Raw genomic sequence first — 144179 nt, forward strand, 5'->3', positions numbered from 1 at the left:
ACCCTTTAGCTCTTGAACGTATGACTTGTCTCCTGGCTTCAAATTAATAATAATTAAGTCTCCCACTACGTGTTTGGTTGTTTTTTTTTTTTAATAATGGAAGGCTTTCCTTTATCTACTGATTGGTAAGAAAAAAGGAAGAGACTTCGATGTTCTCTTCTTGGAATTGTTGCAATTTCAGCTTAAGCTTCCTGACCTGATTCATAAGTGTTCAAGTGAAGAACGATTAAACTTTTCTCATAACTTAAAACCAGTTCTCTATTGCTTGGTCCTTCTGAGATTCTTCTCTTATCTTCAAGGTCAGGCAAAACCATCCAGGGTTTAGAAATATGCTCTATCTGTGAGACAGGTCAAGATGACCTTGTGTTCTCCCCAGCAAAAAAGCTGCTCATGTATTTCTTCTTCAATTAAACTCAGGCTGAGAAGAAAACAGCACAAAGTGCCTCCAGCAGCTTTAAAACTGATGGATGTTACTTAATTTTCAAACTGTTTCAAATATTTTTCACTTATTTCTTTCATGAGTTTTCATAATTAATATTTTTGCGGGATGCTATTGCTCCAGACTGATATTCTCTGCCTTATAGATTTCTTAGTTTAGAATTCATGCCTATTGGCAAGATCTACTTTCTGCTTTACTTAAGAAATCAAGAAGGATCTCTTCTGCAGATTAATTCTCTGATGATGCATTGTCCTAATTACGCTTGCTGTTAAAGGAACATTTCCTTGTTTCAGCAATACACACATGGAAGTTAAGATCTTTGAGGTATCTTCTATGTGTCTTGGACTGACATCCTTAAACTGCACACTTTGTTTCTCTTCGCTGCCTTCTTCCCCCATCCCGCCTCCTTTTTTTTTTTTTTTTTTTTTTTTTTTTTTTTTTTTTTTTTTTTAATTTTTTTTGATTGATTTTTTACTTTATCCAAGTGGCAAAAAGTGATTTTTTTTTTTTTTTTAACCTTCCTGTTGTAGGTAAAAATCCTCTAGGTCTGACAGGTTGTTCTTAAGTGACTACTTTTCTAGCATGGAGTTATTTGTGTCTGTGCTGTCTAGAGTACAACTAGACAATACGGTAATTATTTTCACTGATAGCTAGGCGAAGTCAGCCGAAACCTCTGTGCAGGGGGGTTTTACCTGCGGGTGTTCATGTTTCCCGAAATACTCCAGCGACCGCCTCATCCTTGCTACTCACACGCACCCCCCTGTGGTCACATTCCGAGTCGTTCCCTCCCGATTTCCTAAAGTACACCAGCGAGAACAGAATCGTCACCGTGCCCTCCTCAGGGGATCTTCATGAATATTCTCAGTCATGGGATATTCTCAGTTGGAAAGGATCCACAAGGATCATCGAGTCCAGCTCTTAAGTGAATGGGCCGCGGCTGATCGAACACTCGGCTTCAGCGTTATTGGCACCATGCTCCAACCCAGAGAGCCGATGTTTCGGGCCCTCCCCCAGCTTCCACGCATCTTCCAGAGTAGCAGCTCCCTCCTCAAAGCCAGCTGCAGAGATCTTCGGGGAAACAAGGAAAAAAAAATTTAAAAGAATAAATAAAGAAAAAAAAATTAAACAGTAAGCATCGCTCACCACACGTGCTTCATTTTTTCAGGCTGCCAGTAAGACTCATAGGTTTTATAAACTTCATTAACTTGCACAGTATGACTGAATTAGATGGAAGAATATGAAAAAGGAGGGCTTGCCTGTAGGCACTGAAGTCATGCTTTAAACAGAAAACTCAGACAAGTAGATCTTAAAGAGACATTGATTTAAAAATTCCATAGAGAAGATAGAAAATCCTTATCAATGGTGAATAACTAACACAGAGTCTCATTTGGCAAAGGAAGCTATTTCATGTAAAGGTAGTCTTGTGCACTTTATTTGCAAACACAGTGGTCTTTCCATACCTCACCATACTGCACCATGCCATGCTACACCACAGCCATAACCATTACTGTGCAATACCATAACACACCATATATTCTTCATCCATGCCATTAAGAGGAAAACTGCTTGGATGACAGTAAAAGCTCTAATGAGGTTGACAGCAGCTTCCATTTTACAGCTCTTTAGCCTTCTATTAGTTTCTGAAGCTTCCATACATTGCTATTTCATTTCATTTCTCTCAATCATCAATTCCTTTCAACCAACTCAGATTTAGACCATGGAATGTATAGGAAGATGTTTCCATTGCAGCAAGATCATAGAAATAATTTTTAAGGATTCAAAATTTGTTTAGAATTTATAATGAAATACCTTGTAGTGGAAAATGGGGTTCCTATCTAGATAATGAATCCTGATAGAATTCTGTGTTTAAGTTGCCCTTATCCTAACTCAGAATATTTGCTATTCTACCTTTTTGTTTGCACAGTAATAATCAGACGACATGTGCAATTAAGCCAGCTGTTCCTGGGGAAAAAAAATAACTGAGCTTGACACTAATCATCCCAATGTAACACAATATCTGAGTCAGCTGCATAGTTAAGTGAGGCCCCATGGGCACTGCTGTAGGTTAGAGGTCTCTGGGAGAAACACACCCAGCTGAACATCAGAGGAAATTCTCAAGGGCAGCAAGTGGCAAGAGATGTTTCTAGAAGGACAGAGAACATCCTACAGACAGAAATGCTTTATCCAAATAGTTTGATTTGTCCATTTGAGTAAATTCTTGTATGACTAACTGTAAACACTTTGCTGACTTTAGATAAATCGGGGCCACAAACAGAAGAAGTAACTTAAAATAATGTGGCAGTGTTACTGTTGAAGGCATATACATATAGCACACTTTCTGTTCTGCACAAAGATCTATGTATGTCCAGCTTCCATTATTTATTTCCTATTTTTATGGAACAAAATGTAACTGTCTTCCTCTATTGTTTTGGTTTTACTATTTTGTTTAGATTTTGCTGTGTTTTATGGGTTTGTGATTTTGGTTGTCTTTCGGTTTGTGGTTTGAGTTTTTGTTGTTTTGGTTTTGTGGGTTTGTTTGTTTGTTTTAATTATCTTAACAAAGTTGCAGAGTTCATTTGGATTAACTTGAAGGAAAAATACACCATTTTCCTGGTTGCATTTCCCATACTGGTTCATAGCAGAACCACACGGTTTTATAGCAGCACAGATGAGCTGCAGGTACCTTTGTGGGTTGGAAAACACAGAAAGAGACTAGGAATGCTTCAGCTGGCAGTGCAGGTTTTTTTTTTCCCTGTTTGTATTTTGCCTGTCACCTTAAACATGGAGGAGTAGGGATCTTAAATAGAAAAATCATGGAGTAGAGACCTGGCACATTAACCCTATCCCTAAGTGCCCATCTTTTGTTTCATTTGCTCTGTATACATAAGAAAATCCCAGATCATGGACCCCTGGACAACCTTCACAACTCCACAGTTGACTTTCTCTGAGCCCACAAATACACTTTCCATCATGGAAAGGTCCTCATAATGCCCTGAGTAACACTGCAGGAGCACCTGATAGTGGTGCTTTGTGCTGCCTTCTCTAAGCCTCCTCATATTTTTGCCTTTGCCCAATGGGATATACCGCTTAGGGCTGCAAAATCTGCATTTGCCTGTCTGTGAAGTAGGTTACTCCCCTTTGTGAGAGCCATGTAGTAGATGCATGTGCAGAGCACTAGTGGTCACAGACAGTGAGGAGTAGCTGATAATGATACAAACCTGGACTAATTTGGCTAGATTTTGATATGGTTAACCAGATCATGCATAACCAGACCAAAGGTAATCTCCTATCAAACAACTTAAAAAGGACTTGAGCTGGCAGGTTTTTACTTCTTTCTCTATTCTGAACTCATACATAAATAAAGGACAATCAAATATCCTGGACTGTTCCAGGAAAACTTGGGAGTATGTTGTACAGGAGAAGGAGGGAAATAAAGACAATCTTAGAGCACATGGAGCGCTAATGCTGCTGCAAAATGTGAAACCAATATAAGGCCACAAGCAAGGCAAGAGAGATGAGCTATTTGAGTAACGAGTAAAACTAGATTTCAAACATTCTTTTTATTAAAAAAATGGAATTCTGACCAAATAGGACCATAGTTTTGGGAGTTTCTCTAAGTTGGAGCAGATACAAATGCTTGATATGGTAACTAGTCTATTGCCTATGCCTGTGTCACTGCTAAAAAGACATCCTAGAAAGAAACATTACCATGAATCCTGATGAACTGGTAAATTAAACGTGCTGGTATGCAAGTTAGTGTAACTCATTAATGAAACTGCCTTGTTTTTCCCATTTTAGTTACAGATATAAAACTTTACAGTACAAGTCAATGCAGTACAAGTCAATGAAATTTTCATCCTTGTGAGCTGAAAATGTGATCTTGCTATGTTAAAAAGACAGTGAGGGAGTGGTAGCAAATAATGCTGTCTATAGAAATAGCTGTTCCACAGAAGATGCTCTGCAGGTAGATGCCTGGCTGTTTAAAACATTGGTAGAAGAAATGTATTGCCATTTGCAAATTCCAGTTCTAAAAACATCTGCAATCTTCTATAACTCAATTCAAAGTCCTGATACTGAACAAACAAGTGTTGTGCCAGGAACTTGATATTTTAATTTCCTGCCACTGAACAATCTCTGCCCCAATCACTGTATAGGGGCTAATGTGAGTCACTAAAAGCACATGTACTACCCCTGGAGTGGCTCTTGTAGTGCTAGTGGAATTGAATAGACTTCCACTGTCGCCAGAGTACCTGGAAGCCTGTACATACTCTTCAATTAGTAGAAATGTTTCCAGTTAAATGAGCTTATGTAAGTTTATACCATAAACAGAAAGGTCTCTCAGAAAAGAAATTAAATAACCCAAGTTTTTCTTCCTGAAAACAGTACAGTTCAGACATAGTTTGTTCAATGGCAAGATAAGGGGAAGCCAAAACCTAGTATTCTCCAAAGACATATTTCTAAACAATGTGAGATAGGTAGTGAAGTTTTCCCCTAAGACTTAATGGAACTGAGTCAGAGGAAGCATGTAAATACATACATTACACACTACTCAAAGGACAGGGTCAAAGACACCTGCAAGCATATTGGGACTGTCCCAGGGAGGACATACGGCGTTTTCAGAGCCAATTGCTGGCCTGAAAGACCGTCTCACTCTCTCCAGGACACTCAGGGCCCAGCTGACAGCGCTCACTAGCACCTTGCTCGCCGCCTCCTTTCCCATGGCTGCATTCCTTGCGCCCTCGGCGGGGTGCAGCCAGGTCAGCCCCGGCTGAAGGCCGGCACGGAGGCGCAGCTGGCGGAGGGAGGCTCTGGCGGAGCGCGCTCAGCGCAGCGGCAGCGGGACAGCCGGGCAGGCGTCGCTGCAACGCGGCACGGCGGCGTTGTGCAAGGTAAAAGGCCGATGGGCAAAGTACCAAAATGAAAGGAGTAGCTCCCGAGAGAGAAGGGCGCTCCACGCTCTCCTGCGAGTAGCTGCGGGGTGAGGAGCTAGCTCCGGGTGAATGCCGCACCATTGGAGGGAAGAGCATTTGGGAAAGCAGAGGGGTGTCCTTCTCCCTGCCCTCAGGACCCTGGGGTTTCTGCAGTGTAGAGACCAGAGCACAAGACTTCTTAACAGCAGCCAAGAGTATGAATAAATTATCACCATAACTTGAGATGTTTGGTCTCCTCCAGAGGACTCTAGTTTCCAGTACTGGATCTTCTTTCCCTCCCGTCCCATGTACAGCCTTTGCTTCCATGTCCTCGTGCATGCCAGCACTTCTGCTATCCTTCAGCTGCCAGATCTGAGCCAACTGACAGTAATCCGGGGTCAGCAGTCCAGCAGTCAGGGCCTGAGTGGCGACCAACTCAGACACCAAGATGGGGGTAGCAAGCAGACACTTAGCAGTGGAGCCTGAAGATTTTGGGCACAGCCTCTGGGACTGGTGGCATTGGTAGGTAGGGCACACAGATCTCATCATGGAGCCTCAGGCTGACAGCTGTGCTGGTGGCTCAGCTGAGCACAGCTGCTGAGCACAGACCAGTGCGCAGGCTGGACTGGGGGTGGTCACATTACAGCCCACTGGCGCTGCCCCCTGGCTAGAGCCACCCTTCACCATGCTACCATAATGCCCAACACAGGATAAGCCACTTTCTCTCCTTCCTTCAGCACCCCCAGCCCCTCATGCCTGAAAGGAACCTATCTTACTGTTTTTCAGGATCCCAGAGACTGCAGGGCAACAGTGAATTAGTTTTATACCAGAATTCAACTACTTTCCCTCACTAGTATCTGCAAGTATCTGAAGGAGTGCCAAGAGTATGGATCCAGGCTCTTCTCAGTGATACTATGCAATAGGCCAAGAGGCAATGGGCAAAACTGGTGAACAGGAATCTCCACTTGAATAGGACGAAGAACTTGTTCACTGTGTGCTTGACAGCACAGTGGCACAGGCTGCCCAAAGAGGTTGCAGAGACTCCCACACTGGAGATACTCAAGAACCATCTGGACTCAATTCTGTGCAATATGCTTTAGGACAATGCTGCTTGAGCAGAGAGGTTGGACCAGATGACCCAATGCTGGTCCCTTCCAGACTGATCCATTCTGTGACTCTGAGAACTACGATAAAATCAATACAGATGTGACCTTCTCAATGCAGGTCATAGGCAATTTTAAACAAGTAGAGGCTTGAAAGAGTTGTTAACTTTTGGGCTTTTAAGTTAATCAAGAAATAAATCCTGTCTTGCAACCATCTCAGCTTGCTCAGAAGACTGAATGATCCAGATTCTGGGCAGTTTTTTTGACCATAATGAATAAACCTTTGAAGAGGTTGGTCCATCTGGCTTTGCAGATACTGTCACATGAAGTGGCAGCCCATGTGTGCACTTGGGCACTTACAAAGTGGAGGCATGCATCATTTACCAGTGAGCTTAAATCTTTACCAGCCAAATGGAAGGAAGGCAAATGACTTGGTGCAACGATGTAGACAGAGAGGGGAAGAGAGAGAGCACATGAGCCCGCATGCGTGCGAGTGGACCTCTGTGTAAGAAAATCTGCTTATCACTCGGTATAGCTGTGCAGCCTAACTCAGTGCAGTACAGAGGTATGAAAACACGTGTAAGTAATAAACTCATGAAAGAAAAGAAAAATTTGAGATATTAATTTACCAGATATAATTAAAGCTCTATTAAACTGACTACATTACCTCTATTTCTAAGCCAGCTTAGTAAATTTGGCATAAGCACTTCTAACACTGAGCTGCAGGGTGACATTTACTCTACCCACCTTTTCCATGGGATATGTGCACAATCAACTACATGGGAAAAAATTTCTTTCAGACGACCTGTATTAATCCAGAGGAGAAGAAATAAAGAAAACACCTGGAACTTAAGTGTATACTTGAGAAGGAATTACTTTAATCAGGGACACCTTAATCAGAGTGAGTTATTTCTTCTATAAAAATCACACATTTCATGAATGTTTCTTATAGTGCATTAGAAAAACAAGGACTAAAAATTGAAAACAGCACTGCAGTTATATATGAAAGGCCACTGTTGTGCTAGTATTGGCTTCACCTCACAGTTTAGGATTGAGCTGTGAAAGCATCTTCTCGAGCTTTATTGCTAGTGCCATGTTTCCTTTAATCCTTAATTTACCAGACATGAAGGCCAGAGTTGGTTTTAATTTACCTAAAAAGAAGAAACAGAACCATCAGAATATCAAAGGAATTGGAAAAAGCCTTTGCTGTGCATAATACAATGCCACCAGAGTGAAAACTTAGCATTTGTATTGCTACCAAGTCCTCCTGGTAAAAGCAATGCACATTTAGGAAACACTGCTCAGACATGCGCAGAGCACAAGTCCAACACATCGACTGGATTCTCTCTGAAGATACACTGGCTGCTAAAGTGTCAGCACCTGGTTAATAAAAGCAGCATAACCTTTTGCACTCTTCCTGTTCACAGGACACAGGAGTGCAGAAAAATCCACTCAGTTCTTGCCTGCACTTTCTCTTGAGCCATGAAAAGCTGAAAGCAGCTCCAGTCCCAGATCACCAAGTGAGAAGCTGCTCTACTCCCCCCGTAGAGCCTCAGCAGAGGCTTTTCTGGGCCCTGGTACCTCTGCCTCCTGACAAAGGCCTTTGTCCCTCACCTGTGAACATTTTCACAAAGTCGGCACTCGACATGCTCATAACCACATCAGCTGCCACGGGAGGCTTTCCGAAGCCAGCGCTCCCACCCTTGGTCTTCAGGTCAATGTACCAAGTGCCTCCACCATCACCTGGACAGAGAGCGAAGCGAGGTGAGGAGGCGGCACAGGCTGCTGTGCCCTCCCTCTCTGCCGCCTCCGCCAGACGCCACAGCCGTGTGCGTTTGCAGCGGTTCCGTGGCGGTGTGCACGCCGGCAGATGCTCTGCGAGGAGTCACCTCTTGTCCCCCGGGACACCCCAAGCACCACCACGTGCTGGGGCCGTGGGCAGGAGTGCCCCGAGGCTGCGCTTTGCCCACACAGCTGGTGGCAGCTGCCGCTTCTCCTGCGGCCCCGAGAGCGCCCGGCCCGGGGCCACTGTGGGGCGGCAGCGCCGGGACAGAGGCTCCCGCGGCACCAGGGCCAGCAGCTCTGGCGCCTGCCCAAGGGCCGGAGCAGCAGCCTCACACACAACGCAAGAGCAGCTGGTCTGCTCGGGACCAGCTTCCAAAGTGTTCCTGTTTAAAAACACCCCAAAGTGCCTTTTGCTAGGCATGGCTGCAAAAGCCATGGTCTTACCAGACAGCTCAAACTGAAAGACACCCTGAGTGCTTCTCACATACTCTTCAGTCACTACCCCGCGAATAACTCGGAATGTTTCTGCAACAGGACCCGATGGCTCAGCTGCAGCAGATTCTGTCTTAACCTGGCCTCCATTTGCTCCTTCCTGCTGGGATCCACTTAATTTCTTCTCCTCTTGGGCAGCACCTATGAGAAAGATTACTTTTCTGTTTCAAATGCAAACCACTTTAAAAATGAATGTAGAAATAATAACAGAGAAGAACTCCATTTGAAAAGATTTAAGCTTCAAAGTAGGAAAAGTGATTATTTTACTATTTCAGTATTGACACTGACGAAGGATGCTTTCTCCACTCGTGAATCTGAATAGGTGTACGTTGCTAAATGTAATTCTTCAGTAAATTTCAATTTCTGATAGATCAAAAGAAAATTGAAAATAAAACCACAGTAAAATTATAATTCTATTTACAGTTCATTACAGATGTTCATACAACAATTTCTAATATAATCCATATACTACTCCCGACAATATTAAAAAGAAAAATCTTGCTTTAATAGCCATCGCTTTCATCCCAAAATACTTCTGTCTTGTCTATCTTGTAAAGAACATGCATATTTTCATAAATTCTTCTGCAAAGGCTTATAAGGTGGAAATCAATTTACTGCATCAGTGGATTACTTTACCACAGTTAATATGCACATTTAACAATAAAGGAAAGCTTTTGTAATTTACAAAGCAAATCAAGTTGAACACCCCATTAAAATACTGTTGAAATCTCTCAGGTGTCTTCAGTATCAAAAAATACTTAGGTCTGTTCTGTGAGTCCCTACAAAATAACCTGCACTGGAAGCCCAAGGAACTAACACCATCTAAGCCCTAACACCATCTGTCCCTGGCAGAACAGTCCTAGTGTGACTGCTCAAGGAGTTTTTCCAACAGAAAGAAACACTTCCATGTCTGCCTCCCCTGCCCTAGCCTTATCCCTATTTTGACACTCCTATAAAACCAGCTCAGCATTCTTAGTTGCCCTTCAACTTGACATACAAGAATTCTGAAAAAGCAAAAGTAACGCTTTTCTAAAAAACCCCAAAACATTTAATCCAAGAGTTATTTTCATTGTGTAAGTTGTCCGCATTTCATGTAAGAAGCCATAGAGTCTTTATGTCATATTCTCTTATATAAATGAGCAAGGTAAAGGAGATATTCCTGCAAAATATGCTATTTGCAGTCTAATTTCTTTTTCCAGGAATACTTACCTGTGACCTCCCTACTACCGCAATTTAGATGATTAAAAAGAATTCTTAAGAAAATACACTGGCTTTACACCATGAAAAGTCCTGCAAGAAGTATGATTTTTTTTCTCCCCAGTTTTAACAACATGGTCACTTCCATAAATCTTACTCTCCAAATGAGAAAAGAGTTTTTGCTAAAAAGCTTGAATGAAGTCCAAATTCATAGGGGCGAAAAAGAAAAACTGAAGGCATTCATTACTGTGACATGAAATTAATTATGGCAATTATGGACTTGTACACACAGTACTTTCCCTACCATGTCTTTTTTGCTTCATAGCTGTCGTGTCAATTTCAACATCTAAGAAGAAGTCAGGCATCAGAGGGTACCCTAAACGGAAAGAAAAATGTAATAATAAATCCAAGTAAAATGTATTTAGACAGTAGGAATCCATTTTATTTGAAACTATAGTCAAGTAGTACTGTATCTCAGTTTATAAATTTCAAGGAAATTTAAAGGAAAAACATAGCATGAAATAAGAAGTTTAGCATTTTGTTCACTTAAAATCTGACCTAGAAGGCTTCTAAGGTTGCACTGATGAGCATCAGAGAAGAAAAACATAAAAATCTTTCTCATGAGCTGTTCAATAGTAATATATACAGCTACAGTGCAGGTATTCTTCTCATTACAGAATTTCTTAATTTAATGTAATAGGCATTTAATTATTAAAGTCTCGGTGGATCCATATGAGCTTTCCAGTAAGGCATTTCTCAAAGCTGAGGCAAAGTAACATTTTTCATAAACTAATTTAAGAACCCTGGGAAACAAACTGTATTAATATTCTCCATATATCCTTCCCTCCTTCTTGAACTTACTTCTCACCTTTAAAGATGTCTTTTACCTGGTGCAATTGCGTAAACATCAAAATCCTTAACTCCTTCTTCTCTCAGAAGAACTTCATCAATAATGAAGTTTCCAGTGAAAGTTTTTGGTTTTGTCAAAATGCAATATGCAGCATCTGCCAGGATATCCGTTTTCCTGCATTGTTTTTCTATTCCAGCTCCTCCCAGCATATCCATAGCAGCTGTATGTATGGCTAGAAAGTTTGGAGAGTAAGAAAACAAAGCTTTAACACTGATGACATGGAATTCTCATTTCTTCCACAAGTAAACAAACTTTATTTTCCTTTCAGGCAAAAGGAAACTCTAGGAAGACAGAAGCTGTGAAATACTACCAACCAACAAATAATTCTTTACAAGCAACAGTAAAAATACACGAAACTTTCAGAGGAATCAAAAAGGAGAGAATATTTTATAACATTCACATCCCTCTATTTATTTATCAGCTCACCAGTTTTCCACCAGTTGTTCAGGACATGAAAAACTAGCATATAACAGTTTTCCTCAAAGTGAATGCATAGCACTTTAGTTATAAAGAGGAATTAGCTTTGGTGATTATCACGCTGAAAGTCTTGATGCTTTTTTAGTCTTTTGCTAAGGTGTTTCTTCTAAGTTAATGAGAAACCAAAAAACAAAACCTCACGTTACTTGTTCAGTATTACATAGAAATGTCATGTTAGAATAAAATCCACATCTCCTAGGCTTCTGATTCTTTTATTAAGCAATTCTATTATTTCTGTGCCATTCCACTAGTCCTCTTTATGTTTCTTCCGTGGGAGCATTAACATTGTTAATGCACGTTGCTAAGTCTGTGATTTGCTCTTCCAGAAGGTATCCATTGCATTTTTTTTTCATCCTATTCCATGGAAAGGCTGTCTGGTGCAGCTTTTGACATTTGCCATCTTACTGTTTTTCCCTCATATGTTCTGCTTCATTAGTATTTCCCATCTGCTGTTTAAAATTCAACATTCTACCCCCAAGTTCTGAGACAGATTCGCAAATTCCTTTGTACATATCAGGGCAGAATATCAGACGAAGCAGAAGGATAAACCAAATTTTTGTCTTCTTTCAGTACTTCCATTCCACACAAAGTAGCAGCAATTTTGATACAGAAATGATTCCAACACTCCTTAAATAGAAAAAAAAAAATAGGCACTGTGCAGGACACATGTATCTGAGTTGGATCATTAATTTGCCTTTCAAAGAAGGTACTGGGAAAAAGGATAGAAGTCTTCAGCACTGGCCTGAGAGCTCCTGACCAAGTGTTTTCTAGGAGAGTAGAAGTGCCTAGATGTCCCTGTTGTCTTCATTACTTTAGTCTCCTGTGATGAGAATTAGCTTCTAGGTTTCATTTACTTTTAAGCAACACAGCTTCCTTTTTGTAAAGTCAATTGAACTGCTATAAAGACATGTCTAAATAAGAAGTAACAGATATACTGTGCACATACATGTAGGTCCACCTAGATCTTTTTCTCATCTTTAAGAGAGTCAATAAATTTGCCTTTTTTTTTTTGGTCTTCTGAAGTGGAATCTGCCCTGCAAGATTTATTTTTTTTTAGTAGCAACAGTTCAGAGAATATTTCTACCAAAGACTATGATGAAATTTGTCGAATTCTATTAACTTAAATATATTTATTCTGAGGATTCATTAAGCTGCTCACTTTTCCTGGCCCACAGGTCTGTCACTTCTCTGTTACTGTTAACTATTATTCTTCTGAGCACAGTCACCCTATCTGCATAGACTGAAGCAAAAAGCTTTCAAAAACTACTGCCTTGTAGTCTGGCTGCACATCATTACATTCATTTCATATAAAGTGATATGAGTTTGCCTCTAATGCAATCAATAGACCTCCAGTTCTGTCCCAGGACACCGCTATTATTCCTCTGCCCTCTTTGTGATGGGATTGTCCCTTGCCCTTTTGACAGATGTCCTCTTTCACTTTTAGATAAAAAGAGAACTCTGGCACCTTATTACCAGCACACCTTCCTGTGTTTAAAGAATCAGATTAATGAACTGATCCTGGCATCCATACTAACACTGGGGGTAAACACATTTCATTTGTAAACATACATTTGTATGAGATGATAGTGGGCTTGTAAATTAGGAACTTTGCAACTGTATTTCAGACACCCTAGAAGTCTGTAACACTGCCTCTCTGGATGATCACAATAAAGAAGTTCACTTTTTCACTTTTGGAAGATAAACCTTTCAGAAGCACATTTTTTTGTACTGGAGAATTCACACATTATGATCTTCTTTTATACTTGATGTCATATCCGTTCTCATGGAGGCATCACTGAATGAGCAGGCATGATTTCTGCAAATAAACAGCTCTGCTTATATACCTTTGATTTTATAAAAAACTTATTTTTTATATTTCTTTGCAGCATCTCACATAGAGATATCCTTATTTTAAGAAGTATTTATTAGAATATATACTGTTTTCATCTGTAAATTGAAACTTTCCACACTTCCAAGCCTCGTGTTCTGCAGGATCCTGTGGGGAACAAATATTATCTGCACTCTGTAAAGAGTAGCAGCTTCCAGAGTGCTCTTCTCTTACTTTGGCAGGTATGGGTATGTTACCAAGGACGCAGTGAAAATGTAATGCTCATGAGAAAGATACAACTATATTTGGTTTGAGTTTCTCACTTCCCCGCATTAAGAATGTCAGATTTTATAGAAGTTTTATTAATACCATCATAGACATTCTTTAATTCTAGTCCAAATCTGAGACACAGGTACTACTACTGATATTTGGAATGATGCAGCATAGGTCAAAACTAGAAAGAAATAATGTAGTCAACTATGTGACCGGAGACTTAATGAAATTTCTGCTTATAAAGTTAGCTGCCCCTCTAAAAAATTTCCATTGTGGAAGGGGTGGAGAAATTCTCACAGTTTCACTTTTCCCTTGCCATGAAAAAAAAGAAGGTCAAATAATTCAGATGGTTGAGGGGAAACAGCCACATTACAAAATAAATACCTAGTATAACCAGCTGGTTTCTGCAGAAGAAAATTCTTTAGCTTTTAACAAGACCCATAAAGGTACTGTTCCACAATAGTAGTGGATGTCTTTTCCAGCACATCCAGAATAAAAAAAGCTGTGAAGGATCCACATTATGTGTCTATGCAGCATATCAATACAAGCACTTGCAAGACATAGGTACTTTTCTAACACCCTTTTCAAGAAAAAGTAGGTCAAATTGGCTGTCTGCAGTTTCATACCATGTGTCTCTATCTGAATGAGATACACTTTTACACTTTATCCCTAACTCTCATCGGTATGACTGAAAACCACACTATGGCAGGTAAGAGGTCACCTCTGTTACTGAGAAACCAAGTTACTCCCACCTACTGAATTCTGAGGAGATATTTAGTCATTTGGCAGCGCCATTTTAAAAACAAGACAAAAGGGATGGGTGGAATCTAGGGAGCTAAAGACAAAGAATCAGTTTTTGTAGTTTTACTCTAGATTACATAGATACTGGGAAATCTCCATTGAAAAATTGTTGAGGTTTTCCTGGGGCACTCAAGAAGCAAGTATGTGGAACAAAGGCACATTTTTTTTAACTGCCTCAGAAATAAAGAAAAAAACCCAACCACATACTTGAAACCTGAAAGGTGAACTTTGGCTCTACCACAAGGCAATCCATATTCTTAAGTTATGCATGTAGTTGCCTTCAGTACATCACAGATGAAGACCTTATTGTCTTCAAAACAGTACAGGTTTTGTGATGATATAATCATCATGAAAGATACAGTTATAATTTTAAAAGTCAATCCCTTACCAAAATATTTCTGTGGGTAAAACTCAGAGTGAGCAGAACTACAAGGCATCCATTTACTGGAAGCATTTAAGATGCAAGCATCCAGACCAATGAAAAAGGACCAAGCCTGTCAGACACACCAACTCAACTGTTGAACTGGTGATCATCTACTGTCTTCAAGCTGAGAAACTTGGGTGATTTTTTTCTGAAATAGTTAAGTTTTCCTCACATTTCTCACTTTAGAGAAATGAAATCAGAGAGTTCCAGTTCCCACTAAAGGTTAAGAGGGACTTGCAATTCCTAACAGGAAAACATTGAAAGGTGTCTGTGTACAAACAATTCTTAAACTGGAGCACCATCCCCAGAAAGAGGATCTCAGTTTATATTTTTATCTCCTCTTCCTTCTTCCTTCCTTGCACTCGTTAAGGAAATAAACACTGTTGTAATGTTTTCTTACACAATGACTGGGCTTACACCACTAAAGAGCAGGATTATCTGGTATTGATTTTAACACCCAGTATCATTTCTGACCATAAATATATCTGGGGAAAAGCGACTGGCCTCCTTGGCAAACAGCTGGCCAAACCTCAAACAGCAACCCTCATCCTCACTGACCCACACAAAACAAATTGAAGCTAATACAGGATGGGAGCATTAAGCTATTTTTCTTCCGGAGGGCTCTTTAATTTCTTGTAATTTGCAGTCAGACGGTTCTGTGAACAATTCTTCACAGAATTGCACTGTGCCAAAACTTCTAGGAATAGGCCTTTTAAAAATTATTTCTGCATCTACAGAGGTATCTATCTTGTCAGTTGTGGAATACACAAGACCAAGAGTAAGACAGACTTAACTAGCATAACTAGTCTGGTGACTAGGATGCCGTGGCAAGGACAAACAGAACTTTGAGCTTATGAGAAGATGGGATTAAACCTGCTTAAGGGAAAAGATTCAGTCAACCTCCTACAATAAAGATGTTATAAAATGCACAAGTTGCTTGTATGATCTTTTAACCTAATTATTGTAGTAGAAATTATTAACCTTACTGAAATGGTATATAAGACTTGGACAACCTGAGTAAAATCGAATTCTGATAATGAATCAGTCTTCCCACCTCTCTATCAATTGCCGATAGTCAGTAAGCTCTCACAGTTTAACTAGCAAGGAATTCTAAATAGTACTACATACACAGATGTTCAATACCCACTCATTAAAGCACGCAACTATTTTTGTGACTCTCCAAACCAAAACACTGGGTGCAACAGAAAAAGCACAGGCAAGCCAAACACTACACACATGCTTTAACCAAGTGGTTTCAAACTAGCTGAAGATGAGCTTAGATCGAAGTGGCTATAGTCTAGTGAGAACTGGCAGTGAAAACCAGAATCCATGCAGGACAAAGAAATAATACATAAAAGAACTGCTCAGTCAATTGAATCTATTCCAGAATAAGCTTTAAGTGTATATTCAGTGTCAAATAAAACAAGCTTTAGCAGACAAAATACAGAAACTCAGTATTTCAGTAATATAAATAAAAAATGTACCTGTTTTAGGCCATAAAGCATTGACAGCAACTTCTCCTCTAAATTCTTCTGCCATTCCCAAGACACACATGGACATCCCATACTTAGAAATGGTATAAGCTAAGAAAAAACAAGTGAAAGAACAAGTAAGTTTAAACTCTATGTAAAATACAATTTTAATTATGAAAGAAAGATAAAACAGATAACTGGTTGACAGGGAAAATTCAGGCCTTTCAGAAAAAACAGTACTTTCCTAGAGTCAAAATCTCTCCCTTCTACCTGCCATCTCCATCAGATACAAACTGTACTCTGTCATCTTTTCATGCAAACAAAATGAAAGCTACACATGTTCTGCCAAAAATACAGCTGAAACCTAGCTGCATGGTGATTTTGTCACACTTCTTATACATAGCACACTGAAAAGAGTGACCAATTTTTTAAGATGCCTAAGGCATACTAGCTGTTAAGGACCAAACTAGTATCCTATAGACAAAAAAAGTGGCGACAAAAAAAGCCTCTATCCTTGTTACCTATCTACTTTGATACAGGAAGCTTTCTTGGGGGAAGAACTGGAACTTGCTGGAGTTTAACAGGACAACTGTCCAAAATGGAAAGTTTTTGCTACAGTTTTAAAATAAGCAACACTAACTTAAAAATAACATGGAGTTCTTTTTCCACCACAAAATAATCGCCATATTAAAAGACAACATTGAGCTCTATCCACAGTAAAAAAAAAACTATGAAGCTGAATCAATAAGACAATGAATTTTGGGTTTCAGTCTCTATTTGGAGCAGAAAATACATAATCCTAACAATTCCTATAGAAAAGCACAGGCTTACCCTAAAAACAAAAAGGATGGGTGATTGAAACCTGCCCTACATTTTCCCACAAAACAATTTCTTGTAGGTCAGGTACAAAACGCTTTGAGGAATCATTAGTGTCAGTCTGTATGCAGTGCTAAAGATAAAAGATCTGGCATTCTGCACGGGCGCTACTGCACACTTCACCAGGGACTTGCATGTTTCTCACAAAATACCAACAAAGGCTCTGAATGCTACTCACCACAATGATTTTTGAACCACATGGGATTCAGATTCATAGGTGGGCTAAGGTTCAGGATATGGGGATTCTTACTCTTCCTCAAGTGGGGAAGGCATGCTTTAGACCTGAAAGGTAGATTCAGATGTCTCAGTCACTCTCATTTTACAGAACACCTATAATTACAGTCAAAACAATACCAGTAGACCAATATTTTCACAAAGTCTCTTCTCATGTCAAGTATTTAACTGATGTAAAGAATGACAAAAAAAATATCTGTCACAGACCACTTATCTCAGGTCTAGTATTAATACCTGCAAATTGGACCACATTCTCCAACTAGTGCATCAGCTTTGACTAATGCTAATTTTCCAGATACTCAGAGGCCATAATCTCCTTGTAATAGTTCTGGCAGAGGCAACAAAACACTCTAAGGCAACAACCAAAATTAACAGTGCAGAGCATCATTTTGTCATAAAAATATTCTCTTCTGATCCTATACCTATTTTTTCTTTTAAATCATGCTGAAGAAATAATACTCCATAGCAGAATGCTATTACATATATTCCAAAGAAAACTGAGAACCTATTCTCTTCTAAGAGAATTCCACTTTGAATTTACACATCTCTGTAAATTGGAACTTTTACTTTACAGAAACTATTTTTAGACTTCACTTCTGGCACTAGGGTACATGTTTATACTTGATTTCTGTTTGAGAATTTTTAATCAAGCTTCACAGGGTGAAAACATCACCACACTAGTGACCAACTGTTCACGTATTCCAACAGGACCCATGCCTACTCTCAGTCACAAAGGGAACAACTCCAACAATAGCAAAATCTCCATAGTAGTACAGTAAATAAACCTCCTTAACTGTCTTGGGATCTCAACTCTTTTCAACTGAGGCAGTTTCCCTAACAGGCACCTCAATTTCTTAATACACAGGAAGCAAGAAATTTAGCTGCCATTATTGAAATTTGGAGGGATAAATCCCATGACTTGACTGCAGCCATTGATGGCTACAGCCTGTTCAGAAGAGACAGGGGAGAAAGGAGGAATAGAAGCGTTGCCCTCTAAATCAAGAAGTGGACTGTGTATGATGAGCCATCTCTGGAGAATAACCTGTGAATTGAAGAACAACGAACACGCAAAAGCATGTGTGTAAGAAACAGAGACTGAGGCAACAAAGGGAACCTTCTGGATGATTTCACTACAGGTCCCTCACCAAGAGTAGCCTATTGATGGACCCTCTTGTTCCAGCTACAGGAAGGACTACACTGCTCTTGTCCCAGGAGGCTCTTGTCCTCCTGGGAGACTTCAGCCACCCCTGTATCTGCTGGAAAAGTAGCAGATTCCAGGAGATTGCTGGAATGCATGGAATAAAATTCCTTAATTCAGGTAATAACCCTACCAGAAGGGATGCTGTACTGGACCTGATGGTCACAAACCTAAGTGAGCTAACCAGCTAATCACAGACCCCATGATGGGAGATAGTCTGGGCTGCAATGATCATGGATTGGTGGAGTTCACAGTATGGAGAGAAATGGGTCAGGCAAAGAGCAAAGTCAGGGCCTGGAGCTTCAGAAGAGCAAAATTCCAGTTCTTCAAGGACTTAGTCAATGGGAACCCTTGCAACGCTGCCCTCAAAAATAAGGGAGCAAAACAGAACTGGCAGATCTTAAAGGACACCTTCCATAGAGCACAAGAGCTAGTGATCCAATGGCACAAGAAACTGGCAAGGAAGGCAAGAGACTGGCATGAATGAGTATAAGAACTGCTGGTCAAACTAAAGGACAAGAAACAAGTGCATAGCCAGTGGAAGCAGGGAGAAGTATCCTAGGAACAATACAATAGACCTGTGTAGGTTTGGGGTGAGGAAAGCCAAAGCGAAGCTGAACTTTACAAGGGATGCAAAGAATAAGAAGAAGGGCTTCTACAGATTTGTCAGTCAAAAAATGAAGGCAAACAAAGTGAGTACCCACACACTTCAGGAAAAGCAAGGCTGGAAGACTGGTAACAACTGATGAAGGGACTCAACCATTTTTTCTGCCTCAATGGTAACTTCTCTTCCCACACCTCTTAAGTGGATGGACAGCAGGATGGGGATTGGGGGAGCAAACTACTTCACTTTAGGTGAAGATCACGTTTCTGACCATCTGAGGAGCCTTAACATACACAAGTCCATGAGGCGTGATGACATGCATCTCACACTCCTGAAGGAATAGGCTGATGTAGTTGCCAATCCACTCTCCATATTTGAAAAACTGTGGAGTCAGGTGAAGACCCAGGTGTCGGAAAAAGGTAAACATACCGATGTTTAAAAAGGGTGGACAGGAGAACCTTGGGAACTACCAACCTGTCAGCCTCACCTCCATGCCTGGGAAGATCATGGAACAGATCCTCCTAGAATCAAGAGGTGATCCTAGGATCCTCTAGCCAGAGGATGATTTGGGAAGTGAGCGGTGAGATTGGGACAGTCAGAGGGTCTTCACCAACGTCAAGTCCTTCCTGATCAACCAATAGCTTTCTATTATGGAGGAACTACGCCAGTGGACAAGGGAGCACTACAGTTGTTGTTTAGTCTGTACAGCTTTAGAGAAGGTTCCTCATAAAATCCCTCTATATAACTTGGGGAGAGAAGATTTGATGCACAGACTGTTCAGTGGATAAGGAATTGGCTGGCCAGTGGCATCCAGAGGGTAGTGGTCAATGGCTCAGAGTCCTGATACACATCAGTGACAAGTGGTGTCCCTCACAGGTTGGTATTGGTACCAGTGTCATTCCATGTCTCCATCAATGACACAGATAAAAGGATCAAATGCACCCTCAGCAAATTTGCAGATGATCCCAAACCGAGTCGTACTGTTGACACATCTGAAGGTCAGGATTGTCATCCAGAGGGACCTGGACAAGTTTGAGAAGTGAGGCCATGGGAATCTCATGAGGTTTAATAAGACCAAGAACAAGGTGCTGCACCTGGGTCAGGCCACTCACAGTATCAACATAGGCTGCAGGATGAACAGATAGATTGAAAGTGGCCCTGATGGAAGACTGGTGGGTGCTGGTGGATGAGAGGCTAGACATGACCCAGCCATGAGCACTCACAGCCCAGAAAGCCAAACATGTCCTGAGCTGCATCCAAAGTAAAGCGGGCAGCAGGGGAGGGAGGGGATTCTGCCCCTCTGCTCTGTTCTGGTGAGACCCTATCTGGAACCCTGCATCTAGGGACCCCAGCACAGAAGAGCACTGGACTTCAGAGAAAACTCCAAAGGAGGCCACCAAGCTGATTAAAGGGATGGAACAGCTCTCCTGAGCTGAGTGTTATTCTGCCTGGAGAAGAGCAAGGTCTGGAGTCACTTTACTGCAGCCTTCTGTACCTAAAGGGGCTACAAAAAGGTGGGAGAGGGACTTTCCACAAGGGCATGGATTAAGAGAACAAGGGAGAATGGCTTTAAATTGATAGAGAGTGGGTTGAGATTAGACAGTAGGAAGAAATTCTTTACTCTGAGAATGGTAAGGCACTGGAACAGGCTGTGTAAGAGACTGTAGATCCCCCACTCACAGAAGTGTTCAAAGTCAGGCTGGATGGGCTCTGAGCAACCTGGTCTGTGACATGTCTCTGCTCGTAGTGGGGGCTTAGGAGTAGACATGTTCTACGGTTTCTATGGTAGAAATGTTCTACGGTTTCTTCCAGCCCAATCCATTCCATGATTCAACAGTTCCGTGATTCTATGTCAACAGGCATACTCTGTAAGATGAGGCATCTGCCCTAGCACTGCCTCTACACAGGCATAAAAATCCACACATTTTTAAACTACTGTAATTTTCTGAACATTAAACTGAAAGGAGGTCTATACAAATTACAATCAGAATCAATATACAAAGCAAGGTGGAGAAAGGACAAAAATGCTTCACTGGGCTTTCTCAATTGGGAATTACAAAAGCAGCGACAAAAACCGTTCCCTTGAGACTTTTCTTATGCTCTTCCACTTGCACTCAGAACCTGATTTTTTATCTTTTCAAGGCAGAATAGGACCAAAAATACACTTTAAGAATTCCCATTAATTTGGAGTAGCTAGATCAAGAAAATCCCTGTTGCTGTTGGGAGATGAGGAAAAGACAGAACCTGCCACAGCAATACAGTTGAATCCATTCAGCAATGTATGGCAACCAGACTGACCTGCACAAAGGAGAATGACAACCAATCTACTCCAAATTGGAGGACTGGAGTAGATGACCTTAAAAGGCATCTTCTAACCCAAACTATTCTATAATTCTCTGGTAATACTTTGATAGAAAACTTTCTGATCACACCAAGCAATATCCAAATTTAGAGAACTTCCATTATCCTACAGGCTTCTTTATAAACCCTGTGAAAATCAAAGTCTTCATTTTAAGACAATGCTTTAAATGACATCCTGTAAATGTAAGAATGATTCAACCTGCTAAATCCACCTCCAAAAATGTGCAAAATAAGGACCTCAGGAACTGTGAAATCAAGCCTTGGTATGTTCATTTAAATAAATAATAGAATTGATAAGCTAAAAGTACGTGGAGAACACTTTGGATCATTAAGTTACATCTTTAACATTCCTCTTTTAAGTATGGTGAGTTATACAATGTTTCTAAAGATGAGAAACTTATGAGAAGAAAACTAACAGGTAATATATTGACTTGAGGTATGCAAAAATCTAGTCGTTTTGCTTGAAATGAAAGAGCATCCACATTTAACAAAGCCAAGCTGGGGCTTCATTTGAAACAAATGACTTTTTTCATCCTACATGCATGGAGGGGCTTGCGAACCTTTATATGACTGCAGAAATAAGGTTTCTGTTTACTCCAACTCAGAAATAATTCTTGGAAATATTAATTCAAACCAGCTGACCAACAACTGAGCAATTTCCTGTGAGCACATGCAGAGTATCTGCACACAAATTCTAGAGAAGCAAGACAGCTACAGAATTTCTCAGAAAAACTGAAATAACATTCTGTTACATTCATACAGTCTGTTACAATTGCTTTGCCTCCTTCTCTCAGCACTTACGTAAGATAGGTTCCTCTTACATTGACATCCATCATAAGATTGACCTTCTTCGTTGCTGTTTCCAAAGTGCCCGTCAAAGAGATGGCGCTTGCATTATTCACCAAAATATCAATCCCTGGTTTTAAATGGACATTAGCATTTAAAGAAAAAAAAACATGAATAAGGAAGGCAGTTCTTTTTTCTTTATGTTTGAATTATCTGGCCTGTTAATGCCTGCCTTCCTCCATGCCTTAACTTACCTCCAAAAGCCTTCACAGCTTTCTCCACGGCATTAATGATTTGCTGTTCTTCCCTCACATTAACAATGCATGGCAAAGCCTTTCCTCCAGCTGCTTCAACTGCACCATTAAAAATAATGAACATTTTAAAATTTGCTCTTAGATGGGATAACTAATACTAACCTTCTGAGAATCTCTCAGGCAATGACATTCTTCAAGGTGGCACTGAAAATCACACTCTCAAATTGTGACCTTTTAAAAGGTTGTATGAGGAACAGGGAAGGCAAAACCAAATCTTAACACTGAGAATGTTTATTTCATACATCTCAAGTAGCATAGCATTTTTACAATTATATACACGCATCCAACTTTGTTACAGCAACATTACAGCATTCCTGCAAGGCAGGAGAAACACCAAGCTCACTTTAGCAAAGGTGAACTGGAACTAAGAGTCTACACATTTTCCCTCTCAGGTAAGGTAATTAAGCAAAGCTTAATTAAAATAGCAATACCCAGCCCAGGACCTTAATTTGTTACAACTTACTTTCTTCTGCAGCAGTGTAGATAGTCCCTGGAAGAGTAGGATGGGGCTCAGCCGTCTTGGCAGCTATCACAATGTTGGCACCATCCTTGGCAGCTTTCAGAGCAATGGCCTTGCCAATGCCCCGGCTCGCACCTGTGATGAAGAGAGTGCATCCTGCCAGTTTCCTAAAGGTGAAGTGGACAGTAAAGAAGAGGAGAATAAAGCAGAAGCCGTTAATCATTTATCTTTTATCAGACTCCAAGGGCAAATGTAATTAGCACAGTCTCCCAGCCAGATAAATGCCTTCATCCTTTTACTAAGAAAACAGCCTGTGAAACACAAAAGCGACAGCTATAGCTACGGAAAAGTAGCACTGATGTGAGACCACACCCCAAATTTGCAAACACTATAAAGAAGGTTACACAAGCCACCCAGTTACATTTCTCCTTTCTGTAAATAGATCAAACATGCTGTTTTACAACAGAGTTGCTATGTTCTGCAACAATGGAAAAGGAGTAATTTGTAAAAACAAAATGTCAGTTTCCAACAAGACAACATACCAACACAGATCCCTGTAATCTACTAATCACAGTGCTCTAAACACAAAAAACTAATGTCTCAATGTGGTATTAAGTACGAAGTCTGGAACCACAATGCCATATGCAAATGCCAAAAGCTTTTTTTTTTTTTTTTTTTTTTTTTTTTCCCCCAGAGATGGCAATTTTTCTCTTAAATCTTCTACACTCAACAGCTTCCCAGTAAATGTGTGGAGTCCAATAGGTCCTCTGAATAAACAGGTCCAATCAACTTGGAAAAATTAACAAGTTTGAAAGCCTAAGAAGGATATCTGGCTTACACAATATCACTGAATTTTTGAAAAGAGAACTATTAACTGCACAAACATATTCAATGACAAAAGCCTTTCAGACAACAGGTTTTCCATATGAAGGAATGTGCGTTTCAGCATTTGGCATAAAATTCGTGTTGTTTTATGTAACACTGTAGCATAACCCAAGAGGTTCAGCTTTTTAACCTCAATTGAAGAATTCATATAAAATTTGTGCAACGGTGACTTCACTTTTTGCTTGCATCACAAATGTCACATCACAAATGTTACAAAAGCTTACATGCTGAGCTTCCTTCAATTTTCCCTTCAGACTGGGCCAAACTTAACACTGTTTCTTCCCCTCTGTTTTCAGATGTGTTTTTTCTCCCTCTAATCTGAGCACATCCATCTTTTAAATGGTCTCTGAGAGGACATTTGCTTTCCAAAGGCAGAAAATTGGAATGGTGCAGAAATTGGAATGGCCCCTGAAGAGGCAAGGCCAGGCATGTACAGGATTTCAGAAAGTCAACTGTGACTTGAAGGTGCCATTTCAAACAGCTTTTTATTCACATATTATTTTTTTAAAGAGTCTTAGAAGGACACAGGAAGAAAAATATCTAAACAAAACAGTGAACCACAAAATACTACTGCCATGAGTTCAGTCACATGCACAGTGAGGAAAGTTCAGCTCTGGAATACATAGTCAAAGCATAAAACTCAGTGAAGTAAGGCCAAAATCTAGTTTCTACATTCAACCAACCAGTATGAGGTCATTAGAATTCACCTTAGTCATGGAAGGGGTAAATGGGGTACAGCAGGAGGCAGTTCTGGAGGAGAAAACAGGAGAGAAGAGCTGATAGGGCTTTAAGCCCTGCCTGGGGCTAGAGTGGTCTGCTCAGGAGACCAGCAGGGCTATGCAGGGAACTTGAGACTTGACTACCAAGAAAAGTGTCATAGAGGGAGTGGGTGAAAAGACAGGCCACAGAGAAGGAATTAGAAACACTACCAGGGCATGTTGGAGTGGTGTCAGGAAAATCAAAGTTCACCTGCAGCAGAAGCTAGTGAAGGGCATCAAAAGGTCGGAGACTTCTGTTACACCAGTAGGAAAAGCAGGCCCTTTGCTCAGTGGAGTGGGTGAATGCAAGTCTTTCAACACTGTCATAATATTTTTGATTCATATTTAAGACATGATGCTATGATCTGGATGTATGTGCAACCTGACAGGTAAAAAACTGGTTGGTTGGTCAGGCTCAGAAGGTGGTGATTAGTTAGTCATATTTGCAAGAGTAAGGATTTTTTTTATTAATTCACTTATCAGACCAATATTTTAAAGTTTACAAAGTGTTATTTGCCTGGCTAAAATTTCTTATGATCTGTGAAGGTCACATCTGCATCATCTGCACATCTTCCATCAGAGTTGAATTCTGCTAATAAGACAGAAAACATCAAATTCACATCTGTGCCCTACAATCTTGAAAAACATTAAGATGGTTCCTTTCACAGATGACTACCAACAGAGACCTTCAGGTCACATCAAGGACGCTTTTAACAGCTTACACAGTTGTTACAAATTTAATAATACTGTTTATAACGCACAGGAAAAAAAATAACTTATCTTCTCAGCTGTTAGCAGCGTCGGTCTTTGAAAAGCCGACAGGCAGAAAACACCTCTAAATTAAGATCCTATACAGGAAGAAGATTTGACTGCCAGGTAAGACAGGAGTAGAAGACTATAATACTATAGAACAATAACAACAGTAATAACAATAATAACAAAAAGCAGCAATAACAACAACAATAGTAGTAGTAATAAGAGGTAATTATATTTAAATATAAATGTCCCATATGAAATTGGGACTGATACACTGCTTAATTTACATTAAACTCCTCCAATAACTGTTTCCCTTGCAAAAGACACCGTTCAAGTCCTCTATACCACCCGAACTGCCCGTCCCAGGGTTCTGGCGCTGCCCGGGACACCTCGGCCGGCCCGGCCCCGCAGGCCCGCGGGGACACGCGTGTCCTCCGCTACAACCCCTCGCCCTCGGCCGGCGGCGAGTCCCGCACTCCCCGCAGGGCGGCCGCGCTCAGAGGTCTCCAGCGAACGCCCCCCGCGGCGGCGGCCGCAGCCCGCCCGCCCCGAGAGCCCCTGGGCGGCGGCGCAGCCCCGTCCCGGCCGGCCTCGGTCACCTTACCCGGTGTTGGGCAGCATGGCGGCGGGGCGGCACAGCCGGGGCCGGGCCGGGGCAGGGCCGGGGCAGGGCCGCGGCAGAGCCGGGCCGGGGCCGCTCCGGTGCGCAGCCGCCGCGGCCGCTCGGGGCGGGGCAGGGGCAAAGGCCGGGGCAGAGCCGCGCCCGCCGCCGGGCGCTGCCGCGCTGCTCCTGCGCTGTGGGCTCCGCGGGGTTGGCCCGCTCGGGCCGTGCGAGCTAACCTGAGACTGGAAAAAGCCTTGCGTGGGATGACGGGGGCACCTGGAAGTCTTTCTGCATCCTTTCGTTTTCCGCCGTGCGTGTGAAATTTTGCTTTGGTCTCTTGCCTATTGCAAATCAGTGGAGCTTTGCCTCCATCTCAACTTCTGGAGTGCTGTGTCCGGTTCGGGGCTCCTCAGGACAAGAGAGACAAGGAGCTGTTGGAGTCAGTCAAGTGGAGTACCACAAAGATGATTTGGGGCCTGGAGCATTTCTCTTCTGAGGGCAAACTGCAGGAGCTGGGCCTATTCAGTCCAGAGATGACCGGGAGGGAATGTCCTTAATGCATATAAGTATCTCTAAGGTGAATGCCAAGACCATGGTGCCAGACTCTTTTCAGAGGTGCCCAGAGACAGAATAAGGAGCAGTGGCCCTAAACTAAACCACAAGAATTCCACTGAAACATGATGAAGAACTTCTTTATGTTGAGGGTGGCAGAGCACTGGAACAGGCTGCCTAAAGATGTTAAAAATGGGCCAGGAGATCTGCTCCTTTGAAAAGCCTTTATTAGTCAGCTCGTTTAAAGGGGAACTCGAGGGGTCGCCTGCGCCGTCGCCGCTCCTGTCGTTGTTCCCGCTCCTGTCGCCGTTCTTGTTCCGGCCACCGCTGAGGAGGTGTCAGACGAATCTGCTGCTCTCGCCGCAGAGCCGGGAGCCCTGGCCTCGCGGGAATCCCCAGGAACTCAACTGGGCTCGTGTGGTCTAGGGGTGTTACTGTTTCCCAGTCTCTTTTGGTCATGGCGAGGCGGCAGAAGCAGAATTCAGTCCTTAGGTAGCTGAGGGTCTTCTCGGTGTTGTAGTGTCTCCCTTTTATCTGGACTTTGTGCTGGGTCCCGGCTTTTGAGTCCGTTTGCCGGCAACTGCACTTCGGTTTTGGAGTGGTGCATCATGGAAGTCCTTGGATTTTCCTATTAGGCGGGGCCGGCAGTTCGAGGAGCCGGCGGGAATGGCGACAGCCTAGCCCGACGGAAGGGGAAGAGAACTCGGGGTTTTAGAGGGGGTATACAACTTGGAATAAGATTTTTGAGGGTACAAACTTTGGTACAAACAGCATAATTTTTTTAACAGACAGGTTACAACTGGCGTAACATTTGAAACAGTACAACCTTTTTAACAAATGACAGACTGTGTAAGAAAATGGGAATCTCTTCCATTTTATTCATTTCAAAAGAGGCTGTGTCATCTGCTCTGGGTCACCATGCCTTGACAGGGTGGTTGGAGTAGATAATCTTCAAAGGTCCCTTCCAACTCTAATGACTCTGTGATTAAAGCCTGCAGTAGAATCCTTTGTCTTTGTTCACCCAGCCACACCAATCCTCCATCCTCTCCGCTGGTGCCTCTCTTATTTCACAGTAACTGTGGGGTCAACCCTCGCCTCTATGCCTGGCACACGTAACTTTCCCTCCTCCTCCCTGTGCTGCCCAGTGAAGACTGACCTCCTCCCATCCTTGCCATACTGACCACCTGTTACTGTGGTTAGCAAATCTTCCATCACGTTCCACCTCTCGCTTGTCTTTCTCCCTTCAGCTCTCACAGAAATTCTGTGCAGCACCCTGCAAGGGCTTTAGGTTTCACCAGGAGCTGATGGCAGAACGGGAAATCACTTGGTATGTCTGAACCTGCTGGAGGAATTGAGACTTGATGGTTTTACCGACTTCAACAGAAATCAAAGTGAGCCCTGAGTGGATGCACTAGTTTGTGTATTAATATAATGGTGACTGTTGATTCACTTCACTGCAGTTCTTTGTGTCACAGGGCTGTAGAGTCCTGCATGAACTGAGGCATGAGCAGGCTAAAGGGGCCAAGGGCTGTCTGGACACTTTGCAACTGTAACATCTTCTATCCCACCTGCTTTCCCAGGGTTGACATCCTGCCGGGATGGAAATGATAGCGCTTTGCTAAGAACTTCAGACATGCTTTTCCTTCATTTTCCCTGCAGCCACTCTGCCCAAATGACCAAGGCACAGCTTCACTGCCATAGCTGCATGCCCAGACCGTAAGCCTCATGCCCACCATGTCCTCCTTGGAAGTGAGCCATCATATCTGTAGATATGTGTAGAGAGCTACCAATTTCAGCTATGTTCAGCAGTACCTGCAGAGAGAAACGCCTGGGCATTATGGTTCAGCCATCTTCCCCTCAAGTGTTTGTTTTGGGTTTTTTGGTTTGGTTTGGTTTTTTCTCTCCAGTTTGTAATAAGGGAACCTGGCGTGATGGGGCTTTTCTCTGAATCAGGAGGGTCAGTTTACCTCCTGGAAGGTTTTTTTTATCATGAGAGGCAGAACGCATTTGAACAGGTGCTACAAAAGGTGGAAGGCTCGAGCAATGGGTTTCAGCGGTGTTGCTGGTGCCTGCGCGGTAGCCCTGCAGCTCGCCCCCTCTCACTCTGGGTGCTGGGCAGGGGAGCACAGGTTTACCACGGGCTGAGCACCCTTGCATCTGTGCTTGCAGTCCTGTGCTCTGGTCTCTACACTGCAGAAACCCCAGGGTCCTGAGGGCAGGGAGAAGGACACCCCTCTGCTTTCCCAAATGCTCTTCCCTCCAATGGTGCGGCATTCACCCGGAGCTAGCTCCTCACCCCGCAGCTACTCGCAGGAGAGCGTGGAGCGCCCTTCTCTCTCGGGAGCTACTCCTTTCATTTTGGTACTTTGCCCATCGGCCTTTTACCTTGCACAACGCCGCCGTGCCGCGTTGCAGCGACGCCTGCCCGGCTGTCCCGCTGCCGCTGCGCTGAGCGCGCTCCGCCAGAGCCTCCCTCCGCCAGCTGCGCCTCCGTGCCGGCCTTCAGCCGGGGCTGACCTGGCTGCACCCCGCCGAGGGCGCAAGGAATGCAGCCATGGGAAAGGAGGCGGCGAGCAAGGTGCTAGTGAGCGCTGTCAGCTGGGCCCTGAGTGTCCTGGAGAGAGTGAGACGGTCTTTCAGGCCAGCAATTGGCTCTGAAAACGCCGTATGTCCTCCCTGGGACACGCCTTGCTGCTCCACTTCAAGCCTCCCATGTTTTTGAGTGACATTTCACATTTTATCATCACTCATCTTAGAGCACTTCTTTTAATGAATATATCTCCATATAAATATAGAAATAAGTAGAGAAAAAAAATTAAGGGAGTTTAACTGAGGAAAAACACTTGTGCAATATCACACTGCATGCATAGGTCATAGTTCACTGGTATCCCATGGTCTGCATGATATTGTTTCCCCCATTCATTAACAAATGTGCACCCCAGTGAATACTGGTATATCAACATATTTTAAAAAAATAATTTTTGGCAGAAGAAACATTATATTTAAAATACTTAAACTCACTACTATTTGATTGGCATAGTAAACAACATTTAGATATCTAATAACAAAGGTAACAACACTCATGAGTATACCATTAATAAAAGCAATTCCCAAACATGGCAGTGGGCTGATATAGCACGGATAGCAAGAACTAACTAGTTACTGGCTTTGAAGTTGATAGCTTGATTGACCAACTAGAAAGATGGCATGCCTCTGGGAATGCACAGGCTTAAAAATCAGAAGAATGCCAGGAAAATCTCCCTTCCAGCTTGCCAGCAGGTTACACCAGCCGTGTGCCTGCCGGGCCAGGCCCCGCTGCCCCACTGGGCTTGTGGGGCCAGGCCCTGGCTGGGCTCCGGTAGCAGCTGCCCACACTGCTGGCCAGGGCCGGGGGAAATGTTCCCCCCTGGGCCCCCAGGAGCAGCCCCGAGCCCAGGGTGGGCCACCTCGGGTGAGACCGAAGGGTGGGCAGCAGACATTCTTTAGCCAGGCCACACCGAGATCCCTCTGTGTGAGTTCTCTTCCCCACTCCCCATGGCCTTGAGATCCTAGAGTCTGAGCTGCCTAGCAGGGATCAATTAACCATCCGCAGGCCCTGGGCAAGAAATGAACTCTTTCCTTGACAGATGAGACTTGCGAAATTGCTGATCCTTCTCTGAGTGAGAGGAAAGTGGGCAGAGTGAACCCTGGAGAGACACTGGATGAGACTGTGAAGAGAGAGTTAAGTCCTAAGTGTGACAGAGGATTGACGAGTTGCCTTGTTAAGGTTGGACTTCTCTTATGAGCCATGGTAATGAACTCTAATATATTAGAATATCCTTTTAAACCATGGGAAAAATATGCATTTTGGAGAAATGATTATTCAGATTTATGGATTTGAGCAAAGGTATCTGGAATTGACTGAGTGCGTACTGAATTAGTAGCTGTGATCCTGTGATCCCACGAGATATTTGAACAGAGAGAGATGAGATAAGAAGCCTGCTGTGCCAGTGAAGAAGTGAAAGTGGTCTTTGTTCTGGAGATGAAGAAAATCCTTTGCCTCTGGAGTTGGTTATTGTTAAAATGACACCCCAAATCGTCTATGAACCATATGCAGCTGGTGGGAAACTGCTAATAGGAGGGGAAATTGCTGTTTGCAGAGTTTCCTCAGGCAGCTGCAGATTCATGACAGGAGAGCCACCAGAGGACTGTTTTTGTGAGATGTTGCTATGGAAGTTCTGAGAGAAGCACCTCTCCCAAAGAACTGATTAAAGATTATTTTTATGTGGTGAAATTAACTGAAAATCACAGGTTTTGTCTCTTGATGTTGTTAGTGGGAAAGTGAACAGTTTATGGGAAGAAGTGTTTTTGAAAATTTCATTTTGATTCCTGTGATGGTTTTTTTAGAATTAATTTGTGTTTTATAGAAATATGTAGTATAAAATAATTTTGTATGTAAGAAATAAAGGACTTTTGGGAAACTGTAGCCTCTGTCAGGAACAGGGGAAGCAATCCATTTCCAACAGAAAGAAGGGTGTCTCCACCAGGAGATGGGTCTCCTCCAAAGATGGGATTACCAATGACCTAGTGATCAACATCTGATGGAAGTCTTATCTACATCAGCCTGGGTGTGCATCCCAGTGCCGGTTCCTGTAAATGTAATCAAGTGTCCAGCCCTGCCCAGAAAGCTATTCACCAAACTGGGAGATGGGAAGAAAAGAAATATGAATATGGAACAGCAACTGAGTGAACAAAAGGATGAGGCAACCTTCTTTCTGGACAAAACCCTGTATATAAACCGGCCCTGCAGAAGCGGACTTTGTGAACAGGGGAGATACGGCACGGTAGAGGCCGGATCTAAGGTTCACCCACTACCGATCCTGGGCTCAGTGCTGTCCTTTGCTTGTGGCTTTTTCAAATTTCTATTTGGCAATATTTCTCGATAAAATTGCTTATTGATGAAATTGGCTGATCACCTATTACAATTCCCATTTTCTTCTTTTAGTGTGTGTGTCAATAAATCTATCTTTATACCTTAAAGGGCCTGCTTTGCTTTTCTCTGATCCTATCTCACAGCAGAAAAGACACTCAAACCACTAGGCAAAATTGGTGCATTGGCCAGGAAACCAGGTTGGCGAACGTGAAACTTTTACAGGCAGAAAAAGTAAGAATTTATTAGAAATAAATAAGGCCTGTGTAGAAGAGTGGAGGTGAATTTTTCTAAGTGTTTGTTTTAATTTCTTAGTAACAAAATAATTGCATAGTTACATTAAATTGGTTGGAATTCTGCAACTCATAACCATTTTTTAATACTACATACCGGCAAAAGACATGGTTTCTCAGCTTCAAACTTTTTTTTCTTTGCAACTTTGAAAGGTTTCTAGTTTTGATGGTAGCAGTGAAGATGGAAGGATGTGGTAGGAAAACCATATATACACTGTATAAACATATATAAATATATTTATGTACATATATAAACTGTATATACAAGTTGATCAATTCTGGTAATAATGAATACCCTCTGGATTTGAAGTGGATTTTGTTTTTCTCTCAAGAATTTGGCCTCCATTCAAGCTATTTGCCAAAACCCTTTTTCTCATTTGGAGGGTGAGATTTATGGAAGTGCCTACAGAGCCTCTGTACTTAAAGCTAGTGAAAGAATGTTACCTAGCACAGGACTTTGAAACATTCTTCATTTTTAATCAGTACCTTATTTTAAAGAATCCTTTTTTATAGTGAAGGTCACAGGTGAATATTGCTGGGAAAAGAAATCAAAGGGAAAATAGCACATTTTCCAGTAGAATGTGGAGAGCCCCTCTCTTCAGGAACTACTCCTTTAATGACCAGTCTTTAATGACTCCATATGATCAGTCTTGCAAAATTATATTGTAAACCAGTCTGTCTTGCATCTTAGATGAAAGTTGCATGATTTACAGAAATGCAGAAATGTTTTGGGTTTTTTTAGAAAAGCGTTACTTTTGCTTTTTCAGAATTCTGTCAAGTTGAAGGGCAACTAAGAATGCTGAGCTGGTTTTATAGGAGTGTCAAAATAGGGATAAGGCTAGGGCAGGGGAGGCAGACATGGAAGTGTTTCTTTCTGTTGGAAAAACTCCTTGAGCAGTCACACTAGGACTGTTCTGCCAGGGACAGATGGTGTTAGTTCCTTGGGCTTCCAGTGCAGGTTATTTTGTAGGGACTCACAGAACAGACCTAAGTATTTTTTGATACTGAAGACACCTGAGAGATTTCAACAGTATTTTAATGGGGTGTTCAACTTGATTTGCTTTGTAAATTGCAAAAGCTTTCCTTTATTGTTAAATGTGCATGTTCATTGTGGTAAAGTAAAAGGCTGATCAAGTTCATGTGTTTTAACAGAATTCTTTGTATTTTAAGTAGAATTCTCTGGATCTTTAAGCTCCTAGTTTGAAGCAGAATTTGCTGCCCCTGTCACTTCCTTTGATCTCTGATCCAGATGGAAGCTGATGGTGTCATTCTCCCCTTTAACCCTTCTTTTAAATGTAAAAAGATGCTATCAGGTGGGTTAAGCAGATGTTGCTCAATGTTTATGGAAAACTTTTGTTTTTTATGATCCGTCTGGCAACTGTCTGAGAAGATGACATCTTCTTTGACACAGTCTGAGGTTCTGCCCATCCTGAACTGAATTTTGCTTGGAACTGAGTAGGGGGCGTCTCCCCAAACGACCACCAGGGACCACTAGAGACCCCCCGAAGATGCCCTAAGCAGGGGCAGTGACACGAACTGCATAAGGTTGCACAAAGTAAGCAATTAGGCAGTAGGGAGGGGGAAACTATGTATTAGATAGGCAGATTTATGTAGATTTCACTGTGTGAATTCTCTCACGTTTAAATCCTTGGTAGGTTTGAACTGTGGAAAATCTCTGCCTTGCATCTCGGGCAGAATAAACAATATCTCTTTTCTAAACCCTTGTCCTTTTTCGGAGAGTTCTGAAAGTTGGAAACAAACGAAGTAAATTGATTTACAGTTCAGAAGCCTTTAAAGAAGAATTAATTTCTTGGAGGTGCTGCCCAAGCATTCAAAGACGAGAAGAAATTAAGTGGATCCCAGCAGGAAGGAGCAAATGGAGGCCAGGTTAAGACAGAATCTGCTGCAGCTGAGCCATCGGGTCCTGTTGCAGAAACATTCCGAGTTATTCGCGGGGTAGTGACTGAAGAGTATGTGAGAAGCACTCAGGGTGTCTTTCAGTTTGAGCTGTCTGGTAAGACCATGGCTTTTGCAGCCATGCCTAGCAAAAGGCACTTTGGGGTGTTTTTAAACAGGAACACTTTGGAAGCTGGTCCCGAGCAGACCAGCTGCTCTTGCGTTGTGTGTGAGGCTGCTGCTCCGGCCCTTGGGCAGGCGCCAGAGCTGCTGGCCCTGGTGCCGCGGGAGCCTCTGTCCCGGCGCTGCCGCCCCACAGTGGCCCCGGGCCGGGCGCTCTCGGGGCCGCAGGAGAAGCGGCAGCTGCCACCAGCTGTGTGGGCAAAGCGCAGCCTCGGGGCTCTCCTGCCCACGGCCCCAGCACGTGGTGGTGCTTGGGGTGTCCCGGGGGACAAGAGGTGACTCCTCGCAGAGCATCTGCCGGCGTGCACACCGCCACGGAACCGCTGCAAACGCACACGGCTGTGGCGTCTGGCGGAGGCGGCAGAGAGGGAGGGCACAGCAGCCTGTGCCGCCTCCTCACCTCGCTTCGCTCTCTGTCCAGGTGATGGTGGAGGCACTTGGTACATTGACCTGAAGACCAAGGGTGGGAGCGCTGGCTTCGGAAAGCCTCCCGTGGCAGCTGATGTGGTTATGAGCATGTCGAGTGCCGACTTTGTGAAAATGTTCACAGGTGAGGGACAAAGGCCTTTGTCAGGAGGCAGAGGTACCAGGGCCCAGAAAAGCCTCTGCTGAGGCTCTACGGGGGGAGTAGAGCAGCTTCTCACTTGGTGATCTGGGACTGGAGCTGCTTTCAGCTTTTCATGGCTCAAGAGAAAGTGCAGGCAAGAACTGAGTGGATTTTTCTGCACTCCTGTGTCCTGTGAACAGGAAGAGTGCAAAAGGTTATGCTGCTTTTATTAACCAGGTGCTGACACTTTAGCAGCCAGTGTATCTTCAGAGAGAATCCAGTCGATGTGTTGGACTTGTGCTCTGCGCATGTCTGAGCAGTGTTTCCTAAATGTGCATTGCTTTTACCAGGAGGACTTGGTAGAAAAAGAACCTCATTTGTTCTATCTCACCTGAGAGGCTGGAGTCATATGATCTTTTCTTAATTAAATCAGTCATAATCTAATAATTTCATTAAGTAACAGATACAACATCTGATGTCATTTGCTCCCCTTACAGTGTGTTTTCTCATTCCAGAAAACGTATTTACTGGCTAAGTAGTGTTGGACAGGAGGCAATGTCAGAACTTTAATAACGTTAAATTGCTACATTTCTTAGTAAGTGTGATTTCCACAGGTATGGCTATTCAAAACAGCTCCAAACTCTCTTTCATCTGCTTCAAAATGGAAGAAGAGTACAGGTTAATCATGAAAAAAAAGGAAGTTATCGATTAAGTTAATCATTATAATCAAGTCCTCAGAAATGTTTTTACAGATGGACTGGAAAAGTAAATTTTGCTTCAATTAATCAGCCTCCTTCTTTACAGCAAAGTGCTTCAATATTGTGCAATATAGATGGATACAGATATACGGAAATACTTTGTTAGATTTAGGTATTGGAAGTGTATAAGATTTAATCACAGATTCTGATTTAGCATTTTTACCATGTGGATAAAAGTATGAAGTATATTCCAAAACAGACTTTCTAAAGCACTCAAAAATCTTACTTTAGCAATATTACTGTTTCCTGTGCACAGTCTATATCCAGATCCTTTTAATTTTCTGATGTTTCTTCATTTTAGATAAGCTAAAGCCATTTACGGCTTTCATGCCAGGAAATTCCAGTATTAAATGGAATATGATGCTAATATTGAGTCTGGAAAAGATGCTGCTATAGATAAATTTTGAAGACTAGCAGAATACTGGTCTTTCTCTTGTAACTATAATTCTGTTTTAAAACACCAGTCCTCATTTTTTGCCGATGCAGTATAAGATCAATAGATTTTGTAATTGCTACTGAAGTCACAATTCATGTTGATTATAATACCCAACAGCAAACATGGCTTTTTCAAATAACTTGCTGTAAGGCTTAGAAGAACATTTATGCCCCAAAATTCTAGTGTTTCAAGGACAGCTTTTTTTATTTTCCCTTTTTTTTTTTTTTTTTTTTTTTTGATTGCAAACTGTCTTGTGTCACTGTGAGATATAAACCTAACAGAACTTTATTTCTTATAATGTTTTCTCATCTTTAAATTACCTGATGTCTAAGGAGATATGAGTTCTTATCCCATGATTAGAGGATGCACAGCGTGTTTCCAGTGCACTGTAAGAGCTCTAACTTTTCCTCTGACTGAGGAACAAACAGTATTTTTCTCTCCTATACTGGTTTCACAAAACTTATATGAATTGACGACCCCTAACAGATGTTATTTTAAAAGGCTGATGATCTTGAACTACTGAAAAAGTCTGGTGTGCTCTGTTAAGACACCTAAATTGGATGCTGTAGTGGAGCAATTACTGCAGATATTTGCCTTTTGCGGGGGATTTTTACATGAGGTCAAAATGTGTGTTTCTTTTTACTCCGTTGCTCACTTCACAGGTTTTGAGGCCCATAGAAACAAAGTGACTGGAAAAACTGTGACTGTTTTGCTACTGTGAGCAACTGGAGAGAAAGGTACAGGTTTTTTTTGAGTGATAAATGAAAAGAACAGTTCCAAGATGTGCATAAGAGGGACAGGATCTGCAGGCTGCTGACACTAGTGAGTAGGATGGATGGCTCATCGTACTGCGAAGGAAATGTGACCCTCATGAGCTTAAGGGCTGCTTTGACATCTTTTCTTGCACTTGTTCAGCCGTTCCAGGTGCTCCGCCGGAGTTTGGAGCAGGTTGTGCCGGCAGAGGGAGTAGGCAGCACACCGGAGCGGGCCAGCTCTGCTGCCCGGCCTGCGGCAGACATGGTTAGGTGCTAGACTCGCCAAACCGCGCCGAGAGCTTTTTCTGCCTAAAGCACGGGTCAAAAGTGGCATAGGGTGAGATAAACAAGTTTGCAGCAGCTTAAAAGTCTGTATCTTGCAGCTCCTTACCTCCCTTCCTTCATTCCTGGTATAAAGTCCCTGCTCCAGAAAAGGAATGAGGGAGGGTTCACGCTTCCAGATGACAGAGCACCAGGATGTGTCATATTTATTTGAAACACTGAAATAATAGTGAGAGTAATGTTTTAGGAAGAGATTTGGTTTGGAAGAGCATTATCTTGAATGCTTAAAATTAGACAAAAATCAAGTGAATCTTCATATGGTGGCCATGTAAGGGCCATGTAATCCATATAGTCTGTGTAATGGAGGCTTGTTCATTCTTAGTTCTATGCAGCATTCTGCTCAAGAATAAGATGGTGCTTTGTAAAGCAAAGGTAAGCACTAATTAACTAAGTATAACTACCTCAAGAAATAGTACACAGAGTCAGTGTCTTTTACTGGAGTGGGGTGTAGCTCTGCTTTCTACCATTTCTATCAGGGGCTGAGACTTAGCCAGCTGTCTGGGGACAGTATCATCACATCTCTTGAGACAGGTTTACCTGCACAGAATTTTATCAATGGGGTCCACACATCAACTTTGAGTTACTGTAGGGCAAAAAAAAAATAGAAAGAAGTGCCTGACAAGTGGCCAGCCAAGAAGTGAAGCAATGTGGCCCCCAGAAGAGTGTCCTTTCCAAAGTCAGCAAGCGGTGAAGATGAGGAAAGTGACTGTAATTATTGTTGCCAGGCTTTCTCTTCTGTCAACTCTGCACTTGGCATTAGGACCCAGCCAAAGCTACCTCTCCGTTGTTCCTGTATATGATGCTGTCAGTGCTGACAGGATCACATTTAAGCAGTCACAGGTGGTGTGTGTCAGTCCCTCCACTTTGTGCATATTTATGGCTGGTAATACTTGGAGTTTTTTACATGATTATTATCTACCTTTCTGTTTGCTAACTCTTGCTCTTGCCCTTACTACAAACTAAAGTTTCAAAACCGATAGGAAATACAAAGGGAAGAAAGATTAGATTTTTGGACTACGAGCAATTGCTTTCTATGAGAGTCTACTGAGATTTACAAGTGGAAGGCCAAGGCAACAGCATGGGAAGGAAAAGCAAGAAAGATTGACACAGCAGCTCAAATGGAAGGCTGCATGGCTGCAAATGATAGCTGAGCCTTGAAGGATGCACAGAAGGTACTTGGCATTGCAAAGGTGCAGTCACTTGTGCATGTCTGTGTGCAGCAGTTGATATGTCTGCCATTTGCTACTCAGCACTAAAAGAGGGTTTATGCAATGAAATTGTGATCACAAGGTTGGACTGGGAAGCCTACACATTAGAACCTAGCAACCAAGGAGGAAGAAAAGTGTTCATGCTCTTTTGGCATAGCATGGTTGAGCTCAAGCTTTATGGTTACCTCACTAGCAAGGGAAGCAAGGAAAGAAAAGTGGGTTCTATCAAATTTCTTAAATGAGAGCAGTAATTTTGAGCTTGTGTCCCTGCTCTCACTTTCTCCCACTGATAGGACCCACATGGCATGAGCAACAACTCTGAAAGCAGACCTTTTTGTCAATGGTTAAAGATTTAGCAGGATAGGGGATAAGTACAATACCATTATCTTCAGTCATGATCTTCGTCACAACTTTGGTTGTAAGTTTGTGCGAGATGTAGTATTGGGTGAAAACACAAAATCAGTGTGATGGATTTTTTTCACCAATAAACATATTTTCACCAAGAAAATATTAACAATATTTTCTCCAGAAGGATGTCATCAGCTATTTCTTTATATATAGCTTACTGTTTCTTCTAAACAACTGAATATGATAGAGGGGAATGTTGCAATCTAGACTTTACTGTAAAAGCAGTGTCTAGGTCACATCTATTCACTGAAACAGGTCTCTCAAACTTTGAAATTTACCAGGCCAAAAAGGGAGGGAAGAAAACAATACTGTGGTTGCCTCAACCCAGGCTGGGAGGAAACACTGGCTCAGTTGGTTGTTTTCTTTTCCAGAGGACTAAATGATCCTGTGACAGAGACAGTCAGATATTTTAAGTAAATAATGCCCCATTTTCATATTTACAGCCTTCTCTGCTGTTACTTACTTCTCTTTGAAGAAAACGAGATCCCCTCAGAGACACAACATGTGAGACTGTTGTCAGCCTGTAACAGATGGGCAACTGCATGAAAGTCTGGTAACAGCCTCAGGATTTCTGTGGCAGAGCCATGACTCAGCTCCCACATGGTTCCAGTCCTGTCATTGCAAAGATTTCCCTCACCCTCCATCTTTTTGTGGTTGCACTGTGAGCTCTTTAAGGCACCCTGTAAAATAGGAGTTCTGCCCTCACAGCCCAGCATTGAGGGGAACAGAGATGGATGCACTGTGGGTCTGCTACAGCCTTCATATGTTATTGCAGAATGCCACCCCCTTTTGTGAGCCCAGGAACTCACAACTAGCAGTGTGAACAGGTGAAGAGCATGAGCCAGTTATGTTTTCAAGCCACTCTCTGTGTTTTAATGGATATTAGGTAATAACTTGAGGCCACAGGCTGGAGACGAAAATATCATGGTTTCTTAGACAGAAACAGCATTGCCAATGTCCTTATCCTATAGAGAGAAATTACACACTATACATTGAGATAAATCTCCTTCATATAATTAGCACACACTTGTAGTGCCAAGTCTCCTGCTCGCTTTCAAGCGGTTTTCCTGTTGAGCTGGTTTTATACACTTTTCCCACACTTCTTATTCAGGCTTTTGTTTAAATTGCTCTTCTTTACTTGTATATTTCATGCAAGAGCTGACAGTCACCTGCTGTTGCCACAGATATATCCTGTTCTACCAAAACCCACATGAATTTTATATGAAACAGAGTTGTGTGGTCACAACTCTGAAAACACACAGACTGGATTCTCAAGGATGTTTCAAGCCTCTCATGAAGCAGTATAGAATTTCCCAAGGCACTTTGTGGACTGATCTTCATATACTTTTTCTATGTTAACAACAATTGTTAGTTGCAGCCTAGTAACAAAACTAAGAAAAGACCAGCAGAAAGTTAGTTCTGCTCTGATATGCTTGGGTGTAAATGTGAATTATTCTTGCGATGTCTGTCTTCATTGCTTTCTTCAGCATCATGAACACATGAAGGAAAGGCAGCTGTCTAACATGACAATCTGAGGTTCTCAGTGAGGAAAACTAACAGGTTTTGTTCTGTCAGGTTGTTAGCTGCTCCAGAGAGGGTATGAAATATTTAGAAGTGACTTAAAGCTGAGTGTTTTTCCTGGGCATTACCATGTCTCTAAGCTTTCATAAGCTGTTATCTGCTTTGCATTTCATCAATCACACTCTAACTCACTCTGATCCTAGCTCTGACCTGTAGTTAGGTATTTTGTTGTGCTGGTTTTCTTTTTTTTTCTTTTTTTTTTTAGAGCTGATCAATAACTGCAGTCATAACAAATCCAGTGACTGTGAGTTGGGTGGTCTTTAGTACTGGTACTTACTCCCCCACGTTCCTTCAAGATGTCCACAGGAAAATGATCATGCCCTCATATGTGCTACAGGCTGGGTGTTGAACCTCCAAAGGGAGTTTGAGAAGGGTTGGAGTTTTCTGGTAATCAGTGATTACTGGAAAAAGACAAAACCTTAACAGTGCACTGTAATGGCTGAATCCCTGCTCCTCAGGTTGTCCCACACAACCTTCTACTTGAGAAACAAGCTTAGGACACTCCTTCCCTGCTCACCCCTTTTAATTCAGCCTGGCATTATCTACATTACCAGAAAAATGCCTGCTCATGCACTTGTGTAATTCTGCCCTGCCCTGGTCAGGCAGAGCAGTATTTGCAACACTAATCCTAGCAACCCAGTAGAGGGATTGCCAGCAGTTCAGGCAACTGGAGCAGAAGACCACTCTCCTCAAGCTTTCTTGTTTTTCATCAGGCTCCTTGTGGGCTTGTGTTCCATTAGTGTCCCAGAATGAAGAATGCCTTCTTCTCTTGTGGATCCTTGTAGTGCTTTTGTTTCTGACTTACAGAGCAGGGATGTCAGGTCCGTGATAAAAGCAGGATTACAAGTAGTTGAAATACTGCTGAGCAGGGTGCAAATACATGCTGTGGTGAATGATCAACAGAGCTGAAGGTCTACTAAAAGTGAGTTTGTTCTGAAATCTTCTCCGAAAGTGATGAAATCTTATGGCATCATGTAGTGTCCCCCACAAGTAATTTTTGGACTGGCAGGTAAGTGAAGGGCAAATTAACCAGCAGTGCATTGCTTTGAAATATAGTATGTATTTAATTACAGATGTTTCAGGAATGCAGATATGATACTTCACAGATTCTGCTTTAAAAACCTTTCCTTATATAAAGAGAAGCTGTGGGGTATGAGGGAGAAGTTGCCTGCTTGACCTTTCTCTTAAAGGACTACTCTTAAACTACTCTTGTGATACTGCTTTGCCTTGCCTTAGTAAAAGAATTTGCATTTCAAACATTACAAGTCCAGTGTTTTGTAGAGGAAACCTGAAAAAAAACCAACCCCAAACAACAACACAACTGACAAACAACTTATTCACTTCTGTATTTATCTGCAGTTTTCCAAGGAACTTCCCAATAGCAACATACCAGCTTAATGCCAGAAAGCTGGTGTCCAAAGAGGTGCTTAATGGCTTTCATTCTGACCCTGCCTATACTGGTGCAGCTCTGCTACATTGCTACTGAAAACACAGCGAAACAAAGCCCTCTGCACACTCCTGAGAAAAGGACTCCTTATTTACTAACCACCAGAATCCCAGGTGTATGTTTTAATACCCCAGCTCCACTCGTCACCAGTTCTCTGTGAGTCAGACCATTTGTCTTCCTGCAGTCATGGAGAAAACTGCCACCCACCTTCTGTCATTAACTTTGAGTCTCATAGCTGGGTGTTTGTAAGCTGCAGTGCCCCACAGTTGCTCTGCCCTTCCAGATCACTGATGTCCCATAAAGGAATCAGCCCATTAATACTGACTTGCAGATACCTGTCTCTCATCGAGCCTTTTCACCCAGAGAACTGTGTCAGCCAGGTGGGTCTAGCTCATACTTAATTCTCTGAGAAGGGACTGCAGTATTCCAGACTGACATACAGGCTTTTTCGCTGGGGACCTGGCTCCCCAGATTTTTTGTGATCATTCCTTTGCAACAGGTATTGAGGTGGAGGAAGTCTCAGTGAAGAACCAGCTGTATACCTGCATGTGGGAAGGCTGCCTGAAACCGGCTTCTCTCACAGTGCTACAGAGGAAGAGGAGGCAGTGTGGGACACCAAAAGGTTTGGCCAGGCATTGAGCTCTTCTAGGACTTTCTGGGACTTTCCAGATACTACTCTCTCCATGCTCCAGCTAACTAACGGGTAAAGTCCTGCTTGTGCCATGAAGTCTAAAAGGAAAATTAATCTTTTAACTCATACTGCTTTTTCAAGGAGCTGCCTTTTTCAGGAAGATATTGGTTGTGCCAAGAGTTTTTCTTGACTCAAAAGTGGTGCCAGCTTAACTTTTTGCACAGCAGGAGCTAGTTTGGTTGGGCACATGTTCCTCTGAGAAACATACCTTTAAAAACTAGCTCATGATCTGCATTTGGCTGGTTCCAGCCATGATGAGCAGACATGCTAATAGTGGGGAACTGCTGCAAAAAAACCCCTATTGTGGCAGTGGCCTGATCCTGCTCTTCTTCCTGTGAAACAATTAATTCTAATTTCAAACCTATACCTGGTCAAACATCCCATTCTTGGCCTTTCTCATTTTTCATTCTCATCCCAGCAACCCTAGTGGTAGGTCCTTAGTGTCTGGCCAACTTTCTGCTAAAAATGGAATTATTTTCTGATTGTGTCTGTCTTCCTCCCAGCCTGTTCATCACCTCTCAGGCCAGCTTTCCTCCTGCTGTGAGGACTGGGAGATTTCACATGACTTGGGGTTTCATCTTTGTGTTTCAGCTGGCAAAGCTTTTGACACCAGGTCAGGCTTATGACTGGTGGTGGGGGCTGAGGGAGAGTCTGTGTGGGTGCTGGCACACCCTGCTCAGCTGGGCAGGAGAGAGCAAGCATGGCCAGGACACAAACTGCAGGCATGTGACTACAGCAAGTTTACTTGCTGCCTGGGTCAAAGGAAGGCAGCAGAAACAAAGCACTCAGCAGAATCCAGCTCACCTGTCAGTCCTTAACTAAATGGGAACAGGCCCAGACTGAGTCACTGCACATCTTATCTCATGGAGGACATCACTGGGAAAAGCTTGTTCTGCTTTGTTCCTGCTTGACAAACTGCAGGAAGGATGCAGTGGAAGCTGAGCATTTTACAACAAAGCCATATGGTCACTTGGTATCTGCATGTTTTCTGTGAAGCATTATAATCTCTTCACTGATGTCGTTGTCACTTGCTAGGACCTTTGGGCCTCTCTTTAAGCAGACAGTCAGGTGTTCCCAAAACAGGAGGACGGTGATTCCTTTCCCTCCTGTTTGGCAGCTTGTATGCCATATTTCACAGCCAGTGTTCCTCTGCAGAAAGCTCAGTTCTTGTGAGATCTGGGATGTTTTTGCTTTTGCACATCGTTTTTGGTCTTCTGGTGGCATTAGTGTTAATGGGATGGCAGGATGCCTAAGAGTACTGGAGGGGAGAGCATGAGCTTCCACTGAGGACCATGAGCCCTAGCTTTCCTGGCACTGGCCTCTGGAGTGAGACAATTCACCTTTGCCACACAGCCTGCTGTGGCTGATGAAGGGTCATAGCACATGTGTTAGTGAGTTGCCAGAGGTCACAAAAAAAAAAAAAAACCATGCTAGTTCTGGGATGAGGATGTGATACACCTTATTTCTCAGCTCACTGCATTAACGACAGGACCCTGCCGCCTTGCCCAGAGGTGGACCATCTATAGTGAGATGCTCAGCACCACCAGCAGGTGTCCATACTAATCAAGTCAAATGTCTTCCTGGATGTGTTTTATTCCAAGTGAGGAATAGGAGGAGAAATGGCCAGCAATAACTCTTCACCACAGCAGTATCTCACTTTGCAAAGGCAGGACAATCTCTCTGTCCACTCTGCAGCAGCCAGCACAGTCCTGTTGGGTCAATTACCAGCAGCTTTTCTTCCTGGAGAAAGCCCTTTTTTTCTCACTTGGGAACATCACTGCACACAATCACTGCCCTCCCAATGCAGTTACTAACACAGGCAGTGATCTAAAATGGGCTCATCCAGAACTACAATTCTGTGCTGAAGTGCTGGTGATGCTGTACTCAGCTTAGCTGAGCTCTTTGACCGTGTGTATGATGTGAAACAGAAACTTCTGTGATGCAATTACAGCCCTGTGTAGCACCATGTGATGAAAATAGGGCACAAACCCCAAGCAACCATGTCACAGATTTGCGGAGTATTTTCAAACCCTCTTTTTAATTAATGAGTGCAGAGTGAGTGATTGAGTGTCATCATGCAGTCCTTACAGGATGGCCAGGGTATCAGACCCAGCCAGCATGGGTTTAGGAGGGGTAGGTCATGTTTGACCAGCCAAGTCTCCTTCTATGACCAGGTGACCTGCCTGGTGAATGCAGGAAGGGCTGTGGATGTTGTCTATTTGGACTTCAGCAGGGCCTTTGACACTGTCTCCCACAGCACACTCCTGGAAAAGCTGGCAGCCCACGGCTTGGACAGGAGCACTCTTTGCTGGGTTCAGAACTGGCTGCATGGCCGGGCCCAGAGAGTGGTGGGGAATGGTGCTGCATCCAGCTGGGGACAGTCACCAGTGGTGTCCCTCAGGGGTCTGTGCTGGGGCCAGTTCTGTTCAATATTTTTATTGATGACATGAGTATTGAGTGTTTCATTAGTAAATTTGCAGACGACACTGAACTGGGAGTGTGTGTCGATCTGCTGGAAGGTAGGAGGGCTCTGCAGAGAGACCTGGAATGGTTGGATGGATGGGCAGAGTTCAGTAGGATGAAGTTTAATAAGTCCAAGTGTCGAGTCCTGCCTTTTGGCCACAGTAACCCCCTGCAGTGTTATAGGCTGAGGACAGAGTGGCTGGACAGTGCCCAGGAGGGAAGGGAGCTGGGGGTTCTGGTGACAGCAGTGTGACATGAGCCAGCAATGTGCTCACGTGGCCAAGAAGGCCAGTGGCATCCTGGCCCGGATCAGGCATGGTGTGGCCAGCAGGAGCAGGGAGGTCATTCTTCCCCTGTCCTGGGCACTGGTGAGGCCACACCTCGAGTGCTGTGTCCAGCTCTGGGCCCTCAGTTTAGGAAGGAGATTGAGACACTTGAGCGCATCCAGAGGAGGCAACGAGGCTGGGGAGGGGGCTGGGGGCACAAACCCTGTGAGGAATGACTGAGGGAGCTGGGGTTGTTTAGCCTGGAGAAAAGGAGACTCAGAGGTGACCTTATCACTCTCTACAACCTCCTGCCAGGTGGCTGTAGCCAGGTGGAGGTTGGTCTCTTTCTCCAGGCAGCAACTGACAGAACAAGAGGACACAGTCTTAAGCTGTGCCAATGGAAATACAGCTTTGATATTAGGAAAAACTTTTTTACAGAAAGTGTGATAAAGTACTGGAATGGTCTGCCTGGGGAGGTGGTGGGGTCACCACCCCTGGATGTGTTTAAAGAAAGACTGGATGTGGCACTCGGTGCCATGGTTTATTTGAGGTGTTAGGGCTGGATTGGACTCGATGATCTTAAATGTCTCTTCCAGCCTACTCATTCTGTGGTTCTGTGACACTGCATTGACCTGTGGCTGCTCCTAACAATGAAGAAATGAAGAAGGAGAAGAAAGAAGTGGGGGAGAAGGTGGGAGGAGGAAGGCTTGGGCTACTTTGTCCTGTGGCCACTGAAGAGCATGGCAGAAGTAGAAAAGAACAAAGAAATAGAACAGAAAGGAGTGATCGAGGCTGAAGACCAACAATGAAGAGCAAGCCCCTAGTGTTTCCTGACTGTTTGATTATAGGGATCCCAGAGATGAGAAGTGTTTGTTTGGAAGGCAGTCCTCCTCTTCAGGAATCTATTATTGTTTTTTGTGAAAGTGTAACTATTTGGTCTTGAAAAGAGCTCAGCAGCCCCATCTTAGATGCAAACAGGGCACTGGTTTCAACCAATACAACCCATGCAGCCTCTGACACAAGGAGGTGTGTTTGATGGCCTGTGCAGTACCACATGTGTGGGGGCATATTCCTGAAAATCAGACCATTCATTTCCCTGGAAGGATTTTGTAGGCACAGCAGAGTCCAGGAAGATTGTGATCTTTTTCCTAATGTTGCCAGTGCTTTGACTACAGGTCCCTGCCTTAAAAGCAAGATGTGTCATTTAAAAGCAGGGTGGCATGTATTTATCATGATGGATGCAGGCAGACTCTCCCTTCACTCCCTGGCATAATTACTCCTTCTGTTAGGGTTCTTAATCTTTAGGAGTCTGTTACTGAAATCTTGATTTTTTAAATTTGATTAATTTTTAATTGAATATAGATTATTCTATTGATTGGAGACCTCCGGTGGTTGCAGCACCATGACCACAACACCTTACTGAAAATAACAATAGCAGAAGGGATACCAATCTTCCCTAGGCAAGGCTAATGCTGCTACCAATTCCTCTGCTGCCTCACATGCAAATCCAGAAAGAGCATCACTTTTGGCATGAATACACTTCCAGATTGCCTCCATTATACTCTTGTGTAAGTATTGTTGCCATCATAGCTAGTAGCATGTGTTAGCCCATTCAAGTTTTGCAAATGTTGGCATAAGGAAGATGAGGAAAGAAAACCTCTGGGCCATGAAGCAGCTGTCTTAGAAGGCTGATAGCCAGGCCTATCTCCTTCTGGAGTGATGCAGGGTGAAAAAAGCCCAACTGAGGAGATGAGCAGAGTCTGGTTTGGCATGTGTCTTGCTTACTGTGGGAGAACCAACACCCAGAGAAAATGCTGCAAGCACACAAGTAAGCTCTCCTGTGATAAACTGAAAAAAATCCCACTATGAGTAATGTTGCTGATAGGGTCTCTAGTTGCAAGCAAATTAAGGAAGTTTTCACAACACGCAAATTGCAGTTTTTATTGTCTTACATACAGGCACAGCGTGTGTGCAGATATGGGCATGTGTGTGTATATAGTCCACATAAAATTAACACCTAGTTACCTATTTAAACGCCAGATACCTACTAAAAAAAAAAAAAAAAAAAAAAAAAAAAAAAAAAAAAAAAGTAACAGTAAATCACGTGTTTCTGTATCTGCACAAAACAACGGAGTACCAGCTGTTTAGACACACCCACTTTGAGAAACTGAGGTGCTGCAAGTCAACACACCTCCACCAGAATAATGAGAATTACATGGTTTTATGTCAGCTGAGAACGCGTGACATCCTAGTTTCACACGCATGCATCCGTCCTTGCTTTCACTCCTGCCCGCGGCAACACAGGGAACGCTCCCGTTGCCCGATTCCCGGCAGAGGGGTACGGCGACCTCTCTGCCCCCTCCCAGCCCGGGCGGGTGGGTGGCGGGTGTCCCTTGGGTGTCCCCGTGCTCTGCCCAGCCTCGGGTTGCGCCGCCCGGCGCGGTGCATGGGCGGCGTGCGGTGCATGGGCGGCGTGCGGTGCGGCGGGGCACACAGCCTGCGGGGCGCTGCCAGTCCGGACCGGCGTGCGAGTGTGCCATTGCACACTTCCTGCGGTGCGGGGGACGGGGCGCCGGTTTCCGGTGGCTGACAGGAGCCGGAGCCCGCCGCTGCCTCCTCCGGCGCGGAGTACCACACACCCCCGCACACACCGCGGGGAGGAGGAGGAGGAAGAGGGCGGAGGGAGCAGAGCAGCCCCCCCGCCCCAGCCCCCGAGCGATATCGCCTTCGTCCCCCCATGCAATCCGGGCGATATAGCACAGATCCCCGCCCCGCGCTCCCAGGGACAGGCACCTGCAGGTACGTGACCCGCCCGGCCGCACCGTGTGTGTGGATGCGTGTGCGGGGGGTGCGTGTGTGTGCATCCAGCGCTGCCCGCCGCGGGGGCGGGCGATACTCCCGTATCTGGCTCGCTTTTTCTTTGTGCGCGGCCAAGGGCTCTCTTGGAAGCTTCCCCGGGCACGGGCACGGGTCCCCGGCCTTGTCGCGGAGCGCTGTGCGGTGGCAAGGCTCGGTGACCGCCCCCCCCGGGCTGCACGGGGAATGCCGATGAAGGACAGGGGGAGGCAGCGGTGCTTGAGGGGTCGTAGTTTGTCACAACGTACGGAGTCGAGTGGAGCCCCTCGCCCCACGTTGCATCCTCTTGCCAAAAGAAAAGTGACCCTTACAGCCCCCGTCCCCCTCCCACTCCTGGCTCCTGGCTGAAACAGAGGTGGGCAGGCGCAGGAAGGGGGCTGTGGTTTGGGCCCCAGGGGTCTGCCGGCTGCGCCGAGGACGGGGCCGGGGGCCAAGTGCCTGGGGATGTGCTTGCGTCCCACGTGAGGTTCGAGCCCCCTGGCACCTCCCACAGGGAGCTCCGGCGGGTCCCTCTGGTCCCCAGCCCGAGCAGGCGGTGGGGTGAGCACTGGGAAAGGCAGCTCCACACTAACTTGGCTTGCCACCGAGACGAGGCAGGAGCAATAAGGCAAAGCCAGAAAACAGAAGCAAGCTTGGAAGGGATGGTTACATGCAAAGGAAAAGAGTGAAAATGATGGAGAGATATACTGAGCTTTCTGCAATTCAGTTCCAGCTGTCAGACAGAGCTGCTCTCCAGCCAGAAGAGTAACTATGACACATTAAACCTCACCTTCCATCTACAGTGTTAATGGTTATAAATATCTCCTGAACACAGCTAGCAGTGCAGTAGTACTAGATGTAGAGTACGGCTGTTTCCATTCAAGTGAGTGAAGATCTGTCATAGGAACAAAACAATACACTCAGTAAAAATGACATCCCTGTATGTGTCTGGCTTTCAATATTTGAATTGTTAATCTGTGAAGTTTGCTTTTGACTGCCTTCTTTGCCATTCCACCACTTGCCGTTCTCAGAAATACAACTTCTGCCAGCAGTGTTGCAATTCTAAAACTGTGATAGATGCTGAAGCTTGGCTGTGAATTGGCACAGTCTGTAATGTTTTTCATTTTTCTGTTGATTTGAAGAGAAATGAGACTAAGCACTAAGTGTGCTGGATAGCAGCAGTGAGAATTTGCATGAAACAAGTCATGACATCTCTTTATGGTGTTCTGGATTGCAACTTTTAAGCTAAGGAACTGGGCTTGTTTTACTTAACTTTTTTCTTTAAACAGAGTAACCCCAAAAGGTCTTTTCAGGTCAGGAATGACCAGTTCCTGTTTCTCTCATGGCTTCTTCAGTTCACCTTCATATAATTCAGAGCTCAGACCAACAGGGCTGTACTCACATGGTTGTGCAATTAACCCAATAACCTTAGCCACACTGGGGATGCACACCTGCCCCACAGCACCATGTGCATGGTTTCAGACCATTTCTTACTGACTGGCTTTACCAGAAGCCGGGAAAATTTGCCCTGGGGGTGATACCTGCCAGTTGTCGCAGGCTGACTATTCAAAAGTAATTTCGGGCTTGGCTAAACCTGGTTTTGCCCACTTCTAAAAGCCACACAAAAGTTGGAAATCGCATGGTTCATTCACTCACCTACTGTCCTGTGCTGAGTCTGATGCACAACCTGGCTGAGTCATGCACAGTGTCCATCTTCCCCTTTTCCCTGTGGCTTTGAACAAAAAGCTATCTTTCAACCTTTTGCTGAAGTTTATCAGCTCTTTGAAATCCTTCCTAGGTAAGCTAACAAACAAACCTGACAGTTTAAAAACCTTGCACCCAGAGAAGTAATAGATGAAAGAATTGGCAAAAAGATACTGTGTAGTTTAAGCATTAGCAGAAAGTGTTGAGGGGATGATAGGTGTTCTTACATGCAGTTTAAAACTTGTTGTGGGAGAGGTACACCATGGAGTTACTATTTTTGCTGTTGCCACTAATTCATCTCAAGAGTGTAGCAGTTTTCTTTGTATTCCACTAAAATAGCTACGTTTTCAGAAAGTGACTTAAAACTTGTGGACAAACCAAACCGTAATGGCTCAGGTATTTCTCTAGCCATTGTTAGCAAGCTGGGTTTTTTTGTAGCCAAATATGTATTGATATTGCTCCTGTACTGATGCGTCTACACACTGGTAATTGGTATTACACCAGGAAGGTTTCTATAATTGAACTTAGTGAAAGTTTCAAAAGCACAGTATAATTCTGTTTCATTCTCACAGTGATAATGGATTTATAGTCATGAGTTCCTAGAGCAGCAGCAGTTTGCTACCTTAGCTGTTCACACCTGGCAGTCACCAGCTGGGCTTGCCTTTAGAGGCCAGTGAACCTCACCCTGGTGCCAGTTTGATTGGGCTGTCATATGTCCACCCACTGCAGCTCCATGAACATTTGGAGTTTCAGCAATGACATCCTTTGGTATTTTCAGACTCCCAGCCTTATACCCCTCTGCCTTCCTTCCCTGTTAGTCATAGAATGCGAACAGAAGAGGTTTGAAGGTTTTAAGTGTAATCCCAACCTGGATGGGATTACACAAATTACAATTTCCGTGGTGCCACTGTTTTTCCACATCTGCGCTCTAGGAGTGATAACCCATCCATGCAAAGCTCACAGAGATGGTGTGAAACTTAACTGCTGCTTGTAAGGCACTTTCGCAGAAATGTGTGTGGCAATTGGTCCTCTTGAGGATTGTTATACATCTGGTAATTCAAGTGTAACTAGCTGAACATATTGCTCTGCTTCCAAAGGTTACTGCCGCACACCTTTTTTTGCAAAGTAAAACAGGGTGAGATGAAGGTTAGTGACTTAAAAGAGGAGCAAATTTTTGTTCGCTTTTCTAGTCCCTTTCTGTGAAAAATATTTAAAAATGAGTGTTAGTTTGTATCAAATGTTTCCGTGATAGATTTGCATAATAAATTAAAAGAACTCAAAAGAGAGATACCTTAGTAGTATGAATAATAAAGAGGACCAGTGGAGCCCAGCTGCTTCATCTTAATTTTCTTGACCTTGGTTCTGATTTGTTGATTTATGAACTTTATTTACTCGTCAGGTTGGTGAATTCTCTTGCAAGACAGAAATTACAGGGTGTCAGTCCTCTCTTGTTTCTGTGGGAAATTCCTGAATGACACTCCTGGCTGGTCACTGACCGTCTAGGTGTTTCTTGAAGTAAATAAAAGGTCTTGGTTGGATGACTGTCCCAACTTAAGCATTCAAAATGGAAACAAAATAATAAGTGTGTTCAGCATGGTGAGAATGTGTTGTAATTTAGCTGCAGTCATACATACACGGTTAGGATGTAAGCAGATAACTTTCAGTATTGTATTTTCTTCTGAGAATCATATGATGAAAAGTACCCATCTCATGTCCTGGGCTTAGTTTAATCTTCATAGATCCTCTGCTTTGCTTGACTGTGCGCTAAGAAATTACTCTGCATGATCTAGGGGCTATTCTCAGTTACAGGTATTTTCCACATTTTCTGCACAGTAAGTATTTGTCCTTGTGTTGCTGAAGAGTTCTTTCACACTTCGTTCCCTTTTCTTATTTTTTGTTTAGTAACAGGCAGGATCTGACACTTTTGTTCACTTGACTGATGTTAGCTTAGAGACATCACATGAGTTGGACCCGGGATTTTAGTCTTATGGAAAGCTGCAGGAAAAAAAGTTTTCCTCTAAGTGCAGAATCACAGTTATATTCATGGTATTCACTGAGTGAGTACTGTGACCTTCTGCGAGTTTTTATTAATATTGTTCAAGGCAGTTATTTTCTAAAAGCAGTCATCATACCTTAAATATTTTACAAATAGTTTCCAAGATAACTGGAACAGATAAGGAGAGTGTTGTAAATATCTATCACATGATTGGCTTTTCGCAAATATTGAAATGAATACTATATGTGTTATATTAGAAAGTTATGTTGTATTAATATAGTGTATTATAAATGTATATTATAATGTTGGCTTCTTGCAAATATTAAGGCAAATGCTGTATGTATAAAGATATAGTTTTTATTTCTGCTATTAGCAAAACCTATACATGGTAGTGGGATAGCTGATATATAGTCATGCTACATAGTCATGCTTGTAACTGGACAGCCTGTTTGGTTGGAATAATATCCAGCGAATATATGATGGGGACCCTGCTGCTGACGTGCCAGCTATCAACACCGACCATCTGTGGAAGGTGTGGACCAAGGCCCAAGCTGGAGGTGATAATGAAGACACAGCCAAGAAATGTGCATACTCTAAAAAGGCAGACCCAAGGAAGGGCTATGCTAAACAGTTCCTGGAATGTGGAAACCGGTTTGTGGAAAAGTTTGAGTGCAACATGACTGATGAAATAGAAAGGGTATTTAAAGAAGGCCTCTGAAATAGCAGGTTGTGGACTTGGCTGAATGCCAAGTCACCCGATCAGCCATGCTTCTTTTTTTTTTATCATCTCCTAATTGTCTTATTTTTTTATTAAACCTATTTCTTAAAATTTGCCTAGAAAGTGATCCTTATTTTTCACAGGAGGAAAGAGATTCCTGTCTCATTTTCTCTCCAGGTTTGTTTATTTCATCAATTTATTTCTTCCTTTTTTGTATGATCTGCCCTATTGTTTTCCTCTGTGATCTTCAGTAAGGATCACAGTGTCTTTGATCAGTGTGGATATTCAAGCATAAAGAAAAAAAATCTCTTAATGGTTTTTGAAAACAGGAACTTAACCATATAGCAGCGATCAAACATCCAAGTGTACACAAGACTTTACTTCTCATCTAGTCCAGTGGAAGCTTTCTTGCTTCACAGGTGCTATAGTTTGAAAGCTTGATTGTTCAGTCCCTTAACCTAAGAACAGCTGCATCTCCAAGAAAGAAACAGGCGAGAAAGGTCTCCAAGATACAATTATTTTCTACAGCAATTTTTTTCAAAATATGCTTAAAGTCCAGAGCAACTGGTTTTAGTAAATTCAAATTTCACTGTCTGTCCTCATGGGGTCAAGGCCGGAGAAAAGCAAAACCACTGATGGTCTAATAGGTTAGAGGTTCTAAGTGAAATAAAGTGAAATTAAGTGAAGCAACTGGAGCCACAAGATGAGACACGCCATGACACGTATGGATGCTCTGTCTGAGGAGTTGGAAAAGCCTTATTGCTGCCATCAGCCAGATTACAGATAAAGCGATGCTAAGGTGACTACGGTTCTGTTCTTCTCTCGGGCAAGACCCGCAGTCTTTATAATCTCTTTGTTACTCGTGATACTCCTCATTTACATATAAATTGGCTGCCCTATTAAGGCATGGAGAGGGGAGTTGCCCAAAGCAGCCAAGGTAGAAAAGGACTTCGAGCTGCACTGTGGGACTTCAGGATACCACAGAGCCCCTTTGGCTGATCCAGCGCCTGTAATCTCTCTCACTCTCTTTCTATCTCTTTTCTTTTTCTTTCTCTTCCTCTCTCCCCCATCCTCTTTCTTCCTCTTTCTCATATCATATTGTGAAGTTTACGGATACAGTAATTTCCTAACGGTATCCCTTCCTGCGAGTAACCATTTGTCAGTTTTCGTTCAAATAAAATTGTTACTTATTAAAGAACCACCAGTGTTGTTTTAGTGCAAAACACTAAACCTCTAGCTAAAGGTATTTTAGAATCTGAAAAAGATCTGAAAAATATTTCGAATCTGATGGGTACTTTCCTACCCCTCTTGTGTTGGGAAGTCCTAAGGGATACCCAATAAGGGGGCAAGGAGAGCAGGGAAATAACCTCTTAGCTGTAGGCCAAGATAGGTTTGACCAGTGCCAAGACAACAGCTGCCTGGGAAAGGCCAGAGCTTGGCTGCTACCCTGTTTGAAGTTGTTATCTTCCCCTTCTCTGTCTCCAGTTGAAAAACATAGTTTCTAGTATACCTCTGCTGAACCCAGACATTTATTTTGCAGGTGTAAATTTCCACATAGTCAAGGACTGTGGTTTACAAACTGTAAACTACACTTAACAGATTCTTCAGTAGTGACTCAAAATAGCTGCTGTTATATTTTATAAATATGTAAAGGTGTGTCATATATAAATATTAATAGTATGCAAATATAAAATTATGCCTATTTATAAATACGTATACATATATATACACATATATAATTTTATTTTTAAATTCTGTTCTATATTCTGTATTATTAAATATAATATAGTCTATTAGCATGGTATATACACTTTATCATTATGCATCATTATCACCATTATTATTATTGTTGTTATTATTATTATTACTATTAATAATAGTTCTGTTCTGTAGTCAGAGGAGACAGAAAAGAGAGCTCTTTTACAAAAGGTGCCTGTCTTGAAGGGTGAGGGAGCTGTGGCTCTGCTGGAATCTGTCCTATCCAGTATTTTCCTGAATGATACAGTGTAAGAAATAACACACTTTTCTCTGTATTGCACTTGTGCAGAGCATGAGGCCAGAAAGAGACACTAATATATGGGAGCACAGAATCAGATTTCAAAATAATCTCAACAGGTTGGTGATCTGGGCTGGAGATGACAGGATGTGAGGTGTGAAATGCAGGATATAGCTCTGTGCTAGAAAACGAAAATGGTGACATTACAAGCTGGGTAGCAACTTTTTTTTTTTTTTTTTTTTTTTTTGTTTTTTTGTTTTTTTGTTTTTTTGTAAACAAATAATGCTGTGCAAAGGAAAGGAAGTAACTTTGCTGTATAGCCAGTGCAGATGGGACAGGGAACAATTTTCAGTAGGAGGGAAGGTGAGGGCTAGGCATCAAAACATACTCATTAGCCAGTGTGATATGGGAATAGGTGTGCAGAGGGATGCCAGTGGCATGAAGAGGAAAACACTGTGGTGACATGAAAACACTTCTCAGCTGGCATATCTTCAGCTTTGTCCCTGTCGCAGTGGTGATCTCTGATATGCTGGTGCAGAAAAGCATTGGAACAGTGAGAAACCTCCTCTGTTTTGTTGAACCACATACTGGAATAGTATTTACACTTTGTCTGGGCCACAGCAGGTGCTTCCATGCAGTCATATATAGCAAGTTTCTAGAATGAGAGAGCTAATCTTTCCCTAAAATTAGGAAAAGATTAGCTCTTGATATCCACTTGGTGTTGCAGTGTAACTTTTCTGTTTGTCTTCTCTCCTTAAACCTGAAGCCATAGACTGTAATTTCTATACTCCTGGTATCTTTGCAGTCTAAGTATGGAGGGGAGAGGGTGTATTTATGTTACAAATGTTCTCCCAAAGCTGTAGAGAAAACCTTCATCGCCCTATGATAGTTTGCAAAATCTGCTGCAACACACCATAAGGAGCCAGCATATTTTAGCTGGTAACACTCCAAATGTCATAGCATGGAATTTGCAAAATATTGCAGGATGGAAAAAAAATTAATGAACTATTCTCAAAATGTAGAAGCTGGCACTTTTTTTGGTCTTTTTTGATCTGTGAGGTTTTGAGTGTTGCTGTTGCACCAGCTTTGTACAGACAATGCCCAACTACTCTTGCAGTGGAATGTTTTCTGGTTTCCATCATGTGGATTGTCCCCTATGGCAGTCTGCAGTCATACCAGGTCATGCCACTTTACACTCTAAAGTTAAATATTTGCTCAGATTTTGTTGTAACTGAAAGCTTTTTATAGTCTTTCTTTTTTCATGTTTAATGAGGAAAGTCAGCATTTCCTGTTCAAAATTTAGGTTTCATACTGTCTTTTTTTAGCTCTGTTAGGGGGAAGCATGATGTCTAGTTTGTTTGGGTTTTTTTTTTTAACTTTCTGATCTGTAACTATGAAAACAAGGGTGTGCTTTTAAAAACTGAGCTCTTACAGTGCCAGTGTTAATTTTTTTAAACCCAGGAGGCAAACATTCATTGTGTAACCAGTAAATTGCAATTGAAACTGTTCCATAAAGTGGTTGGCATAGTCTCTGCCAGATATGCGTATCCTAGCAATTTTACCAGACTTGATGAGTGCTGATAACTTCATTTCAAACCACTCAAGCTTAGCATTTGCACCTCTGATTTCCAAAAGTACTATTACTATAACTATTGTGGAAATAAGCAAGTTAAAAAGAAGTGTTGTGTTTTGTGTTTATAATGATTTATTATTAACTATCCACTGTCAGGTGGATATTTTCAAAATCTTCTATATTTCAAGTCACATTTCAGTGTAGATTCTCTTTGCAAGATTAAAATTAGTGCCTCCAAGCCAAGACATACAAAAAAAACCTCATCCAAATAACAACCTCTTTCAATGAAATCCCATTTTCTGCATACAGCATTGCTCCATAGCAGTGTACAGCTAAGAACCCCATAAATGACAAATTTTCTCTGAACTCAATATTATGAATTAAATAAGCAATGTAGTTTTCCACCCATTTTGTGTGACCTGGTGTTTGGCATCTGCCTGAAAATCAGGCACGATGCCAAGTGTTTGCTGAACAGGCAGTGATCTTTGATTGAAATATTGGTGACAGAGGTTTTTTGGCTGGGTAGAGCTGGGTCAGATATTCTGTTTTCACAAAGTTGTTTTGATTTGAAGAGCAGAAGTTACTTATTGTTATTTATATGAACATATAAAAACATATTTATATGTTTTTATATGTTCATATATATATGAACATATTTATATATATATATTATATATATTATTTATATACATATATATAAATATATATATTATTTATATATATTCATATATATATATATATATATATATATATATATATATATATATATAAACATATTTATATGTTATTTATATTTATATTATTGTTACTTATATGAACAATCTCATAAAGATGGCCAAAATTTACTTTGGTCTAGCCAGGAGTCAAAGAAAAATAGCAGCTCAGATCCATATATCAAAGATATGCATGATTAACCATTGCGTTTTGTGTTCATGTGTGTTAACATTCAGAGCTTTCCTGTTGGATAGTTAACTCTGTAAAGCTAAGCCACCTCTTTCCAGTCAGGCATCTCCAAAACTGTGTCATCTCTGCTGACCTCCTAGATATTGATTAAACAGTTAGGCTGTGGTTGATTAGATTAGTTTACACACCATTTAACTGGCACAGGAATATTTATATGGGATAATACTGTAAAGGTGGGGGAAGTAAAAACCTGGAACCACTTCAGCAGGCTTTATGAAACAAAGAGCTTTGAATCCATTGTGTATGTGTGTATTTTAAAGTCTCAGGACTGGCCCTATGGGATCAATGATTTTTTTCCCTGTGGAGGAGAATTTGCCCCTTCGGTGGAAGGCATTTGTTTCCCTTACTGCAGCAGTTCCCCTTGTGGCTCTGCCCTGATGTCAGTGCCCTGTCCGCAGCTGGGAGATCCACTTAGGGCACAAGGAATATACCTTTCAGCAAGGTGAGAGCAAAGCATATTGCTCTGTGTTTTACTTCGTTACTGTTGATGCACTACCACTGTCCCAGTACAATGAAAAAGCAGAAAGTCTGAGTGAGCACACGGAGACATCGGCTGTTCAGTCTCTTTCCTTGTCTACCTCCACCTGTGAATTTCACTACTTGCCTACATTGTGCTATGTTGGAAGATAAGTTTGCTTGTTCCCTCCAGCATAGCTGGGTAAACTTGTAATAATGGATTATGTTTGTCCCTTTGATCAGATGTCCTTTATTCCACAACTAATGGGCACTGGGCAGTGGTCTTCATTAATGTGTTCCAAAGGAGTTGCCAGTCTTTTTTTTTTCTCGCTTGAGCTGGGGTTTTTTTGTGTGTTGGGTTTTTTGTTTGTTTGTTTACTTTCTGGAGACTGTAGCTCTTCAGAAAAAAAGATCAGGATGACCAGTGTACCCATCATTCTTCAGATGGGACTTCTCAGTAAGATGGAGAAGCATCTGCATGTGGCTCTTGTGACTCCTGGGAGGAAGAAGGAACTAGGGTCTTTGTTGAGGAAATGAAACTCTGCCCTGGCCCCTACAGATATCACTATCAAGGTTTGGGGACTGGCTTGGCAAGTCAGTAGGAAGGCTTTCAGGATGCATAAGGTTGCCTTGTTGGTACCACACAAATCTTTTCATATAATTAGGGCAGCCTTTGGTAGCCTTAATAAGGAGTGGGGGATAATATGCGGGAACATCCTGACTGTGCAGAGGGACCAGGGCTTTTGTGTGCAGGAGCCTAACATTTCTCTGGGGTTTTTGTGGGTTGTCAGGTTTATACACTGCAGTTTGTAGGTGCAGCGAGTTTCCTGTGGTTTTGCACATTTTGTCCAGGGCTGGTATCCCAGGAAAAGTGTTTCTGGTACTTGGTTGAGCAGAGGTCTGCAGTTCTGGCTAGTATAAAAAGCTTCCTCACAGCCAACCAGCAACTCGGAGGGTTGGACCCAGGCACTTGTCATGATTTCACCCCAACCAGCAGCCAGCCTTCACACAGCCACTCCTTCACTCCCTGTAGTGGTTTCACGTTTGCCTGTTTCTGTTTGCCAAATTTAGTGTAGTGGTCTGAGTGATTACTCTTTTTCTCTCTGTGAGAAAGGATCAGAAGAAAAGCAAAGCAGTCTCAAACATAAAGGTATAAAATGGATTTATTAACAAACACTAAAAGAAGATAATGAAAATCAAAATGAAACTTTCAAAATACTTTTCCTCCCCACAAACTGTTCACTTTCCCATTAAAAACATAAAGAGATAAAACAATGATTTTCAGTCAGTTTCATCACTTAAAATAGTCTTCTATCAGTTCTTTGGGAGAGGAGTCTCTCTTAGAACTTCCATAAAGAAATTGCCACAAGAAAACAGTTCTCTGGTGGCTCTCATGTCACAAATCTGCAGCCACCCTGAAAAACTCTGCCAACTGTGAAGCTCTCCCATTTAGCAGCTTTCCTGTTAGCTGGCACTCATGGGCCATATCAGCTTATCTAGGGTACTGTTTAAGGATGCCTCTAATAGTATAAAACGAAAGTTCTCTTCCTCTATCTCCCAAATCATCTTCATCTCAAGGAACAGAGGTCTCTTTTTCCCTTGGAGCAAAGGGCTTCATATCACTTTCTCTTTATCTTCCTCTGTTCAAAATTCTCCATTCCATCTCAGTTACATCAGTCCACTGCTATAACTGTATCTCTGCATCACCCTAAAAAAAACCATTCTATATGTTGCAGGCAAATTTTAATTTGCCATTCTTCAGGCCGGGGGCAGCTTACCTCTTCCAAGGCAGGGAGCAAAAAAGGGAAGTTTCCCAAGATTTCTCCAGCATTTAACCCTGTGTGTTCACAGAGACGGATCACTTCTCCAATGGCTATATTAGCTGCCAATTTCAAAGCCAGTCATTAATCCGTGCTAAACCAGCACACTCCTCCACCAGCCAGACTGGGAAGAGAATCAGAAGTGTAGAAGCTGGAAAATTCATAGGTTGAGATAAAGGCAGTTTAATAGGAAAAATGAAAGTTATACACACAAGGAAAGCAGAACAAGGAATTATTTCACTGCTTCCCACAGGCAGGCAGGTGTTCAGCCATCTCTGGGAGAGCAGGGCCCCATCATGCGTAATGCCTGCTTGGGAAGACAAATGCCATCACTCCAAATGTTCTTCCCTCTCTCCCTCTTTCCCCCAGCTTTGATTACAGAGCAGGATGTCACATGGTCTGGAATATCCCTTTGGTCAGTTGGGGTCACTTGTCCCAGCTGTGTCTCCTTCCAACCTCTCAGGCACCTCCAACTTCCTCACCAGCATAAAAGTACAAAAAGCAGAAAAGGCCTTGGCTCTGTGTAAGTCCTGCTCAGCAATGCATTTTGACAGTGGGCAGGGTCAGTACAACAGACACATACACCAGTTTTTAAGGAAGAAGTGTGATTTGCTATATTTCAACACAGCAGAGAACTACAAAAGGATAATCTAACCCATGCACTTAATCATTGCAATAGAAGATTGTCTATCGTGATTAAAAGATACATCACTGGTTACCAGATCCACACATCAGCTGGGGAGCCCTGGTCACACTGAAGGACTGGAGAGTCACTCCTGGTAACTGGGAAATCCTGCATGGTGTGTCCACTCATAAGCGAGGTTTCCATCTTTGCTGTGAGAGGGGCTGGCTTTTATATTGTGGAATAAACCAAGTTACTTACCTTCTAGTGCAGAAACATCTGGTTTCATCTTTCTCTTGGGTTCTACGCAAAGTGTGGCCAGGGCTGAAGGAGAAACCAAGGGAGCTGGCGTTGACAATATACTTCCAAGTCAGCCAGATGTCTGATTTCATGGCTGTGGCCGGCCTCTAAACAAAGAAAGATAAATTCTTTCTTATCACAGTACATATTCTGCTGATGAGGGGATAGAAATATAATAATGCTAATGATCATGCATATTTTGCTAATGAGTGGATACAAATATCATATAACATTTGGTTGCAAGGTTCTTCTAGAGGTCAGCTTTTGCTCAGAGCCTGCTGTTCAAGACTCAGTACTTCACAATAACAAAACTATCTCTATATTATCAACCCTGTTCAGCACAGATCCAGAAGACAGCCCCTACCCACCCACTGTGAAGAAAATTACCTGCCCCAAAACCAGCACAGGCCCCTGACTTAGGCCAGAGCCCTCTGTGAGGAAGATCCTGCTCACGTATCAGGAAGGGCCGCTGTTCCCATTGCATAAAGCTTTTGTGAGAATTAATGCCTGCTCCCCAAAGCACGAGATGTATTGTTGAAGTTTTATTGAAAGTCAAGTAAATTAAGTTATATAGGTAATTTTCATCTCCTTGATTCACCTTTCGTCTCTACATCATGACCACTTTGAAAGACTCTCACAGCCATCAGCGGTCTGGCAGTTTTCCCTTGTTCAAGTGTGGTCCTTTCTGGTTTCACTTCTGTTAAATGCTGTGCTACTTTTAATTACACTTTGCTTGTGCAAGATACCTTCTCAAAAAAATAGAAGTGTATCACTTTCGCTGAATGTATAACTATACTATAAGGAATTGAGAGTTCAGGAGGATGTCAAAGTAAAATTTCTGCTAATGTGACACACTATTTGAGAAACAAAGTTTTGGTTTTGTTGTGTGGGATGTTTTTTTTTTTTTCCTGGTTTCTGTCAGGGGAGTGACAAAAGAAAGAGACATTACCATTTTTCACATGGTTTGACCCATTAGATTATTTGGTAGAAAGTACTTGAGTAGGCAACAAATTGAATTGCTTTTACATTTCCAAGATGCTCAAGATAGAAAATAGAAAAGACAGCACTAGGTATACATGCCACATATATAATATTATTACTGCCTAGGAAATTTAATTCAGTCTCCAATGATGGGTTTGGACAGATGTTTTGCATTCAGCTAGAGATAAGGTAATGCATGCAGTGCAGTCTTAAGTAAGTAGGAACAGAAACCTATATTCTGTATTAGTTGTGTATTATTTATTATATCTGATAGAAGTGTAGAGCAGACACCTGATACACCATCTGCCTAATATTCAGAAGAGTAGGGAGGTGCTGTCTGGACTTTCTGTATAGGAGTTGCTTGATAAAAGCTTTTATTTTGTAAGCTACTTCTTTACTCGTGGGGTTTTGGTTGGTTTTGTGGGTTTTTGGTGAGGTTTTTTTGTGTGGTTGTTTTTTGGGGGTTTTGGTTTTTTTGTTTTGTTTTTGATAATTAGCTTTCTTGGCTAAGGCTATAGTTCTGGCATTAAAAACCAAAATTTGCATTTAGAAGTTGACTGCATTGTGCAATGGTCCCAGTATTTTATATCGAGACAGTGGGAAGCAGCAGTTATGATCAGTTGCTGTAAGAAACCAATATTTCTGTGCTCTGAGGGCAGGAAACTGCAGGCAGTTTTCACGGACTGACAGAACTGTAGAACATGTAGGTTGGAAAGGACCTTCAAGGATAGTTGAGTCCAACTCCTAGCCCTGTGCCAGATACCCCGAGAGTCACACCATGTGCCTGAGCATTGTCCAAAGACCTTTTGAACTCTGTGAGGTTTGGTGCTGTGACCACTTCCCTGAAGAGCCTCTTCCAGTGCCCAACCACTCCTCAGGGTGAAGAATTTTTTCTAATATCCAACCTAAACCTCCCCTCACTCAGATTCATGTTTTTTCTTTGAGTCCTGTCACTGGTCACTACAGAGAAGAAATCAGTACTTGCCCCTTTGCTTCCTCTCATGAGGAAGTTGTAACCGCAGAGAGGACTCCCCTCAGTCTCCTCTTCTTCAGGCTGAAGAAGACCAACTTACCTCAGCCATTCTTCATATGGCTTTCCCTCCAAACCCTTCACCATCCTCATAGCTCTTCTTTGGATGCTCTATATTACCTTTGTGTTTTATTTGTATTGCAGCACTCGAAACTGTCCCCAGCACTCGAGGTGAGGCCACCCCAGTGCAGAGCAGAGCAGGACAATCTCCTCCCTTGCCCAGCTGTGATACTGTGCCTGATGCACCCCAGGACAAAGGTGGCCCTCCTGGCTGCCAGGGCACTGCTGACTCAAGTTTTGGGGTAGTTCATTATCAGAATACACTGTGAAGGGGAAAAAACCCTCAAGTTTTGAAAATCTACTTTGCTTGAGAACTCTGAAGTATAGGTGTAAGTAATATCCTCAGAAAAAGAATGAGAGAAGGATGAAAATAACTCAAAAAATACAAAGAAGTTTCCAGCCCCCCAAGTTGGAGATAATCTGATGGAAGGAACTATCCAGTGCACCAGACAAACAGGTAATTAAATGCCACAATGGTATTTAGGTGGAAGGATGAGGTGGAACTTTAAAATCGTATTTTCCTCAAAAGCCATGTGGCTCAGGACTGGTGCTTCCTGAAGGAGCTTACTGTATTTTGGTATAAATCTCTCAAGAGAAAACCAAATTTTGATTCAGATTCTCTGGACAAGAGACTACAGTTCCCTCTGGAATGGTGCAGTTTGGAATAGTCTTTTTTGATTCTGTTCACTGTCCATCCAGCTACCTCTGTGGTGGAAATGAGACACAAAAATTCCTTCCCCACAGACAGGGTTAAAGCAATAGTATTTTCCTAGTAAGAGGAAAGAACAATGTTCAGCAATGTCTTTTTGAGGCTGGTGTTTTAGTGATACCTGTAGGAGAAAGATGCTACAGCTAAACAGCAAAAATTAAAAATGGGCAATACAAGGGCTACCTAGTGCTGCCTGATGCTTGTCAGGAAATGCAGCTTAATGTGTGTAGAGCATGTGAATCTTATGCACTCTACTGCACTTGCAGCATGCAAGCCACCAGGTTTGTCCATGCAGAGCAATATGCCTGCATTTTGCTGGCAGAAAGTTATTTTGCTCTTTCTTATGAGATGCATTTGCTTGTTATGCTAGAGGGGTACAAAATAACTGGGTGGATAGTTGCAGCCAGACAGTATTTGTTCTGACCAAATCCTGTTTTATTCTGTTTTGTTTTGTGTTCATAAAGTTTGATGATGTGCATAGTGGGGATTGAGTGGGCTGTGAGTGGGAAGTCTGAGACTGCTGGAGAGAAGAGTTTTTCAGGAACTGTTGCTGTAAATAAAACCCTTGGCCTGTCTGGTTGCCAGCTTATGTTTCACAGTTAACAAAGAATGTTTTCTAGAAACTGCCATTAAGGGCAATCTTGATTTTTCTGTCACAAGGCTGGTTTGAGAAGGTTTAAAAGGATTGTGATTTTAATTTTGCAGGCATCTATGCATCCCAAGCTCACTAAGATAGCTCCCAACTCTCCTTCTGTGCTGCATAGCAAGGAGAACACATGCTGCTCCAGCTCTCGCACCTGAGCAAAATCCCTTCTGCTTTCAAGATTGTGCAAACTATCACACTAGTGAGTTACATCTAGTTTGCTGCCTTTAGTAGCAAAGGAATTTAGTGTGCCCTTAATGGGAAGGTACAAGGAAGATCAAGTGAATGCCCTCACTGTGCATCACTCAGGATCTAGCATATGACTGTCAACTGGGAATGCCACTTGGCAGCAGCATGTGCATGCATGCAGAAGGTGCAGGGGCTAAAGGAAGCTGATGAAATTGAACCATGCTGAAACTTTCATATTACCTTCTGTCAGTCCTTCTGGATTGATCTAGATGGCTCGCATATTTCTGCATGCTTATCTGCCAAATTGTAAAACTACTACAAAAGTTGACTACAAATCATAGCAGTTAGATGCTATGAGAAAGAATTAAGAAAGTTACAGGCACATGTGACCTTTGCTTAAACTGGCAGTGAGTATTTGATTTAAACATCTGGGTTAAGAGTGTAATTTCTTAATAGAGATTTTTAAAGTTAACCTTTAACTTTTTGTGGAAGCAGAGGCAGGTGAAAGTGCTGCTCTGTTTCACTGAGAAGCTAACTACAGTGGTTTAGACATTACCACTTGTTTCCTGAGTGGACATTAATTTAACTATATATCTGTGTTTTGCAGATTTTGGTAGCCTTTTGCTTACATTCGTTTCTTAAATCAGTGTTTTCCTAGTGTGAACTGCTGGTGCCATAGACTTTGTACCTTACTGGCTTCACAAGTACTCCATAGGTAAAGGAAGTGAACAGGTTGTTGGTAAAGCATGAAGCTAATAAGTACAGTCCCATCACTGGATGCTGCCCAGTGGTGTCTGTGGTTCAGATTTGCACCATGTTTTAGTGATAAGCATTTGCAGCCACCCAGGTAAGATAGCATTTCCAGTTCTCTCACCTGTTGCCACTGGCTTGACTGATCTCCATGCACTGGAGAGCAATGCCAGAGTGAGTTTCTTCTGCTTGTCTTGTATCTTCACATGATTGGCTCAAGTATTACTTCTAGTTACTGGCACAGAACCAATCCTACCTGCCAAATGGTGTATTTGTCCCAGAGGCTGCTCTCCTTCCCCTTGCCCTTCACTGTCCATCTTGCCTAGTCTGTAGGACTGGACTCTGGATGAGACCAAGCAGAAGCTTTACATAAAAAAAAAAAAAAGGTAGACCTAGTTAGCAAATACAGTGCACAGCTGTGCTGTAGAGAGAGAAATCTCTTGACTGCTTTTTCCCCATCTATCATCTTCCAAAACTGTGCAGCCAAGAGATTTTAATTTCTTCCCTTTTTATCTTTGGCAGATTTATCCTTGTAGTGCACAGCTATTCTGAGCACAGCCCTTTTAAAATGCTGTGAGAGGCTTTATTTTTGTTTGCATCTCCTTTAGAAGTATTCCTAAGTCCATTTGTTCCCATCTGGTAGACAGCAAGTAGGCTGAATTTTTCATGTCCCTCAGTGATTTCGCTTGCTTTAGCAACCACAAGAATAAGACTTTTCTGTAGTGTGCTGTGGTGCAGCCTGAAAGGAAACCTGGTTTTAACAAAGGTAGACACACTTCTGTCTCCGAGGGCCAAATTGAAGGACCTACTTCATGTTTTTAACTGGTCTAAAAGCAGTTTCATAAAAGACATTTAAAGGGGGAACAGAGCTGTTCAGTTTTGTCTCATGCTGCTGCTGGGTCTTATGAAACTGTGGAGCTTGCCCTTTGCAAATGCAATTTGGGTTGGTCAGACTTCTCAAATGTCCTGTGTTTTGTAAAACCTTTGAGTGTTTTTTTTCTGTGCCATTTTTTCCATGGACATGGGCACTTACATTGCTACGAAGAGGAACAGTTACAGAAGTGCCAGCATTCATGCCTCCTCAGAAGCCAATATTTCAGTACTTGCACTTCTGCTGTAATTAAATGGTTACATTTTAAAAGGCAATTGTAGGAAGATAATCTTGTCCATAGTGTAGATGACACAAGGAGCAGGCATGTATGTCCATCCTACAGGATTTAAGTGTGTTCACTTGTGTGTGGCAGAATTTCTTGTTCTGCTGCTGCTGCAGGAAACTGTGGATCAGAAATTGTGTCCAACCTTCTGTCTAGCCAGGACAGGGACGTGTTGAGCCTCCCAGGACAGTAAATGAAATGTGTCCTTCCATTTGGCACCCCAGCAAAGTCCCCGCTTTGGGGGCTGCTTTGGTAAGAGTTGGTTCATGGTATTCTTTGGCTTTGTACATATCATGAGACTGTGGCTGGAGATGCCAGCTTGCACTGACTCTTCAATGTAGTCTCACAAATGCTGTTGAAACCTTAGACTGCACTGACAGCGTGAGAGGGATTTGGAAGCTGAACATAGCAGGGACATTTTTCAGTGGTAATACTCAAGCAGCACTTTCATCTTCCTCTTTGGCGCCAATATGCACCTTTTACTTGCAATTGAGCAGGTGGAAGTGCAAGTGTCAATGTATGACAGGAACTGCCATTCAGATCTGGGGGATTCTGTTTTCTCCTGCCTTGTATGTGTCACAGTGACTGCTGAGATGCCTGCAGATAAAGGTAAAATACTGTCAGTGCAAAACAAAGTGAAATTCAGCTCAAGACTCAGATGTGGTGTCAGGAAAGAGGTAATTGTCCCTCTGGCTTCTTTCTGAGGTTGCTCCAGCACTAACAATTCCCAGAAGGGGTAGAGGATGTCTTACTTTGGCAAATTCAGAAGTACTGCTATCTAGGGAGATGTCACAACATCATCACTGCTGAGTTTGGTGGTAGTAATTTTCATTGTTGCTCAGCCCCCACCTGTATCTCAGTGGTAACATATTGCAACTGGAAGGAAACAGCCTTGTTTTCAGACACCTCAAGAGTGGTCAATGCAAAAATTCAGAGTACAGATTTTTCTGTTTTGGACTCAATGTACTAGTAAATAATCAGGAACTTTGACTGAAATAGCTCTTTCTGAGAGGAGATGAAACTGTCTAAGTGCATTGCCAGTGAAATCTGATTGGAAAAATGTCAGCAGAAATTAAAGAAAACTGGTCAGGGCAGTTCAGTACACTTACATCCTGTATAAATGTCAGCATGTTCTTTTTCACCCTTTCTCCTTTTTATTTTGGATTCTAATTTCTAAATTAGACCTTGTGTCAGTCCTCACTGTAATTCCAAAATAGCTCTTCTAGGTTCTATTTCTTCAGACAAGACATGTGCAGATGTCTGCTGTGTGTAAGAGATCTCACTGGTTTTAAGTGCAAATGTACACCATGACACAGTTGATGAATGAGTATCAAATCTGTGTATGTCCTTGCAGAATTTGTTTTAAAGATTAGATTAATAATTAGTATGTTAGAAGGCTCTGTGTTACCCACAGTGTGATCCTTAGTTATTCTTGGCGAGGAGAGAAGAAGAGAGAAGATCACAGATGAAAAAAAATGTATATTTTTGATTTTTTTTTAGAATTATCTTTCTGGAGACTAAGAAGTTTTTCAGGATGCATTTCTTGAACATTAAAGGTTTACTTTGGAGGTGTATACCTTACAATAAATTCCTATCCTGCTTGTAATTAGTTTTATTTAACTGTTTAGTATGCATTTTGTCTGCGGCCATTTCTCATTCTAGTGAAATGAACCAATATGAACAGAAATCAGTAATTTTGGAAGGAATTTCTTCATCTATTTTTGTCCAGTAAGTCCAGTACTAACAGAGCATAACAAGAACAGACTTTAATGAATCACAGAATTGTAGAATGGTTTGGGTTGGAAGGGACTTAAAGATCTAGATCCAACCCTCTCTGCCATGGATAGGCATGCCACTCATAAGATCAGATTCCTCAGAGCCCCATCCTACCTGGACTTGAACACTTCCAGGAATGGTGCATCCACAGGTTAATGAAGAGGTGTGATGCAACTATGTAACAATACATCCAACCATATATGAACGTTTTTTCTTACACACTTGCATCCACTTTACTGGTCTTGTGGTTTATTCAGCCTTGTTTTCCCTTACTTTACCAAACATTCAGTGTGCATGTAGCACGTTGTTTTGAACTTCAGTTGTCCAAAGGCTACAGTTCAGGTTTTGAATCTCTCAGAGGAAATAAGTGAGAGTTTGTAATACTTAAGAGTCCTCCATTATAGGTAGAGCTCTTCTTCCAAAGTCTTTTGCATGCCAGTTGAATATTCTGGAGTCTCTCTTTTTTTTAATCATGCACCTTTCCTGTATCTTACATGCTATGCCATGTATCTACATGCCAAGTCCTGCACTGATGTTAATAAGAACTGTGCTTACTTGCATTTAGTTCTTTTGGCCAAAGCTCTAATAGTTACCTAGTTGGACCTTTGTCAGGTTTTCAGATCCTCAGGGTCACATTTTATAGGTGTTTAGTTTACCTAGACCTCTGAAGATCCCATTCAGTGCTTTTGATTATATAAATGCTTTTAAGAACTGAGGCCTGAGTAGACTGAGCCCGCCAATATCAAAGGGCTGTACATGTACAGCTTTTGAAGCGTGCATGGTTCCAGCCCCACTGAACTCAGACCAGCAAGTTTTCATGTGGCATGCAGAGTGGTCTGGGTGGGCTAAGTGTCTAAGATCTCTGGATATCCCATTCCCCATCTTCTCCATCAAGAGAATAGTAGGTCAGGCTTCTTGTCCTGTGGGATTGCCAGCAACCCCTCACCTGTTTGTGAGTAAGCATCATGAGACATTGATCTCTGCATACTTTCAGGGAACTCATCTCAGTAATCTTAAAATATAATCTCTTTTAAACCTTGGCTTAATTTTAATTTCAATTGATCAATGATATTATGTTAGAGGCAGACAGCTAGATATGTTTCTAGAGCTAAAAGGAAACTTGGTACATAGTTGAGTGAAGCATTTCTAATTTTTTTGTCATCTGGCTGTTAGCTACAGGATGTTACTCTGTATTTTTGTCTGGCTTACATTTGAATGCAAATCCTTGCTAGGTCATTTCTAGGGCAGCTTTTATATCACTGTTTTTTCTACATCATGTCAAAGTCAGGTCTGGGAACTTTTATTAAGGACTCAGTTGTATATAATCTGTTAAACACTGTTGGATACAAGCCTGTTCACAGAATAATCTACTATCTTTAAGTTTCTAGTATTTTTTTTTCCAGAATTGTTGGGCAAAAACAACTCTTTCCTTTGAGACTGGATTTTTTAAAAAAAGATTTTAAAAAGCAGCTGCAGGACAGGACCTCAGAGTGAAGCCAATAGTTCAGTGATAACAATAATTGTTGATACTTCAAAAAGCACACTGTAAAGAGTGTTCAGAAGAGTTTTTCTTGCTGAGAATTAAGTCCTAGGAGAATCATTTAGCATCCCAAACCACCTCTGTGTTAAAAAAAGGAAAAACCTAAACTCTTAAATTCTAGTAAAGGACATGAAGTTTCATCCTTATACAGAAAGGCTGAGTTTCTGTAATTTTTCTGATTTCTGTAGGAAATAACCTCATTTTTTCATCAGTGGTTAATAGTGTCATTTCACTCACACTTTTTTGCCAAGTAATGCATGTTTTCAGTATTGCTGTAGTAGCACTATTCCAATAGTGCTGTAGTAGCACTATTCCAATTTTTGGTTTAGAAATATTCTGAAATGAAAGAAATCCTACAAATAAAAATTACAAATCAAATCTGGCACGGTAAAGCCTTTCATACACAGGAGCTGCTTGTGTTTTCGTGTGAGGAGCAGCATAGAGCAGTTAAATTGTTTGGGCTGGAAGTGAAGGCATTGGTTTCCCTCTGTGAAGATGGGGGAGTTTGGTCTTCATAATTTTTGTGCAATTCAGTGTTAATATTCCTGTTTTCTTTTCAGTAAATCATGTGCTGACTTTCTCTGAATATAATTTCTAGGAAAACAAAGAGACAGGGAAAATATCTTGCTTTAAGGCTGTGTGTGTTTGATTCTTCTCACTGTAATTCTAAAGTTAGAGAGGGTACATAGAGTTTGTTGTAAACTCAGGAAATTATATATTTTAAACATTTTCCAAACATGGAAAGCAATTTCACCATTAAAGAATGACTGTGAACTGCAAGCTGAGACAAATCCTACTGTCTTTGATATAATGCAGTTTTAGTCTCAGGTCATCATGAAAAATGGTGTAAAGGCAGATGCAATTTTGGAACAAATTCTGATAAACAACACAAAATAACCAATCAGTGATAGATAAGCTACCTAGTAACTGCAGTAGAATACAGGCTTTTTTCCCCCAAGTGCTCAGGACCTTAAAATATTATTGTTGATATACTTTTCAGAAATGCTTTCCCATAAGATAAGTTCTTTCTTTAAAAATGTCTTTGGTGAATACATAAATAATAAAGTATGAGAGATGGCCAAGATTGACTTGAGGCTACAGTAAAACTTCCTGCTATGTTTTACTAATCCTGATGCACAGGCATCTTCTCAAGTACTCCTCTTTGTTGCAGCAGTGGTTGCATGGTGTAGCAACATACATTGTTGTCACCATCACATTTATGGTGATGTTGCCTTTGACGCTCATATTGACAAAGCTCATGGAAGCATTGTGAATATCAGGTTTTCACCCTGGTGAAAACTGCTGCAGCAGAGCTATTTAACTATTAAGGCATTGACTGGATGCAGAATTCCCTGCCACTATCATTTTTGTCTCTTCCCAGAGCAGGTTTTACCCCAGAGGCTCTGCATTGAGTACTGCTGCACCTGAGAGTCCCTGCTTATTGCAAAATCCACTTCTGGCAAATGCAAAATCAGGGCTGTCTTTTTTTCCTCTGGAAAGTCTTACTTCTATTGTCACCTCAGCACCCTGCTCCACTTGGTCTGAGTGATCATGCCAGCTCTGTACAAAACACAGGTTGGAGTCATTAAAAGTGAAGGCAAGATTTTCTAGCACTTGTAAGAGATGCTGAATTGAGAAGAATGGAGGAAGAGGTCTTATTTTTTGATTTTTATGTTTTGGGAGACAAAATGTGAACTCAAAGCAAGAGAATCTGGATTACTAAAGGGATTAAGTACTGGTGACTGAGGTAAAAAATGTTATCAAACACAATGATGAAAAAATTATCAGTGTAAAGACATATTTTCATGAGTATGCGTTTTTCAAAACACAGAAATAAAAATTACAGAATCGCAGAATCTGTTAGTTTGAAAAAGATCTGTGATACCATCAAGTACAATACTTGTGGCACTAACTGCTACATCCAATCTTCAATACTTCTAGGGATGGTGACTCCATCACCTTCCAGGGCATCCCAATGTTTAGTCCCCCTTTCTGTGAAGAAACTCTTAATGTCCAACATGAATCCCTTGAGGCTACGTCCTCTCATTTTTTTCATAGTTGTCTGGCTACATTCTCCTTTCAGAGTTGCAGAGTTGTAGTGATAGGTCTCCTCTGAGCCTCCTTTTCTCCAAATTAAACACCCTCAACTCCCTCAGCCACTTCTCATCAGACCTGGGCTCCAGACCCTTCCCCAGCTCCTTTCCCCTTCTCAGGACACACTCCAGCACCTTAGCATCTTTCTTGTACTGGGGGGCCCAAAACTGAACACAGCACTCAAAGCACAGGGTCACCAGTGCCCAGTACAGGGGGACAGCTGCTGTCCTGGTCCTGCTGGCTACACTGTTGCTGGTACAGGCCAGGATGCCACTGGCCTTCTTGGCCACCTGGGCATATTCTTCCTCATGTTCAGCTGCTGTTGACCAGCATCCTTGGATCCTTTTCCACTGGGCAGCTTTCTAGCTACTCTGCCCCCAGCCTGTAGCACTGCATGGGGTTTTTTTTTGCCAAAGTGCAGGAATTGCACTTTGGTGCACTTGGTCTAGTTGAAGCTCGTACAATTGGCCTCAGCCCATCTATCTAGCTGGTTCAAAATTCATCCATCAAGAGAAGTGGCTGCAGTGACATTATTACTTGGACATGTCCAACCTCACAGAAAAGACATTTTGGACCTGGTTCGGTGGCTACTGCACTCAGTGAAGTCTTGACCTCAGTGGATATTAAGCTCTTCATGCAAATTTGTTGGTGGATATCTTGGCTGCACCACAACAGCTGTTTGTTTCTGTGCAACAGTGGTCCTACCTGTACTCAAGGAATGAGGAACAGTGCAACAATAAAAATGTTAGAGGTGGAAACATGCATTTTGCTTTTGCTTTTGAAAGATTCTTTTTGAAAAGGATGGGTTTTGTTTGAAGATATGGAAAAGTTCAGTGTCAGACCCATTATAACCTTAGTGGAAGGTAGAGCCAAATTCACACAAATCACAGTTACACAGTTTTCCAAGTGCATGGAAATCCAGGATGGATTTTGCACTTTTCATTCTTGCTACATCACCTCCATTGCTGCTAGTGGAGAAAGACATGAGTACAATTGAATATGCTTGCTCTTGCCACACTTTTCTCTGCTCACTAATCCAGGGGTATGTAATGGTCATTGGACAGTTCATCTAACAGTGTATAAGTTTGCAGAACTGCTAGTTCTAAAACTTGCTTTCATTTGTCAGTCTGAAGGAACACAGGTTTTTTAAGCTAGGCCACAGAGTCCATGTTGTTTCTCAGGTCTTTGTTGCAGATCACAGTGAGAAGCATCTTTGTTAGCAAAATCAGGTATGTTTCATTGAGGCTTTGAGAGAAAGTTTCAGGTGTGCACTTGCTAAACACTGAATTGAACAGGCAGGATTTGGTGCTTTCAAAATCCTAAAATCTTTTCTAGGTTCCACTGTGCGCTGCTGAGTTATAAGTAATGTGGAGTGTTGATATTTTACAGGGCTACATTAGTGCTGCAGAGCCTCTGTGAAGAGCATGGCAGAACATGTCCATCATGACATGCATAAGGAGGACACAGGGTAAAAAAGATGAAGCATAGCACTGCCAAGTGCTGTGACTTCTCTGGAGCTGGAGGTACTCAGCAACTTTGCAGATACAGTCAGGAACTGTAGAAAAGTCACTTCCCTTCCAGACATGGTCCTTGGAAGGAAGAACCTTCCTCAGCAAGAAGAAACAGTCCTGTGCATTTCTCTACCGTTCTCAGATGATCCTACAGCCTGCAAATGAGAACAACCAAATCAGGCCTGTATTCCTAAGGACAAACTCAGGACAGGGAAACACCAGCAGAGGGGTGGTTTGGTCAGGGATTCATGATAAGGGATATATCTGAGGAATTATCAAAAGAATCACAGTGGGCTGCAGATGAGAAATAGGTCAGTCTCAGGAAGCTTAATTGAGACGTTGGCATGTAGGTAATAGGAGAGGTTCTTATGTATAAGATCTTGCTCAGATTGATCAGGTTTCCTGCACCATCTGTTCTGCTCCCTTTTCTCCTGCGTCTCCTGATGCTCTTTTGGTCTCTCTCTGACCCTTCAGCCACACTGTGCAAGAGCAGGGCTCACCTCCTTAATAGCTGCTGGGAAAAAAGATTACAAAACTCGAAGCATTGGTGTGTGTAGCATTACATTCAGATTAAAGACTGAGCTCCCAAACTGTTGCTTAGTCAATTCTACTGTCAGTGGGTGAATCATTTTACTTTGTGAATGAGGCAGGGCCTGGGGAAACTCTTAATCCTGTGATAGTCTTCCACATGAAAAGGTGAGGAAACCACAAATGCTGTCCCAGCCAGCTGAAGTAGTTTCTCCAGCAAACAGGTTTTGCTGCTTTGCTCTGGCTTGCCTTAATGACAGCTGCAGCTGAAGGTGTGCCACACTTGGCGAGGAAAGCATTCTGAAGACTAACCATCAACTTAGAAGGAGCTGCAGCCTTGTGGAGTAAATGTGGCAGACAACCATGACATTTTTCTCAATGGAGTACAGTGTTACTTGCCCAGAAACAAATGTTTGGGTTTTTTTTCTTCCCACTACCCTCTGAGCCCCTCTCTCAGGAAAGCATTCTTGGTGCTGCTTGTTATTGGTAGGAATTGTAGTTGTGATTCATTAAGAGTAAAGCCCGCTTATTCAGCAGCAGAGCTCCTACTGATTTCAGAAAGCTCGAAATAAAAGCACAAAATCTCTGAGACACACAAGAGGGAAGGCACTTGCTACACATAAATTACTGAGTTTATGTAAAATTTGGGATCCTAGAATTGTGGAGGTGGGAAATTAGCACGCAAGTTTTGTTTTGTTCCTACTGTGTACCCCTGTTTATTTCTAAATTACTTCATAAAGAGCTAAAATCACACAAACAGCGTAAGTTTACATAAGTTGAAAATAGTGATTTTGTAGAGGTGAGAGGTTCTTTTTCCCTTGAAGACACCATCCAGAGACTGTGTCAAGTGACAAATGAGCATAGCTGGAGAAATTACTCACTAGCTTAAGAATACATGACATTGCCAAACTACCTCACAAGCCTGCAGAACTTGCCAGGATTTGTGAGTCTTTCCTCTGTAAAGTATGCCCTTTTGTTTCCTGAAGAGACAATTAAAACCACGTTTTCCTAAGTAAAAGGAGCCATATACAATTTGTATCAGAGGTGGAAGTCAACCCCTTCCCCCCATGGTAAACTGGGGAAACTATTTGATTCATACCTTGCCTTTAAGATATCATTGTTTTCTACATGCTTTCTTTCTTTCTTTCTTTCTCTCTCTCTGCTTTTTCTTTCTTCATAGCCCTTATTTCAAGCAGAAAGTAAATTCAATAATATTTCAGTTGACATGGAAGTTTTGTACTCCAGAAATCAGAGAAATTGCACTCACCTCTTCCCATTCCTTCCAATTTGCTGGTCTGTTTTGGTTTTCTGTTGTGGTCCTTTGTCATCTTGATGACCTCCTTAGCAATATCAGTGAAGAAATCAAAACACTAGGGCAAAGACGCTGAGGTTTAACTCCAATGTTAGCAGGAGTCCTCTCATAGCAGATAAAAGAAAAGGAGATTAGCAGTGGTGTGATTTTGGGTGCGCTGTTGCATGATAGCATTTGCAGGTGCTATCTGGGTAAGGCAGCTCCTGCTGAGTTTACTTAAGCATCTTACTTTGTGAAAGAGAAATGTACAGATGATCCTGGATGGATGGCTAGCAGGGCCTGTGGAACTTTAGCAGGCCTTTGTGGGGACTTCAGTACTACTCTGCCTCTGTGGATGAATTTACACTTGGATTTCTGCTGTTATTGACCTCAGTCATTTATCAATGCTATACATTTGGTTTAAGAAATTCTAGTAGTAAGAGAAGCCCTAATATTGTCCATTAACTAGAATCTAGAATTAGATAGATACTTCCACTGTGGTGACCAAACCTTTAATGCACAGTGCTTTTAAGTATGGAAAGATAGGTCTTTCAAAAAATGAAGCAATGCTTCCCCTTTGGATGGTGGAGTAATAGCCTTGTAAGCTTGTACAGGGTGGAGAAACTGAAAACAGAGAGGATTTAAAATATTCTGAGCTTCTTTTGCAAGTATGAGAAAGCAAGGCCCTGTAGCAACATACAGCTGGTTTACAGCTGGATATTATGAGTCTGATCATAACAGACCCAACTTGGCTGACCTGGCTTGTTCTAGAAGACCCTATGTGTATGGGAGAGCTCACACAAAGACCTTAGCCAGTCATAGGCAGTTCCAGAGAGCAGACATATCACTGGTCAAGGAGCTGGGCAGGGCTAAGACCCAGACCAAGGAAATATAATGGTCTAGAAATATAGGGAGTTTTGAACTTCCTGTATAAGGGAGTTTCAAACAATAAAATGTGCTGTTTGTCTCATGATCGAGAGGTCTCCAGTCATGTTTTCTGTCTCCCTACCAACGACACCCTTGTATAACAGAGCCAAATTGCTTCAAAGCTTTTTTTAATGTAGAAGCTGATGAAATATTGCTTCTCCATAAAAGTAAAAGTCAGGTTTCAGCTGCTGTAAGATTAATTGGAAATCCATGCTATGTAAAACAAGTAAATGCAGGGGCTTTACACCTGTCTTTTAATGTTTTAGGATTCAGGTTTTAGTTTTTATACAGCTGTCTGATTAGAACAACAATTTTTTATTGTTGACAGAAGTAAATTTTGCATTGTATTTTTACTTGAGAATCTTGAACTTTTAGAAAATTTTCAGTAGTATCAGCCTTAACATCATGTCCCATGAGGACTGTTAATGTATTCCTGGCTATATTGTTCCCTTGAAAAAAATCAGCATGGAAGTATTAATAATCAGTAATGGTAATAGAATTTCAAACATAGATATATATGTGATGCAAGTTAGTGTGAATCAGCTTTTCTAAGATTACCCTAGGAAGGCAATCCATTGCCAACTACATGGGGTTCTGTGAGTGCACAGAATTTTTTCCAACACAATTATTTCCTTGTTTACAAAAGATGCACCCGTTCACCTCCCTGAGCTGTCAGTCCACCAAATGCATGTTCCAGTGTACAAACTTGGCTGGAGGACACCCATTTCCCACTCCACACCTCTACATCATCCCATTTTTTTGCATTCAGTTCCTTCACTGCATCTTCCCCTCTGTTGCCTCTTTTCAGAGGGAGCCATATCACAGAATTACTTTTTAGTCCTGAGGAACCTTCCATAAGGTCCTAAAAAAACCTCCACTCTATCACTTTCATGTGCAAGGAGCTAAAAAAGGAAATGTAGTTGAAGTAGCCAAATCTCTGCTCCCCAGTGGTGTCTGTTCATTCTTTTTATGGGATAAAAGAAAGGATTCTTGTTGGACAGCTACCAACTGCTATTGCTCCTGTGATTTGCCTGGTGCATCTCCTCTGCATCATAACAAAAGGCCTCTTGCTGCTGCTCTGTGCAAAATCAGGAAGAATTTTGTCTGCATTAAAGTAGCTAAGCCAAGTCCCATCTTAGAACATGGTGGGCTACTCTTTAAATGTCGTTATTTTTCATTGACCTTTAGTCATCAAATGGATCTACTTTGGCAAAACTGTGGTTCTGGATAGAGAAAATTCTGCCCTTCCCAAATCAAATGGTGCTTCTCTTAATCCACTAAGAGAACTCAAGGCATGGTTTTGCAATAATAGCATCTTCTTGCACAGCACACATTCTGTCCACATTAGTCATTGTAGTGATATGTTGTTAATTAGGTTATAAAATCTAAAAAAGCCTTAAAATTTGACTCTTCTTTGACAGCCCAGATAGCTGCAGTGAATTTCCAGCACCCAGATATGCTTCACTCTCAATTAAATACCTGTAGGCTTTGAACTGCAGAAAAGTGCTGTGGAAGATTAAGGCTTCTGTAATGCAGTTAAAATACTGGTGTAGATCAGATTGAAGCTACGTCATGTTTTTGCTAGTTAATGTATGATTTCAGAGTTATCATGTTATCAAGTTATTAAGCATGAGTCATCTTATCAGATCTTGTCAGTCTGAATGAAGGACTTACATAATCTCTAAAATGTGATTTAGGGAACAAGAGCAGACTGTCAGCCAGGATCCTGTTGTCTGACTGAGCAGACAAGATACTCTTCAGAAAACCAGGGACATAATGATGCATTTTCTGTGCCTTCTGCAGCATGAGCCCCTCCTGCCAAGGTGCCATTCACAACTTGTCTTGTAGCTGGCAAACTGAAGACACATTGCTTCTGGGTAGCTGCACAGTCTTGACAATGGCAATCAGGCTGTGGCAGACCTTATCTCGTTTCCCTAAGGGGAAAGCGGTCCTTCAGCTAAACGAGGCTTTCTGTCTTCCTGAAATACATTCCTGGTTGTGTGACAACTTAGCAGCTCCATGATACCACACATTACACTGATGTAGCTTCTGATCGTATTGCTGACATTAACTCTCCCTCCTTTCCCCTGTTCAGTTTCCAGGTTGTCTTCTTTGCCTTGCTGTGTGTATGGTGTTCCTATTATTGTGTTTTGGTGTTTCTTCAGTGGCAGGGTACATATCTTGAAAATACATATCTTGTAAGTAAATATCTTCAAAGATGTCTCTTAGAAAAAACATGGATGCCCCAGGGGTTTTGACCCATGTTAAGAATGATCTTTAAAAGCTTCAAAACAAATAATAAAATATAACAAACCCCAGATTTTAGATATTTGAAAGTTATATATCTGAAGAAGAAGATATTCTCCAGTGCCTGAAACACTAGCAAATTTGGGGCCTTCTGCATTTATTATACTTCATAGATACACTGGTCATGCAAGGAGCTTTGTGTTGCAGGTGATGCTCTTATCTCTCTGTTTGCATGTGGGCTGAAATTCGAAATACTGTAGCCATTGTTCTCTATGCATGCACTCTGTCTTGAGTTACTGCCAGAAAAACAAAGTAGTAGTTTGAATTTTACAAAATTTTTTTCCTAATTATGTGCTTCTTCCTGTTCATTCATTCTCTCCATGCTTAATTTCAAAGATGTTCAAAAAATGCCTAGAAATTTGCATGCTGGCTCCAATCTTGACCCCCCAAAGACTCACAGTGGGAAAAACCCAGGAGTAGTCTTATGGAGAAACTCATAAGTAGTACCTGTCTATTTTATTTCCAGTTTTGATTTCCACAGCCAGCCCTTGCCTGGTGAATAGGACTGAGTGGGCAGGGATGTGCAAGGTGCAATATCCTTGAAAATCAGCCTTCTCACCTCAAACAAAGAGCAAACACAGATATTTGCAGCTAACTGGTGACAGGTGACACTGAAAAGCAACTAGGTAGGCAGCTAGTAATTTGTGTTGATTTTAGGGAAAGCATTCCCCAGGGGCAGTTAGCCACCTGTCTTTTTGAGCCTTGACACAGTTCATTTTGCATTTTAAAATGCTTGTGTAGAAGAGGATAAGGAATAAAATTAGGTGTAACATTGCCATGAATGCTGCATTTCATTTGGGAAAAATATAATGGGCTTTTCTGCCTATAGGAAAACAAAAGTGAAATGAGAACAACAGGAACTACAAGACTTGCAGGTCATGTTCACAAAGCACTGCAGAGAGAGGGTTGGGGAGAACCTCTAAACAGACCTGCAGAAATGAGAAGAAGTTTGCAGATACTTTAGCCATCTGAGGTCACTGGAGATTACTTCTTTATCATTAGATGTACACAAAGAGAGATGTGCAGACTTTGCTGTCATCTTGTACTGCAAATTTCTAAATAGCTTTGGTGAAAATGGCAGAAGTTTTTCTTGGACTGAATCATGATTTAGATGTTGGAAAACAGACAATATGAAAAAAAGCAAAATGTTAAGTCTCAAAGTTAAAGGAAGGTTATGGCTTAAGTCTTGCTGGCCCTTTAAGAGTCTCTTAAGCCTTTGAGCAACTGATGGCTATTAATATAAAACAGTGAAAAGTGGGTTTGTTTCCTTATTCCTTCTGTTGAAAACTAAAGTTTTGAGCCTTCCTTCTGATACCTCTTAAATTTAGTTGAAAAGAAGATATTTGATTCAGTTGAGAAATGTGCATAAATGTGTAAAATTTCATCATTTCTTCAGATTCAGTAAAAGTTAGTGCTTGATTGCCACCCTGGTATTCAAGATTAATTGTGTGTTCCAAGAATTTGTTTGATTTTCATTTCCTAGGTATGAACACACAACCACCCTCTTTTGGGCTGCTTTTGTATTTTGTCCAAGATTTAAGCTTCTATTCATTTTGCCACTGATACTGAATTGGCTTGTTTGAAATGCAGTTTTCTCTTCAGTTCTATATTGCAGGGATATTCTGAGGATGAGGAATGGGGCTGCTTAAAACCAGGTGTAGTTTTGAGACATGTTTGGAAGGCCATGAGATAAAAGTGAAATATAGAAATGTTTCATTTTCCACTCCAAATGTGGTCATGCTTTGGGAGTGCTGAAGAGTGGGGTTTTGCTCTGTCTCTCTGCAGGTGAGAAATAAATATGATTTTGGCAACGCACGACCATCAGTGCCAGGACCCTGTGGTCTGAACTGTGTCTTTAGCTGACTTCCCAGTGGCCAGGCGCTGTTGATCCTCTGCCATGGAGGACTGCCTTCACACCTCCTCTGAAAATCTCTCCAAGCTGGTGAGCTGGGCCCACAGCCATGGAACTATCTGCAGCCTCATCCCCAACCTCAAGCACCTGCTTTCCGAGGGGGCCCATGGCAACCTGACAGCCATGTGGGGCTGTAGTGCTGGCCATGCCTACCACTGGCCCCTGGCCGCCACTTGCCGGGCCGGCTCCCAGGAGCGTGTCTGCTTCCAGGACAGCCGCAGCTTCAACTCGGACAGCCCCAGCATGCTTGGGGTGCCATCAGAGGCTCAGGCCAGCCCACTGGAGCGCTACCCAGGCCGGCCGGGGAAGGCCAAGCTGGATTGCACCCGCACTCGTGACTCCTGCGATTTCTCTTACTGCAGCGAGCCATCAGAGTTGGGCGAGCCTGTGGAGGAGTACGAGGATGAGGCCACCCTCTTCGACATGGTCTGTGAGTCCTCTGTCACCGACGAGGACAGTGACTTTGAGCCACACCCGCACCGTGCTCCCACTGGCTCGCGCAAGCGGCCGGCTGCCGCTGCCCAGGCCCAGGCACAGACTGCCGATGAGGGCGGCGGTGACGTGCTCCTCAAGAAGATCAAGCAGGAGCTCCCTGAGGACTACTATATAGTGGCCAACGCGGAGCTGACAGCTGGCACCGATGGGCCAGCCCTAGCCCTGACGCAGATGTCTAAGCCCAAGCCACAGGCCCCGGCTGGGCCCTCCTCCCTGGGACCCACTAGGACTGTGCCCCACCCGGCCACGGGCCCTGACCCCGACCCACAGCGTCCCTGTGCCTCCCCGCCTGGCCCGCCCCGCGTGGCCACGCAGCGGCCGCCCCGGGGACCCCTGGCCTCCCCGGCACGGGGTGCAGGCGGTGGCCCTGTGGCTGCCCTGCAGGTGCCAGCCACCAGCTCCAATGCCATAACCACTGCTGGGAAACCAATCAGCATCCCCCTCTCAGCCCTGCAGCTGCCTGGTCAGGAGGAGCCACCGACTGCTGAAGAGACCCTCCCATCCCTCCCGCAGCTGGCCCCGGGTGCTGAGGTGGCTGGCTCGCCCTCGATGAGCGCTGAGCCTGAGGTCAGCTCCAGCCAGCAGCAGCCCCACGCTGCGCCCACCACCACCCCTGAGGCAGCGGTGCAGCTGATGCCAGGTAGGACACTGGGTGGGAATGGAGGGGTGGTAGCATTTTGGGGATGGCTCCCAGGCCTGGCTCAGTGAGGGTACAGCCAGGGTGTATGTCCTGCATTGTGCCGGGATCTTGCTGGCACATGAATCAGTAGGTATAGAAGCCACATACACCTGGGAGAGGATTCAGAAAACCTCAGCTAAACACCTGCACATGAGAAAGTGTACTGCAGCCACAGCTAAAATGGTTTTTAAGGTCCATTTTTTGGGTACACTTGTGTTATGGGAGAGAGCATGCAGTGACCTTCTGTGTACATGGGTGTCAGGGTCCGCAAACATATGTGGGGAACCTGATGGTTCGTTTTAGGATCTCAGAGCACAAAAGGCACAGCGGGGGACAACTGAATACAACAAAAATGCACCTTTACTTAGTGCCACCAAAATGCGATAGTGGGAGAGAAAATAGAGAATAGTAAGAAAGATAGAAAAGAGGGTAAGGGATTATAGCTACCAACGTGGAGGGCCGAGTCCTCGAGGCCGAGATGCCTATAGACGCGGTTGTTCTCCAGTGGGGTGTACACAAAAGTGAGCAGGGGTCTCCAGGGTTTTATAGGTTGGTCAAGGCGGGGACCAAAGCGAGTGGCACAAAGCCAAAACGGGAGCCACTTGTGTTGAGGCAAGGCAAGGCACCCAAAGCCAAAGCAGGAGTCACCTGCATGCAGGTTGAGACAAAGGAGAGTCACAGGGCCAAAACCGGAGTCACGTGCGTCGAGGTTGGGTGCTCAGGGACAAGCTGCACACCGTACTCGGGTACGGGCGGACCAGTTTGGGCAAGTAGCCTTGGCTCAGTCCGCTGTGACCAGTTCCATTGTTCTTGCACTCTGTTCTCATGGAGATGCATACCAGTCCTCTGAGACTTGGCAAACATTCTGCCTCAGCCAGGCCAGGGCTCCTTTCAGAGTCTGGGGTCTCAGTCCTCAGTCATTGGAGACGGTCGTGAGGCATATCACATCCTTGGACAGACTCTGACAATGGGTCATGGAGGACATGAACTGGGCCATGCACTTTCTTGATGAACCAGAAAGAAGTGGTCTCAGCCAGTGTAGCCTAGAGTTGGAGAGTTTTTTGTTGTCTTCACCTTGTCAGATGAGTATACTGTTGGACCTGGAAGGGCAAAAGAGAGTACCAGGAGAGAGATTTATGCTTCTATAAATTGTTACCTGTAAATCAGAACAGTCTGTGGACATAAGAATTAAAAGTACAACCTTAACCATGAAATTGATAAGACTTAGATAATCCATAATAATTTTTTTTTCCATTTTCCCAGTGAAAGTTCTCATACACCATGTCCATAATTTTTCTCATCTCCTGCCAAAGCACATAATATTGGCACAAACAGATCAACATTACTGGATAAAGAGTATGTTAAAACAGCTGACTTCTGCTCAGTGATAGACCATATGCAGATTAAGTGTTAGCCACAGGTCTTTGGAAAGAGGTGGAAATCTCTTCCTTGAACAAACTCGTCAGCTTCTTCTGGAGCTGAGCACAGACAGCTCTCACTCTTCCAGCTTCTTCTTTAGTGTTGCCACCCCAGGAGGAGACGAGGCAAGAGCAAGTTCTTCCTCTGCTTCCTTGCCAGTTCAGCCTTGGACAGCCTGGTCAGACAAAGTATAAACAAACAGTGAAAGGGCTAAAACCTGCCTATATGCAGTCATTGTGGCAGGTACAGGTGTGTGTAAGAGCTAAAACCCACGACTTTAACTTGAACATCCTGAAATCAGATTGCACACTAGTAAATCTAACAACTGGGCAGAGTCTGCAGATCTTTTTGCCAGGTAAAACAACAGACAAAGTTAAATAAGTTTTATTAAGTAAAATCATACTAAGCATTAGAAATTTGAAAGGATTATAATCGTCTTAGTTACAGCAAAACAAATGCTTCTTTGGGACCCATTTCTTGCATGATTGCATCTCTGAGAGGTTATTTTGCAGTAGTCCTGTCATGTAACATCCTTGATGGAAATTCCCTTGCAAAACTCCATCTGGTTTATCTGGTAACATCCAGTCTGCTCTGCTGAATATGAGAAAACCAGGATGCCTGATACCACTCAACCCAAGTTTTGTGTGTTAAATGTACTTGTTCTGCCTTTCTTGGTTTATAATGTACCATTGCTATTGGTTTCTATCAACCTGCCCCTGCAAGTTGCTCAGTCTCAGACTTGCAATCTGGGACAATGGAAGACAAACTAAGCAGAATGTTTCCACATTCTGTGTGTGGTTTCTGGGACAGTGTATTACTTTCAACAGATCCATTGAAAAATCCAAGCTCCTTTCAACAGTTTTTGCCAGGTCCTCAGAAGCCAAACAAGGTCAGCAGTTGTTACTGCTTGGGGTTAAACCTTACAGGAATAGATGCAGCACAACATTTTCACATTTATATAGTTTCAAAACCAGGATTGGTCCGTTTCTAGTGTCTCACTTTGAGGGCAAAGTGGGATTGCACCCACTGCCTAAATCAACGTACGAGTGCTTTGTGCATAGACAGTGATAGGGTTCTAAGAGTGCTGTCCAATTCCAGTTTATTCAGTTATGTTCTCAGTGGTTAAATTTCTTGTGCTGTTCCAAAAAAGCATTACACAGTTCCACTCCTCAAGTGCTGTTGTCACATGCTGTTACTTTACTCAGAGGCTGTGGCATTTTAATGAGGATAAAGTGATTGACATATGACTAAAACTTGATACATGAGCAAAGTCCCCCATTTGCATAGAGCCTTCTCCTTTGGGAAAGAAGTGCTGGCATTATTAAATCTTCAAGTTGCAAATAGGTGGGAAATGTTGGAAATTGAATTTATTACAAATGCACAGCAGATTCTTGCAAGTAAAATTTGGAGGTTTCACTAAAGACTAGGTTTGGGTATTTGCTCATGTACAGTGATTTTGTTAGATTGTCCCCTAATAAAGAATGATGTACTGAAAGTAGTGCATGATACATAAAATCAGAGCAATATTGAACTACCAGAGAATGTTTATCTATCCTATGTAAAAATTTTTCTGTCCTAAACAGACAGATGTAAGTCTTTTACATTTAGTTATATCAAAAAGCCTTTTGTTGGGGGTTAGGTTTGTTCCTTTTTACTCTAAAGAATTTTTTCCCCATAAGTTACCAAGGAAACTAAGTGTCGGATCCTTAACGCTAGTTAACAAAAAACAAAGGGGTGGTCAAAGCTCAGAGGGAGAGATAACATGAGTTTTGAGGGCAGGTCAAGGACAGAGCTTGAGGCAGTTTGGCATTTCTGGTTTTTTCGGCGTCCGGGGAGAGAGAACGGCTGGATTGCCGCTTGCTGCTAGAAGAGTTCACTCTCTCTGGAGGGGTCCAGTCGTGGGAAATCTACCATCGTCTGCTCGCCCTGGAATTCTGAGCTTCTCTGCTGCCCCGCGGGAGCTGGGCCAGCCCTGTTCTGCCATCGTGGTTTCGTCAGCACTGCTCCTCTTGCTATAGTGTGACCCCACATTCCCCTGCCCTGCTGGGACACCCTGCCCCTGCCCTGCCGGGACACCCTGCCCCTGTCCTGCTGGGACATCCTGCCATCCCAGCTACCAGCTCGGGACTTTTCCACTGTTTCCAGCTTGGTGCTCTGAGGATCCTACAAAGGCACCGAGATCAAACTGCCCTGGGTTTTTGTGAAGCAAAGCCCTCGAAGTTCTTGGTATTGTTTTTGTTATTAATGCTGTAGTTGTTATTTTTGTTTGCTTTGTTGTACATCCTAGTAAAGAACTGCTATTTCTATTTCCAAAATCTTTTGCCTAAAAGTTTTTAAACTGCAAATTTTTAATTGAAAAAATAGAGGTGGTGGTGGTTTACATTCTCCATTCCAAGGGAAACTCCAGCTTTCCCTGGCAGATACCTGTCTTCCCAAACCAAGACAGATTTTGGTGCCCAACTGTGGGGCTTGAGGGCACTGAGAAAAGAAAGAGAAAAAGAAATAGCGTTTCATAAGTAACCTAGTATTTTCTTTTGTGTGTGTTGCATATAGGAACCTCATCAGGCAGCATCATGTGGTCTAACTTGCCCTGGTTTGGATGGCACATGGTTGTGGCTGTATTACTACCATTTGCAGGCCCTTATTTAAACATGGGCCCTATAACTAAGGCTACTGTGACTGTCATCCAGTTTGTTCCAGTTTGTTTCATGGGTGGATAAGGTGAGGCATTCATGGATTTTTAACTTCTTCTGGAAGGCAGGCACATGGATACATGGCTGTCACACACTAAGTCTGTATTTTTTGTGTTACTTCAAGAATGGTACTTCCTGTGAGGAAATGACAGCAGAGGAAGTTTTCTCCCAGCGCTTCAACCAGTTCTTTCTGCCTACCCTACCAGCCTTTGAAGGGTTTAAATTCTCTCTAGATACTACCCAAGTGTTGCTAATAGTCATAGTCTATCTATTGGTTTCCAGAGATAAGGTGAGGCCAACTTAGATCACTGCACAGACACCTGCCCCAGAGACTGGAGATACTGCTGTGGGACCTGCCCCTGCCCCAGAGACTGGGGTACTGCCATAAGGTTTGACACTGCCCCACAGAATAGGGATGCTGGCCCACTGCCTGACCCTGCCCCGCAGCCCACCTCAGAAATGAATCACATGGATTGGGTGGGGGTTCTGGTGAAGGAGATGGGCCAGATGATGAAGGAGCACATTTCCCCAGTGGTGGCCTCATTTGCCTCCTTAGCCCCTGTTGATGAGAAACCTTCCACCTGCCCTGCAAAGGCAGAGTCTGATGGTGCAGCAGTGGAGCCCACAGACGTTAACTCCATCCAGGTTCCAGCTGAACCACAGGGGCAGCCACAGCCAGCGGCAGTCACCCCTATGGAAACAAAGAAGTACAAGATGAAATCAGAGCACCCAGGTAAAAAGGATAAGAAAGGAGGGCCCTCACAACTCACAAGGTAAACAGGTTGAAATCATCACCAAGTCCCTGTTGTATGAAAGTCTCCGTAACCTGCAAAAAGATATTGCACAACGGGGGTGTGAGCCTTATACAACCTGGCTACTTTGGGTCTGGGACCTTATAGGTACAGGTGTACAACTGGATGGTAGTGAGGCAAGGAATTTGAGACTCTTGACCCAGGACTCAGGTATAAATCAGGTATTTGTAAGAAAGCCAGGCCCCCTCTCCCTCTGGAAGTGGCTTTTAATGAGTATAAAGGAGAGGTTTGTCCACAGAGAAAAAGTGCAGCAGCACCATCGTACAACGGACTGGCAGATCCTTGAGGAGGGGATCCAAAGGCTGAGAGAAGTGGCAGTATTGGAGGTACTCTTTGGGAGGAGGGGACAGCATGATAATGACACTGACAAGGTTAAATGCACAGGGCACATGTTGTGGACGCTGGCAACTCAGGGATCACGTGACTACACCGTACTCATTGCCACAATTCATCCTGATAACAACCGAGAGACAGTGGGTTCTGTAGCCAGCAAGCTCAGGATAGGAGTAGGACTGCAGTAGGACTTCTGAAGGTAGAAGAGCAACGAGTACCTGTTGCCACCTCGACAATGCACCGCCAGAAGTATCGGACAAATCGAGATGCTGTGATCCCCATCCACAGGATGATCCACGAGCTGGAGAGGCAAGGGATAGTCAGCAAAACCCACTTATCCTTCAACACCCCCATCTGGCCTGTGCGCAAGTCTGACGGAGAATGGAGATGACTGTGGACTGTTGTGCCTTGAATGAAGTGACTCCACCAGTGAGCGCTGCTGTGCCAGACATGCTGGAACTCCAGTACGAGCTGGAGTCCAAGGTAGCAAAGGTGGTATGCCACTATTGACATTGCTAGTGCCTTTTTCTCCATTCCTTTGGCTGCAGAATGCAGGCCTCAGTTTGCTTTCACCTGGAGGCGTGTGCAGTACACCTGGAACCGACTGCCCCAGGGGTGGAAACACAGCCCCACCATCTGCCATGGGTTAATCCAGGCTGCACTGGAGAAGGGTGAGGCTCCAGAACATTTACAGTACATCGATGACATCATTGTGTGGGGGAAGACTGCAACTGAAGTGTTTGAGAAAGGAAAGAAGATCATTCCGATTCTCCTGGAAGCCACTTTCGCCATCAAGGGGAGCAAGGTCAAGGGACCTGCCCGAGAGATCCAGTTCCTAGGAGTAAAGTGGCAGGATGGCCTCGTCAGATTCCCGCCAAGGTCATCAACAAGATCACAGCAATATCTCCACCGACCAGCAAGAAGGAAACACAAGCTTTCCTAGGCCCCATATGCTTTTGGAGAATGCACATTCCAGAATACAGCCAGATTGTGAGCCCTCTCTACCTGGTTATCCACAAGAAGAATGATTTCCACTGGGGCCCTGAATAGCAACACACTTTTGCCCAGATCAAACAGATCACTCACGCGGTGGCCCTTGGCCCAATCAGGATGGGACCAGATGTGAAGAACATGCTCTACTCTGCAGCCAGGAGCCATGTCTGTCCTGGAGCCTTTGGCAGAAGATGCCTGGGGAGACTCAAGGCTGATCATTTGGATTCTGGAGTCGCAGCTACAGAGGGTCTGAAGCCAACTACACTCCTAGAGAGAAGGAGATCTTGGCCACCTATGAAGGATTTCAAGCCGCCTCAGAGGTGATTGGCACAGAAGCACAGCTCCTCCTGGCACCCCGACTACCCGTGCTGGGATGGATGTTTTAAGGAAAGGCTCCCTCTACCCACCACGCCACTGATGCCACATGGAGCAAATGGACTGCCCTCATCACACAGCACGCCTGTACTGGAAACACAAATCGCCTGGGATTTTGGAGATAATTACAAACTGGCCAGAAGGTGAAAACTTTAGTCTCACAGATGAGGAGGAGCAGGAACAAGTGACAAGTGCTGAAGAAGCTCCACTGCACAACCAATTGCCAGCAGCAGAAACACACTACACTCTTTTCACTGATGGTTCCTGTCGCATCGTAGGGGTGAACTGCAAGTGGAAAGCAGCTGTATGGAGCCCCACATGACAGGTCACACAAGCCACTGAAAAATAAGGTGGATTGAGTCAACTCACCGAACTTAAAGCTGTTCAATTGGCCCTGGACATTGCTGAAAGAGAGAAGTGGCCAAAGCTCTACCTCTACACCAATTCATGGATGGTAGCCAATGCTCTGTGGGGCTGGCTGGAAAGGTGGAAAAAGGCCAACTGGCAGCATAGGTGGAAAACCAATCTGGGCTGCGGATGATTGGAAAGACATTGCCATGCGGGTGAAGAAGATACCTGTAAAAGTCCGCCATGTAGATGCCCATGTCCCCAAGAGTTGAGCGAATGAGGAGCACTGATACAATGAGCAGGTAGATCAAGCTGCAAAGATAAGATAGACTTGGATTGGGAACACAAAGGGGCGTTGTTCCTAGCTCGATGGGCCCATGATGCCTCAGGTCATCAGGGCAGAGATGCCACCTACAAATGGGCATGAGACTGAGGGGTGGATTTAACCATGGACAGTATTTCTCAGGTTATCCATGACTGTGAGATGTGTGCTGCCATCAAACAGGCCAAGAGGGTGAAGCCCCTATGGTATGGTGAGCGGTGGTCCAAATATAAGTATGAGGAGGCCTGGCAGATTGACAACATCATCCTTCCCCAAACCCACCAAGGAAAGCGGTACGTGCTGACCATGGTGGAAGTCACCACTGGATGGCTGGAAACCTACCCTGTGCCTCATGCCACTGCCCGGAACACCATCCTGGGCCTGAAAAAGCAAGTCCTGTGAAGGCATAGTACCCCTGAGAGAATTGAGTCAGATAATGGGACCCATTTCAAGAATAGCCTTATCAACAGCTGGGCTAGAGAACATGGCATTGAGTGAGTGTACCATATTCCTTATCACGCACCAGCAGCTGGGAAAGTTGAACAATGCAATGGCCTGCTTAAAACCACCTTAAAGGGACTGGGTGGGGGGCCTTTCAAGAACTGGGAGATTAATTTAGCAAAGGCCACATGGTTGGTGAACACTTGAGGTTCCACCAACCGAGCAGGTCCTGCCCAATCTGAGCCCTTGCAAACAACAGATGGAGATAAGGTTCCAGTGGTACACATGAGAGGTGTGCTGGGAAAAATTGTTTGGATTAATTCTGCCTCCAGCAAAGACAATCCCATCCATGGTGTTGTCTTCGCTCAGGGACCAGGTTGCACCTGATCAGTGATGCAGAAGGGTAGAGAGACCCGATGCATACCTCAAGGGGACCTTGTTTTGGGGTGAACTACCCATGACACTGTGACTGTATCCATATCTGCATGTATATATATATATGTATATTTTAAAAGTTTAAACACAATGTAACATGTTGGTATGGGAAAAAATTCGGGGTGGATAATGTTGAGGCTTAGATTTATTCCCTTTTACTTTAAAGAATTTTTCCCCATAAGTTACCAAGGAAACTAAGTGTCAGATCCTTAACGCTAGTTAACAAAAAACAAAGGGGTGGTCAAAGCTCAGAGGGAGAGATAACATGAGTTTTGAGGGCAGGTCAAGGACAGAGCTTGAGGCAGTTTGGCATTTCTGGTTTTTTCGGCGTCCGGGGAGAGAGAACGGCTGGATTGCCGCTTGCTGCTAGAAGAGTTCACTCTCTCTGGAGGGGTCCAGTCGTGGGAAATCTACCATCGTCTGCTCGCCCTGGAATTCTGAGCTTCTCTGCTGCCCCGCGGGAGCTGGGCCAGCCCTGTTCTGCCATCGTGGTTTCGTCAGCACTGCTCCTCTTGCTATAGTGTGACCCCACATTCCCCTGCCCTGCTGGGACACCCTGCCCCTGCCCTGCCGGGACACCCTGCCCCTGTCCTGCTGGGACATCCTGCCATCCCAGCTACCAGCGGTTTTTGTGAAGCAAAGCCCTCGAAGTTCTTGGTATTGTTTTTGTTATTAATGCTGTAGTTGTTATTTTTGTTTGCTTTGTTGTACATCCTAGTAAAGAACTGCTATTTCTATTTCCAAAATCTTTTGCCTAAAAGGTTTTAAACTGCAAATTTATAATTGGAAAAAGAAAGGGGTGGTGGTGGTTTACATTCTCCATTCCAGGGGAAACTCCAGCTTTCCCTGGCAGATACCCGTCTTCCCAAATGAAGACACCTTTATTAGGGGTTTTATTAATTTATAGATTCAGTGCCTGCTTGACTAAACAAAGGTTTAGTTGAAAGGGAGCAGAGGATTTAAATCCTCTCTTGTCCTCTCCAATATATGAGGCCTTGCTCCTGGTCCCATTAGAAATAGTGGTGTAAGGTCCAAGGCCTACATGACTTAGGCCTTATTTAAGTTATGATTAAAGGCTGCAATCCAACCAGCAAGAAATATTACTGGAACTTTAGCTGAAGTGACATATCCTTGCATTTTTACTGGACACAGCTAATAGTTTCCATGGTATCCCATAGATTTTGGAAGTCTGATTGAGATTATCCATGAAATCAAAAATCTTGATGGTATATGTTAGTTTAGGCCAGTTTAAGCCACATTATGCTTTTGGACTTGTCTCTCTTTCAAATCTGTTTTTTTTCAAACTCACTTACTTTCTTAGATTACTTTGTGGCAACTGAATATGTAAGCAGGGACCTTACAAAGATATTTTCATGTCTTAAGAGAGAAGTGGCATCCCAATGAAGGTTTGGTTAGGTTAGACACTGATTTTTGTGTTTAGATGTCCATCTAAGCGCTGTGGAATATACTGAATTATTTTTTGTTAAGTTTCAGCTCTAATAAGTGGACGTTCCTCTGAATTTTCAAATTTTACTTTACCATTCTAATAGCAAAGCCTTCAAGAATGCATGTAGGTATTATTTAGTCCTTTTTTAATTCTGGAAAAACTGAGAGGACCTGCATGTGTTAGGAGAAGAATTTTTGCAATGGTGGAGAGCAGGGAATTTCTGCAATTTCTACTTCTCAAATCACCTCTTCTGTCCTATGTTTTTGCTAATACTTGGGCTGGTTTTAATGTTCAAGAGCCAGCAAAGGCAAGGTAGATCACATCAGTGGAGATGGAAGATGACTAAGAAACTTTAGGTGCTTTAGGTTGTAGTACATGCAACCTAGAGCAATTAGTGACATTTGGATGTCTGAAACCAGGAATGGAAACGATTTGGCATTACTGCAGAAGGCCATAGAGGGAGACTGTTGCCCAAAGAAGTGTCAAGCTTATTTTGAATGAACACAAGTTTTGATTCTGAGAGCCATATAATTTACTTTGTCAGCAGAATTGCTGAAGAATTTATGAAGGATACTCTATTTCCACTTGAAGACTGACGGTGAAGATGTGTTTTGTATTAACAAGACAGTGCAGCAGGACATTTCTAATTCAACACTAGTGCATCACTATAAATACAGGAACAAAGAGTCCCATGATAAAAAACAGATATCCACCTTCACAATGCAGAGTAGGAAGCAGAGACGCAAAATAAAAAATCATCTAAATGTTTTGACTGTGGTTGCTGCTTTTGTCAGAGATGTGGCAGGTTGCATTCTATGTGTACCGTCACATGTGCCTTCTATGTATATTCATCACTGAACTCACCTGACTGCTTGTTTTACATGTACAGGCATTTTCAGAGTTTGGAAGGGAAAGATTTTGTCCTCTCAGAGTGCTGCTCATTGTCCTGGCATTGTGGTTATCAAACAATACCTGTGTTTGTGTGCTGTGATGAATGCTGGTCTGTGCTGAGGGCAGTACATAGCTTCCCGGCTCTGACATCTGCTCTGACATCCTCTCATCCTCTCAGTTCTTTTATTTTCTGTAACTGGTATGTCAGGGTACCGGATCAGTGCCAGGTAGTCAGCTTAGCCTGGTAACTCAGGCAAAGATGCTGTGCTCTGATCACAGAAAAGTGTAAGCAGGACCGCAGCCTTTCACAGCTGGGACGTAACATGGGTTGACTCTTGTTCTCCTCTCAGTGTGGACATCCCTGTAGGTTACAGGTGTTCATATGTCTCTGTCTGAACATGGCCATTATAAAATGGAGTGCCTCTGGGGTTTGTTGGATATTGATGTAGAACTCTTAGTGGAATATTTTAGATATTTTTCTGCAATCAGAAGAAATAGTACATCTCCATTTCCTCCTTTCTGTCTGCAATGTCTGCTATTGTGTGAGTTTAAATTAAATGAGAACCAAGAGCCATATATAAGATTTGTGGATTATGAATGTTGGATGAGCATCAAAATGTTACAAGACTTTGAGGTGAGTCTTTTCACACCTTATGAACTGACAGTTTTGACTAAATGAAGCTCTAACTTCTAAATCACTGTTTATCTATTTTAAAAAGTGTCAGTCTTGCACATTCCAAAGAAGTGCAAACAAGAAAAAATAACGCCTTTTTTTGGGGTGTATATAAAGCATACAAAGCAGCAAAATTTATCATCTTTGTAATTATTTCAAGCCCAATGGAACTGTGCCAAGAATGAAAGTAGCACAAGAAAAATAATCACTAAAAAGAAAGTTACAAAACTCGTATTTAAATAAAGTTCCTCCAAGAGCACTAAAATAACTGCTGATTGGTCTCTGTATTTGTAGCGTACATACAAAGATTGATGGGTTTTGGCTAAAGTGACTGCTTGAAGCCTGTCTCTAGGGATGTATGCTCCTGAACATGGTCAAGTGAACACTTAAATATATATAAGGGTGAGACAGTCTCTTTCTTCTCTTTGTGTTGTGCGGAAGAGTTCAGAGTCCACTAGTGATTCTTTAGGTTCCATAATTGATATCTATTGCTGATCTAGTCCATGGATGGAAGTAATAAGTGCTGAGATACATAATTACAAAAAGTATAGTGCCCCTCCCCCCCTTTTTTTTTCAGTTGCTAGGGCCTGGCTTATTTAGGAGAATAGAATTTCATCATTATACTTTTAAATATCAGAAAAAGGAAGCTATTGACTTGATTAATCACCTGATCTTGCAGCAATGACTTGCCAGCCCACTTCCTCCTTCAGTTATCTTCATCCAAATGCTGTTAAATTATAATCTAATGTTTTGAGGGCTGTATTCTAGAAGTCTAGCTAGACATCTTTATTCAGATGATAGAAGTCTAAGTAATGATTAGTTCTTTACAATATTGCATGGCAGTTATGTTTAAAAGCAGGACAGTAGCATAAAAAGGACAACTTTAGCCCTGGTAGAGCAGTCATGTAATTGCTTTTATCATCTGGATGCGCAGCATGACAAATGTGTAAAAAAGAAATGAACTCATAGTACTAACAACTCTAATACCAGAGTTGTTTATGCAGTTGTTCCTATGAGAGGCATTTATCAGGGTAGTAATTTTTGCAGGAGAACACAGAAATGAAAACTCATCAATTATTACAATATCTTTAGATTTTCACTGTGCTTAAGAAGGGTACCTATTACCTTTCAGGACTTCACATGTATTTTCTTTAGTGAAAATTCCTTTCAGGCACAGAAAGCTCATGCTAGCCTTTTTGTATGATCATCAACGGACTTGTCACCTAGGGGTTGTCGTAAATATTAAGTGTTTTTCACAACAGCTATACATGCAAAAGATTAGGCTGCTGCTTTCCTTGATGTCAGGGCTTGTTTCCTCTTTTCAGCATGGACCTCCTGTGAGTGGAACTATCTGCAGCACAAAGAGACATCTCCTGGCAGCAGTGTTACTGGAGATATATAGGTATAGATACAGATACAGATACAGATACAGATACAGATACAGATACAGATACAGATACAGATACAGATATAGATCATATAGCTACAGATATATACGTTTCCTGGAGGAAACCATTCATGAGTATTCATACTGAAAGTAGACTGGTGTGGGAGATGTTTGGAGATGGGCTTTCAGCTGGATTCCTGCAATAAAAGGTGCATAGGCCTATTGATCCTCTGTAATGGAGGAGGGTGAAAGAATGATCGTTTCCATGCAATCTATAAAAGTTATTTGCCTGCAGCTAGGAGGGAAAGAAAAAGAACTTTTGCAGCCAGGCCCCAGCAGCTTTTAAGGATTAATTTTGTAAAGCATGCCAAGTTCAGTTGACAAACAGTTGAGAATATTCAATGGACTTCTGAATAGAGAAACTGTATCACTGAGAATTACTGATTCTTGATTTAAATACATATTTTTCTTTCAAAGTACCATAGCACAAAGAGTATTAAGGATGATGGTGTGTCATACCAGAAGACAAACAGCACATTTCAATGAATGGTTGTGTTCTGTAGCATCACCTATCATTTCAGACGCAGAAATACGCCCTGTCCCCCATTACCCTGATATGAAACTCTGAAAAGCAAAAAATAGGATGGACAGGTGAAAAGTGGAAAACAGTAACTTTTGTAAACCAAAATGATTGAGATGTTTTCTTTAGAGTGTCTTAAATAGGCAACTGTTTTGTGTGCTCTGTTTTATGATACTGGAATATAAAAGAGGAAAATAATGCCTCTGCTGGTTCCAGCTCTCCTGAAAACATACGGAAAAAAAACCAAAATTAGACACATCTGTACTGAACATCACTTTAATTTTAGGAAATAGATTATTTAACATGGTGCTTTTGATGAGAGATCAGTTCCTTTTTGTGATCTTTGCAATTGTTTCATTTTGGAGCTATTTTCAGTATGTGATTTGTGAGTCTTTAAGAAAAGAGCGACTAGGTAGGGTCAGATTTGGATCTGCAGAGGAGATGCAGCGCAGGACCCAAGAGAGATGCTAGCCCTGGAACGCTTCAGACACACACTTTACTTTTGCATTTCAGATGGAGCGCTGGGAGAAAAAGAGAACACCGGGCTTGATGGTTTAGATCAGGATCCTTTCTGAGAGTTATTTTCTGCTTTGTGTGAGGCACCAGTCTCACACAAAGGCCAAAAAAGGCCTAAACAGGGCCAAGAAAGTGTTCATTCCCCTGTGTTGGGTACTGGTGAGACCACACCTCAAATCCTGTGGTCAGTTTTGGGCTCCTCACTCCAAGAAAGATATTGAGGTGCTGGAACATGTCCAGAGAAGGGCAACAAATCTGGGAAAGGATCTGGAACACAAGTCTGATGAGGAGCAGCTGAGGGAACTGGGGCTGTTTAGTCTGGGTAGCCAGTTGGTGTTGGTCTCTTCTCCCAGGCTAGTGGCAGGATGAGAGGAAATGTCCTCAAGCTGCACAAAGGGAGGTTAAGGTTGAATGTTAGGAAAAAATTCATCATCAAAAGGGTTGTAAAGCATTGGAACAGGCTGCCTAGGGAAGTGGTGGAGTCATCATCCCTGTGAAACTGTTCAAAAACTATGTGGTTATGGTGCTTGAGGACATTGTTTAGTGGTGAACATAGTGATTATACTGGGTGGGTGGTTGGCCTTGATATCTTAAAAGTCTTTTCCAACCTCAGTGATTCTATGATTCAATGATTCTATACCTACAGAAGGACTACTTCACATATATATTCAAGATCTAAGATTTTAATAGTGGCACACCTTGGGAAGAGCTGTTTTCACCTGTATCAGTGATGGGAATGTGGCATTTTTGCATAAGCTGTTCTGTGCAGCCAGCACACAGTGATGACTCATTTCTCCATACCTAAATTATATCCCTCTTAGTGAGTCTTCTTCTGTCATGTCATGTTTTGGGGGTTTTTTTTTGTGCTTGCAGTGAGCCTAGAATCTGCTTGAGCATGAAACAGATCAGTAAAAATATCTGAGTGTATTTTCTATCTCTCTATGCAAGATAAAAATTCAGAATACAGAAATCCTTGTTTGAATTTTTCTAGAAAAGAAAACAGAAGCATGATGATATTTTAGGTATTTTATCATGGTTGGAACAGCACAGAGCAGTACTTGCTAAAACATTCAGATTCTGGCAGCACTGAAACATGATGAAATCTGTGTTTCTTTGATAAAGTATGCTGAAATGAAGCATATGCCCATTCCAGGAAGTGTTGAAACAGGCTATTAAATCAAAGCCTCAAGAGAGAGAAACTAGAATGCCTGCTTTCCCTGTTGTTTCTTTCTTGCTGGGGCACTCCACAGAATGGTCACAGAAAAGTTGCTTTCAGCACTGATTGTTTTGAACACTTCGAATGTGGCTGGTGGCCTCTGTGGAACGGTTGGGCAGAGCTGTGTTTTCATTTCCCAAATAAGTCTACTTTTGTCTGGAGCAAGCAATGTTGCCCTTCAAAAATGGAAGGATGCTGCTGATCACACAAATGTTGTGTTAGACACAGCAATTCCCAGGTCATGGCTCCCACTGCCCCTGGTGGGAGTAGGAGGCAGGACTTCCTGTTAAAAAGTGCTACTGAAGACCTTGCTGAGTCTGATTAAAACTTTGTGTTATTGAAGCTTTGCTTAATTATACATTGATCATTAAGTGCATTGGCTATGTCTTACTTCCAATATATACCTGTTAATCCCTTTAACTCTAATTAATCAGTAAGCACACATACACACAGAAATTCTGCATGTGTTCCTGTTGATTAAACTGAGGGTGACTGTCACAATGACACTGCTCTGTTGTAGCTTTTCATTCACTTCATAGGTATTCATGACAAAAACCATGAGACCATACAATAATGGATTAATAATATTTAATCAATTGCTTTCTGTTTTGTACTTGGGAAGGAGAAAATTAAAGAAAAAAAGCTGGTCTTCTGTTTTGTTCAGAGAAGAAAAAAGGGTAGTCTGAGCTATTCTACCCCAGGTCATGTCACTCCAGTGCAACTGCTGAATATGCTGTATTACTGTAATATTTCAATCAGGAAACCTGTACCCAAAGATCAAGCCTGTGAAAAATAAGGATGTTCATCTATGATCCTTGAATAGCTTGTTTTGATTTTCTGTTTACATTAATTTCTCTTTTCACTGGGTATGTTCCAATCTCTGCTTTCCTAAAGTGACTGGCATAGCAGTATGAATGAGGCAGAGAAGCATTGATGGTTTTGTACGGGAGAAATTTCATTTTGTCCACAACTTGGAGCACTCTTCTGATTATTATGGACTCTGTCCTTCAGTCATGTTGATATGCCAGCTTATGGAATTTTTTTCTGTCCTTTGTTCTTGGCAGATGGAGCATTGTCATTTGTTTGGGACTTCATTTCTCTTATGACTATAAATCCAAGAAAACAAAATAACAGACAGGAATATTATTTCTAGCATTACAGAACAGCGTCCATGCATATATTCTGACAGACATTTTGGTTTTTTGCTGTCAGATTTACATTTTATTTTTCCTCTCTGTATAAAGAATTTGCTTTATGCCTCTCTTTTCCCTCCCCTGATTTAAGATGGTCCTCAAAAAACTTACAGTTTGATGATGACTTGTCCCATTTACCATTCACTTACAGAATTGTTAAATACATCAGACTGTTTATTGCGCTGGTAAATATTAAAATAGCCATGTATATGTATAACACATCCACAATTATATCCATTAAACTATACCCCATGTCATGTCTTATATTAATTGGTTTGTGTTAGTTTTGGTATGAACTCATTCAGTAACAGGGGAACTGATTGTTCATATCCCATATAGAAGAATAAATTATTTTTATGGAAATAACAAAACAATCCTGGCAGGAAAATTTTGACAGTATAAATACAAAAGAGAAATAATAACAGTCTTCTGACAGCAGAGATGTATGTAAGTTGTGTATACTCTCCTGAGTGTGTACATAGCTAGAAAACATCTGAGCCTCCTCATTTTACTTAAGGAGAGTTTACACAAGTAGAGCTGCAAAATGTGACTAAATATTTACTCAGTCAGACTATGATAAATTAGGTTTAAACATGTATTCAAGGACAGAAAGAAATGAACTGTGCAATGAACAACAGTCCAGCTCTTGATGAATGTGCTTCTCTTGCAGGTTTGTCTCCTTACTGTGCAAAATTTCCAGCTGCTCCTGCACCTCCTGGGAGTCCTTGTCTTGGCAAATGCCTGGGCATGCCATGGCTAGTTTGGAATAAAGTGGTCTTTGGTCAGCCAGGATGTGTGAGCAGCTGCCTATCACAGTATCTAATGCTTGAGGGCTGTCAACCTTCTGAAAGCTGGGGTGTATTCATGTCTCTACCCTCTACCCTCTACCCAGCTTTGACTCTTCCCCAGTCTTGGAGAACCTTCGCATCTTTAACTTCCATCCCTTTAATGTGATGAGAGTTGTGTTTGTAAATGTTAAAATAAAGCTCATAGTTGTCATTTTTTCTAGAGTGTTAGGAGGAGAGGACTTGGCACAAATCAGTAAAGTAGGCTAAAAATCCATCATAAAATCCATTTCAGTTCAAGTGTTAGACTTCATTCTCTCTGGAGAACTGTGTAAAGAGCTGCTCCTCAAATACTGCTTTCTGAGCCAGTGAAGACAAAAGAAATATATGTGTTAGAAGTGTGCTTGGAATTTCTTTATGCAGGTTTGTAAATTATGATCTCTTCATAGAGTTTATGCCCTTTCTAGCTTGCTTCGCTCGTACTGGACAATATACAGTGAAAGGTAAAACCAAACTGGTCTGGCTGTGCAAAATCACCAACAGAGAATTTTGGAAATGATACATCAAAGTTTCTAACAACACAGTTGGAGTACTTGGCTAAGTTAAAGATGGTGAGAGAAAAAATACTGAAATACAGTTCTTTGGGGTGCATATGCTGCAATCTGTATTACCAGAAGCAAATGGCATGACCTGCCAACACATTTCCTCTTCCCCTGGGTGAACAAGTAGATAGTTCAGACAGAATTGAAAAGGGTACTTTTTGATTCACCACCAATGGCACTTTAATAAAATAGAGGAAAAATGTCTGCAGTCTTTAATAAGCAATATATCAACCAAGTGCTGTCAGCCTATGTAGAGAGTTTCACAGTATGATTTATTGTGTTAATTACAGTTGAGTGGGCCTCATGCTCTTAAGTCTGAAACTGCTCACATTCTCAGCTTGATTTAAGAATATGCTTTAGCCAAGACTTAAAGTGCAGCTTATTATTATTAATGTAATAAAATATTTATTACATTCTCCTTTTCTTTGTTTCTCTGCTTGTTGCCCCAGTTAGACTGACTCATTTTGAAACACTGTTATAAATTATATTTCAGATTATAAGGATTGTCATCTGGTTTTAATCTCTCTCTTTGGTGTTATGTTTTATTCATATCCTTTGTTCTTACTCTCTCTTCTCTCCCCCTCATCTTTATTTCTCTCCCATATTTCCCAGTTCTGCTTCTCAGGTGCTGTCTAGAGTGAACCAAAAGCAGGCAAACTTCATAGCTCTGTCTCATCCCTTCCAGACCTCTTGTATTGCTTTCTCAGCTATGCTTATTGAAGATAATTCTTTAGTGTGATGACATTAAAACTGGTGGTACACTGTAGCTGAGAACATACTAAGTCTCTGGTGATATGAGGTGGCATGTTTTACATGTTTTACATTAAAATTCTTCTTACAGAAGACTAAGGGCCTGTTTCTCATTCTTCTTCCACAGGACTTTCAACTGCAGAGAGGCACAAAATTCCACTGTGCCAAATATTCTAAAATGCTATATAAATTTCTACCTGTGATTTTGTGCAAACTAGCCCAGTAGTTAAATTTCTTGCTGAGCAATCATTGCTTCTGAGAGCTATTTACACATCTATAGATCTCTCTTTCTCTGTAAGAGCATGGAAATGGAGAAAACTTTCCAAAAATGTAGACGCTTGATTTTGTTATGTAAGAAATGGATTTTTGCCATGAGAATTGTATAATTTTCAAATTATAAACTTAATTCAGTAAAAAAATTGTGTCTCAGATCTTTACCATTTTTCTCTCCTCATTTTTGTTTTTTCTCATTTTCTTTCCTCTTTTCAGCTTTTGAATCAAGTAACTGTATACATATAATTATTATTCAGTTCTATCTTCTATACATATACTGACTTAGATGGGTTGATTTCTACATAAGCAGATACTTAAATATAGGGACACCAATCCAGAGCACACTTAAAATATGCTTTGTGGAATTGTAAACTTACTTGGGGGAAAAACCGATACTCTGCTGAAGATGTGTATGAAACACTTTCCAGATTGGTGCTGAGCCAGGTCCTCTTTGAAAATGAATGCATCCCTTCTGCTGTGCATCACCCGACTTCCAGTTCTCAGGGTGATGTAGAGCATTACCATAATTCCTTTAATTCCTTCTGCCACAAAGCATTAATTAACATGCTTTGAAAGGGCAACTTTTCTTTGCGTTGCTAAGAAGTCATGGGTTTAAAAAAAATCTGTTTTCCAGAGTTAAATATTTAATCTGGATAGAATAGAATAGAATAGAATAGAATAGAATAGAATAGAGTACAATATATATAATATAATATAATATAATATAATATAATATAATACAATATAATATAATATAACATTACATTATATAGCATTTATATTATATTATATTATTATATTATATTATATTATATTATATTATATTATATTTTATTTTATTTTATTATATTATATTATATATAACGAAAATAATTGTCAAGAAGTGTCTCTCTTATTTAGCTTTAAAATGAAACCAGTACCTGGAGTTTTTTAACAGTGCCAGCCACTAACTGTTTGGAAAATTTTAGAATATTACATGGCTGAATACAAAGATGCATGCTCAACATACAGCTGACATTAGCTTCACATTATAGGTAATGTTTTCCCACTTACCAACTCAAATTTCACCAAACTACCTGATTTGTTGAACCTGAGCGCTGAAAGAATAGAAATTATATCTTAGAAGTGAACATTGTTGAAGGAAATTTAGTCAGTTATTTTGAAAGGAATGGAGTTTCACATTTTTGAAGAAGTTTTCTAATAGTTTTGGGTTTAGTAGATTGGTAGTATAGAAGATTCTAGGTGTGGCTTTTATATCCTCCACCTCTATGAAGAGTTGAGTCCCTGAATATCAATTATATAAGGTTCCAAATAATTTGTTTTTATTTACCTCCTGTAAAGATAATAGCTGTGGAAATAAGAATAGGATGAGGCATGGTGGGAAGACCTGGAGGTGGTTGCAGGGTTAGTTACAGTCCAGCTGACTGATTTGAAATGGGCCAGATAAAATAGTAGATTCCACTCCAGCTGCCAGGAATGCATATTTTGGCTGTACATTACCTAAACACCAGATAAATGGATTTCTTAAAATATTTTCTGCTTCTTCCATTTTCCATATTGTGTCCAAACTGTAGCATCCTGCTGTGCAGTGCGGCAGTGTTGGGCAAGCCTTGGGAGAGCTGGAATTGGTATACATACTTCTTCCTGTCAAATGGAGGTTGAATCTGGGTAAATGTCCCACTGTGGATACAGAGGAAATACATGCCATTTTGCACTGCAGCAGTTCATGCCAGTGTATCTCAGAATAGCTTCAAAAGGAGATAGGAAACTGTATGGCCTCATACCACAGAAATGCCACTGAAATTGTTCAGTGGAAGAAGGGAAATGCAAGGTAAAACTGGAATGCAAACACTTCTCTTTTCCACTACCATGATGAAACCAAAACCAAACAGCTATATGAAGTGAACCAGTGGGAACATTTTTGTGCTGGAATGGCTCAGATATCATGTGCATCAGGTGGAGAAAGGAGGCAGCCTTGTAAAAATTGGAGTTCCCAGGGTGCTGCTGTTTTGCACTGTTAGTAGCAATTGATAGTATCAATTGCAAAGAAACGGTGATGTGGTCAGTCATAGGAGAACATAACTTCCTAATCTCTTGTCATAGATAGAAATTTTCTGACATCTGAGGATTGTGCAGAAGTCCCATTAATATCAATCTGTATTTTGTTGTTGGCTTTGCTAGTGGCAAAACTGCATCTGAAATCTTTTGAAGCTGTTGTGAGAAGGTAGTGAAAGAGAACATAAACTGGAAATCAGCTCTAGTGCCTGAGTGAGCATTCATTATCAGGTCATTCTATACCCTGCAAAAAATGCACAGGTGACAAAAGTCTATTTTAAGTGACTTTACTTTATGGAGATACCAATGAATAAATATTCCCAAATTCATTTGTTTGCAGTCTATGTCTTTTTTTCTTTGATATAACATAAAGCTTTTTAATTTTAGAATCATAAAACATTTTGCAGATGATTTCACTGGAGAAGGTTAACTGAATAGAAGTATAATTTTTTGGTATATATTTTGTAAATAGTGTCTTTCCTAAATGCATATTAATTAATTCTCTACTACTGCAGATTTTACATGTTAATGAAAGATTTTTCTGAAGATGTTGAACTAGAGTTTAACATTTTAAATGTGAAAATAGAGTTTAACTTAATATAGTGGGAACAGGGAACTTCAGCCGTTAAACAGAATTTAGAAACAATATAGAGGGGTAGGGCAGACATTCAAGAAAAAAATACAGAAGCAATTTCTTCTACTTAATCTCAGGATGTTTCTGCAAATGTTTAGAGGCACTTCTGCTGTGGACACCTGCTCTTACCCTCAGCCTCATTTTTTGGCAGCAAGAGATGAGAATGGCTTTCACTGGTTTATTATTGTGATATGGTGAAAACCAGCTGTCAGCTTTTTACCTTTGGCATGCAGAACAAATACGAATATTCCAGTATGCTCTGGTATGACAGTTATACTCAGCTGGTTCTGACAGGCAAGCAAACAAGGCTTCCAGGGGGGAACATTTGTCAAAGACTCATGCAGCTATTCCCCACACTGACACTGTATGTTGGAGAGTGTCATTTGCCTATAGATACGTTCTTGAAACAGGAGAGGACAGGAGAAAAAGGTAGGAGCAGGAGTGGTTTATTTGAATAGTTTTAGTGGGCTGCAGATTGCCACAGCCCAAAGGCTGGATATCACTGCTTTTCAGTAATTGCAAAACAGGGGTAACAGCCAATCTACAAGGTGCTAGGGAGTGGAGAGAAGGCACTTAGCTCCATCATAGAGATAGGTGGTGCTTCATGTGTGGTTAACTAGGCTTTTTCACTTGAATGAAACCATATTGGTGGAAGCAGGCCTGCTGCAGAGGCATTTTCCTGGTCAGGACAAAAATTTGGCACGGAAGTCTTCAACTGGTGATGAGATTACTCCTAAGAAAACCCACCTTACTTTTATATACATCTGTGAGATCTCACTGCTTACCATATGCAGAGTTTAAGGCTATTTGCAATAACAACTCAGGTTTGTGACTCCCACTGATGTCACAAATGCTCTCTGAACATTAACAATCTGTATCTGTCTGTCATGAAAGCAAGTGTCTTTCCCCCTACCATATGTAATTACAGAGGTTACATCCTTTTCAGGGAGTCCAAATGTGTGTATGTGTGTGAGCTGAAATTAAAACAAGCATGAGTTTGATAACTCCACTGATAATATTAAGTCTTGGCTGTGTTAAAATCAGATTATGAAAAGATCAGAAAACAGCTGTTTCTCTGTGGGAGAGATCATCTGATGGTCATGGGCTAGCCTGGGACATCTGCTCCCACTAGGTTGTCTGTTTAATCTCTGCCTGGTCACTTTATCTCTGTCACTACATTTGAACTAGAACATCTTAAGTACTTGTCTCTTTCAAAACTTGTCGTCGTGAGTTTACCCTGGACCCGCCAGTAAGGTGGGTTTTACTGTCTTTTTCTGCCACACTCTGGTTTTCTTGGAAATGAAACTCTGATTTGGAATATGATAAGAAACACAAGAGCTTTGTGTAGTGATGCAGCTGAGGGGGCAGGACCTCAGGAAATGTATCTCCAATTAATTTTTTTATGCCTCTGCTTGTAGTCTGTAAAACATGGGGAACAGCACTACTAGTTCCAAAGGCTGCATTATGATAAGTAAAAGACACTAAGGGTAGCTTGGCTTCATAGATCAATGATGACAGTAATTATTGATTGATTGGTTTAACCAACCAACTGAGAGAAATTAGACTGTAACATGAGAGTATTTGTCTAGCCTAACAGCAGAGACACACAGAAGACTACAATAAAGGTGGAAGCATATATAACATATATATGGTGAAAGCATGTGTAACGCCTGTCCATTCTCCTATCCCACATCAATTCACAGCTTGGGGACGTTCTGATATAGAGGTGTTTTCTAGGAGTACTTGGTGACTTTTTTCTGTGGTTTTACCCAGTTTTGGAACCCATGCACACAAGCACACTGAAGAGTTGATTCACTGAGTAGTGGAGGTTCAAGAGCAAACAAGTTTATGTTTGCAGTAGTCAAGGAACTGATGTAGATACCCACCAGTGTTTCCAATAGTTTCCACCAGCTTTTTTTAATGTTTCACCAGAACATTAAAAAGAGATTTGGTCTCTATTCAGCAAGCTCAGCAAAGTAAGACAAAGCAAACATCTGGGAACTGTTCCATGGGAAACTCCCTGCATTTGTGCCATGCTACATGTTACATCACCAATAATCGAGTGGTCTTGTAGATAGAGAATAATCCATTACTACTACTTCAGCCTGGGTTTACAGCCAAAGTAGAGGTAGGTCTCCTCATGGGGCTACAGGAAAACCTGACCCATTCTTTTTTAACGTTTCCCACCTGATTTGTGAAGTAACACACAACACACCACTGCAGAATACAGTGTTTTGGGCTACTGTTTTGGTAATGTAAGTCGGGAGAATCTTTAATTCAGCATGGGTTTTATAACTGTTAGCTATAGATAGGGCAATTTCCTTTGCAGATTAAGGGAAGATGCTGTAACATAAATGACTGACTGGGTGTCACTGCTGTGTTGTGACAGGCTGTCCTCTAAGAAGAAGTGATTGATGACATTTATAAAGCTGAGCCATTATATGTGCTGTTTATATTGAAATAGAACTTAGGATGTGGGCTGTCAGTCAAAGCAATAATTACTTACACAGTTCTATAATAAGTGGTGGTGGGTGCAGTGAACAAAATACCAGAGTAAATGTTTGTTTTGGAGCTTTGAACAGGGCTGTCTCTTTGCTTCCAGCCTGCATCTAGCCACACTAAAAGGATCTATTATGTACATTGCCTAAAGCGTTGAGGCTTCACTATGGGCTGCTAGGAGCTCTTTGTTACTGACATCACTATTAAAACAAGTTTCTGTGTCAGGCAGGTGACATTTCTTTTTCCCCTGGAGCACAGTTCAAGCAAACCTCAGTCCTTTGTGGCAGCGTTTTTTTTTCTGTCTACAGAAGCCCCAAAAGGACTCAGTTGCAGATGTCCACTTCTCTCTGCTTTGCAGAGGATTTGAGAAACCCCTCTCAATGGGTGAGTGGTGTGGATGCAGGATGCCTCTCTCTGATGACAAAGCACCTGGTTGTGAGGGTTGTAAACTCAGTCCTGCTTCCGTCCTGCTGAGAAGTCCTGGGGCAAATCATTCCCTATGCCTCTGTCTGCAGATGTGGTATGGAGGTGATGGGATGAACATTCTTGAGAGGTGCTCTGTAGATTGGTGGAAAGAGAAGCTGCCAAGCTCTGCACCAGAGTTTCTGAACCACAGAGAACACTGCAGGTGGGGTACAGAGGGAGAGACTGCCTTCCTTTCTCTGCTACCTTCTCCCCGGCTAATAGGCTTGCAGGGAAGAGAGGAGCAAGTGTCTGAACACTGGTGCAAAGCCGTGGGTGTGCTACGCAACCTGACATAAGCTTGACCTGAATGACAGAGAGGCAACCGGAACTTCACCTGGTCTTGTATCACTTTGTGTGTGTATCTAGGGTGAGAAACACCTGGTGAGGTTTGCTATGGTACTGGTAAAAGGATGCTAGAATGTATGGGGTTTGCAATGAGACCTAATAAAAAATAATTTGGGTTTTTTTTTTCTCCTCTTCTGCTTGTTGAGTGGGAGAAACAAAAAGTATTCTACATATAATTCCATAAAATAGTTAAATAATTGAATTTTTCCTTCTTTGCATATGCTGTTAAGTTTCTAAAACCATTAATATTTATCACATTCAGAATGACAGTTCCACCTATGTTGTTTAAGCTGCATTCTTGTTCAAACAGATAGTTTGTACATGCCAAGAGAACAGTCCTTAGAAACACATATCACTTATAAAGCTTTTCCTTTTTATGCTTCTCTTACGATCAGCCACAAAATCAGCTGTCAGTAACAGCTATTGTAGCGGTAGCATCTGAATACTGTGTTTTGATATGTCATTGATTGTAAGGATCTATGAGGATAGCCTTTTAAAGCAATATAAAATTGTTTCCAGGATTTGATTTTTCTGCAAAATGAAAAGACAGGGCCATAACTGTACTTGTACTCTCACGGTACAGTTTGATGACACAAAGAGGCTGTATAATCATGATTTTTTTTTCATATGTTTCCTAATGTGAATGTATTAACTATATTAACTATATTTTCTTTATTCTTGTAAATTTGTAAATTTGTAGTAATTTTACCTGTCACTTCTGTAGGATGTGATGCCTTATTTTCTACTGTACATTCTGACTATATTTATTTTACTCTTAAAAGTGAGCGTGATTAAAGATAAATATGATGCTTTTTTTTTTTTTTTTTTTTTTAGGAAAAAAAATATAAGCAGTACAACCTCTGGTTTCACAAATGAAAGAACTCTGAGACTCTGAGTGGGCTTATTCCTGAGTTTGGGCCTTGCACACAACATTAGGATTCACAGAAAACCCTTCCACTTTGCCTTTGTTGTAAAAAGCCTATTGCCTTTAATCTCAATGCTTTCACAAATCTCCATGCACAAAACTGTGTACCAGTGTTATGAGGAGCTCCCTTAATTTTGTACCATATAGTATGTCATTTGTTAAACTGAAGTTGGCTTTTCAGTCATGTGACAGGTATGTAAAGATGCTTACCAGTGCTCTTTGTGAAACTGATTTTAAGTTCTTTCCTTTTTAAGGGAATTTGTTTTAGGAAAAAGTGCATTATATAAACTCACTGCTTCTGCTTTCTCTTTTCTGTCCCATTCTTCCTGTTCCAGACCAGGATGAGAGAGCAGCAGAACTCAGCAGGGAGCAGAATGAGAAGACCATTCGCAGCACACAAACAGCTCTTCGCAATTTCCGAGAATTCCTCATTTCTAAGTACCCCTCTGAGACCCGGGAGATCTATGTCATCCCCTGCAAAGAGCTTGATGCTTATCTTGCGTCCTTCTTTGTGGATGCCAGACAAAAAGATGGGTCTGAATATGAGCCAAACAGTCTGGCCAACTATCAGTGTGGACTGGAGCGGTATCTCAAAGAGCACAGGTATGGATACAGTATTACAAGAGATAAGGAGTTCAAGAGATCCCAGGAAGCTCTAAAGCAAAAGCAGATAGAGCTGAGGTGTAAAGGCAAAGGAAATAAGCCACACAAATCCATGAAGCTCACCTTTGCTGATGAGCTCATCCTGCGCAAAAGAGGCTTGTTGAGCCGATATAACCCTGAAGGGCTTCTGAACCTTGTGTGGCTGAACAACACTAAGGCATTTGGACATTGCACAGGTTTCCACGGGTCCACCCTCAAGTGGGGAGACATCCGGCTGCGGGTGACGGAGACTGGGTTGGAGTACCTGGAGTGGATGGGGCCAGACAACGGGGACGTGAGTACCAAGAGCAAGAGAGGCGGGACGGACTCGCGGGTGTACGCCACACAGCACTCCCCGCAGACCTGCCCCGTGCAGGACTACAAGGAGTACGCCCAGCGGCGCCCTCCGGCCATGCGCTATGAGGATGCGCCTTTTTACCTCTCCATCAAACCCGTTGTCAACTTGGCTGCACTTCACTGGTACAACTGCCAAGCCCTGGGGAAAAACAAGCTTGCAAAGATGGTGAAGACGATGTGTGAGAAAGGCAACATCCCTGGCCGCAAGACAAACTTCAGCGTCTACCAGAGCTGCAGCACTCTCTCAGAAGCTCAGAGCAACCAGCTGGTGCTGATCTGCAATAACTTGAGCCAGCAGGCTGCCCAGTCCATGGCAAGCTCCAATACTGGCAACTTCATAGTGTCAGCATCCTATGACTCTTCATCTGACACGACTTGAAAGAACACTGAACATTTTTTTTCTTTTCCTTTTTGCTTCAAGCAGTGAATTTGTGCTCAATAACACCCATCAGCTGTGATTGTACACTATTCCCCCTCGCAGCCTTCCCTCCAGTGTTAATTCACTTTATAAGAATATATAAACATATAATATATTTTTCTTTTACAAATAAGTCTAAATAGTTTAGAATTACTAACAGTATTTATAGTGTTAATGCAAAAATGAAAGGTACTTATGGGTTATAATATGAATGCAGATTTTAAAAGGATAAAAATGGTTCTCCGGCAACACAAGATAGACTGAAAATACCATTTTTAACATGCACACATTAATGAGTGTAAATCCCCAGGGAGGCTTATGTAGCAGTTCTGTTCTAAAGCATTTTTTCAACTTAGTATTTAACATGACCTCCCACAGTGGAGGAGACAAACTTAGAATTGGCTGCTGCTTCTTACCTGCTAGCTTATTCTTGATCAGCAAGACAAATGAGAAATACATTAGTGTAAGTTCACAAAACCATATACAGCATTTTTTTGTTTGTTTTTATTATGTTTCCTGAGGCTCATTTACACTGCAAAAATCTTGAAGTTAGTCAAATGCCATTTTTAGCTTTTGGGTATTTTGATTTTCTGGGATCAAAATGTTGCTGGTGTTCAGGCTAAAAAGTATTATTCTCAACAATATGCAAAAGTATAATGGCAAAACCATTGTCACACAAAATTTTACCTCTTTAAGCATAGGTTGTTAGTATTTTATCACTGTGTGTATGTAATGTAAAATCTATTGACATAGAGCACTCTTCCAGTATTCTGGGAAAACCAGCAGTGCAGAAAAATCTGCAGTCTTATCCCAGCTGTACAGAAAAATGGCATCATCGATGTCTTAAGCCATCATTTGAAATCCACAAAACAATAGAAAATGTAATGATATTTCTACAGCAATTTTAGAACAATTTCTACAGAAAGGTAAAAAGCTGGATAGTTTTAAGCGGTGGAATACAAATTTAATTTAGCTATACATCGTCTGTTTCCACTGTAGACATGGAAAATGTGCATGTGAATGTGAAGGCAGAATTTGAACCATAAAGCCTTGAAATAGCAAGCTCTGCTGTTCTACTTTGTAATGTAGTTGTTCTACTACAAGTATGAGAAAAACACTAACAAATTCAGTGTTCCAGTGAACAATTATAATTCTTGACACTTAAAATTAGGAACAGTACTTTCAAGTAATTAAATGTAGTTTAAGTTCCTCAAGGATGTTCTAGGGCTGTGGTGAGGCTTTTTTTTTGAGTCTGCTGGGGTAATTGAGTGCCTGCTGAAGTCAATGAAAGAGACAACCTTGGCTGACTTCTGCTGGGTGTTGGACCAAATGGCTTTTGGAGAGGCTTTCTTGTTTTGCAATTTTTAGTCATTGTCTTTCTTTATGCTTGTTTGTCTGTATTTCTTCACATTCCTACATATCTTTCAAATTCTTTAGATCTACAACTGTGCAATGACTTTAATCATCACTAATTCCAAAGAAGAGGTGAAAGAAAGGTAGCAAATAGAAATAGAAGTAAGCTACCTAGCACCTTTAACCTTTTTTTCTGTGTTCCTAGCATTAAATGTACCTGTGTGAGAGAGAGGTGGCAGAGTGCCTGCACCTCACTTAAGCCTTACTGAAGGTATGTTTTGGGGATGAAATAGATAGTAGACGTGCCACTGAAAACTCTTAAGGGCAGAGATTTCCACTATAATATATATCTGTCCTCCAGGAAGCTTTATGCAGGTGGCACAACCTGGCTGTGATCTCTTTTTTTTTTTTTTTCCACATATAGCAAAGCTGGTACAAAGTCTTGGTTTTCTGTGTCTGACACACCATAGTACTGTAGCCACCAGTTCTACAGTCTTCCATTTACAATCTGCCGTCTCTCAGGGTAGGCAGTGGATTGGTACTCACAAGCAGTTATTCATATTGTAGAGCCCTCCTTTTGTAACTTGGCTTTGGGACTTAAGGCCAAATTATGACTCTACTGAAGTGACTGCAAACTGTCTGTGGCTTTCAGTGCCATGGCATATCTGACTTGTAGGTGAAGGAGACAGAAGGAAAGAGAGATTTCTGGTGAAGCCAGAAAGACAGCTGCTGCGTTTCCAGATGAGGCCAGACTGCTGTTTGCACTGCCTTGACTTTTCACAGCACTGCTTTTAGTATGATACAGTGAAAAATAGCTTTTTGAGGCCAGTGCTGCTCTGGGATTTCTTTACCGTTTTCCACTAAGAACTCATGCAGTGGTGCTTAGTATGTGTGGGCATTCTATGCTGAGGACCTCTCTCAAAGTGCCAGGCAAGAGCTCAACCACAGAGCTGACCTCTAAGTCAGTCTGGTTTCTGTTTCTCCCCCAGTGGCACTCATCTTAACACTTCCCAGTGACAGCTATTGCAGTATCTGACTTAGTTCCCTATATTTTCTTTCCTGTTCTGCAGAAAGGGGATGAGTATCAGCTGGCCTTTGTTGGGCAGCAGATCTCTGTTTCCCACCTCTCCTCCCCTGCCAGCCCACCCCTTTGCTCTGAGGAGGCCGGTCACTGGCTGTACATGTCTGTGCTACAAGGAGCTCTTTGAAGTATTGCTTCACATCAGTGCTGTAATTTAGCCTCAACACAGACCTCAGAAGAAAGAAGACTGGCACTCTTGTGTTTTGACCTGAGAGGTGAAAAGAAGCATTTGTCATGACTTCTTGATTCTACATGCTGCCTAAATTATTGAATACCACAGTATTAGGATGGATTGTGCAGATCTCCAGCAGCAGTTAGGCAACATCCCTGATACCCTTGACTTAGCAGGGTACATGAACAACCTTTGCTAGTCTGGTTAGGGGATAACCAGTGGAATGTGTGTTTTTATTGTGTTAGCCTCAATATTACAATGAGGGAGGCCAGGGCCCAACTGAAATTAAATCTGGCCAAAGACATCAAGGACAACAAGAAGGATATCTGCAAATACATAAATAACAAAAGGAAAAGTAAGGAAAATATGGGCTTGTTACTAAATGAAGGAAGGACCCTGGTGACAGAGGATGTAGAGAAGGCAGAGTTACTGAACACTGCCTTTCCACTGGTATTCACTAGCAAGACCAGCCCTCAGGGATCTCTGACCTGGGAGATCAGGGTAAAGGGATGTTGGAAGCGAGAATTTCCTTTGGTCAAAGATGGAAAGGTGTTGGAGAACACCTGGACATCCACAAGTCCATGGACCCTCAAGGGATACATCTACAAGTGCTAAGAGACTTGGTGGATGCCATAGCTGAGGCTGCTCATATTCACCTTTGATAGGTCATGGAGTGGTGCCTGCAGATTGAAAAAAACAAATGTCACCCCAGTGTTCAAAAGAAAAGAAAGAGAGCCCAGGAAATTACTGGCTGGTTAGCCACACCCCAGTCTCTGGAAAGGTGAGGAACTGCCTCATTCTGGAGGCTACTTCTAACCACAGAAGGCGATCAGGAGAGTCAGCATGGATTCTCTAAAAGTAAATCATGCTTGACCAACCTTATTTGCCTTTTACAATTAAATGACTACATGGATGGATGAGGGGAGAGCAGCAATTTTATCTACCTCAACTTCAGTGAGGCTTTTGATTCTGTCTTCTCATAGGCAAAGGAAGAGTGGGCTGAATGGGAAGACAGGGAGGTGGATTGAGAACCAGCTGAACAGCAGATCCCAGAGCCATATTCAGTGGCACAGGCTCCAGCTGGAGGCCTGTCTGTGGTGGTACCTCCCAAGGTTCAATAGTGGGCCCAGTCTTGTTTAACTTACCCATCAATGACTTGAGTGAAGGGGCAGAGGCTCCTCAGCAATGTCACTGACAACACAAATTGTCATTGGGAGGAGTGGCTGATACCCCAGAGGGCTGTGCAGCCCTTCAGAAGGACCTTGACACACTGGAGAGATGGGCAGAGAGGAACCTTCTGAAATTCAGCAAAGGCAAATGCAGGATCCTGCACCTGGGGAGGAACAACCCCAGGCACCAGCACAGGCTGGGGGTGACCTGCTGAGAAGCAGCTCTGTCCAGATTGACCTGGAGGTTCTAGTGCACAGCAAGCTCTCCATGAGCCAGCAGTGTGCCCTGGTGGCCAAGAAGGGGCTGGGCTGCATTCTGAAGAACATTCATTGCCAACAGGTTGAGGGAGGTGATCCTGCCCCTCCACTCTGCCCTGGTGAGGCCTCACCTGGAATGCTGTGTCCAGTTCTGGGCTCCTCAGGACAAGGAAGACACAGAGGTCTGAAGCAGGTTCAGTGGAGGGCAACAAAGAGGATTAGGGACTGGGGCATCTCTCTAACCACACACAGGAACAAATTGCCCAGAGAGGACTCACCCTCACTGAAGATACTCAAGAACCATCTGGACCCAATCCTGTGCCATGTGTTTTAGGACGATCCTGCTTGAACAGGGAGCTTGAAACAGATGGCACACTGTGGTTCCTTCCAACCTTATCCATACTCTGATTCTGTGATTCTGTGATTATAGGAATAGTTTTGTTCTGCTTTGTGATATCTGTAGTAACTCCAGCAGTGCTGATGGTAGATTTTCTGATAAGTTCTGTTCGGGCAGCCTAACACAAACTACTTGTTGAAGTTAAACACATATGGACAGAATATGATACCCAGGTAATAATATAGTACAAAAATAAACTTATTAGTTTTGAAGAGCATTTAATACAACCTAAATATTCAGTCTTCGTTTGTAGACAGTTAAAGAAATTGAGTGACCACAGTGCATCTAATTACCATTTATATTAAGGCTGTGAAAGGTTTTTAACTGTCTGGGAGGGAGACTTTGGATTTAAACTGCTTTTGTGGTTTTGTCTAATGCTGGTAGGAGAGTAGGTGTCCTAATCTCTGTGTTTATTGCAAATAACTCAGTTATTTGCAGTTTTACCTGAAGGTATCGCACCTTTGGCAGCAAGTTGCAAGCTCACAGCAATGGTGTGCAGCTTCCCTGATGCTAAGACACAGCAGTGTGGCCAGAGGCTAGTGTTGCCAAGTCTCACCATCCTGTCCCTCTGCCTCAACAAAGAACTGTGGTCTGCAACCTTGGCTCTTGTTTCTGAGCACCATGAAATCAAGGGCAGCTGGCGAAACATTGTCCTGCTCCTGTCCAGCACAAGCTGTATGATGGTGATTGGGTGCATTGGCTGCATTGAGGCACTGCAGGTGGGTGGCGGCACTCCTGACTACATTTGATGTAAAAGCGGAACTTTTGCTGCATAGTTAGGCTGTGAATTTCTAAAGCTGAGGATAGCTGCCTCCAAAATGGGGCTTGCTTTTCTCCTTTCTGTTTCCTTCCTTTTTTCTTCCTTTTTTCCTGCCACTCACCTTTTTTCAATTTGATGTTAGACTCATCAGTGAGCAATTGTAACTCAGTTCCCCAGCAGAAAACACAGCAAAAAAAAAAAAAAAAAAGGGAGAAGTCAGATAATTTTCTGCCAACATACTGAGCTGAATCTACTAAAAAATTGAGGAGCATACCCAGTCAGTGAGACAGAGGATGGGTGTTTGTTAAACAGCATCACAGAGTCATTAGCCTGGCTCAGCTACTGCATCCTATTAAAAACCAATCAAAAGGATTATGCAGATTGAGACCCTTGTGGATCATTTGCAGATGTATAGGATGCCTTCAGAATTATCTGCTGGCTTTTGGAAGATTTGCTCACTGCTACCAAAAGCAAAATTTAGCCTTGAGCTTAAGAGGCTGAGTGCCGTAGCACAGGCCTATATAGTGCAAAGGGGTCTGCACCAATGTTAGTGCTGACTTTCCCACGTAGCCTTCTCAGGACACCACAATAAGAGTCAAACATGGGGATTATATGTGGATGTCACTGGACTGACTGATCTGGATGCATTGCATCTGTGCACAATGCATGCGTTCGGATCTGTCCACATGATTGCACATGTAAATGGGCAGAGCTGTGGACACTTTGGATGGTGTAAGCTCTGGTTTTTTAGTCATCCGTGCGTGTGGATGATATTATGATATTGTGGTTTTGCACAATGTCTTCATGCAGTTGGAACTGAAGTCTATGATGCCCACAAACTGCCTGTTTTATTTTCAAAAATATGCAACAAAATGTATTTTTAAGTGCAGGAGAATGAAATACTGTCATAAACAACACTGTAAACTAAATTCCAAGGGATATCTAAAATAACAGCACATAGTGTGTTCACTTGCATAATGCAATAATTCTATGACAGCAGCATCAGGGCTACTGACATAGAGGATAATCTAAAAATGGAATCTGTGTCCCTGTTGCATGTTCTCCTTCATGAAGAGTATCAACACTTTCAAGCTGCTTTTAGAAGCTGCTGTGGACTGATACTCAGTCTCTACAACATTGTTGCCTTCTTAGAAAGCTGTGTAGAGAATGACACGCAAACAATGTTGTACTGTTGTGCGTTTGTGTCTTAGATGTTTGTGACTGAATCTTGTTCTGCTGTTTGTGCAAGTGATGTGGGGTGGTAAGATGGGGATCGGAAAGAGCAGGTGCTGTGTCACTCTGGAGTCCAGGCTGCCCTAAGGACTGAGACAGCCTTAAAGGAAACTGAGACTCCTGTTTCACTAGGTTGCCTCCTGTTCAGCTCATATTTTACCCTTTCTTGTCATCGTGTCTGTGTAGATCCCATAAGTGCATTGCTGACCTAACACATGTGGTACATGGGCTGATCATTCTGTCTGATAATTAGCCGCAAATGATTGTGATTGACTGATCTTCCCCAACTCCAACAGCTCAACTCCTCACCATTCCTGATCTTCCAATATTCCTCCTTCCTGCTGTCTGTACCATGGGACAGGAGGACCACCTTGTGCAGGGCTGCTCTTGGCTGGGAACCCTGCCCATCAAGTGACCTTGTGCTTTGGGGATAACGTGCTCAGGGTGGACCACCTCACATGGGATATGTGGGTTGTGGAATACTGTGTATGAGCACTCTGAAGGCTTGCATCTCTCATGCTAGAAGCACTCTCCTTTCCTCTTCCGCTTTTTGTGAGAGGTTTCAAGTCATGAAATTAGACTAAATTTACTGCTGTGTGCCGGACCAGGCCCACATCTGTGTGCTGTGTGGGCCTCCACTGACCTCATGGACTGGCAGATAGGACTGAGATGACTGGTCCTCAACAGAGCACAACTTTTGGGCTCCCTCTGTGGTGGAGAGGAGTTCAACTCATGGTGTGGAGAACAGGGCATTGAGACCCATCCAGCTCCCTGGACTTCCGGTGGCAGTGTGAATCTGTGTTAAAAAAGAGAACCTATAGGATGCAGAATTGTCATTTTATTTGCCTGAAATGAGCCAGTTCATCCCTCTGGGTCAGGGTAGAGAAGGACTTTCACTATGAAACATGGCAGGAAGTAGGTCTGCTCTTCCTAATGAGGGTCCTTTGCTAAATGTCACCATGAAGAGGCGGCTTCTTTGCTGTCCTTGTTCTTAAGGGAAAGGATGTATTTCCTCTTATTTCTCTGCTTTCCTGTGTGTGCTGAATCTGTACTCAGTGCTGAGGAACAGTGGAGAGAGGAGACCATCCATCATAAAATATGGCTATATTCCTAGCCAGAAACTGGAAACTGTACTTTTCTAGTGATGGTCCCCATGCACTGAGCCATGTCTTGGTGGCTGGGAACACCATAATAGCTGGTGTCTCCCAGCTGTCTTTGCTCTGTGCAGAGCCAGCATGAAGGTTGCAGCATGAGTCTCCAAAAACAGAGAGGTCAAGAGCAGCTTTTCAAGGACACCACTATGAGCTGGGCATCTGCAAGCCAAGAAGGGAGAAGGCCTTAAGTACAACTAAATGATGATACTCTCCAAAGGACAGCGTATGAAAAACACACGAGGCTGTGCTGATCTCTTCAAGGGTTTTGGAAAGCTAAGGGTCCCCAGGGACATCAGTGCTCCGCTTCTTTCACAGGAGCGTAATCACAGCCAGCAAGGGAGTAGCCCTTCTGAGGACAAATCAGCTTTCTCTGAGCCCCCAGTGAGTTGCATGGTTGCACTGATTCCAGCTGCACTCCTGCACACCAGGTTCCAGGCTGTTCCTCCCTGCTGCACTGTGGCTGATGCCCTGCAAAGCCCTGTTGTCATTGTTCTGCAGCACCTTGGCTCTTCCTGGAAGCAGCAGAGAGGCGTTTACAGTGGTAAAATCCTGCAAAGCTGTGAAGTCCCACAGCCCAGAGACACCTCTGAGCTTGTGGAAGTTTGACAGTATCCTCTCAAATGAAATATATTTGAAGCAGTGGGAATGTCTAAAACTTTAATTCCTAATCTGATGTGGGAAAAGATGAGTTTGCCACAAAATTTTCTTGTTATGTGAACTGATGGATCTCTGCCTCAAGAAATTAATTAATTTCCTCTGTTTTCTCACTCAGTTGGTAGTTGAGAATGCATACAAAATTCCATTTATTTTATTATATGAATGCCACTAAATGAATTGTCTGTGCATTGAAAAATGGACTTAATGTTTCAAAGATATTAGAATGCTTTTGGCTAATTTTTTATTCTTGTGCTTAGCTTTCATTAGACAGCATTTATCACTACCTGAAAAAAAGAGTACCATTTCAGATTTCAATCTGGTATTTTTTAATTAAAAGAGATTTCTTTCACAGCATTTAAGGTACTGGTAGCATTTAAGGTAGGTGTTATCTTTGAAATTGTGGGGTAGTTTCAGTTGGAATGAGAAGAGGTGTTTAGCTCTTTTGAACAAGGCTGTAGGAATCCATTAGTGACTTTTTTTGGTTATTATTATTTGATACAGTCTGTCAAGACAAATGTTAAAAAACAAAGACTAAATGCTTACAATTAATTAATTATTTTAACAGATACTATCTTTGCCACTTCAGCGCTTTTTTTTTTTTTTTTTAATGAGCAAATAAAACTCTCTGACATTCCTCATGCCTAGAATTTGATCTGCTTGTTAAGTATGCCATTGTTACCATTATAGCATGTTTTCAGCTGGTCTACGTCATATTCAGCTTTATGGTCTGCTCCACACTGGTCCTGCTGGAATTCCTCTTTCTCGTCTACTATCACATATTTAATTCACTTACTATATGCAGATTTCCAGCCTGAAAACAAACCAATGCAGGGGACACTGCCTCACTATCGTCAATAGTGTATATAGAAGGCAAGGATCAATACTAAATGGCTTCAAATTGACTTTGATAACTTTTTTATATGGAGACAAATATCCTGGTGTCTCTGAAGCTAAAGGTGCACTGAACAGTAACTGCAGTGTCAGTTACTTTGGGACACCTTTGTTTTCTGCCTGGTGCTTATGATTCAGATCTTGAAAGCTCTGCCTTCTTCAGGAGCTTTCTCTGTGAGCAACTTGAAAGACTGGGTTCCTCTGCACAAGGCTGGGTGCATGGATGTGAAATGCAAGTACAGAAGTATCCAAGGCATTCAGAGATGTGCAGACAAAACATGAAATGAAATGTCTTAATGAAATCTGAAAGCTGTCAGGGGAGGAAATTGTGAGAACCTGATTTTACAGCTATTTTATGGCAGTCCCTGCAGGCTGTGTGGTGCTGCTGCCAGAGAGGCTTTGGTGCCAGTTCTGTAAAGTGCTGTAAGAAGTGCATGCTGATGCCTCTGCTTCCACCAAGCTCAGGCTCTTCCTGCACTTTCCCCCCAAGCACATGACTAGCCCCACTGGAAATGAGTCTGAGGTGCGCAGGAGAGGACATCACTTGGCCATAGGTATGTTGTCAGTGCTTGTTTTTGTCCATGTGGCCCATCCATCTCAGGGTTCATCTCAAGACATGTCCATGCAGACCAGCTACTCAATGCTGGAAGAAAGTGACAGAATATCGAAGTGCAATGAAAGGCAGTGGAAAGGCAGTGCAAAAGCCTGCCAAACACAATGGAAGATTTTGTCCTTCTTTCTAAAGAAGGCAAGCGTAATCCCTATCCTTTAATATCCCACTTTGTTTTACACCAGAATTAGAAAATATTTTCAATTTGTTTTAATTATCTGCAGGCTTTAACTCTGCCTTTGAAAAGCATTTTTGCTGTGACAACGCTTGGTCTTATGGTGAGCAGTGCTAGGAGAAACAGCTAATGCAAGGATTTTATCTTCCCCTGCATGCAATGCTTAATCTCTCTAATCTTTGAATGTGAATGTATTTTTTGCCATTTTGTAAATTGACAGAATTAGCACAGTTTCTTCCAAAATAGCAGCTGACAAATATATTTCACTTAAGTATAACTAAATTTCCACCTAACTGTAATTCTCCATAGTGACCAATTGATTCTTAGAGTTAAATTTTAAAAGGCTAACACTCATTCACTGACTTTAATTTTTTTAAAGAATAGTTTGTAAAAACTAGATTTTAAAAATATTTTGTTTATAAAAACATTGTTTATTACACTGTCTTGCATAATAATAATAATAATAATAATAATAACAACAACAACAACAATTCCATGCATTGTGTGATTCAGTGATGTTGCTCTTAAAATTTTGCATGTTTTCTAGATGTTCTGACATTTGTATATTTATGACATTTGTATATATATACTTGTGAAAATCCTAAACATTGCTGCTATAATCACCACCATTTTAGGAAAGTGAAAATTGAACTATGAAGCTGTTCCAATTAGCTGGATTTTTCTGTGTCATGCTGAATCTGCATTCTGCTGATCATTTCTTGGTTTATGCCAGTATTCAGTGCCTTCTGTAGAAGGAATCTATATATTGTGGTAGATGGGATGTGCTAAATTTCTAATATCTTGTCTGCACAGATCACACTTACCAGCTTGAAGCTTAAAAAAAAAGTAAAAGGAAAAAAATAATATTTAATTCTCCATCTTTCTTTGAAGTGTCTTCTCATTGATTTTAATTTGGAAAACCTTTAATAGAGCTGAAAAGAAGCCCTCTTCTCCTGCCACACCTCCTGCAGCAGCAGTCTACCAACTGTGATGGATATGAGGGAATGTGTAGCACCCGAATGTTCCCATTGGTAATGGATCTAATGAGTAGCCAGGCCTGCTCAAGTAATTTTGGAGCATGCTAAAACACCATAAGAAACTGTTAGCTCTCATAGCAGTTGTGAGCTGGCTCTTGTAAACAAGCGTCAGCCTGGTGAAGTAGTGGATTCCAGTCTCCTCTCTGCCTTTACGGAAGCCACACACTGCTGCCAAATGAGACTTGGATGAAAGTCAGGCCCAAAAGTTTTGGTCTCTTTCTTTCCAACTGCTCCCATGGCAGGCAAGCCCTCTTTATCAAAATTCTGACATTGCATTTTCAGTTGCTGTTCTATCCTCTGCTTAAAATCCGGTAATATTGCAAATGCACACAAGCATATGCATTAGTTTTGATTTTGGTAAGATTTTGACAGGGTGAAATTGTATCTGTCATACTGTACTCAAACAACAAACAGACAAGAGGGAAGTGTGAGATACTCAACTCTGGTGGATTTTCCAGCCACCAGGCATGGTTCACTGTAGCTAGGCTGGTCTTTAAGATAGTATTTTTTATGGAAAAAAGAAGAGACTGGTCATCAGTTTTCCATCTCGGTTGAGACATGAAAGCCATCTTGAAAAGACTTTTCAAATCAAAATAACAAGTTATGAGAAAAACTGTGTGATTGAGGAAAATAAGGGTACATTGAATTCATCCTTACAAATGTTGGTCTGAAGTCATCTCTGTCTCCAAGCAGGAAAACTGACAGCCTTTGTGATGTAAAACAATTCCAAAAGATAATGTTTATGCCAAAATTTTCAATGTAGTTGTTCCTTTTAGTGATACCCAGGAAACTTACAAAAAGCATACAGTATACACTGAAAATCATCCTAGGTGTAGTAGGTTGCAAGCTGGTCCCCCAAACCCTGATGAATTTAAAGAGCCCATCTGAAGATTAAAACCTTCCACAAGTAATAGAATGCTGAGAAGTCTTTGGAAGCACTTCAGTTTCTGTCAGTTGGTGAGAACAGGGCTTTCTTCAGAAATGTTAGGTCTTATAATTGTCCTTTAAAAACTGGCAGCTTGTTCAGACTTGTTTTACCAGACAAGGAGCCAGCTGGGATAGTTACAGTGTGGTTCTCTGTTGTTTAGTTTGTCTAGTAGCCATTTACACATGAACATGTGCTTCCACTAGTATGAGCGAAGAGCTTTCACTCCACAGAACTCCTGCCTATGTGGTCCTAATATTAAGTATTCAAGACATGGTCTTATATCCTACATTTCTTCAATTTGTGGGTAGATCACAGTCTCAGTGGGCTCACCATTGCACTAATTGTTTTACCAATTTGTCTTTTTATGTGTTGGCCTAATTTGCCAAAAAACCCAGTCAGATTCCTGCAACACAGCAGCTGTTTTTTCCCCATCTTCTTGTTTTCCATTGTGAAGCTAGGTATATCAGCATTATCTCCAGCTTAGATTTGAGTCAGAAAAGCCATCAACATCCTTTATTCCCACTTTGCACACTGGAACTGCAGTCAGAGTTCTATAGCTGCAGACTTGATTTAGCCTGCTGCCTGGCATGTCAGGCTCTAGTTGCATTTGTTTGCTTTTCACCACAATTCATTAGTTCAAGATGCAAACTAGATTATTTTAATGTTATGCTGGTTTAGATACCACCTTCCAGTCACAGTAGTTCCTTCAGTGTACATATTGTTAAGTCTTGTAATTTTGTCTGATGTATATTATATTGCAGGACCAGCTTTCCTTTTTGCTTATAGATGTAGCTTACCCTGTGCTGCTGAAAGGACCCAGGAAAGAATTACCCATCCTAACCCCAGTGGAATTTGGGATCTAGCTTTTTTTAGATCCCACTTGCAAGCCCCAGCTGTAATCAGCTATTTAGGGCAGTGATTCTAACATGAGGAGTGCTACGTATCTTCCACTCTGTATGCAGTTGCCTGTACATGGGGCACCTTCTTACAGAGATCTCTAGCTCCTGCATTTGGGAGATTATATAAACAGCAGTTTATTAGGGAGAAGTAGCATTTTGATGCATTTTAATGCATTAAGCTCTGCAAATCTAGAGATCTGGGGAGTAGGGGGAGATTACTGGATAATTTTCTGAAAATGTGAGCAATATTGTTAACTAGTCCATTTTCAGTTAACTGTTTAACCCCTATTTGTCCTCAAATTACTGTATTTCTGCACTTGCAAAGCAACATGAGAAAAACAAGCAAAAAGGCTTTGTGGCTGTAAATGAAGAAGGATTTCATAACCTACTTTGGGCCTCAGATCCCCAGTGGGGTTTCCAGTGCTGGTGATTATTTTACTCATCAGCTGGATAAGTTTTGACCCATATGAATTGTCACATTGCCATGCCTGCAGTGAATTTTTAAGAAGGAAACTTCATACAGGGTAAGGTCCTTCACTGATGAAGACCAATATGGTCAACAAGGTTGTCTGTCACTTGTGTCAGTTGAGAACTGGTTTTTTTTTGGTTGTGATGTATTTTTCTTCTTCAAGACATTCCACTGTTTTTTAATGGGGATAGAGTAACAGATGTGTGTTGTACTGTTGTCTGCCACAATGTCTTCTTGAAAAATGTTTTTAAAGTATTTGAGTACAAAAGTGCCCTCAATAAGAAGAAAGTAAAGAGAACAAGAGGGGTTTTTTTAAATTGTATTTATGAGTTTTCTCTCTTGCTTAGTTGTCAGATAATTCAGCTTTTGAAAATAATTGATTCAATTTGTGCTAATTGGAGTATGACATTCACTGTTACTGGTCTGTAAATTCCAGAGATATTCTGATCTTTATTGCACTTCACCTCCATTTTTAGTCTCTTATGGTAATCTTTAAGAAGTCTGGTTCTGCTGCATAGAGATTGGTTTCAGTGTCTGTACAATGTTTGCTACTATTGTAGTGTGACTTTGTATTTTTGATTTTTAAAATTTGTATTGGTACAGCCTTAACTTACAGAAATAAAGACCATTTAAAATAAGTCAAAATAGTCATTGATGTCTGTGATAAGTGCATGCTTTATTCACAGTATTTTGTCTGTAATTAGATGTAGCAACCAAGTCTCATATATTTAATAAATTGTTTTCTGCAAAGTTGACTCTTTTATTTAATCAAGTGAAAACAATTTATGTGGTATTTCAAAGCATAAATTGTATAAAAAATGTACAAGCTGTGTCTCGTGTTTTTCAAATATGAGTGTTTGCATAGCTGGGGAGTTCCTGTGCACCTGTGCTGCATTTTGATTAGCAGAGTATAAATTGTCTGACCAAGAAATAGTTGCTGTCATACCCTCCTAACTTCCGGAGTTGTGTTTCAGGAAAACATTTAAGCAATTGCTTAAGTAAGTCCTTCCCTACTCAGGAATGTACTTAAAAGTAAGCGTGACTTGAGCCATCTGCTCATTTGATCTCAATATAGTAGGACTGAAAGCCTACATTCTTGGAGCCATTTTGGAGAGCCTTTTGGAAGTCATTTTCCTGAACCTCAACTCCAATGCACAATTTGGCCTGAAATTATTTATTTTGCACACAGAATTTCAGCCATAAGGTCTGCTCTCTACATTGTTTTGTTTTAAAGTTTGTCTAGAATAAAGTATGAGTCAAAAAAATGCATCTTTTAATACAGACTTGTCAGAGATGAAGTTTTCCTGTTAAAAACATGAGATTTTAAAATGAAAGACCAAAAAACTAAAGCTAATAAAGCCCCTATATTGTGTGAGTGAAACATCCCAATTGGAGAAGGCCAGAGTAACCTTGAGTTCTGCTAAATGAACATGAGAAAGAGGAAAAAGCCAAATCCTCCTAAAAAGTGGCATCTAGGGAACTGCAATGTGTGTTGTTTTTAGGACATCAGTGCAGGATAGTAAGAGACAAGTGACACCATAGCTGAGATACAGAGGAACATGCTTTTCACCAGGTAGTCTGGGAATGCATTACCATCACCTGGCAAATCCTGCTAAAAAAATCCCTTCCTCATGCTTGCTGCTAGCAGCTGGACTGTGCTCAGCACAGAAACATATAAAATGTATCTTGTCAAAGATCCTGCTGTTGTCCCAGTGACAAGTGGAAGGAAGAAAGGAAGGCTTTTGGATTAAGGCCTTGTTGTGGTTTCAATTAGATTTCCCAGCCAACGCACCATTTATGTCATCGTTTCACATTCACCAAATTTCGTTTACCAACTGGGAGATAGGATTTTGGGAGAAAAAAGGCAAAACAGGCACAACTTAAAAGTAAAAACAGACATATTTATTAACATACATTAAAGAAAAAAAAAGAGAGAGAAAGAGAAAAAAATGAGACATTCAAACACCTTCCCCCCCCCACCCCCTCCTTCTGTTCACTTTCCCACTCAACACAGAGAAAACTATGATTTTCAGTCAGTCACCACCATTTAAACACGATTCTACATCACCTTGGGAGAGGAGCCTCTCTAGGGTTATGGAGCACATGCCACAAGAAAAGGTCTGGCGGCTTTCAAGGCCACAGATCTGCAACTGCCTGGAATTTTTGCAGATTCTGGGCAGTCTCACCCATATAACAGTTTCCCAAGCTGTTTATGGGCTTCCACATGTTTGGGGTATCGTTTTAAGAATGCTTTTTTAGTACAAAACAGGGATTCTCTTCCATCTCTAAAATCGCCTCTATCTCAAAAGAAATAGAGACCTCCTTGTTCTTTCCCAGGAGCCAGGGACATATTTTAATCAAAATTCTCAATTAAAGCCCATGTATATTAATACACACAACTCTTTGGCTAGAACTTGCATTCCCCCAGGCAGCATTAGGATATTACAAAAACAATCCATTTCCCCATAATGCACATCTAGAGAAGTCTGGTCAAAAATGTCCACTTCCTCCGTCCAATCTTCCAATAGTCTTTCTTAGTTCTTTCACTGCCTTTGTCTCTCTACATTTCAAATCACTCTGTCTTCCATGGAGGAGGGAAAAGGGTTAAAGTCTTTGCCCAGGGTTTTTTTCTCCTCCTGTCCAGCTGACTCCCGGAACTTCAAGGCTGCAGGTGATGGTGGGCGGGGAGGAAGGAGGAGAGGGAGCTGCTCAGGAAGGCTGATGGACAACCCTCCTCCACCCCAGTCAGATCTAAAGCAACTCAAACTTGGATCAGCTCCCTGGAGCTCTGGAGAAAAGTCCTCAAAAAGTCTCTCCTCCTTTGGACCGGAGGCTCCGGCAGAGGTTGCTGTGGCTCCTGGTGCAGGGCCAGACTGCTGGTCTGCAATCCTCTTCCTTCTCTTCCCATCGGAGGATCCGGGGTGGGGGGGACAGAGGGGACAGTGCCAGCCCTGGCCGCTGTCCCACAGGCAAGGCCCCCCCCGAGGCCTGACCAGGCGTGGCCCGGGGGTGCCCAGCCCAAATTCTGACTTACAAGGTGATGTCAGCTCCTTGCCAGCCGGAAAAGAAAAGGGCCCGGTCACTTGAGACTTTTGATTTAAGACTTTTTTTTCAGAGGTGTAGAAAACACTCTTATTCGTCAGCTAAGCTGTCAATCCATGCTAGAACTTCCTTAGGAAAAAAACTTTTCACATTCATTCTAAACCACCACAGGCCTTCACAGAGAAGTGAGGTATGGACAGGCGATGGCCAGGGGCTATCAGGTGCTTTCACTGTCTGTTACACATGCATAGTAAACCTGTTGGATTAAACTTTATCACTTGGATTAAACTGTCTTCACAGAGGTTTAAGTTAATGAGCTTATGTTGGCAGTGCGCAGTGGGTGGTTAATGGTTAAGTTGTTTAATGCAGATTCAGGTAGGCAAATTGGAAAGATTCTGGTAACTTGGCTGCTTTCACTTTTCCCTTTGTACGCTGATTAACTTAGATTGCCACTTTAAGAACTGCACAACCAGTGGGATGGCTGGATAACCAGCAGCAGTGTGCACATACTGGGTGCAGTCTTGCACTATGCAGGCCTTCAGTGTAGCAGGGGAAGCAGCACTGAGGAATTTGGCTCTGGCAATCTGGAGTGCTTCCCCAGGGTGGTCCCACAAAAGTGATAGAACCTTCTGAGCTCAGTTGTGGCTAAATCTAACTGAAGGTTGTGTTCATGTTGTTGCTGAAGGGTATCATGGCAGCAATTGATGCAGAAGTTGCTGAGGGACACTATGGCATGTCTCCTCTTCAGATAAACTTTGAAGGTGGCAAAGTGAGGCCTGTAATTTGCTGGTGGCTTGCTTTGCAGTATACACCAAATAAAAATGGAAAAAGGCAGCTATTCCTCAAATGATCCACAACATTTCTTTGTGTTGTAGCTTCGTGGCTTACTGTGTTACAACCTTCACTATTGGTATCTTTCAAGAAGACTAATTAGAAAGTAATCAAAAATAGATGGTTAAGTAAGATGGCTGTGTATAAGAAAATGTGGCTATTTGTGTGTGGACATTTTGTTCCAAGGTCCAAATTCCTACTGGAAGAGAATGCCCACACAAGACTGGCGCCACATGAGATGCTTATTGCTACTTCTCTAAAAAACTGTAAGTGACACCTGGAAGAGCTTTAAGACAAAATCCTGCATACAGTATGATGCAAGTGGAGTTCCTCAGGGACGGCATTTTGACTGATACAGCTGAACATTTTTGTAAGTAATGTGGGCAGTGGGATTGAGACAACCCTCAGCAATTTGCTGACAACACAGAGCTGTGTGGTGAAGTTGACACTATGGAGGGAAGGGATACCTGATACATGGGCTAATGCATGAAGTTAAATAAGGCCAAGTGCAAGATGCTACACCTGAGCTGGGGAATCCCAAAGACAAACACAGGCTGGGCAGAGAATGGATTGAGAGCAGCCCTGTTAGAAGGACATGGGAGTGAAGGTGGGTGAGAGGCTGGACATGACCCAGCCACGAGCACTCACAGCCCAGAAAGCCAAACGTGTCCTGGGCTGCTTCCAGTGTGGGCAGCAGGGGAGGGAGGGGATTCTGCCCCTCTGCTCTGCTCTGGTGAGACCCCACCTGGAACACTATAGTCAGCCCTGAGATCCCCAGCATAAGAAAGATGTGGACCTGATGGAGCTAGTCCAGAGAAGAGCCATGACAGTGATCAGAGGGCTGGAGCACCTTTCTACAAGGACAGGCTGAGATGGTTAGGGCTGTTCAGCCTGGAGAGGAGAAGGCTTTGGGGAGATTCTATAGGCATTTTCCAGTAGGTAAAAGGGTACTAATAGAGAGCTGGAGAGGAACTTTTTACAAGGGCATGGGGTGATAGGAAAAGGGGGAATGTCTTTAAACCAAAACAGGGTGGGTTTAAAAACAGGGAAGAAATCCTTTGCTGTGAGGGTGGTGAGACACTGGCACAGGCTGCATATAGAAGCTGTGGAAGCTCCATGTCTGGAAGTGTACAAGGCCAGGCTGGATGGGGCTTTGAGTAATCTGGTCCAGCGAAAGGTGCCCCTCTTCATGGCAGAGACTTGGAACTAGATGATCTCTAGTCCCTTCCAACCCAAACATTTCTATGACTCTATGATTATTCACCTGAAAACTCCTGATGTACTAGCAATAACTTTTAGTTGCACTTGTTGCCATTTCTCCTAGTTTTGCTTATGAGGACTGAGAAGAGGTGGAGCCTGTGGCCATGTGGGCATGGCTAGACTGCTATTCTATACCATCCCCATCATCACTGGGCTGTGGCTTTGGTGGGAGGAAAAGTGAATGCACCTCAGTAGCAGCACTGTTTCATTCCATTTCTTCCTCAGGAAAGTTTCTGGGACCAGTGCTGCAGACTTTGTCCTTCTTCTGCCACTGCCTGTCCCCTCCTGTCCCTCAGGAAGAATGCACCTCCAAGCGGCAAGCACAGCTGAGCCCAGCAGAGCACCACGGCGACAGTGCAGGAAGAGCCATGGGGAATGGAGGCAAGCCTGAGCCTGAGGCCAGCTGAGCCAAGCCCAGTGGAAAAGACCCAAGCCAAGCTGATGCTACTAAGCACAGCTGAGTGCAGGTGAGCCCAGCAGTTGAAACCAGGCAATACAACACAGATTATTCCAGCTTTTGGGAGGTTTGTCCATCAATTTTTGGCAGCTAAGAACATTTGGGGAGAGCATCTGCCATCTTGTCTTTGTCTCAGCAGCCAAGCACACTGAGTTGAGGTGGCAAACAAGTTTTGTGTGTAAAGCACCTTCTCTTTGGCATATTTTTATTAGTATTGTGCTGTTTTTCTATGTTTCTTATTTCATTGCTGTTTGCTTTCAGTAAATTGTTATCTCAACTCATATCTGCTATTGTCCCTCTCTCACTGGAATAGGAGGGGAGGGAATGGGAACAGCTTATTTGGAATTTAGTTCCCAGCTATTTTTAAACCACCACACCATGCAAAATAGTAAATGAAACAGGACTGGAGAAAAACCGTGCTTCAAATGTGCACCTAGGGAAAGGCAGGCAGAAGCATTGAGCAGTGAGGAGACAGGATGCCACTAGCCATGGAACCATTAACCCTGTCATACAAGATGATGACCTCCATCTGCTGTTGGAGGGAGATTTCTGTGTATCTGGACCTTGGTGAGGGACACTCAGAAGTGTCCCTGAAGTGCTTGAGCAGACACACATTGTCCATGCTACAAAAACAAGAGAGCTAAGTTGTATCCTCCTCTGCAATGCCATCTGCTGTGGGGGTCACCTCTCCACAGCATCTGTGTTCTTCAGTCTCATGGGTCTGGACCCCCTTCTGGAGACAGGTCTGTTTACAAGTTGTAAAAAATGGCTATGAAACTATACAGCAGACCAGAAATTTGTGAGACCACACTGGTGCTGCATCAGGCCCCCAATGCTTGCAGGCCAGTAGGAAGTGTGTCCTGGCTCACACAATTAGAGCTGTGTGGGCTCTAAACCGCAGCTAAAATCCTTGCTCTTTCTGGATAACAGTGGGATCTACCAGGAGCCTATGGTTTGTGTCAATGTCTACACTGCATGTGCTGGCACGAAAACTAGTAAAAGACAGTTAAAGGTGAGCAGAATCTGTGGATTTTAGGAACTTCCAGATACTGCAGATATCTTTATCTTCTTTATTTAGAGTAGTTGTGGAAGGAGATGAGTATGTGTGCCTCCATAGAGCAAGAATGAATATAGACGCTGTTTTTTCTGATATAGTGCCACTGAGAAGGTGACTCCTGATTTGCATTATGGACAGCAACAGGCTCTGCATGAGGAACTGCCTTTGCTCTAGAAGAAGCATGCAGAGATGGAAAGAGACATCAGAGCTGAGATCTAACCAGTTTTGATGGCACCTTATTAGCTCATCTGGCAACTCTCCTCTTCTTCCCTCACCCAACACATGCACAGTGCAACTCCTGGCATCAGCATGGAACAAAGCATTAGGTGTCCAGACATTTGCCATGTGCATTTCAACTTAAATGGTCTGGCATGGAGCACCCACCAGCCATCAGATAATAGCACAGTTGTCTGTGTAGATGTAGGGAGTGTGTGTGTTTTGGCAAGAAAATACAAAACTGTTTTCATCCTATATCATCTCAGTGACAGTTTGGCAAGAAGGCTTGTGCCTGCACAAATGGCACTGTTGCTTGATTTTGCAGGGTTTTTGCCATGAGTATGGCATCAGCTGAACAAAAAACAGAGATAAATTTTCCAAAGGAACCTGCCTTACTGAAGGTAATGAAGCTCAGGTGTTGTGTGTTCACATGGCTAGCTTGCATCCTCTGAGGTGTGGTTAGAAAAGAAACCCTCCAGGAAGATCCAGGAAGAGGGAGGCAAAATTTTAGGGGTGAAGGAGCACAACTCAGATTTAGGTGCAAGATCTCCTCCTTTATCAGTTACTTATGTACCTACAATGGCACTGAGTTTGCTCAGGCAGCTTGTCAGTTACACACATAAAAATTCAGTCTTGTGGGACTTAATCTAGAACCACCTAGTGCTGAGATGATTATAACAGAAAGAAACCAGTGATTGCATGGCTCTTCTGGAGATAGGACACATCTTCCTGGCTGCTTAATGCTTGTCCAAATTCTGCCTGACAAGTCCCAGTAAGAACTCCTGTGTGCACTCAGTAAGGGTGTAGTTTTGTTAATATGTCCTGCTGATGCCCCAACAGTACTCCAAGTACTGCATGAAGTGTTCAGACATAATTTCAAACACTTGGAACATCATCTGGCTCCTGACAGGCAATTCTGGGAAAAGAGCTTTGTGGTTTGGTGTGGAGCCACTGAAGTTAGAGATGAAGGTAGGATGGGAATATCCTTATCTTTAAAAAGAGCCCATGAGCTGGTGTGGTATTCAACCAAGATCCCAGTCTTTCCAAGGACTCTTCCACATTGTCAAGGAATGAAAGGGTTAAACTGTTTTCTGATCATAAAAAAAAGCTATTTATGCCAATTAAAAACAAAACAAAACAAAAACAAAAACAACAACAATAAAAACCCAACAACAAAAATAATAATTAAAAAAACACCAACCCAACCAACAAACCCAAACCAACCCAACCCAAAAAAACCCCAAACCAAACCAAAAAAACCTCCAAACACAACAACAATGAAAAGAAGCCCCAAACCCCAGAAGCAAGAATATTTTCTGGAGGAATTGAAAGCAAGATAATTCTTATTCCAGCCTTCTGGTGATAGAACACCCTTACAGATGGTAGCTGATACATGCTTGCCATCACAAAACTAATTTTATTTCAGTTTTATTTTGTTTGGCTAAGATTCCTTTTCTGCAAACATTAGAGCTGCACGCTGCTTGCAGCAGCCATAATTTTCTGATCTCACTACCCATCCAAGCTCTAGAGCAATTAATGCTATTTTTTGTTGTTTATGAGGACAAGGTTGTTACATATGGAAGGGGAAGTTTTAAGCAAGTTTCTGTCTTTGTCCAGGCCTTTGGCAATAGACAGTACTTTTACTGCGGGGGTCAGCACCCCAAAGCCCACTCTCATTGCAAGTTCTTAATATGGTCGATTAGGTCTATTACAAAATGAATTATTTATTTGAAAGACACAAATTTAACAGATATAAGACTTTAACAGATTATTTATGACACAGGATAAGCAAAGAAACACTATGAGTAGATAAACAATACAGCAGGAGAGTGAGGTATGTGTATTTCAGCTAGTCAAGAAATAGTCTAGATTAGAATTCGATGCATCTTGCCATCCGGTTTCTAACGGGGCATATGTAAGACATTCCCTCAAAATTTCTGGAAAAATGCCCATGAAGATGTGTCCAAATTTTGTCGGAGAAGTCCTGCACATTTCCAGGGAGTGTGTAGGAAGCTCCCGTTTCTGTGGAAATTTATGTACCTTTTTTATTGTAAAGCAGTGTCTTTTGGTAATGATATTTAATTTTTATCTCTCTCTACATCTGCTCCTCAGACCAAGGTGTTTATTCTCAGCTGGAAGTCTCAGCCCTCCTGGTGCCAGAGATAACTGCCTGCCAGGCATTTGTCCCAGCCTGACTTATCTCATCCATATGCACCAGCTGAGGTGTTGAGGGGTGGGGGTGGGAACATTCTGCCACCAAGGTGTGTAGTGGGAAGGAAAGGAAAAACTGATACAGACTTTAATGTTTCATGACTGTGCATGTGCTATGAAGCATTCCTGGATGGCCACCCATGTACCCTGTTCTGTTTCTGCTCAGGATTGAATAGCACTAATAAGATGTCACTGTGGGCTATCAAGAATCATAGCTCAGTTCAAACTAGACAAGCCACATTTGAAAATCTGGAATATGGAAAAAGTGGAAACTAGACTTAATTTCCTAGCACATGACAAATCTTCCCTTGAGAAGCCAGAAGCAATCTAAGCCTCTGTCTCCTGTTGCAGTTCAATAAATTGCCTGAGTAACACTGTGATTCAAGAAACAGCCACCATAATTTTCGCACCTAGGCCTGTCAGAAGTTAATTAAGTGGGATTAATTGCAGTGTGAGAATACTAGGCTGGAGCTGTTATATCTTTCAGGACAACTGGTATATCTTTAGGATCTTGATTTTAGGAGGCTGTTTCCCAAAATGCTCTGGGTGTTCTCAGAAGTAGTCCTTGGAAGAGCTACTGTCAGCCAGTCACAGCTCATGAGATGGCAAGCAGTCTGTGGGGAAATGTGAGGCTGAATGTTACTGATCCATGGACTGGGCAGAGAAACCTCCTGGGAAGTACAAAACTCTGTGGAGAAGGGGTAGGGGGCAAGCAGTGCCTGAACAGTTGCTGCGAGAGGGCTGTAGCAAGACCCGAGGGCACAAGAGGGCAAACCTTTGCAAAGGAGACTGCTGGTGAGAGCAGCTCATAATCTCTGTGAGCATTCTGGCCTCTCTTAGCAGAGCTGCCCACCGAATAATTCACCATGCATAGCTCATCAAGTGGCTGCCAGGCTGCACAGAGAGAGAGGAGGAACATGCCATGACCCAAGGTTTTATACACAGCTTAGTTTAGAAAAAAACGCTTGCAGCTTACCTTTCGGATGAAAGGAAGAGCTGGTTTTGTCCACTGACTAATCACAGTGGGCAGAAGAAGAAGCAGGTGCCTTCAGTTCATGAGATTTCTGTCCTTTGACAGACTTGCACAGCAATGTGCATTTATCACATGTGCCCTCTGTGTAGCTTTTTTCCAGGAATCTTTCTTGGAGTCTTCAGGAGAAGATCGTGAGCTGTCAGGGATGTGCATACCACAGACTGAGGACTCCTGTTACAGAAGAGTCCAGAGCTCAGAGGATTAGATAATGTATTTGCACTGTTAGTCTGTGTAGGGCTCAGCTTGATTTTCTTGCAGTGGGTCCTTCAGCTGGGTTTATGCAGTTCCTTTACTTTTTATATACTATATTAACAGCAAAATCTGCAAAAATAGGAACTTCTTCTTAAAATCACGCCTTCCCAGTGTGCAGCATGACACCTCTGGGGCTGGACTTAGAGTCAGAAGTGGCCAAAAAATCAAAAGTTAGAAGGAGAAATCCAGCATCTCCCTCCTGTTGACCTTGAAGGTACCACCTTTTCCCTTTTCTTGCCCCACTGAGATAATCACTGTGGAGATCACAGTGCATGGACGTTCAGAGCAACCTCTGACTGCTAAATTCATTGGGCTGCAAAACCCCATTAGTTTCAGCCCAATAAAAAGTAGACTTTAAAGTATAGTATATATGATAAAATTATAGTGGTATCATAAAAATGCATTACTCTTTCAAAAAGGATATTAAGTGTCTCAACATCTATAAAAAATTCACCATCAATCCTCTGCTTTTAGTTTCTGCCTATAGAGCTGAAACTCTCCATTTATGAAATATGAACTGCTTGTCCTAATTTAACTCATGGTATTCATCATGATGCACCTATGTTTGGTCCACTAAAGCAACAAGTCTTTTTTTGTTGTGTCTAATAGTGAGACAGAAGTGTGTATGGGTGGAAAATGCTACCTGACTAGTTTTGCCTGTCCAGCTTGCACAGACACCTGTGGTGGAGAGATGAACTGGCAGCACAGTGTCAGCCAGTAGAGGAAGAGAGAGAGCTTTTCCCTGGTGCCAGGGCCAATTAAAGAAGGAAAAACCTTTGCCTTTGCCATCCTCCCATGGTTTCTACAGCAAGGCAAAAGATGCTGTATTACTCCCTCTCTATTACTAGCTCTGTGTGGCAATACATTTTTACCTTTTCAGCAACAGTAAGGTAACTTCATGTTGGTGCCTCTGACTTTTCAGCACATAAACTCCTAAGAAATCATCAGGGAAAAGAATCTTTCTTAAATTCTTCATGTTTTGTGAGAAACACGTAAGTTCCTACTACTCAGCAATGGTGGCAGTGTGCCTCTAGGACACGTTATTTTTATCTGCTTTCTTTATTTGTTTTCTAGCATATTTAACTAAGCTCAACAATTTAATTCTGATGATGACTTCAAGTACTTACGTATCAGTGCTGTGAGCCTCAACACCACCAAGGCCATCCCTGTGCTCTCAGTGTGTGGAGACACCAGTGCATGACCAAGGGACTCAGAGATTACATAGACATCACTAAGGTCAGGAAACTTAGCAGAACACTGGTTTTTTCAGTGCTGGGAGCCAGCCCTTCTGGTGAAATGAAGTCATCATAAAGTTTAAAAGAGAAGGATTTTCAGCCTTCTTTATGTCTGTGTGGTGTCCAAGTTTCTCTCAATAAAACTGTAACCTTTTCTAATTTATACCCAGTTTCCTTCCTGGTTGAGACAGTAGCTTTGAAACCCAGGGTGATGATAAAGGTTTCCTTATACATAATGCTTGTGCACAACCTTAGTCTCATGCTCTATGTGACAAAATTTCCTGCTGTTACCCTAAAGTATGGTTTCTGCTTCTAGAGCTAGCAAGTGCATTCTTAACCATTTGAGAACTTTTCCCCAAAAACGAACTCCCAGAAACATCAAAAACATCACCCCAAATATAAAGACTTTGGATAAGATCCAAAGTATAAGAACCTTGCTCACATTTTTGTAACTAAATTTCTCTGTTAGGTTTATCTAAGGCAGGCAAAAGCAGCCAGACTAGCAGTCTGATTGCAATACTGACATCTCATGGCTAAAAGAAGAAGCTGCTACTGCTTCTCCTATGTCTCCTCTTACTCCTCCTTCACATACTTTTCCTTTCTCACCTGAAAAGTATCCATTTCTCTAAGTACTACATTGCTGTGAAAGTACAGAGTATTACACCCAAGTGGTAGGTCACACATATTCGCACACAGGCACACTTCAGTGCAACTGGAACCTTCATTCACTTCAAGAAAAGCCAGGAATTTGGCTCCTTCTTCTGCTAGATTTCTACAGCTGGTGCAAAAGTGGCACCAGCAAGCAAAATGCATCTGATTTGTTTGAACACCCCTTACACCACAGTGTTTCATTGTAGCCTCCTCCCAAAACTCTAAGGCTGCCAAGAAACAAATTTCTGGGGAAGCATGGAAGTTTTTGCAGGGTTCCTCGCAAAGAGCACAGAAAAGCCCTAAAAACCTGTTTTCCCCACCTGTGATGCATAACCTTTCCAAAAATACCTTGACATATCTTTCTCCTTCCTCTTGCTTCAGATTCCAGCAGTGAAGGTGAGTGAACCCCTGGGGGACTTCTACATCACCATGAAGAAAACCAATGGGTCTGACTTTGTACCCACATCATTCTGCATTATCCAACAAGATCCTCAAGAATGCTGGTGGCTGCTTTCTCCACCACCAGCAACACCTTCATTTCTTCCACAAGAAAACTGAAGAATAAGCCTAAGGTCTTGAGCAAGGCTGGCATGTTTGGTGCCTGCTCTCTCAATGTTTACTTCTTCCTTGTTGATGAGGAAGAGATGTGAAGGACAGGATGCCTGGGAGATGACAACCCCATAGCCCTGCTCACCACGGGGGGAAATACTGCTGCCAGTACCTGAACATGCAAACCTTGCAGGAGCAGGCAGGCACAGTGTTTCATGACATTGAATTGCTCAGCAAACAGGTAATTTTTTTTTGCCAGAATGGTAGCAGGAAGCAAGAAAACAGGCAGAACACAGACTGTTATGGCCAGGAGGACAAGCTCTGCCCCTAGTGCCTTCTCTAAAAGTACACGTGCATAAAAGGGCCTTGACACAAAAGTCACCTCTCTATCTGGTGGTTTGGCAGCAAGTCAGAGGCATGAAGAATGTCTGGTAAGAGGAGACAAGGGTGGGGATTTGCTCCCTCAGAGCTGTAATCCCCAAGCTGGTGAAGAAACCTGGAGCACTATGAAAACGTTACTTTTGTCTTCTTCACTAAAAGTTTCCACGAAGTTTTTCCATCTTAGCATCTAAGGCAGAGCAACTTTACCCTCTGCCCACTCTCAGCATTCAGCATCCCAAAAAGTCTCTATGATGATGTGAACAAGCTGAGCTGCTTTCAAACTAGAGAAAAAAGTGAAATGACAGGACACGGCAGAGGATGGCAGAACATGTTGTGATCCCATTTTGGGGATGAATACTGCTTTCTTCTGAAGAGCTGGGGAGCCGTGGTCACCTTCATTACTAGCAGGTCTTCCAAGGAAAGAGCTAGTGGAGATATTTTTCCTCACTGGAAGCAGTAAAATGTATATGATGGGTTTTCCTCCCTAGCAAACATAGCTAGGAGAAAGGCAACTTGAGTTTTGGGAACCAAGAACCCTGAAGCTTAAGTGCCTATGCTTTCAGAGCCACTGTACAAAAATTACTTTCTTGTAAACTGTATTTTTAAATTATTCACAGCTTTGTACACTTGTTTGGTGTTGTAAATACAGTTATTTATAACTGATCAATTACACTAGATCTGTAGGCACTGCTATAAACTACTACTGGTTTACCAATTAATAAATGAACAGATCAAGTTAATTAACAAGTTAGTAGCAAACAAAAAATAGTATCCTCAAAGGACGGCATTTTCAGTCAGCCATACATAAATTGTGAGCACTTAAATCAAAAACCAGCAGTTTGGGGCTGACAAGGTTTTGAGACATTTTAGAAGGGGCTTATATGAGAAGTCAAATGCTCAGTCTGATACCTAAATGATGTAACTTTCAAAATTTGGTGATCAGGTACAAAAGTAATTGCCCTGAACTTCTACAGCTATGGCTTGGTCCACTTTCTCTGCAGAGGAAAACTTCATTTCAGCTGGAGCTGTGACGAGCCTTTAAGTCATAAACAAACACAACATGAAAGACAGCACAGAGCAGGGGAACAGTATTTGATGATGTGCAATCAGCTTCTGCTCTAATGGAAAGGTATGGCTGGGTTTTTATCTACTGTATTGCAGCACTGTGACAAGATTGGTGAGGATGTCCAATTTACAGACATTGATTGTTCTAGTTCTGTATAACACCTCTCCCCTGCCATGTCAGAATAAAGTAGAACACTATGGCATAATTGTTGATCATCATCTGACTACTAATGAGATGAAAATATTTCAACAGATATACTTGCAACTGGAATCTGTAAGTCAACTGGAATCAATAAGATCATTACCTGTTCATCTGAGTTTTCAATTTTTTTCAATTCCAAATCCAGTCCCTAAATGCAAAAGAATTAAAGACACAATTCCCACCCAATATGTGAATTATCCACATTATGAGGCAAAGGAAAGCTAACACTTGTTGGTAAATAATGCATTATACGTCAGACCAGTAAGAATCCTTTCTGTGGTTCAGTGTTTTCCTTTGTTCTTCATGAAAATGGTCTTGACTTTGAAAAGCAGTCATATTTATAGGGATCTGCAAATTGTATTTTGTGACTCACTGTAAGTATTATTTATGGGGATATTTCTGAAATAAATTTGATTGTCAAAGAGAAGCCTGTAATTTTCACTATACTGTATGCATTAGGAAATCCCATAGGTAGATCTCCTGCCACTTGAAACCAGTATTTGTAGGAAATAGCTGACAGAAAAGAAAAACATAGATAAGAGTCAGGGAAGGGGAAGGAGACCCAGCATTGGCTTTTATTGCTGTATCAAAAGCAACAAGCAACTAAGAAATCTACAGCGACATATCTACATGAATCTATAATGGCATACTTATGTGGAATGCACAATGCATACTGAACAAACATTGCAGTGGGAGGCACTGGATGCTGTCTGATGGAGATTTATGTCCTCTGAGTGAGGGAAAATCCTGTATTTTTATTTAGATGTAAACTAGTAAAAGGAGATGAAGCCTCCTCCAGTTTGGTATTATGCTTGTCCTGACCATACATAAAAATATTCACTAGCACAGAATTTTCCTGACATATCTTTCTCGAGCTCCCTTTCTGGAACTGATCCTCTTCAGACAGTCACAGAATTCACTAGTTTGGACAAAACCAGCCTTATTACCTTGAGGGTCAAGTTCTCATCTGGTCTGTGTAAAACTGTGGGTCAGCTTGGTTTTCAATTATTTTTTCACCATTTATCCCAAGGGAAGGAGCTCCAGCCAGACTGAGAGCACTGCCTTTGCAAGCATGAATCCAGGCACTTTCCTGTGCTGTGGAGGTCAGGTTCACATTCCAGGCCTGGACAAAGCAGCACACAGATTGATCTTGTGTGGTAAACTCTTACCTCTGGAGTTTCTGGTTGCCTTCTCAGATGGTCTGAGAAGTATCAGAACAGAATAAAACTATTGTGAAGTCCTAAGGCCTCCCTTTGAAAGTGAGAACTAGAGCCTCACTCAGCTTTAATTATCATCTTGTATTTAAGGTGACATTTGCACTTCCCAGCATAGAGCTGGAGTGTGAGGCTGTCTCAGAGAAGCAGAGACTAAGAACTCTCCAGAGCTAAAAGGATTGAGGAGCACCCATATGCACACCACAAACCCATGTTCCAGGACAGCACTGGCATCTCATCTTGCAGCCCCATGGCCCACAAAAGAAAACTTTTTCCAGTCACCACTCATCCCCTTTACCCTCTTTTTCTGACCCTCTGCCACCACACTCCAGTGGCAAAAAAAAAAAATATTCTGGGAGGACTGTGCCAATTAACTGCCTTCCACTGGGTCAGAGCCTGATGATGTGATAAACTGGCCACATGTGGTATACAGGTAGTCTCTGGGTAAGAGCAGGGGAGCTTTACATCCCCTTGCCTTTAGAGAGCTGTCCCTTTAGAGAGCTCTGGATTGAGACAGCTTGATGTGCACTTCATCAGTGCTGCTGTCGCTTACCTAGTCTTCACCAAAATCAGGTAGCATCCCTCACTCATTTCATCATGCTTCTGCTCACGCTGCAATCAGTGAGCATTTCATTTGACTCAGCTTGCTAAACTCTTCACAATCTATGCCACTCTTCAATAATAACAGAATTGTTTAACTGGTGCAAAAAAACCCCAACTTCCTTATCAATGAATCTGATTACATTAGGGTGATGCTGAGCTATCCAACAGAGTCATGACCTTTCTCAGCTGAACATACTCTGAGGGTTCCCAAAAGTAACTTTCTGATCCTAGTCTTGCTTGCATCTGTCAAAAAATTCAATTACATCTTGTTTAGTACTGAAATAGAGCTTCATTAAAGCACACTTGCTGTGGCATACCCAAGTAGCTCAGGTAAGGGATATTGCAAGGAAGGAATGCTAATGGGAAGGAAGGAAAAAGTGGAGCTGGAGAAGCAACACAGGGGAACTGAGAGAGATGAATGTGTCTAGCAGAAGAAAAGATGTGACAGAGCTAACCCTAGAAAGTCTTAAGAAAATGCTGAGAAGACTTAAAAATGACCAAAAGGCTACAATAAACAGGCCAGTTAGAATCACAGACCACATTGGTGTGGAAAGACTAAAGAGTAATAATCACAGAAAGAAGAATCGACACGTTTTCTGTTTGCTTTAGAGCTCTGCTGCTGTACTGAGTTGTCTACAGCCATGCTGAAGGAAGCAATTTTCTGACTTAAGACATGAAGGATATCATTGAGGTGGGGTTTTGACTAAGTAATAATTTATTAGGTTCTAGACTTTCCACTCTTGGTTGAATATCACCAGCTATCCTTAACATACATCTACATCACCAGAAAGCTGTGGTGAGTGCTGCTGAACTCTTCTTTCTTCTTTCCTTCAGGGATCAGGACATCTTACTAACATCTCTGAAACCACGCCTCTGAATTTATCACTGGAATAAGGTACAAAGAAGCAGAGAGGATATTACTATAAATGGAAATATTTTTTGTGATTGCTCTATGAATGCTTAGCTGAAAGGAAGATCAGTACCAAAGGCTGAACCAGCAGTTACTTGTGCCTATTAATGACTTCCTGTGCTTAGGAACCTGTCTTATGTCAGGATGCTGCTGTATCAGGCAATGAGCAAACCCATCAAAAAAAGATGGTCTCCCCAAACAGACAGGTTAAGCAGGCTTGTTTACTAACAAAGCAAAGAGACCAGCTCAAGGTATTAAACTGGAAGTGATTAGGCCTGAATCTGACAAAACCAATCTGTGTGTAAGTGGAAGACTGGGACATATACACAAGCCCAGCTCAGAGGGAAGAGTCAGCCTTGCAAACCTCAAAGAATGAAGTAGCTTCAAACCAACCCTTCATTTGGATGGGACATAAACCACCTGGTCCTTACAGGGAGTCTCAGGGGTGCTGGCAGGGCAGCCAGTCTACACAGGCCAATGCACAGCATTTTGCTTTCTCTAGACAAACAAGCCCTCTGCTGGGCAGAATTTGAGAACATATGGTTCTTGGTGTCTCTTCCTGACAGGCTGTAAACACTCAGTCCTTCCGACCCACCCCAGCTGTCAGCCAGCTGTGCACAGCTCTTGCTGGCAGAGAAATATGGAGACAGCTTTGGCTTGGGCCCACATCTGGCCACTCCTACTTCCATAAGTGGCCACTGACTGACAGATAAAAAAGATACAATCATCCAGGCAGAGAGATCTTCTAACATACCTCTACTTAGGCCATGCAGTGATGGCTAAACCCCAGCATAACGGGTAACTTTATCTGGTCACTGTGCTAGGATAGGGTTAATAATTTCGGTTACCAGAGAAGCTGGGAATAGAGTCTCTGCTTCACTGCAACCAGGTGTTGCTTTCATTGTTTTAACCAAATCAAGTATAACTCTGCCTGGGTAATCGGGATGGGGGAAGAAGGAGAAGATTGGGACGACTTGTACGTAGAAATAAAGTAGGTCGAGTGAAACTGTACCTAATCATCATAAGATAGATGATCGAATTGTAATGATTTTTGGTAGCTGAACATGATTATTATTTCAAACTAGAATTGTAAAAGAAGATATTTACAAAATTCATGCTTGGATGTATACAATAGAACAATGTAGGTTTAATGATTAACATGGAGTTATGTAACGGAGGGGTAAAATATAGGGGCTTTCTTGGACCCTCGCTGGAGTTGGATTTGGGTTTGTACCCCGGCTCCCAGAGCTCTTCAATAAAGCACCTCATAATCATTCCGATGGTTATGCGTTTTCCTCGCTAACAACTGTTGCAGAGAACAAAGCACAAGAAAGAAAGCTCTTTCCAAACATGGAGTATAACATTACTCTCTTTTGGTTTCCATCTCTCCTACTCAAAATTTTAAACATAAAAGGCCCAAACTCTGACTAACTTTGTTGTCTTTGCCATCTGATGAAAAAGAAAACCAAACCAAAGCTAAAGCACTAGCTACTAATAAAAGCAAAGACAAAGCAGAAACCAAAGAGCTCTGCGCCTTCTTGTATGGGGTGATGAGCCAGCTGCTGGTGTGGGATGCAGAGCAATAGTCTCCAAATGATGCCTCACACTAGCTGACTACCAGGAGCCAATCCTGACAATTCCACTGCCTTTCTGTATACCTACAGGCATTGGAACCCCTTAGCATTTTTCTCCATCTGCAAAAAAGTAGGTAACAGTAACTTTGCCTCGTGTGAGGATTCAAGTCTGTGAAAAAGCCTGTGAAGATGCAAAAATATCTGTAAACCTACACATATTTTTTACAATGAGACATCTTTTCCTACTGAAGTTTGTGCACCACCAATCAGTTATACATATATGCTAATATGTACAATGTATGTGCATAGTGAAGGTGGCATGAAAGCTAGTGATTTGTACATTCTAGGTAGATTTTGAACAACTTCCAGACCATATCTACAAAATCCTCATTTAAAAAAAAAATCCACTGACACGGAAGTATCCAGATTAGAGGCCTTAATGGGAACAGATTGAAACCTATGTTACTGCCTTTCGTAATTCAATGCCTGAATGAACCTGGCAGAATGGAATAGCTGAGGAAAGTAATTTCCTCACCAGTAGTTTAACATAATATTTAATAATGTCTCACTGAAATTATCACGCTTTCTCTATTTAATACATTAACCTTTCTTTCTAGAAATCTGTATTCAGGGAAGGAATATAAAGACATTTCCCCAGAAACATGTATCATTTAGTTCCTTCTATGAAGAGCGAGAACTAGGAAACAGGACAGTGTTGTCCTGTTGTAAAATGCCTGGGACAAGCTCTAAGCTTCCAACAAATGCAGAAACTCATTGAGCAAGCTATTAACCTAACAGCATTCGAAAACTACTTCACTGACTAGCTGTCAAAGTTACCATTCACTACAGAAAGCTCTGTATTTTAACCCTTCAAAAGTGTATCAGAACACGCTGATTACCAGGCTTTCCAGACACAAGGGTGTTACTAGCAAGTGCTATAGAATTTTCCCAGTGTGTTAGCAAAACATAAATCAAGCACACAAAGCTCTGGAGGGTGGACTTTCTCAGCTGGATGTCAATCCAGCCCTCATTCTCCACTTCCTCCTTCAGAGGTGTCTGTGCACACAGACCTCTCAGCAGACCAGCTGCCTTCTATTAACTTTTCCCTAAGGATTCACGTGTCTTTTTGGTCACTGTATGTTCCCCAAAACATGGGAATCAGCTTCAACTTCAGAAGGACTGACTGACTGTCCTTCAAGAAGGCTTGCTATTTGAGCTGATTTGTCAGGAGGAATTGTCACTGCCATAAATTTGACCAACAGGAATAATTCAGTTGCTTTCTCAGCCGTTCTCCTGATTTTGAATGAATTTGCTACCATAATGCTTAAGAGGATGCCCTGAGATAGTAACTCAGTGACTATCTGAGATAGTCACTGCCTACTCATGTCTGTGACTGCATACCACACTGTTTTAGGCTCATTCCCTCCTTCAGCCCTTGGGTTCTGCCCCTACAACACTGCAGATTCTGTAAGAGAAGCATAAAAAGCTGTGCACCCTTAAGATGCCATTGTCTGCATTTTCTTCCATCATTTCAAGCTCGTGTTCCCAGTAAACTGGTTGATAATTGTCACTTTCCTCTTCTCTAAAGACGCTGGGAAAAGCCTGGCCTCTTCATGCACTTCTACAAGGCTTGGAGTCTTGAAGTTAGGCTCCAAGCCTTTGAGTTAGAAAGCTTCAAACCTTGAAGCCGAGAAGTTAGAGCACTAACTTCTCTGCTATGTAGCAAGATAGTAAGTGACCTTTGGCCTTTAAGTTACAAAGGTGACTTAATAAAAGCCTAGAATAATCCGAAGTGTGTATCTCAGACAGGGATCCTTGTCGTGAACAGTGCTACCCAGCTGTGTCCACAGGACTAGAAAATTACAGCTGGCTTGTGCACTGCTGAAAACACATGAAGGCAAATGCAGCATTTATCAGTTTTAACTGATTGAGTACATCCAAGCAATTAGGAAGATCTAGGCAAGCCACACCAGGGGGTGTAATTTCTTTCCACTATCGCATTTCAAGGATTATTTTGTGTTCTGATATGAAGTTCAATACAACATCAGGTACTATTGATCAGTTTCATACCAGTGCTTCTAGCAGCTAAGCAGAATGAAAATACCAAGGAAAAAGGGAGATTAAGAGCACATATGGTAGGAAATCACACATGGTTTTACAGGCCAAGTTTCTTGTGTTAAACCAGAGCATTTTCCAGAGCTTACAGTGGTGGGGAAATGGTGGGTGATTTTGGAAAACAAAGATGTGAAGAGAAAACTTGTCCAGTGGAAGGAAAAAATGACAGAGCTAAGAAACAAGGTGTGGTTCAGCTGTTTTAGTGCTTCAGTACATCTTTGACCCCTTTACCTCATCTGTTCTTGTGAGAATACAACACTGCCATCACTTAGAAAATCCGACCTCATGGCTCGTTACCCCAGTATATGAGCTACTTCCACCCCACCATTCAGCCCTGACACACTCTACACCAACCTGTGGCAAGTGCAAAGGCCAAGTTCTATCGTAGCAAATAAAATAAAATTACTTGAGTCATGTGTGTTGAGTTATATAGGTCAGCACTATATTACAAGATTTCAGTTTTCATGTGATCCAATTAGTGGTTACTGCCAGAAGCAAGACATCCTGGACACTTCCTGGTTCACATGTATTCTAACTAGCAATGATTGCTATTCCAAGAGGAGAAAGGATTTTGCTGAAGTTACTGTAGAGATTAATGTGTTCAACACTGATTAATTGTAGGAAAGAAAGAGTGTCAAGACTAACTGATGCATCTGACAGTAGTTGCTCAAGTCTGTCATTTCTCAGATAGGTGCTTCCTTATATGTAATTTGTGTGTTTGACAGTTAATCCTATCTACATATATCACCAAGACTCTCACAATTGCAAGGAATAATCTGATACATCTTAACTTAAAAATATCACAACAGCTGTATTTGTTCCCCCCTCCCCATTTGAATACCTTAATTCTTTAGCTCAGTTCCTGAACTTCCAAAAGCAGATCCTTCAATGCCTAAGGTGAAAACAACACAGCCAAGAAGTGTTGAACTCCTTCAGTGGAGCAACTGTAACTTTCCAATGGAGAAGGATGATTACTGTTGCATTGCCTGGATCCTTTGCAATCTGTACCACTACATTGACAGATTCTGTAGTTCAAATTTTAGCACAGAGCTCCTTTAATGTTAAATTCAACTCGAATATAAAATCCATGCTCTCTGCTGCATCTGCTTAAACACTTTTGTCTTTGTGTGTTTCCAGGTTGGACAGATTCATAGCTGGCTCTTCTACACTATTTGATCTTTTTCTTCAAAGCATCTGAGATAAGCAGTTCACATTGCAGAATAATGAATAGTCAGGACAACTTCATATGGTAATTTCATGTGCAGTCTTGGTAATTAGAAAAAAAATGCTACACAGAGCCAACCACTGGAAATAGAAGCTAGTTCTTTCTCCACTGCCCACAAAAACCACCATCAGAATGCAGAAAAAAAGCATATGGTATGAATAGCTCTTGTTAAAATTGCACATCTTTAAGCTCTATGAGGCTGGGTCCAGAAGATTCTCATTCCTGGAAATGTTTCTGTATGCTCCAGTTTCTGCAAAGGTCTGTACACAGCTGAGATATATGAAATCAGTGGCATTTTCCTCATACCTACATCCATCTCTTGGTAATTGTTCTGTATTCATGATTACTGCAAACATTAACAGTGAAATATGAACACATAATTCAGTAGTGCTTACTGCTTTCAGGCAATCTCCTGCATATAGAAAAAGAATACTCTAGATGTCCCTAAGGAAATTCAACTACAACCCTGGAAATTTCATGGGACAACTAAGTTTCTGCATAGGACAGAGCTGCTTCAAATAGGCACTAGTTTAACAGATGCTTTCTGATTTATCATTATCACATAAGTTTCCCTGTTCTTTTCTGTTCTGTCAAACTTGCCTCCACAGGCAAAGCAATCAATGTGGTAGCATAACTGTATGAGCAAAGCTGTGGAGATACAAGAAAGTCTATGTAAGGACAATTTTTCACTCTAAGTGAACAGATCAACAGATTTTCTTTCTGCAGGAACCTGCAATTGTTTACCACGGATAAAAACACCAACAAAAAAGTGGACAAAAATAAAACACACTGAGTCTTGAAAAAGGCATGACTAGAAAAATTTGACCTTTTAAATGGAATTGTCTTTTCAGAACACTTTCCATTTGAAATATCCAGAGAACTTTCGACATTTTGTCTGTAAAAAGACTGTAAGAAATGCTTGTTTTTTCCCATTTTAATGCATTTTTGTATTTCACAAAACAAGGTAAGAGGCAGGCACACTGTTACTAGGGACTTCAGACAAGATGATACTACAATGGCACAGTACACTAGAAATGTTCCTGCATAGGAGAGGGTGGGAGAGGAAGACTGGCTGATGCATTTGATAAATTCATGTCTGTTTTGATGGACAGAAATAATTTTCAATATTCATAACAAAAATAATGCCTGTAGATAATAAGAAGAAACACAAATGCTGACAGATTGTGCATCACTTGGTGACTCTGGTTTGGATATTTATTTAAAGGAAGCACTGAAACACGGAAGAGTAAACTCCGTGCACTTCAAACTCCAAGAAAAGTGTTGCACTTGACTTTGACCCAACAGAGGAACAGAAATACAGGATAAAAAAATTCCAACACTACTTCCCCATCACTAGAGCTCACACTCTGGAATAGCATTTGCAAAAACCCAGAAAAAAGTAGGTTTTAAGATACATAAAGAAATTAAAAGGTCAGATAGGTCCTGCTATGGACAAAAAGCAGATCTTGAATTTCTGAGGCAAACAACATTCCTCATTCTGCCTCAAGTCGAGGTAAGACAGGAAGAATAAGATTTCCAAATGCAGAGTCTTGAGTTATGAAGTATCCTGAGGAATGTGCATGTGCGTGCTGGAAAGAGAAAAGCATTTGTTAAAGCATAACTCCCTGCAGTACTGACATGATTTAAGGTTTCATGGTTTGTGCAGCAATAATTATTTATTTCTCCCAGTTTGCTCCTTAATTCTGATAGTCAAATTCAAACCCAGCATTTCACATCAGCCACATCAGAACAGGGCCCATCAAGACAATTAACTTGGACATTTTATGC

General features: G+C 42.2%; 3 protein-coding genes and 1 long non-coding RNA gene across 4 annotated transcripts in view; 2 read left to right on the forward strand and 2 right to left on the reverse strand.

The window, feature by feature from the left end:
• Window positions 1–7308: 7308 nt before the first annotated feature.
• On the reverse strand, window positions 7309–26040 carry HSDL2 (hydroxysteroid dehydrogenase like 2). The gene is made up of 11 exons (XM_066339954.1): window positions 25948–26040; window positions 22948–23111; window positions 22425–22523; window positions 22186–22300; window positions 17166–17269; window positions 16124–16222; window positions 10814–11008; window positions 10231–10302; window positions 8682–8870; window positions 8067–8195; window positions 7309–7603 (listed from the first exon to the last, which is right to left on the reverse strand). The coding sequence occupies exons 1-11, from the start codon at window positions 25962–25964 to the stop codon at window positions 7491–7493; spliced, it is 1296 nt and encodes a 431-aa protein (XP_066196051.1). The 5' UTR covers window positions 25965–26040; the 3' UTR covers window positions 7309–7490.
• A 7501-nt stretch (window positions 26041–33541) lies between these two features.
• Window positions 33542–34332, forward strand: LOC136374618 (uncharacterized). The gene is made up of 2 exons (XR_010745935.1): window positions 33542–33715; window positions 34202–34332. It is a non-coding gene; the product is annotated as an uncharacterized lncRNA (long non-coding RNA).
• A 12856-nt stretch (window positions 34333–47188) lies between these two features.
• On the forward strand, window positions 47189–108279 carry KIAA1958 (KIAA1958 ortholog). The gene is made up of 3 exons (XM_066338689.1): window positions 47189–47481; window positions 78941–80202; window positions 105984–108279. Exons 2-3 carry the CDS (start codon window positions 79053–79055, stop codon window positions 107024–107026), a joined length of 2193 nt encoding a protein of 730 aa, XP_066194786.1. The 5' UTR covers window positions 47189–47481; window positions 78941–79052; the 3' UTR covers window positions 107027–108279.
• A 35304-nt stretch (window positions 108280–143583) lies between these two features.
• Window positions 143584–144179, reverse strand: part of INIP (INTS3 and NABP interacting protein) — an 11685-nt gene continuing 11089 nt past the window's right edge. The window contains exon 6 of the mRNA XM_066338404.1: window positions 143584–143980. Coding sequence (XP_066194501.1) covers window positions 143885–143980 — 96 coding nt within the window. The 3' untranslated portion in view covers window positions 143584–143884. The remainder of the gene's footprint in view (window positions 143981–144179) is intronic.

Source organism: Sylvia atricapilla, chromosome Z (assembly GCF_009819655.1).
Source record: "Sylvia atricapilla isolate bSylAtr1 chromosome Z, bSylAtr1.pri, whole genome shotgun sequence".
In the NCBI taxonomy this organism is placed as follows: Eukaryota; Metazoa; Chordata; class Aves; order Passeriformes; family Sylviidae; genus Sylvia; species Sylvia atricapilla.

Bases quoted from the DNA above. Each gene is read 5' to 3' on its own strand.
- KIAA1958 (XM_066338689.1), top strand. From the start codon at position 79,053: ATGGAGGACTGCCTTCACACCTCCTCTGAAAATCTCTCCAAGCTGGTG. The intron at 80,203-105,983 runs GTAGGACACTGG...TTCCTGTTCCAG, and splicing joins AGCGGTGCAGCTGATGCCAG to ACCAGGATGAGAGAGCAGCA.
- HSDL2 (XM_066339954.1), bottom strand. The intron at 11,009-16,123 runs GTACATTTTTTA...CAAACTTTCTAG, and splicing joins TGCTTTATGGCCTAAAACAG to CCATACATACAGCTGCTATG. The intron at 10,303-10,813 runs GTAAAAGACATC...CTTTCCGTTTAG, and splicing joins TGTTTACGCAATTGCACCAG to GGTACCCTCTGATGCCTGAC.